Source organism: Prinia subflava, chromosome 7 (genome assembly GCF_021018805.1).
Source record: "Prinia subflava isolate CZ2003 ecotype Zambia chromosome 7, Cam_Psub_1.2, whole genome shotgun sequence".
Classification (NCBI taxonomy): Eukaryota; Metazoa; Chordata; class Aves; order Passeriformes; family Cisticolidae; genus Prinia; species Prinia subflava.
In genome coordinates, this window is record NC_086253.1 from 5,315,543 (window position 1) to 5,458,503 (window position 142,961).

General features: G+C 43.8%; 4 protein-coding genes across 11 annotated transcripts in view; 2 read left to right on the forward strand and 2 right to left on the reverse strand.

The window, feature by feature from the left end:
- RMND5A (required for meiotic nuclear division 5 homolog A) overlaps window positions 1-10,673 on the reverse strand; it is a 25,190-nt gene extending 14,517 nt beyond the window's left edge. Inside the window, exons 1-2 of the mRNA XM_063401413.1 lie at window positions 10,360-10,673; window positions 5,731-5,873 (exon numbers count right to left, since the gene is read on the reverse strand). Coding sequence (XP_063257483.1) covers window positions 5,731-5,873; window positions 10,360-10,501 — 285 coding nt within the window. The 5' untranslated portion in view covers window positions 10,502-10,673. The remainder of the gene's footprint in view (window positions 1-5,730; window positions 5,874-10,359) is intronic.
- Window positions 10,674-15,555: 4,882 nt separating this feature from the next.
- LOC134552642 (charged multivesicular body protein 3) lies at window positions 15,556-49,830 on the forward strand. Of its 4 annotated transcripts, XM_063401412.1 has the most exons (7): window positions 16,270-16,525; window positions 18,620-18,759; window positions 40,464-40,524; window positions 43,838-44,017; window positions 46,418-46,539; window positions 48,270-48,384; window positions 49,308-49,830. In XM_063401412.1, exons 1-7 carry the CDS (start codon window positions 16,300-16,302, stop codon window positions 49,442-49,444), a joined length of 981 nt encoding a protein of 326 aa, XP_063257482.1. In that variant the 5' UTR covers window positions 16,270-16,299; the 3' UTR covers window positions 49,445-49,830. The 4 variants fall into 4 exon arrangements, with proteins under 4 accessions (XP_063257479.1, XP_063257480.1, XP_063257482.1 ...); XM_063401411.1 differs by lacking the exons at window positions 16,270-16,525; window positions 18,620-18,759 and adding an exon at window positions 35,719-35,869; XM_063401409.1 differs by lacking the exons at window positions 40,464-40,524; window positions 43,838-44,017; window positions 46,418-46,539; window positions 48,270-48,384; window positions 49,308-49,830 and adding exons at window positions 15,556-15,956; window positions 28,127-28,242; window positions 30,266-32,288.
- Window positions 49,831-51,588: 1,758 nt separating this feature from the next.
- On the reverse strand, window positions 51,589-80,805 carry KDM3A (lysine demethylase 3A). Of its 2 annotated transcripts, XM_063401408.1 has the most exons (26): window positions 80,666-80,805; window positions 80,081-80,269; window positions 77,435-77,584; window positions 75,164-75,274; window positions 73,512-73,614; window positions 72,781-72,905; window positions 72,238-72,310; window positions 72,069-72,157; window positions 69,762-69,913; window positions 68,193-68,764; window positions 66,766-66,967; window positions 65,154-65,368; window positions 62,395-62,547; window positions 62,133-62,228; window positions 61,673-61,800; window positions 59,800-59,986; window positions 59,149-59,318; window positions 58,163-58,399; window positions 57,597-57,768; window positions 56,565-56,655; window positions 55,909-56,039; window positions 54,987-55,106; window positions 54,760-54,899; window positions 52,758-52,934; window positions 52,542-52,676; window positions 51,589-52,333 (listed from the first exon to the last, which is right to left on the reverse strand). In XM_063401408.1, exons 2-26 carry the CDS (start codon window positions 80,249-80,251, stop codon window positions 52,253-52,255), a joined length of 3,981 nt encoding a protein of 1,326 aa, XP_063257478.1. In that variant the 5' UTR covers window positions 80,252-80,269; window positions 80,666-80,805; the 3' UTR covers window positions 51,589-52,252. The 2 variants fall into 2 exon arrangements, with proteins under 2 accessions (XP_063257478.1, XP_063257477.1); XM_063401407.1 differs by lacking the exon at window positions 80,666-80,805 and having other exon boundaries at window positions 80,081-80,632.
- A 17,230-nt stretch (window positions 80,806-98,035) lies between these two features.
- Window positions 98,036-142,961, forward strand: part of REEP1 (receptor accessory protein 1) — a 65,900-nt gene continuing 20,974 nt past the window's right edge. For all 4 annotated transcript variants that reach the window (XM_063401418.1, XM_063401417.1, XM_063401416.1 and 1 more), the window contains exons 1-5: window positions 98,036-98,206; window positions 125,386-125,458; window positions 128,244-128,320; window positions 130,137-130,257; window positions 131,808-131,921. In XM_063401418.1, the coding sequence (XP_063257488.1) occupies window positions 98,175-98,206; window positions 125,386-125,458; window positions 128,244-128,320; window positions 130,137-130,257; window positions 131,808-131,921 (417 nt within the window). In that variant the 5' untranslated portion in view covers window positions 98,036-98,174. The remainder of the gene's footprint in view (window positions 98,207-125,385; window positions 125,459-128,243; window positions 128,321-130,136; window positions 130,258-131,807; window positions 131,922-142,961) is intronic.

Below are 142,961 nucleotides of genomic sequence, written 5' to 3' on the forward strand. Positions count from 1 at the left end.
GAAAACTGAAAATGTTTAGAGAACAGAAAACAAAACCACCTATACTAGAATCAAGACAGAGTCCTCAATGCATCTCTGTCAGCACAGCACACGAAATTGCAATTAAAAGCTTTAACTCAAGGATTTTTTATATATCTGGGGGGTAAGCAATGCTGAAAAGGCAAAAAAGTCACTTCTCCCCACAAGCAAACAATAAAATTCAAATCTCTCATGACTCCCAACATCCCAACAACAGGATGAGCTCTGAGGATCCAAGAGATCTTTTTCAGATCTAACCCAGATGATCCCAGTGCCATGTATTTTTGGGCCAGTGGCCTACGGACATATTCCAGGAATAACTAAAGATATTGTCATGCTGACTCCTTGGTAACACTTGGAACTGCTTGGCACTTTGCCTCTTAGCAGCAGGAGAACATTCATTCTAATCCAAGATACAAACCAGGATTTTTAAGTGCTAACATGTTTTATGTTAGGGCAAGCAGGTTAATTTTAATAAAAATCCTCACCCACTGCTTCAAACAAGCCTCTTGCAAAATAAAGAGTCTGGAAGTCAGTTCATTGCTTGCTGCCTGATCTGATGACTGCAGTTCTCTCCCAAGAAGGAGCCTCAGAAATCAGAAGTTCAGTGAAAACTGCAGTGCTTCAGCTGTGGCTCTGAGAGGATCCACAGCCCTGGACAACATGGGAACACCAGCCTCACACAAACACAAGCTCCTGTCACAGCAGGCAGGGCAGATAACACCAGCTGGTACCAGCTATCTTCCCATGCACAGCTCAGCTCCACACTGCACCTTCCTGCTACTCACCAATTAGTAATTTCCTTCATCAGCACCTCCACGTCCCCTTTGATGCTGCTCTGTGTCATCATGAAAAAGGGACAGCCTTTTCATCCCTGCACACAGCTCCAAAGCCACTGCTTCCTTCAGGGCTCTCAGCAAACATGCAGACAAACATTAACCTTAGTCTAGCAAACTGACTTTTTCAACTTTCTGAGATGGTGGAGCGAGGTGAGCATTTAAATTACTGCCACTGATTCATGTCTCACATTTAATAACATTTTCACTTGAGTGTCTTAACCTGTAAGCTCCTTGTCGTGCTGTTTACATCTAAGCTGTACCTTGAAAAAAACTTAAACCATCTTGAAGACTAAATAATACTGTTCTTATTTGAATCCTTATTCAAATCCTTAAAGGTTCACACCATTGCTGACTCTGGTCTCAGTGTCCAACCACCACCAGAAGGTAACAAACCCATTAACAAAGCACTGAAGGATATGAGACAGGATTCAGAATGCACAAGTTTCCTTTTGTTTGTCTAGCTTCCAGGGTAGAGACTGTCATTAATCTAAAAAGAACTGCCTATAATGATACAACCCCCTAAGCAGAAACTGTATCCTTCTGGACAGTTACCAAACAGTGAAGCTGCACCTATGCCTCAGACATTATCATATCACTCTCACTGCTTGGGGGTAGAGATGATGGAACCAAGTACTCAGTGCTCTCACAAAATGCTCATTTTCTTCTGAAACAGCAAACCCACCAGCCTTGAGAATCTTTACAAAACCCCACCATCAGATCTTTCCAAGTCACATAAAAAGTTATTAAGTCCCATCATTAAACTGGAGGACCTCAGTCATTCTCTGACCAGACCACATTCTCATTTCAATTTTTTTTTTAGTTTGTTTTAAATGATTCCAAGGTCTGTATTATATGTAGGATTCTACAGCTCTGCCTCCTCTGGGTCCCAAGGAGATTCAGAACTGACTGCACCGATTACAGTGAGCGACTGCCACATGTCAGAAAAAATTATCACTTGCCTTTGGCTTATATATTTCACAACTGTCACGCAGGCAGGATCTGCTGGTGACTACAACCCTCAGTTTTGCTTTGTAAATGCTGACAGTATTGCTAACTGACAGCACGTGGGGTTTAATAAGATCTCAAAAGTTAAAAGAATTTAAGTTAAAAGCTCCAGAAAGCTTAAAAAGAAAACCACAAAATAACCTATGTGTCAGTATACCTGAGGAACGCATCTTTTTTAGAAGTTTATTTAGCAAGTCTAGGGCCAAAATGTACAGTATGATGTGCTAAATACAGCAAAGACACAAAGTACAGCACATTACCAGTAATTGCTAGAATGTGATGACTTCAAGACAATCACAAACACAAGACCTTTTTTACCAATATACAATCCTCCATGTTATTCATAACAACAGGATTTGAACAAGGATGATGATTAAGGACAGTTTTATTCCTCAGTTACTCAGTTGACATCACTTCGTGCACTCCTCCTTTCTGAATTCTTACTCAAAAGACAAATAAAACATTCGTTTCTCTTCTCTGTTCACTCTGTCTATATATAATATAAAGCTCAACTTGCAAAGACTTTGTATTTAAGTACAGTTAAATTATGTTCAGTAAATGTTTTTAGTGTGTTCACATACAAGTTTTTACATGAAACGAACATTAACTTAGGCAAAAGTTTGCTTTCAAAACAAAGACTGGATTAAAATGTTTGCCTTATAACAGATATAAAATTCAGGGGGAAATGGAAGGAACTACCCTTTAGTCCACATATTCTCCTAACTAAAGGCATTTAACCACTGCTCACATTGCTCCTAGAGGGAGAACATTTAGCAGCCCATCAAATACGCTCTGAGATGAATTCGAATCATTCCAGAAGAGTAATTGATTTACAGGAACGCTGATGAATGAGCCACCTGATAACAACTCGCTGAACAAGGGTGACATGATGAGTTCTGGAAGCAGAGCAATTGCCACTACAATACAGACAAATACTGGATGCAAACATTTCCTTTCAAAGGAGAAAATGCTCTTTTTTGGAAGAAAGGGTAGCCTTTCCTGGGGCAGAAGCATGCAATCCACATAGGAGTGCCATGAAAAAAGATTTAGTTTATTAGATAAACTTTCCAAGCAACACAAAGCTCTGGCATTTCAGACTTTAATGTATTCGATGCCAAATTTGATCTTCATTTTGCTTTAAGAGTTTCTGTTCTCAGAGTGAATTCTGCAGGCAGACAAGTCTAGAGCCCATCAAGTTCACAAGCAACAACTCCAATAATTTAAAAACTGACCAGACTAAACGTTTTATGTAGGTATAACACTACCCGGGAAAAAAAGAAATTTAACCTGAAATTGCCACTGGCAGATAATACAGCGAGTTCTTTCACAATCCAAGCTTGCTAAATAGGAAGTCTATTGATTCTGCATGCAACAGCAGCTACCATTTGGCTGTGTCACATGGAATGGGTACCAATATCAGAATGTTTCCCAATCTCAAACCAGGCCATTTACCTGTGCCTGAGCATGCACAGTTACCAAGACCATAAGCAGGGGTTTGGAGATGCTAATCTGTAAAATAAGTGAGGGCTTACCTGTAACAGAAACAAAACTCCAGCCTTATGAATCAAGACAAGGACTGTGCTTCCTTAAATTCTAGTGACTGTTTTATTTTGGAAGCAGCAGTATTTTGACCAGAATGTGTTGAGAATCAATTCACTACATCAATTACACTAAATTACCTCTACTTGTTTAAGCTTAAGGATATTACAGTGAAGGGATGAGGGAGGGAAATTCCAGTTTGGGACTCTGCTGGCAGGTTCCAAGTGCATTTTCCAGCAGCACCAGGAAATTGCATGAAGTACATATGGAAGATTTGCTTCAAATGTTACAGTTCAAGGAAATGCTGAATTTCACCTGCATTTAAACATTACACATATTCATCTGACAAAAAGGCCTAGACTTTGGAGTGTATTTTAAAATAGGCCCCTTAAGAGACTACAGTTGGGGAAAACTAACCAAAAAAAAACCACCAACGACATATTTAAGGAGACAATCCTAACTTGTGCTCTGAACTTCACAGAATGACATCCTTTGTTACAAGCAGAACTGGGGACTTGTGCAGTTCCCACTGCTTTTAATTTTTTAATGCAAACACCACAGACAATAAATGAGATTGAAAATCCAGAGGAACAAACACATTGCACACAGCCAGTTGAGCTCATTTTTGAAGACCTCACTGAAAAAGCCCTTCTGAAACTCAACAGGAACAGAGCAGATTAATGGGATCCTTTCTACCATTTAACATATTTGGAATTTAAAAAATGCTTTTATTTACATCTATTCTTTTTCAAATAAAAACACTACATAAATTTAAAACAGCAGGATAGAACATTGGAAAAACTATTCCCATGATAACTGAAACAGCAATTTGGAGATTAGACTCAAGCCTAAGCTTCATTACACTCACAAGCATTTTCCTTGGCTTATAAGAAATACCATCATGAATTTCCACTGAACACTTACACCCTCTCCAAACAACCTGGGGCTGTTCTGCCTCAGAGGATTTAAATGAAGAAAGTATGGCCAAACCTGGAAGTGTATTTGCAGAAGGTCCACTTGCTAAAGCAGAACTGGAAAGTTTAAAAACTTAGGACAAGATTACATAGATTTATTTCAGGCTTCAAGCTGGTAATAAGGATGGAATTTTACTCAAGTTAATTGGTTTAGATACAGCAGCAAGGATTTGAGATAGATGCATCCTTAAGCTTTGGATAACAGTGACGTGTGGATTAAAGCTATTAGTGCAGAGTTTGAACTCTCCATGATGGTCAGTCAGATATAAACGAAAAAATATAAGTTTCCTGGACATTCTGCCTAATAATGCAGCATTATGTCCTTTGTTTCTTCATCACATTATTGTTACATTACATTTTAGAAGATTATCATTGCTACCAAAGTTTAAATGAGATTTCCAAAGGATAATCAGTGCTGTGTGCTGAACAAATGTTTATACCCTGTCAGAGTCACGTTCTGATGTGAAGCTATCACAAAAGGTCCACAACAGAAAGTATCAAACTCCCTTCACACCAAACAATTTTTATGTAAGAGAACAGAGGGGAGAAAAACAGGGCCTGAAAGTATACATGTAGCATCATTTCAGTATAATTTCAAAGAATTGTTAATATTTACTTACAAAAATATTCATATCCCAGTTACTGCTGAACCTGGAATTCAGATGTCTCATTTGCAAAGCTGCCCTATCTTATTACTTACACACAGAGACTGTGAGAAGCTGAACCTCCTCTATTGCTCATTAAGAGCACTGCTACAAAATTAAGCTCCCAAAATCAGTAACATGCCTGTAAGAGGTACAAAATGCCTTTCTTAAAAAATTCTCTGGTCTTACAGAATCACAGAATGTTTTAGGTTGGACCTTAAAGATATCTTGTTCCAGCCCCCTGCCATGGGCAGGATCTTCCCATTGCTCAAAGTCGCTTTGAACACTTCCAGGGATGGGGCAGCCACTTAAACTGCAAAATAGGACTTCAGAGTTACCTGCTACTGCAATTAACTAGAAATATATATATATATATATACATATATAAAAACCAACAGTACTTCTTACTGAGACATACACTGAAGAAAACATTTTGCTAAACTGATAAAATGCAAAATATTTCTATATCCTGTAGTATTTATAGGGTATGTTCTGTAAGAAATTAGGAGATTTGAGCTGTCCCAGAAGGAATAACTGTCTGCAGTGAGTTCTGAAAGCAAGTGTGTGCTGCCCACTGGCTTGCCTTTGCTCCTGCAGCTGACAGAACATTTAGTTCAGAATAATTGTAGCAAAAACCCAAATTTTGGGAAGCAGACACACACCACACGTGTGCTATGATGTGATAATGCAGTCAAAGCACAAAAAAAATACCTTATCAATGGCTTTTCCAACTCTGGATACACTGCTGTGAATGTCTTTGTGATCCGAGGCCAGTTTTTGGACTGTGTCTTTTATTCTTTTACAACACTGCGTCATAACAAGTGAAATCGTCCCCGACAAGTCCCCATCTTGATCTAGACAAAAGAGAGGAAAATTGCCAACTTTGTTACAAAAAAATGGTCATATTGTATCTCTTAATATGCAACAACATAAACAGACAGAAAGTGGTATTAAAGAAAAGCAATCTAGACAGTATTTGCAAAGCAAGATCAGCTTAACTGAAGGCAGATGTACAGGAATTCACCTGTATGGAAACTCTCCTGTGGAATTAGGAATCCAGTCGAGTGCACAATAACACTGAACAAGTGCAACAGTTTAAAAATTTAATGTAAAGGTCTCATGTGTCTCAGTCACAGCAGATGAATAAACATCTCAGAGTAGCACTCAGTTCACAAATCTCTAAGGACATAACAGAAGGATACTGAAGTTACTACAGGATGAGTTTTCTTTTAGACAGCCCCTAAAGTTACATGAGAACACCATGTTTAACTTCAACAGGGTGCAAGCAAAATGTGGATTAATGATGGCCCAATTAATTCTTGCCCCACAAGCCACCCACTGCTATTGGACTCTGTGTTTGAGCTGTATGGAACTTCTGCTTCCTGAATTGTGGCAGTAGCTCAGAACAGTTTTCAATTCCCCTCTGTGGATGAGAAGCAGTCCCTGGAGGACCTGTGGACCTTGTTATGAGATTTATTCTCTAGAAACAGTGACATTTTTTAGCTGATGTCCAACAGGTTCACTGCTGTATGACCCACTCTGTGAAGGAAATAATAAACAGGACAGGCTTACAGGCCCCTGACCACATCACAGCACTTCACAGCTTACACCTTCTGTGCCTTGATTCAAACATCACTCAGAAGCTTGAGTCAGAAAAAAAAAAAAGTATATTTTTGGTGCTTTACTTCAGTCCTTTCTTCCTGCTTTTGATTTAAAAATACAAGAAAAATCTCCCTTCCAGTCCTATCTCTGAAGGTCTTTCCTTTCTCAAAGTCCATTCTACATGAAGAATTTTTCCTTTAGGGACACAGACTTAGCACTTCCACTGCATGGGAAGGCTAATTTAAGTGGGAGAGCAGCTCAGAAATGTCTCCCTAATACTCCAGACCCAAAGCCTTCATGTGAAAAAACAAAATGACCAAAATATCTCTTTAGAAGAAGGACTTTATGGAAAACGTGTTCACTTTCTAAGTTTGTTCCTTTTTAATTTCATATTTTAACACATCTTTACTTTCAGCAGCTTGTTAAGAGCCCAGTTTCTGGAGAGGGAAAAGGGAATCCAGAAGAAACTGTAATCATTTAATTTCACAGCCACTTTTTCTAGGCACCTTCTGAACTCTGGCAGTGTCACACACGGAGCCACCTCGCCTCTGACCAGCAAACAGCTCCTGTCCAGCCCACAAGGGGAAGTTTCAACAGCATTTTTCCAACTGCCATGGGTTTTAAGAAAAAAAATAAGCTTTACCATGCTTTTTTCTCCCTCCAGTCCCATGAAGCCAAAGATCATCTCCTGGGCAAAAGGCTAAAGGGGCTCTGTGGTTGTTTTTTTTTAGTGGATGAGTGAGGAGTAGTAATAGGACTGAAGCAGTCACTTCAGTGATTCTATGGATCCCAAATTAAACCCAAAATTTCCACTCAACTATTCCAAAAAGTTAATTTCTCAAAATTATTTCAAGAATAATCATTATTTCTTAAGTTGGTACTTAATTTTTATAACAAATATTTAAAATAACATGAAGGATCTTTAACTGCCTCATGAATATTGCCATGGCAAAATGACCAGCCAGAGATTATGCAACAAGCAAAATGAAAATACTCATTCCCAACAAACAGAAAGGCTAAAATGCACTCTCTGAAAGCCATTAAGCTAAAACCCAAACAACCTACATGGGTGCCTGCTTTTACCCCAAGCAAAGACGTGAATTATTGGCCCATGACATTGTAGCAAAAACCCAGCTCCAGTAAAGCAATGAAAATGTCTGCAGAGGAAAAGCCATCAGAGCTGTAGAGGGTTTCCCCCCTGCAACCCTCTGGTTCAGCTCCAATCAAACTATGAACTGCTTGCATTAAATCAGCATGAGGAAAGCCTGCAGCCATTCCTCCTGGTAATTCAGGGTTCACAGGACAGAGACAGCTTCTCACAGGACAGAGACAGCTTCTCTCTGTGATGTGTACGCACAGTCACAATTTAAAAAAATTAAATATATTGGCCCACAAACACTGAGCACAGAGCAGATTCCAATGCCAAGTTTACTCAGCCAGACACACTTATACCATCCAAGAATATGCAATCCTTGGCTACTCCAGAAAGACAGATTTATTAAGGGAACAGAGAAGAAAAACAAACTTTGTCTTCCCATTCACAGGCCTGAGCATAGGGCTGGTCTGCCCTTAGGCTTTAACATGAAATCAGCTCAAGACATTTTAAAATTCTGTGTGAGGGGAGGAGAAGAAAACCAGTTTAGAGGTTAAAGCAGTTTTTAATAGTTTCTTTTTCTCCACCCACTTCCTTTTTTATCCGCTGCCTATTTAAGGTCTTTTCATACATCTTTGCTCTCAGATCTTGTCCTAACCTCTTCTTCAGCAGTAAGGGCTTTCATTTCTCTTTCTTTTTTCCTTCAAAATTACATCCAGGAGCCTGTTTCTCCTGTATTACACTTCCACATTAAGGCATCTGCCTGCTTTCAATTCCATCCATTTTCAAAAATCCACAAGACAGTTTATAAAAGCTGAAAATTATTGTTCTTTATAGAAAGCTACAAATAACATGTTAAAGAAAAAAGGAAATAGCAAGAACTTTGGCCCCTATGAATCCAGCTCACCCTCAGATGACAAAACTGAAGAGCCCCCAGATGTCTGAGCATGCACTAACAATGTATTAGCTTCATTCTAGAGCATTCATGAAAAGAAAGCTCAGTTTGGGATGTACTCTCTGGGACAGCATCACCTTCTAAGTGCTGAAATTATGTCCAAGGTCTTCACTGGACACTGCCAAAAACTGCTAATCCAAGCTTGGATGGAAAACCCAACGAGGACCCTGAAGGAATCACCCACTGGAACCTTTTAAATTCATTAAAAAGAGAGTAAAAGCTCTGGAGCAGCAACAGGAATGTCACAGTCAAACCTTTCCAGCCCAACAAAGAGCAACACAAGCGTGAGGGTCACACACAGAGCTCTCCAAGCAAGGCCAGCAGCTCAGTTTGTGAAGACACATATTTTGGTGACTGTCCTCAATGCCCAAGCCCAGACTGTTTCAAACAGCACAGCAGTTATTGAAACAGTTCAAAACAATGCCAAAAGGACCAAGCCTTATTTCAGCCCAAATAAACGCCTCGCAACTGGAATTCCAGGTTTGCTCTCTATAGAAACTTCTGGCTACACACAGAGCAGCTCCAGCGTATTTGTGCTTGTGTTCCTGGAATTATCCACACTCCTGAGTGAGCTTTGCACCTGTATTTGGACAGGACCATGGCAAACACGTTTTCCCCCAACCAAAAAAAAACAAAAGCAACAGCACAGTTGCTCTCAACTTCGGTATCAGGAGCTTGCAAGTTCCTATTTATACCCTGAGCCATCACTCGCTTCCTGCATGGCCTTGGGTAAATCACTCCAGCTGCCTCTCCATTCCCTCCCACTCCAATAAACACGGCCGTACCTCCATCTCCGGGATTTCGCAAGGTTTAATCGGCCCATGTTTACAGCAAGTGCCCAGCATCAGCTGTGACACAGAGCCGAGGCTTGTTTACCTCCCTGCCCAGCGCGGCTTTACCCTGAACACCGCCAAAGCCAGCCACGGCAAAGGAACACAGCTCAGGGACACAGGAAAAGAGAAACAAAAAAAAGAAAAGAAATGGGGGCGGGGAGCGGAGGGGGGAAAGCAAACAGGTCAGCTCTGCCGTATTTCCTCTGTATTTCCCCCGGGGTGACCAAGCCCTTTGTCACCCAACATAAAGGGTTATGAACACACCGACCAGGGTCACGCCAGACCTGCTGACCAGGAACAAACAAACCTCTCCAGCAGCACACGCGAGGCAGGAGGGCCGGGACTGAACCCAGAACCATGGAATACGCCGAGCTGTAAAGGATCCACCAGAACCATCGAGTGCAGCCCTGCACAGGACAACCCCAACAACCCCACCATGGCCCCGACAGCATTTTCCCAACACTTCTGGAACTCTGTCAGGCTCGGTGCTGTGACCGCTTCCCTGGGGAGCCTCTTCCAGTGCCCAACCACTGTCTGGGTGGAAAACCTTTTTGTAATATCCAACCTAAACCTCCCCTGCTCCATCCTTGTAAACATTCCTGGTCAACAACGCCCCCAAAGCTCCGGGAGCCGAGGGGGAAGACCGCCAGCTCATCCCGCAGCACAGAGCCCTCGGGGTGGGGAGTCCCTGCAGCGAGGGCTCTCCTTAGGGGGGTTCCCAGCCCACAAAGCCCGAAGCTTTGAGGCGTGTCCAGCCCACAACGCGCAAATTTTGGGGTTCCTCTCCCCGGACGGAGGAGCGGGGCCGCGTCCCCTCGGCAGAGGAGGGCGCTGGGGGGGAGGGGGTCTCCACGTACTCTCGGTCTGCAGGATCTCCCTGCGCAGCCCTCCCGCGTACTGGATCAGCTCCTCCAGGCTGCGCTCGCAGAGCTGCCCGTATCCCGAGAACTTCTGCAGCACCTTCTCCAGCTCCCGCTCCACAGTCACGCACTGGTCCATCGCGCCCGGGCCGCGCTCCTCCTCCTCGTCGTCCTGCTCCTCCTGCTGCCCCGCGGCCGGGCCCCCCGCGCCGCCCGGGCCCCCCGCCAGCCCCGGCCCTCGGGCGGCCCCGGCCCCGCTCCCGCGCGGCACCGTCGCCTCGGGCCGCCGCACTTCCGCGCAGGCAGCGCCGCGGACACGCGGGGACCTCAGCGCGCTCCGCGCAGGCAGCGCCGAGGACGCCCCAGCGAGGGACCTTTGCGCAATGCAGGGCGGAGCGCGGGTTTTCGGTCAGGCGGCGCGGGGGCAGCTCTGGCCGCCGCCGGCGGGGGGGGCGGGCCGCTTTTCCGGTGTCCCGGTGCGATCAGGAAGCGATTCCCGGTCGGGTGGAGCGTGGGAGTCAGCCTGGGGAACGGGGATCCCGCGGGTGTTGCGGATCAGGCAGGCGCACGGGCAGCTAAGCGAGGGGGCCTGAAGGCGCTGTTGCCACGGCGACGCCGAGGCCTAAAGGGGAGGCGGGCCCGGCGAGGCCTCGGGATTTGGAGCGGCTTCTCCGGCTCTCGGCCCTTTGGGCCGGGACGCGGTTTAGGGCCGTGGGTGGGTGCGGTGTCACCCTGGGGCGACCCCCGGGTGGTACCCGCGGCACAAGGGGTTCTCTCCCCGGCCTGCGGGGAGCTGCCCCAAACATGGCATAAGCAGCGCTGAGCAGCGCCAGGGCTGAGTTCAGGAGCTCGGCGAGCCGGACACGGAGCATTTAGCCCCTCGTTGGGTTGTTAATTGGTCGGTAAACTTCCTGCTGGGCGCTGTGTTGACCAACAGGCTGAAGTGCATTGGACTGGTAGTGGTTTATAAAAATGTGCTTAAAGAGATGCCTCAGATCGAATTCCACTCGGTTAACACCGGCTCCAGGTGAATTCAGAAGGGACCGCCAAGTTGATGAGAGGGATGAAGCACTTTTCCTGTGAGGAAAGCCTGAGAAAATTTGGATTGTTCAGCCTGGAAGAGAGAAAGCTTTGAGTGACGTGACTGTGACCTTCCAGCACCTGAAGAGAACTTACAGAAAAGATGGGGCAAGACTTGACATGGGCATGCAGTGACAGGATGAGGGGGAATGGCTACAAAGTGAAAGGGAGCAGGTTTAGATTGGATATTAGGAAAAAAATCTTTACTGTGGGGGTGGGGAGGCCCTGGCACAGGCTGCCCAGGGAAGCTGTGGCTGCCCCATCCCTGGAAGTGTTTGAGGCCAGGCTGGAAGGGGCTCTGAGTAACCTGGACTAGTGGAAGGTGTCCCCACACATAGCAAGGGCATTGGAAACTAAATAGTCTTCAAGGTCTCTTCCAACCCAAACCATTCTGTGATTTTATGATGATGGCTCTATGAGCTTTGGTATTTGGAGGCAGCAGCCCAGGACACACAGGGCTCTGTGTTTTGTGTAGCATAGTACAAACAAAGCTCCTAATAAATTTGGACAAAGTTAACTGGAAAACCAGCATTTGGTCAGTCTGGGGTAGTGTTGCTTCATCTGTGTCCACAGTGCTGGGCAGGATGGGCAAATCAAGAGTTCTGTATTCTCACAAGAGCACACAAGGGCTTTTGTGATGTGTACTGTCAGTAACTGGTCAGATTTCAGCTGCTTTTCAATGTTTTTGGTCTTTATTTAATCACAAATTATGCTTAAACACAAGCACCATCTTCTGGTTTCTTAGGCCATCAGCACCGGGGTTTAATTTGTGAAGTTCTACGCTGCTGTGGGCTCCTTGGGCATCTCAGCACGCTCAAGCAAAGACTCCTTATTTATTTATTTATTTGGGATGCTAAATAGAGCTGGTCTTCTCCAAGGGGGCAACAAAGAGTTTTTCACTGGTACAAAAACAGAAAATGGGAAAAAAAAGAGTCTTTATTTGAAGCTTTAGTTATTTTATTCTGCTCCTGTAAGTTGTTCTGCCCTGAGTGATGTTGGTTTTTGTGCCGTTGGCCGCTGTGTGTTTACAGCAGCTCAGATTCCCTGCCCGGGTGTCAGAGCTGACCCTGAGCACGGGCTGAGCTCCCGATTCTCGTCCTGTCCAACCCGGATTCCTGAGTGAATCACCCGCGGATCACCGGGACTGCCTCGCCCAAATGGCAGGGGGTGGAACTGGGTGGACTTTGAGGTTCCTCCCGAGCCAAACCATGCCAGGATTCCACGGTTAAACAGCCAGGGCTTTAGCTGAGCTGTCAGTAGTGGTCACTGTGTTACAGATTCACACCTCTGTTCAATCCACTTCCCCTGGCCACTCACAAAGCAGGAAGCAGATTTTGATTTAAAATTCCTCTGCCTACAACGCTGTAATGTCTGGGCTGCTGCCATCTTGCTTTGAGACTCTCATTGAAGCTTCTTTGTTTTATTTATTATCAATTACAAGGAGGCACGGTTTCATCCCACACCTAAAACATGTCGAGATGCAGCTATGTTGATAAGCACACCAAGAGTTTCTGTGTTAGTGAATTCCCAGAAATTCACAGATACCCTGAAGTTGCAAGAGACCCACAAGGATCGAGGTCTTGTTCCTGTCATCAAAGTAAATTGTATTTGCAGACTTGGCTCTTGGGAAAACTGTCTTTCAGGTTGTTTGAATATTAGTTTGCTGAACTGTTATCTTGATAAACTCATTTAGGAAATAGTGTGATATTATTTTAACACGGTAAAGGATTGAATTAAGATGTTTAATCCTCTTTTTTATGGTTAATCCTCTGTTTTACTGATCTCAAAATGACAATACTTTTCTTATGTTTCCCACAGAAGTCTGGAAAGTGGATTATTGTCCGTATTCCCAGGCTGCAGAGTCAGCAACTGCTCACAGGAGAGGATGGGGGAGGAGAGGAAATCCTTCCCATGTACCAAGGGGCAGCAGATAAAAAGACTGCATGTTTGGCTCTCTGACAAGGAAAGGTGGCTGTCCCAGTTCTCAGGATTTAGGCTCATTAGCTCCTAATTATAGTTAAATATTTTTGCTGCCAGAATTATTTAAAAGCAGATCCTTGCTTCGGCCTTTTGTTTAAAGGTGGAATTTATATTCTCCATTCTCTACACATTTGTAATATTTGCTCTGTGAGCATAGGACTGACTGACTGATGACTGTTTAATGCTGTTAATTAAGTAGTGTTAACCCTGGGGTCTTTAAAAATGCCAGTGTGTGTCACCTTTGTGTTCAGCCCCAATGAATTTCAATTCACTCTAAAGATATTTAGATTTTCCAGATAATTAAAACTCCCTGAAAGATTGTTTGCAGGTGATATGTCAAAGACATTCCGAGTTCCAACAGGAAACCAAATGACAGCTACATCTAGAAAATGGAACATTTTCTGGTAGGGTCATCAGGGATGCAGAGGTGGGGAGGGAAGAGAGGACCAGAGTGCCTGGGGGAGGCACTGGATCCATTTAGGTTTGCTCTGCCAGACCTTTGGTTAACTCATCACCTGCAGCTCTTGGTTGTACCCACCTCTCATCCGGGTGCTTCAGTGTTGGCAGCTCCCTTGTTTTGGGTTGTTTTGGGGGTTTTGAATACCGGCTTGAAGAATCATTTGTATTTTCCTGCAATGACTCCAGGGCTTTGAGTTGTGGCGGATGATTGGCTTTGTCTCTGCAGGGGCCTCATTTAGCTCAGCCATGAGCACTCGGAAATGACACGCTGGTGACAGCCTCCCCAGCAGTTGGTGTTGCAAATATTTCAGCTGTGAGCGTAGACAGTAATTGTTGTGAGGTGCCTTCCTGCTGGGGGAAGTGAGGGCACCCCGAAGAAATTACAGGGGAGAAACACAAGGATCTACTGGAGTAGGATCTGAGGTGCTCACATAAAACAAACAACCCAAAACAAACCAAAAACCCCCACCCCAACCCAACAATGTTTTCTAACTAAAGTTAAATAAACAAAGCCCTCCTTCAAACTCCTACCCATTACTTCACGCGGGTGGGAGTTACTTCACACTCACTGAAACAAAAGGTAGAGAAATCAGGCAACTTCTTGTATGTGGGCCTTCACCAAGCTTCTGGAAAAGAACCCTGTTCCTGGGGCACTTCAGGGCTCAGAGCCCGCCTGAGGCCCTCTGACAGCTGATGGGAAATGTGTGTTTTATTGACTGTCCCCTGGCTCCACCAGCTGCAGGGACAAAGCCACTCCCCTGGTTTTTGCCAAGGGCAAAGGATTCATCTTACTGATGCTTTGCCACCTGCTCATTAGGGAGATGGGCCCTGGCTTTGGCAGGAAGTTTCCCAGGCTGCAGTGGCTGTGAAGGAGAGAACCGCCCTTGGCCCGGCCTCTGTGAGCCCCTCCACCGGGCTGTGCCTCCAGAACCTTCTGTCCCACCTGGCCCTGCCACCCGAGGCTTGCTGCAAACCCTGAGGAGCTGCCGAAATCCCTTGGCATTTAACAGAGCAGCACCAGCAGATACAAGGTTTGCAGTCCACTTTGGTCTTTTACAGATAAAAATGTTGAAGAATAAAGTTGTATATGACTCCCCGTGGAAGGGCACAACATTTATCAGCCCATAAGGGCTTTGTGAGTACTTACATCTGCAATCCCTCCACTCTTCCCCTTTTAAGAACCAAAATGAGCCCATTCCTGAAAAACAATGTCATGATTTTTCTTCTGGAAGAAGCTGTGTTGGCCGTGTCACAGAACGAGCTGAACCTGGATTGCTGAGTTTTTCCTTTTTAAATCATATCAGCACACTGAGAAACCTGTAAATGTGTTTTAAAGGCTCGGAGGAGTACAGTGATTTAAATGCTTTTTTTCCAGATCAATATTAGTGTGCCTTTTTGAAAATTGATAATACAGAATTACAGCGTGTACGCTCTGGGGGGTTCTCAGTGCTATAGCTAGCTAAGCTGCTATTTTTGTGCTCATCTGTATGAGCTGCCAATTTTCATGCAAATTATGGATTCTTAAAATAACTAAACATTCAGAAGCACTGTTGAGTTTCCTTCAGAGGAGAGCCTTCATCTCAGCGCAGCAGCTTGATTTTAGTACTTTTTTTTTTTTTTTTTTTTTCTAGCAGGCTAAATTGTATCCTTGCAGGCCAACACTTCTTGTACAGCCTGGGATGGTTCTTCGAGGATTCACTTCAGCGGGGATCCACGCTGCGCTCCAAAATGCTTCCAAATGTGAGCACAGACCCCAGTTAAAGCCTGGTCTTGCCTTTGGCTGCCTGAGCTCTCAGCGCTCGAGTGCAAAGGCAAAGCTGCCGAGTCCGAGTCGCGACCCGTGCAGATCAATCCCGCTGTGGAATTCGCCTTCGCGCCAGCCCAGGGCTGGGAGCGGGGCTGGCGTGCGGGAATGAGGAGCGGAGGGATCATCCCTACACCCAGCAGCCCTAAAACTGCCCGAACACATCGGCCCTGCAAACACCGGCCCCCAGTTCTGGCTTTGTAAATATTTTTCTTTTCGTGAAAAACGTCGGCCAGGTCAGATCCTGCCCTCTCCCTCCCCTATATCTGAGGTATTTATATCTTCTTTTTTCTCGCAGCAAGCCCAGCCGCAAGGTCCAAAGTTGCAGCCGGGGACAGGGACGCGACCGCCCCCCGAGCCCGGTGATGCGGGGTCGGGCCGCAGTGCTGAATCACGGCGGGGGGAAAGGAAAAGGGGAAGTGGGAAAAGGGGAAAAAGGGGCAGGGGGGCGGTGCCGGCCGCTCACGTCACTGTTATGTCTCCGCGGCTCCGCCGGGGCGGGGACAGCGACAGCGGCGGGCGGGAGGCGGGGGGCCGCGGCCCCGCTCCCCTGACAGCCCCCGCTCCCCTCCCTCCCTCCCCAGGCCGGCCTCCGGCTCGGCGCTCCCGGGAAGATGTGGGTGAAGCTGTGCTGTTTGCTGCTCTACTTCCTGGCGCTCTTCGTGCTGGCCCGGGTTTTCGAGGCCGTGGCGTGGTACGAGAGCGGCTTCCTGGCCACGCAGCTGGTGGACCCGGTGGCGCTGAGCTTCAGGAAGCTGCGGACCATCCTGGAGTGCCGCGGGCTGGGGCACTCGGGGCTGCCCGAGAAGAAGGATGTGCGGGAGCTGGTGGAGAAGTCAGGTACGCGCAGCTCCCCGGTGACCCGGGGGGACGGACGGAGGTCGGCGCCCGGCCACCCCCGCGTGGGCTCCGGCCGCCCTTGGCTGGAGACGCGGGCGCCGCTTCCCTTGGCAGGGCGGGTTTGGGGAGCCGGCTGGCTCTCCCCGGCAAGGGGGCCCATGGAGGGAGCCCGGGGAGCTCGGGGGGTGACGGTCAAAGGCCGGCGGCGGTGTGAGCCCGAGGGAAAGGCCTGCGCTGGACGGGGCAGCGGCGGCGGCCCTGCCCTCCCCTTCCCTCCGCTGCCCCGGGAGTTCCGCTGCGGGCGCTCGGGTCAGTGCGGGTGGCACAGATGGGACCGAGCGTCGTCTGCCGGGAAAAACGGGGAAGAGAGACTCCAGATAGCTGCAGTAGGCTCCTGTTTACAGCTGGGGCCAGCTTGTTCCCGTGTATTCCCACCCGTTTGCTGGGTTTGTTACAGGTACGCTTATCAAGATGGGCCCCAAGGAAAGCGATGATTTCATAGCTGAGGAGCAGAAGGGATGGGTACCCAGGGTTGAGATGGTTTTATACAAGGGCAGCAGAACTAGTTCCTGCATACAAAAAACAGCTTGGAAAAAGGCAGGGAGGCGTTTCGGAAGTAAGGAGAACCAGGTGAAGGAGATGGACTTCTCGGGGCTGATGAACAACGAGAGATGAGCAGTGGAGATGTAAGAGTGGCAGAAGTGTCCTGAAAGTAAGGATGCTGCCTGGAGCAGTCGGAGGGAGCTGGCCCCAAGGACTGGGAGATGGGGCTGATGTAATAGCTGTAATGCCAGCCAAGCAGGAAAATGTGAGTACATGCTTTTAAATCAGTGATGGAAGGGCTGGTGATCCAGGAGGGAGAGAAATCCCAGCAATCGGGATAGGCAGTGAGGGTCTCTAATGTCTGGACAGGGAGAGAGAAGGATTTGTATGGATGGAGTGCCTACTGTAGAACCTTAAAAATGCTGGTTTAAATAATTGATGTTAATCATATGGGCATTTAAATCTAATTTGCTGTTACTGTTCATTGTTTATTTATGTTTTTATGTTGTTTATTGACTTTGTTGCCCCAACAGTAAAAAGCATTCGGCACTTTCACTTTTGTTTCCAGTCACTTTCACTCCTTGGCTGTCAGGTACTTTCATGATGTCATGTTTGGGTTGCATATGCTGCAGGGAAGTGTTTAACTCCAAACAAACTGTATTAACCAACTTCTTCAAATGTCATGGAAACACTTCTCATACCAACAGGCTTTGCAGCATTTTTCTGTGGTTGCGTTTTGTTGGAGTTTTTTTCCCCTCTAAATTTTATGAATATTTTTGCAAACCCCTCAAGGGTTTCAGCTGTTGCACTTAGTTTTATATTTTTAAGGAAACTGATTTTTGGACAAGACTTCATTTCTTAAAGCTTAGTAGATGAGTTACTAGAATGCGGGTTGTCATTAAGAGTGTTTGTAATGATTGTGAAACAAAACATGCAAAGGAAATGAGATTACGAAGGAAACATAATCAGATGATTTTACCATGAGCTCTTTATGTCGCTGCATTTGGAGTTCATGGGAACTTTTCCCAACGGTGCAAACAATAGCCAACAACTTAAATAGTCTGCCTGAGATTTTTACTAGCAACAGGACCACAAGCACTGGGTTTTGGTCCAGAATTTATTATTGAAATTTTGGAAGTCTGTTTGAATTATCAGTGTTAAGAAATTGCTTGCTGCAAAATTGCAATCCTGTGAAGCAAAAGCAAAGATGTATCAACTGAAATTGCTCTCAGCCACTGTGTGTTGTTACTTGCAGAGAATGAGCCTTAGAAGATGTTCTTTTATTCCTTTGTGTGCTTGTGCATGTGTGGTGAATCTGTGTAATCAGAAACAGAGCATTCATGTCTTCTGTGGTCTGACTGAAGTCAAATTGTTCAGTCATGTCACCAGAGATTGAATTACAGTAGCAACTTAAAGTTTAGCTGCCTTTGTACTGAAAAGGTTCTCTGAGCAGCCATGCAGATATAGTTAGTTAAACTGTTACTAGAATTCGTGAAATAATCTTTCTCCAGTGTCATTTTAATTTAATTTCTCCAATTGTCTCTTTTCCAGGAGATCTCATGGAAGGAGAGCTGTATTCAGCTCTCAAGGAGGAAGAGGCCTCTGAATCAGTTTCCAGTACAAACTTCAGTGGTGAAATGCACTTCTACGAGCTTGTAGAAGACACGAAAGATGGGATCTGGCTGGTACAGGTATATAAATTTGACTGGTTTTTTTAATATATTTATCACCCAAAATGTGTTTCAAAGGAGGAGTTTGAGGGCCGTTAACTAGTTGTAAAAATGTGTAACAGAGAGATGGAGACAAAGATGAACTTCACCCAGGAGATGAGGAATAGAGAAATAAAACAAGAAAGTCTGGAAGTGCCAGGGTTTCTATACAGACAGGAAGAAAAAAAAAAAAAAAGCCTGTTATTCTTTGGATTGCTGTTTGAAAAGCAGGCACTTTAGAACCAGAAAACAGCAGAGCAGCACACACTGAAGTACCCAGAGTATGCAAGTCCTTGGCCCTGGGTTTGTAAGAGCCTTGCAATGTGTGAAGTAGGTGCATTAATACAGATGCTCCCAGCTGGCACAGGCTTCTAGTGCTGCTCTTCCTTTTGGTTGCATTACATCCTCAGACCCAACCAGTTTAGGTTTCTGCTTGTCTAAGGGGCTTAGAGCACTTGTAAAATCTCTGTTGGCTGTTCACAAAGGCAGGAAGGATCTCAGTCTGCCGACTTCCCAGGCTAGCAAGCTGATCTATCATCCACTATATTCCAGTGGCTCAAAGTTAATTTTCTCCCAAACCTTTTGTGCCCAGCAGTTTTAGAGTCTGTTTTCCCAGGGCTGCATGAGAACAAGAGATCATTTAGGAAAATAAAAACAGACTTTTACCAATAGGATTCTGAAGCAATTAATCATTAATCCTGAGGACATAAGTAACCCAGACCAAAATGTAGGAATTATTTTTCTATGTCACCTTCTCTGTTGATAAGAGGGTGCTTTTTAAGGCATAAGTTTCCTTCTAACAGCCACATCAGGTGAATTCCCCTCCAGGTAATTAATTGTTCCATTGACAGCTCCTACCTGGTTTATCTGGTCTCACTTCATGTTTTCTATTTAACAGGAAGTCATTAAATCTTCATAATCTATTTATTAGACCTGTACTGTCACCACATCAGATCTCACCCTAAAATAGACAAGAGGACAGATTACCTTCAGACTCGGAATGGCATTTGTGTTTTGGGAAAGATATATTTGGAGTTTATTGAATCCTAATTTGAGGTTTAAATCATACAGGAGGGCATTCTAGAAGCAGAGAGTGTTGAAAGGCCGTTTACATGTCCCCAAGCTAGCTGACAAATACAAGCATGAATATGCTGTGAAAAGCCTTCCCTCCTTCCTGTGCAGCTCAAAAGGGTGAAATATGATAGTTCTCTGTTGTCTCTTGCTTGCAGAATTTTACTTGTAATGTATTTTCCACTAGCATCCTAATAGCAGGTCAGATAGGTTGTGTTTTGATATCTCCAGTGTGATGAATGTTGTCATCATTCTGGGAATATTTGCACAGCTATTCAGTTGGTCACAATAGCTGTGGAAAAAAAAATTAGTGGAATTTACTGAATAATTTACTTGCTGAACACTATTTGTCTGTTTCTCTACAATAAAAACCACAAGAGATGTCGAATTTCTATTTTTCATTCTTGCTTTTTGAGTTTTCATCACTTTGAGTTTTCATTTGCTCCATTCCCCACCACAAGTCCTGGCTGGATAACTCCTGAACTGGATTCTTTCACAGATTTTCTCACTCTTTTCTTAGATCCATCCCTGCAGAGCTGGTTTTTACCTTTCTTCCTGGTTCTAACTCTTGATTCCCTCCCTTGCCCATCCTCCTTTGCCATTAGGAATCCTGTGGAAATTTTCCAGCTTGTTAACCAGCTCGATGCTCGTGCAGGGGAGTGAGGATGCAGCGTGGGTGGCTTTGGTGACCATGGGCAAGGTCAGAGATTCTCCTGCTCTCTTGCTGCTGCCTGGGAAGCAGAAAGGATCTCCAGATCCTTTTCAATATCCTGAGCCCTGAATCCCTGTTCTGTGGGGGCTGCTGGAAGGGAGCAGAGGGAGAGGAGCAGTGGCTGTTGCTTGAGTTGAACACTTTGTGATGATGCATGAGAGGACTGAGATTTTGGAGATGATTTTTATTTTCCAGTGCATATAAATGAAATTTGTGGTGTGACACAGGCTGGGAATGTGATAGCCATCAGAGTCTGCAGAGAATCCAAGGAAAAAATAGGAAACAATTTCTATTTCTTGATATGTTTGACAAAAACTGAGGTGCGAATTTATCATTTAGAGTCAGCAAGATGAATTCTTGAAGAAAGCCAAAGGCAATACACAAGGAATTGGTGTTTTGTGGCTTTGTTTCTTTATTTTCTGGAAATCCACATGCAAAGCATCCCAGTCCAGTGGTAATTTGTTTACCAGTGTAGCTGTTCACAGCTCCTGTGTGGTGCTTCCGTAGAGCCACAGACAGCAGCATGTTCTCTCTGCTATTAGCTCATGATCTCATCACCTTTCCTCTCATGCCATTCTTCTTGCTTGCCAGCTGCTGTTGTGCACTTCTTTGGCTGGTGAGGAGGGTGACTGGGAGTTTCTGGAGCTGCTCCTCTTGTTGGTTAGGGGAGTTATAGGTGATGTTCTTACTCTTCCAGGCTCTGGTTAATCCCTAGAAGCCTGACACATCCAGTGTTGTAGTCATTATGGCTTTTGAGAATGATCTACAGATAAAAGTCCTCTTTGAATGAAGTAAAAATCTAAATGAATGTATATTTTTATTTTAAAAGTCTCTGCTATAACATAGTGGCAGAGAGGAATAAAAGGAACTTTCTTCCTGGCATTGAAGTCTGAGGACAGACATTTTGATTGTGTCTGGTAGAGCTGCAAAGGCCATTAGTATGGATATAAAATTCTGCAGTCTATTTTGCATCTCAGTTTCTAGTTCAAGTGGTGTAGTCACAGGGCAAGGGATGTGCCTACAGCATTTTGGTGGTGATGGTTTGTTTGTTCTTCCTTTTGCTTGCATGTAGGGTGAGTGATTTTCATATTTATTTGCCTTCTGAATTTAGCCAGGTGATCAGCTGTTCTTGCTAAAAAGAAACAAAGCAGGAACACTCAATTCTTTCAAAATACATAATTCAGTATTTGTGTCTTTTCCAATAGCCCTTCAGGATCATTTACCACAGGATACCTGATTTTAAGTTTCAGTTTTCTTCTTCTCTAGAGGCTTCATATCCAGTCAAGGGTGCAGAATACCAGCAGCTGGAATGTAATAGTCCTTGTATTGCCTGTGCATTTGTGTTAACTCATTGCAGAAGCTCATTTATTCTCAATCTCTGATTTAACTGACAGCATAACTGACTGTCCAGATCAGTGCATAGATCACCTCACCTCCCTGGAGAAACTGAATGCAATTCTGAGGTGGTTAATTTTTGCATGCTGTGATAGATGTAGTCTTTGCCTATTTTGATGTGATTTTTCACAATCTCTTTCTCAGAAAAGAAAGGCAAAAAAGTCTCCAGATATCTTCAGTCCATATGGGTGGATTCTGAATGAGTTGTGAATTCTTAGGAAAACGAGTCTGAGTGGAAATTCAGTTCCATTAACACATTGTCAAATAATAAACAGAAAGTGGGATGGCTCAGAGTTAATAGAAGTGCAGACATTCATGTAGAAACTTATTGACATTATCTGAAATAAGTGAGCTTTTTTCCAAGTTTCTAGTAAGTTAATTACCAGTCCATTTATAATTAATTGTATTTTTACTTGTTTTATATATAGAAGCAGAGTCTGCAGCATAGTTGTTGATGAAAAATGGTTCTATGACTAGAGTTTTTGAACCTTTTTATCTTTGTGGATCCCTAAAAATCTTCCAGGGCATGCGTGGAATCTTTATAGTAATATTGAGTTTTCTCCGCTCATTTACCCTCTGCAGGAGTTCATGGGTGTCTCAAATGGAAACCACTGAACCAGACAGACAATTCTCATGTTCATACAACTTTACCAGTTCGTTAAATGAGTTAGAAGTCAGTTTTGCCTTTGGCAAAACTACACAGGTTTTTTCCAATTCAAATGTCTGCATTCCTTATGTGGAGAGTGACTTGCTGGGGCTGGATGAGGGCTGGCTGCTCCTGGGAGAACTACCTGGATGTGTGTGTGTGCAGCAGGGAATGATGTCTCTTAATTAATGGGTTTTGTTCTGATGGTGTGGACTCTATCACAGTGCCCTAGTGCCCAGAATTGAGGAGCAATTGTTGGAGTCATTGTCTTTGTGGCTGAGCTGTAAAACCAAGTTGTGACTGTCACTGTGTGTTCGAAATTGTGTTCTGTTGGGATGAGCAGGTGTGCCTGGCACTTGCTGTCCCAGCTAGAATTGGTTAAAATAATGAGAGCTGGAGTACATGTAGGGGTGTTTGTTCTGCTTTTGCCCCTCGCTGACTCATTGTGATTCCTCGTGATAGTCGAACACTTTTAGTTGTGAGCAGGCTTCAAAACTTACTGAGAGCAAATCTCGTTCCTGTGACCTGCTCTGAGATCTCTGCATACCTGTCTGAAAGAAATTGAACAAAATCTGATTTAAATGCACGGAAAACAGGATAATGCTCAAGTGAGGTCATTGTCATGTCATGCTCAAGTACTTCATGGGTACCAGAAGAGGGGTCTATCTTTGCATATTGCATTGCTATAGCAAACTCTAGCATCAGCTGTGCTTCCTCAAGCCTCTTCAATTTCAGTCAAATTTTTACTTCTATTTTAAGAACCTATGTTTCATAAAATAATCTTTAAAAATGCTTAATGATACTTGGAAGTTAAAGAGCAGCTGGATCCTTGATGGTTATAAAGTAGCTATTGCAATATTGATGCACCCACCCAATACACTTCAGGTTTGGATTAGGCAAGAGAGGCAAAGTGCCTTGCTGACTTAATCTTCTTTTTCCAAGTGTTTGTGTCTTCCTGGGTCCAGAATATTTGCTCTTAAAGTCTGTTCTTTAAGGTCATAACTATGGCTACTTTAGCATATAGATCAAAATAATTCTATTTTTCTAATTACTTTCTTAATTGAACTCTTTGGGGGTAATTCTGTGTAATTCAGTGTCATGAGAACTCCTCCAATGCAAAAGCTCCCTACTCAGTTGTCTTTTGAAGTCATCAGAATATATTTCAGTATTACAGAGATGGTAATTCAGACCCTGCAGTCAGAGCCAATTCTCTGGCCTGAGTTAGGTGTGGGTTAGGAGCAGATCCATTCTGTGATGTGAAATTGTTAAATAGCAGGGTCACTGTGATCCTATTGGATTCCCTTAGCCCATTCAGATGATTAATGGATTAATTGAGTTACCCTCATTGTCTTACTTGTCACTCTGACATGTGATACGTCACAGATTGTAAACATAGCTAATAATAAGCAAAGCTGAGAGGGTTTGTGATTCTCCAGACTTGGTGTTTGTTTCCCATCTGTGTTAGCTGATCTCCTAAAAGGTACCTTCTCCCATGAGCTTGGGCTCCATTTCTGTAACATTAAATAGAGCGTATGATTGAAAGGGACCTCTCTGCTGAGCTACTTCAGCTTTCTGCTAGACTGTAGAATATCTGTTTAGAAAATACTTTGCTGTCTCTCCTACACTGTAAGTTGTTCAAATATTCCATTGACTGTTTTCTTGGAAATGCGTGTCTGACTTCTGGCTTGGGTGTATTCAGGGCTAATTTGTTCCTATTGGGCATAAATTGACATTGCCCTTTAGTTTCACCGAGTCCTGATGTCAACCACATTCCTCCCAGTAAGTGAGGTCAATCAACCAGTTTGTTTTGCCAGGTCTGATATATCCTGGGCTTTGCTTGTTTTGCAGCCAGTTAATATTGATGGCTCGTGTTTTCTTGTGGAGCAACCGATAGCCCCGAGCGTTTCCTCCCCTCGCTGTTTCTAACTGATGAACTCCCCAAGTGTCCTGTTCATTACTGGATTCAATTTCGTGTGTGACACTCTGCATTACAAGATTTGTGCAGCTCTTCCTGCATGGTGTTATAATCCTCTTTCCCACAAAGATGTGCTTCCCAGTTTTATGCCTTCCACAAATGGCTTTGGGAGACTTCAGGTTCCCACAGGAGGGGCATTAATGGGAATATATGCTGAACTGAGCTCCAAGGTAAATCTGTTAAGAAGTCTGTTAGCACCTTTCTGGCATTTTGATGTCTTTTTGCTGTAGCCAATTTCTTGCTCATTTTAAAACTTTCTCTTTTTTTCACTCACTATAAAAGCCAATCTGTAGCTCTCATGTAAATTTTCCATGTGGCATAATACATGATACGCTACCAAACTACAAACAGGGTACTACATTCCCTTTTCCTCTTGAAACTCAGTTATTTTCCTTCAGGGAAAGTTTCCCTCAATCAGGAATGATACATCTTTAGTAACTGCATGCTGGAAAGAAGTGGAAAGTGCAACTGTCTCTGTACCTCTAAACTGCTACAGTTTTTTGCCCTGTTGAAATCAAACTGGTGGGATTTTTTGTTTTTTGGTTTTTTTATTTGCTTTTAAATATAGCTACAGACTTGTTAGTGTCCTGTCAAAATGAGAATTGGTCTGACAGGGATTTGCAGGAAATTTTCACAGGTTCACCTGTGATCCTGAGTGCTTGTGCTCCAGTTCTAGGGTAGAGATATCCTGCTTACTCTGATTTAAGTGCATGAAGTTATTTGAGTTCTGCTTTCACCTTCAGGTGATGCAGTTTCTTCCCATAAATTTGCTAACTGGTCCACGGCCAGCCACCCCTCCCTTCACTGAAAACTGAGTCACAGTATTAATTTAACTTTAAAAGAAAATTATCTTACATTTCCATGCTATCTTCATTGTTTGGTGATCCTGCTGCTTCTCCCCCGTTCTATTCTTATTCATATGACTGAAAAACCTTTTGGTACAACTTGTAATAGTCTTTGTATGGTCTAACTTGAATAGCTCATTTTTACTTACTTTTTTTTCCTTGCATGTCTTTCTTTGATAGCAGTTCCTTTTGACCTTTTTTTCAATCCTTGTAGATTGTCAAGCTATTTCTAACCTTTCTCTGGAAGTGATTGCTAGGAAGAAGTGCAGGATTTGACAAGCTGGTTTTTTTTTTTTCCTTACTTGAAATATAAAATCCTGATAGCTTTAACACCATGGGCTTGAAGAACTTCCAGGCCTCTTCCTCATTCAAATTCCCAGTCTTCTCTGTCACAGGTTTTTAAGCTAAATTTCTTAATTTATCAAAATTCGCACTTCTTAAATAAAATCTGTTACAAGTGTTTGCAGGTTATTTTTAATTTAAACTGAAGTACATTTTGTTTGCTTAACCTGCAGTATTTTCTTGGACTCCTCATGCACAGGGGTGGTGACTGCTTTCCAAAATATAAAGCCTTGCCTTGGCATGGTGAACTCCCAGTGCTGTAAGTGGGTGTTGTCTGCAAGGAGCAGCTGCAACAAAGATGTTTATTTGGATTTTTTCCATAATGACACAAAAAAGCATGAGCCCAAAATATTTTACAAAGCTTCAGTGTGCAAAACCATAGTAGAGTTCCTCTATGTAGTTACAAAAATACAGACTGCTACTTAGATCATTGTTCTTCAGTATAAATGACTTTCTCCAAGAGGAAAGACTTTTTCATAGGAAAGGAATTAAGCTGATGTTAAAAATTCCACCAGTACAGGCAGGTGACAGTAAAATATAATGGTGACTATATTTGCAACAAATTTTTGTCTTGACACCTAAAGTGGATGTTGTGGTGCCAGGCAGAAGAAACAGTGAACAGGATCTGTCCTCCTGCACACAACATTAACATTCTCTCATTGCTGTTTCAGAACATGCACACAGAGTTTTGGAAGATGCCAATCTCTAGTTGTACCAAGGAGTAATTCAGGCACCAAAGTTTTACTTCTGTGCTTACTAATAAAACATAGTGGTTCCCTGCCATGTTGGATACATTTATCATGCTGTAGTAGCTCCGAGGATTTAGGTGTCTTTAGGAATTTGGTCTCCCTTGATGGAAGTGCATGAAAGGAAGCAGTTTAAAATATCCAATGCTTCAGTCACATTGGGTGATGTAAAGAAGCCTCAGTAACACAGCAGATTTCCCAGCTGGTTGTCTCAGTGCGTGATGGTTACATTTATCTAACCAAAAAGGCTTTTCTATGTGATGTGTGTATTTTAAGAAGAACCTGAAAGATTCTTACCTAGATTTTCACCTCCGGTGTTATTTAACCATTTGGGTTTAGTGCAGTGGGGATGTAATCTGTGACTTCAGATCACATCTGAAAGCTGTAATTACAAAATCTGTTTGTTTCCCTGTGTACATTGTGCTTGGTGAATTCTTCTATTTTAAGATTCTGAGAGGCTGCTTCTTACCACAAAGCAGATAATATTTATGAGTCTCAAAGGCTGGACACACTTTCTAGGTTGAATCTCAGCATGTCCACAGAGAACTGTTAATCATGGTGACAGCCCAACTTCCAGGGGCAAGCTGACATTTGAGGTTATTAAGTCAGAAAACGATTGGGATAAGTTTAATGGCGGGTAAACAAATATCTAACAAATGGAAGTTTCAAGATTTAATTTAAAATATATATTTTAAGTGGCTGCTAGTAAGCCTGCAGAAGCATGTGAGGCATTTCTAAAATAGAAAATGCGACGGCTCGTGGAATAGTGCATGATCAGTCATGTCGTTCAGAATTACCTGTCAGCTGCAGGCAGGCAGGGTTTTCTTCTCCTTGTGAATTTTTCCCCCCTCCCCGTACAGTTATAAGTTGGAGGATGAATGCTGCTTCTTCATCAACTGTGTCAGCAGAAGCTTACAGTGAGGTAACTTGAAGTACAACTTCAATGTACTGGGTTAGAACAGATGAAACCTTGGGATATATCGCAGGAAATGATGGTCCTGAGATGGGAGATGGGACACTGGAGTTGGTGGAACAGTCACTAAAGTTGCAGAGTGAGTCACGGGCAAAGCTGGAAGGAGTCAAAATTCTTAGGCATTATCTGGGAGTTTAGTCAGTAGTTTCCACTGCTCAGGAATGGCTGTTGGCAGTTTAATCTGGCACCAGGTACATGCATTCCCACTCATTCTACTTGCTTTGAGATGTTTCTTTGGTATGTTGTAACTTCTGAGAGAGAATTGTGATAAAATTCTGGTCTTTTTTTATTGCAAAGAAGAGGAACCTGCTGCACCCCCTCTCCTTTCTCCCCTATCATGAACTGCTTAGTGAGTTATGTTATTTTACCAAAATTTTGGTTGACTACCACTGACTTTAGTATCTTAACATGTACTTAACATGATAATGCACTTCTTTCTTTGCAGAAACCACATTTCTGTCTTAGAGCTTCATTCTCCAAAGACATTTACCATGACTCCCAGTTGTACATTCACACTCTGTGTCCTAAAAGAAGGGGAAAGAGTATATCAAGCATGACCAGCACTGTGTTTTCTTGAAACTTGCTTTTTATTTCAGGAACCAAACTGGCTGTGATACTAAACTAGTATTTCCTTTTGGCAATAGGTCATAGCAAACGACAGAAGCCCACTGGTGGGTAAAGTCCACTGGGAGAAAATGGTGAAGAAAGTCTCAAGATTCGGCATACGTACTGGCACTTTTAACTGTTCCAGTGACCCCAGGTATATCCTTAAGGGATTATCGAAATCCCAAGAATATCTTAAGGCTCAGCTGTGTTCTAGCAGCAGGGCTTGCTGTGTTGTAAAAGTAGCTGTGACAGAAGGTGGCTTTATTCATGTTTTTATCTCTCCTAAAGTCTGCTCAGAATGCTCCATTACATTATTTATCAGCTCTGCAGCTTCCTAAAGCATCGTGTGGGAAATGCATGATTAGACTGGAGAGCATAATACAGCAGGGGAGAGGAATGAACAGAAGAGTTTGGCCTTCCAGTCCAGGCATTTAGGGAGAGGAACTGTGCTTGCTTAGGACAAAGCTGAATATATCAGTTTTAGAGTCATTTTATCACCATCTGGAAGGGGGAAGCGCAGGTTAGCGTGAACCTTGCATGCAGTGCCTGCCTCCCAGAATTACTGACAAATCCTGTTCCCTGACAAATGTATGTTTATATATAAACTGGCACACACCCTTGGACAACACTCACTGTGCTGTGCAAGAGTCACTGTGTTTGCATATGATTTCGAACAAGGAAGAAGAGCAGAGCCAAAGAAGCTATTAATAATTCCCTGCTGCTGTAAAAAGAGGCTTTTTTAAAACATTTTGTTGGAGGCGTTTGCTCTACATGACAGGAGACTTTGTGGAGAATTCCAGTGGCATGTATGGATAGGCACATCTTATACAGCTTAAGTCCTAAATGTTTACAGAAATCTCAGTGTTAATCATAAGAGGAAATTCTTAGGCTTTGTAGTGCTTATACAGAATAATCTTGTATTTGAACATCTTAAAAATTTGGCAGTGTTTCTCTTTGCATAGCTCCTAAGTAGCCTTAGTATTCTGATCAAATACCATGTTTTAAATTAATTCATATTTTTTTTAATACAAGAAATGTTTTGTCGAGTAAACCCATTGTGAATAGTTTTCATCAGAAATTCAGAAGAATACTACATGCTGCAGTAATCAGAATAACTTTATTAGTAGAGTAATATCTCATAGCTCTTTCTAAAAATGCTGCATTCAGATTCCTGGGAAGGGGAGTTTTGTAATTGTCTAAATACATGTTGACAGACCAAACCCACAGAGGAGCTAGGTAAGATGGCTGGTGAATGAGGCTGGTGGTCCCAGTGTGCAGGGTTCTCAGAGATTGTGTGTCTGTTGGCTGTCATATTTTAATTGTTGTAGCTTGTCAGATATTTCCTTAAAGGAGGACTAGATAATTGGGTGTAGTGATACTGGTAGGAAAGATGCATGGGAGAAGGGATCTTGTGAGGGATCTTCAGGCTCATCTCAGAGTTACTGGGCTCTGGACCATGACTCAGGGTTCAGCCTCTTCTTCTGGTTATGGATTTGGGGTTCATCCCATCTGCCTGCCAGACAGTGTGGGTATATTTTTTAGCCCAAATCATCCAGCACCATATGTCTGCTTCCTGCTCCACTGGTTTTGTGGCCAGCTCTCTCACCTCACCCCTTAGCCTGTCTGCATCCTGCCAAAATGGTCCCAGTAGGAAATGGACACTTGTCAGCTTTAGTAAAGCAGCTGCAAACAGACCAGTGTCTGCTCAACTTCACCCCACAGCTCCTTGGCAAAACCAGGATGGAAGGAGGCACTGGGAAAGCTGTGGGATACTGAGTTATACTGAGTGCTTTGCTTCTTGGCTGGAAGGCCAAGGAAAAGTAGCTTCTAGTACTAAAGCTTTAAAGGAAAGAGTCAGCTTGTTTATTATTCAAATCTAGTTACAAAGCATAAATTTGCCTCATGGCCTTGTTTACTTTAATGACCTGTGAAAATTAACACTATTCCTCTTCCTGTTTTATGAATGCATATCTCTTTGCAATATTCCTGTAAGATATAAATGTATTGTAAGAATAAATATGCTTTGCCAGAGAATATTGGGTGCCTTTATTTCCTGCTATTATATTATAAGGGTTCCCAGGTGCTCAGCATGTCTCATTTTTGAGCTTAGAATAAAAATGGAAGGACTCAGTTCTGGGGTTATGAAACTGTAATCTAACCTACCGTTTTCTTTGTAGATACTGCAAGAGGAGGGGTTGGCTGAAATCCACCCTCATTATGTCGGTTCCACAAACCAGTACCTCCAAGGGAAAAGTCATGCTTAAGGAATACAACGGGCGCAGGATCGAAGTGGAGCACATCTTCAAGTGGATCACAGCCCACGCTGCCTCTCGGATCAAAACCATCTACAACTCTGAACATCTGAAAGAAGAATGGAACAGAAGTGACCAGTACCGGGTGAAAATCTACCTGTTCGCCAACCTCGACCAGCCTCCGGCGTTCTTCTCTGCACTAAGTGTAAAGTTTACTGGAAGAGTAGAGTTTATTTTTGTGAACGTGGAAAACTGGGACAATAAAAGTTACATGGCAGAAATTGGTATCTACAAGACACCATCGTACATACTTAGGACTCCTGAGGGGATTTACAGGTATGGAAATAACACCGGTGAATTTATATCACTACGTGCCATGGATTCCTTTTTGCGCTCGTTGCAACCAGAAGTTAACGATTTATTTGTTTTAAGTTTAGTTTTAGTTAACCTGATGGCTTGGATGGACCTGTTTATTACACAAGGCGCCACCATAAAGCGTTTTGTGGTTCTTATAAGCACTTTAGGGACGTATAATTCACTATTAATTATTTCCTGGCTACCAGTGTTAGGTTTTTTGCAACTGCCCTACTTAGACAGCTTTTACGAGTACAGTTTAAAACTCTTCAGGTACTCTAACACAACCACTTTGGCTTCTTGGGTGAGGGCAGATTGGATGTTCTACTCTTCTCATCCAGCCCTCTTCCTCAGCACGTACCTCGGCCATGGTTTACTGATTGATTACTTTGAGAAGAAGCGAAGGCGCAATAACAACACGGATGAAGTCAATGCCAATAATCTGGAGTGGCTGTCGAGCCTGTGGGATTGGTACACCAGCTACCTGTTTCATCCCATTGCTTCTCTTCAACACTTCCCTTTTGACTCAGATTGGGATGAAGACCCGGATTTGTTCTTGGAGCGGTTGGCTTTCCCTGATCTCTGGCTTCACCCTCTGATACCAACTGATTATATAAAAAACTTACCCATGTGGAGGTTTCAATGCCTTGGCGCCCATTCTGATGAGGAAATGCTGGAAACTTTTCCGGACAGCGAAAGTGACTCTGACAGTGAAAACAAAGAGGTCTTCAGCAGCGACAGAGACGTCTCAGAGGACGACGAGCTGAGCACGTTTCACGGGTGCAGCGAAGGAGAGCGCGGGTGCGGCAGTGAGGCCTGTTCATGTCCCGGTCACTATTGTCACCACGAGCCATGCCAACGCAAAGCCAGGTCCTACAGCTCCGCAGGTGACCTGGAGCCAGACTGGTCGGGCTGGCCCTCCGACATGTTGCACTGTACAGAGTGTGTGGTGTGTCTAGAGAATTTTGCGAAGGGCTGCCTGCTGATGGGCTTGCCGTGCGGCCACGTGTTCCACCAGAATTGCATCGTCATGTGGCTGGCGGGCGGGCGGCACTGCTGCCCCGTCTGCAGGTGGGCGTCCTACAAAAAGAAGCAGCCATACACACACCCGCAGCCTTTGTTGAGTGAGCCCCCGTCTTAGCTGTGTGCCCATGTCTTTTGTAAGCTTTCAGGATATTACTGCTTGCCTTTTAAATGTTAGTCACTTAAAAGATTACGTGGTTTGAAGTTTTAGTTTAAATGTTAGTGCAGTGAACTAAAATATACATGATGCTAACGTTAACGACAGAATCTTTTGGTTGCCTTGTATGTTGAACTGAATGCAAACTTACCGTACAAATAACTTGTTCTCTTCAACATCTGGAAACTTGATGCTGTTTTTGTAAGCACAAAAATCAAGCCTACAAGAGAAGCGTATTCCAGCAAACATTTACAGGTTGGGATGTGGGTGAAATTGAAATTCTAATTGGAGACAATTGCTTAATTTAAGTGTTTCTTATTTTAGAGTCTGTTCTGCACATCTTTGTTGAATAATGTATGTTGTAAGACAGTACCATTTAAAAAGAAATCGGTGAAATAAATTATTTTAAAAAGAGATTTGTAACGTTAATTGTTTTGATAAATATTTTGTGTGTATGGTTACGGATGTCTTGCTGGCCTGATTTATCTGTGAAGACAATAAAAATATAACACAACTCTTGTGGCTAATAAATCATCTCCTAGTGCTGCAGGAATTCAGTGCTCCGTGCCCCTGGCCGAGGAGAAGGCAGTGGTGTTTCACTGGGAGCTGTTTCCTTCATAAGTCTGCTGTGCTGAGGTGCTTCTCTGCTTAATCAGTGGTTTTCCAGTTGATTACAAGCTGCTTTTCCAGATGGAGACCCTCTTCTAGCAGCTGTCTCTCCAGCACCCTCGTCTGCAGACATCTAGGAAAACTTCAGGGTAGCTCCCTCTACAGCCTCAAAGGAAACTGTTGAGAAGGAGCAGAATATTGTCATGCAGTGACAAAGGTGGCTCGTAAAGGTAAAAATTGCCAGCTTCCAGCTGTGCTGGTATTCTGAAGTGATTTGTGGTTTCTTTGATAGTTCTTTGGTGCCGTAAAAAAATGATTCTGTTGTTTTCTTTGTATTTCAGTATGAGACTCTGATTTTGGTTGTACCTTTCAGAAATCATCTGGCTGAAAATAGAGAGGAATTGTTGGTTGGAAATAAAAAGGAGGGTGGGAAGAGCGGCAGATAATATGACTAGAGGAAAAGGCTAAACTAGAAAGATATTTTCAATTGTCTTCTTTCCTAAATCTTACATATGTGATATGAAACAAGGATAATGACATAAAGATGATGATAATAGGGAATACAAACATAGCTCCCTGTTGCAGTTACAGCTCATCTCCCAGTGTCTTTATAGAGTTGCTCACAGAGCTGCTTCAGCCATTGTTTCATCTGTCCAGGGTAGCTGGGCAAGCTCCTTTTTATTAACAAACGTTTCACGGCTCTGTCACCAGGTGTGTTCCCAAGAGGATATTCATGTAATTAGCAGAAGAGCTGTTTTTAATTTACTGACTCCTTTTTTCTCATTTCCTTTTTCCCAGGGCAGTACTAAAGCAGAGAGGTACAAGGGGCACAATATCAGCAACTCTCCCGTGGTCCAGAAAGTAATTTTTATTCCAGTTGAGACCTGCCAGTACATGCCCTGTCTCTGTCATTACAGCCTCGGCAGAGCAGCGGAGAGGCATAATGAGGGCAAAGATCATTTCTGCTTCCAATTTGTGCGGCAGCGTGGCGTCTGTGCTTGTCATGAGTAGCTGAAATCCACATTGTTTCAGGACTGGTTTGAAACCTGCACTGAGCTGAGGCCTTGCCAAGGAAAAGGAGAAGTTTTGTGAGTATAAATAAGGCTGCAGCCGAGGTGCTGACACACACAAGTGAGGTGCTGTATCACAGCCCGCTGTAGCCTTTCTCTGGTACCTCGGCAATTTGCCAAATGCCGTGAGTGCTAAGCTGGAGCAATGCTGTGTCCTTGGAGCACTGAGTGCTCGTGGAGTGCAGCTCTGCTGCTGAAGGCTGACCTCGTCACCCTCACACACAGCCCCAGCAGCTCTGCTCCTGTGCACTGGTTCAGCCTTGTTTGCAAACCTTTGTGCACACCTGTTTCAGCTGAAGATTTGTTTTAATGTCCTCAGTTGCTCTACTCATCCTGTTCTTTTGATGGATGACCCGAACTGCTGTTTAATTAGCAGGAGAGCCACTGAGGGCACATCCACAGGAGCAGGTAATTATGACCCGCAAGGTAGCTGTGGAGGAAGGTTTAGTCCCCTCGTGTCTGGGTTATATAAATTGTTGTGATGCAGTTCCCGGCAACGCATCTGTTACAGAATCTTGAGCAGCTGGCGTAGTGTATTGAGAGTCCCAGCAGGACAGAGAAAGCAGTTGGATGTATTTATTTTATGAAAAGCTCGTGTCAGTAGCAGCAGAAGCATCCAAGTAACGTTGTTTTCTACTGAATGCAGGATCTCAGACAGCCCTTCCCTGACGCGTTGACAGCTGAACATCCGAAGAAGGGAGCGAAGGAGCAAAAAGTGTGCCTGTAACAAGGGCAGCAGTTTCGCTGCTCGCATGTTTTGCCTCGCAGGGCTGGGTTGTGCGAGTACTTGTGAAGTGTCTCAACTAAGCATTCCTAAAGTGGTGTTTTGTTCTCTGCTGTCTCGTTCCTGGAAGCTGGAGACCAATTGTAAACAAATGTCAAAGCACTGAGGTGAGAGTATTCACTTATTTGTTAGGTTTAATAAAGGCTATGGATGTTTTGTGCTGCTGTTACAAAGGATGGATTTAAATAATCTCTGAAGCTTTTTGCCGCTCTCGATTTCATCAATTATCGTTTTATTAGCACTGGCTTTCCCACTGCTGGTGCTCAGTCCAAAATGAGAGCTCTCTTTTCCAAAGCTTGTTTAGATCTTTTTTCTGCATTAGATTCTGGAGGGAAAGATGACGAAGGTGAAACTGTACATTTTTGTAACTCATTAAAAATGCTTGTCTCCAGAAATTAAATAATGGGCGTATATATAATTGTAAGGTATTTAAAGAGTTAGATTGAGTTAATAGCACCTTTTTCTTCCTAAGCTTTTGCACTGTGTGCATCACTGATTTATTTCTGATGCTCTCAGGTTGTGCACCGGGGCGTGAAGAGCTGCAGTGACTCGCAGGAGCTCCGGCGGAGCGGCTCCAAGCTGTCCCTTCATTTCAGCCAGGTGACCCTGCGGAGAGGAGGGTGAAGATGAGCCAGCCCTGGCTGCTGGGGTTTCTCCGAAAGGGCCCCGGCTGCTGAGGGCCGTGGGCTTGTGTGAGCTTTGCCCTCGGGTATGCTGGGGGCCGTCGCAGGAGAAAGGCCGGAGTGGAGTCAGCCCTTGCACCGGCCCAGCAGGTTATCGGGGCGCTGGAGCTCCGGAGAAGGGAGCGGAGCTGGGGAAGGGTCCGGAGCACAGATGTGAGAGCGGCTGAGGGAGCTGGGGGGGCCCGGCCGGGAGAAGGCTCAGGGGGCACTCATGGCTCTCTACAGCTCCCTGACAGGGGGAGGATCAAGCTCTGATCCCAGGGAAACCAGCGACAGGACCGGGAGGGCGCAGTCTGAAGCTGGACCAGTGGAGTTTAAATTGGGCATTAGGAGGAATTTCTTCACAGGGTTTATTGGACATTGGAGCGGGCTGACCAAGGCGATGGTGGAGTCACTGTCCCTGGAGGTGTTTAAGGAAAGACTGGACGTGGCACCCAGTGCCATAGTGGTGTTCGGTCACGGTTGGATTCGATAATCTCCGAAGCGTTTCCCAGCCTGACTGACTCTATGAGTAGGTTATAAACACACTCAGAGTGCAGAGCTAAGCGCTCCCGCCGTCACCAGCGCCCGCCCCGCCCCGCGCCCCTCAGCGCCCTCCCGCCTCTCCGCGCGGGCGGGGCCGTGCGCAGCGCCGTGCGCAGCGCCACGTGACTGGCGGAAAACCACGAGGGGCGGGGCGAGGCCGTTCGGGCCCCGCCCCCACGCGGAGGGGGCGGGGTCTGCGCTGCCGGCGGCGCAGGCGCAGTGCGGTCTCCGCGCGGGCCGGCTGTGGGGAACCCGGAAGTGCCGGGCGGTGCGGCCGCCATGGGGCTGTTCGGGAAGACCCCCGAGAAGCCGCCCAAGGAGCTGGTGAGGGGCCGGAGCCGCCGCGGCGGGGCCGAGGGGCGGCGGAGGCCGGGAGCTTGAGTGGGCAGTGGCGGCAGGGCCGTGTGGCGTTGCTATGGCGTCGGCCGGGGACTGCGGAGGGGCCGGGCTCGGCCTGGCCCTGGCGCAGGCTACACCTGGCCCGGGAACAGGACCTCACAGAACCTTCCAGTATCGGAAGGCGCCTACAGGGAAGCCGGAGAGAGGCTCTTTGAGGGACTCGAGTGGCGGGACAAGGAGGAATGCCTGCAAGTTGATAGAGGGGGAATTTAGGTTAGATACTAAGAAGAAATTCTTTCTTGTGAGGATGGTGAGACACAGGAACTGGTTGCCCATGGAAGCTGTGGCTACCCCATACCTGGAAATGTTTAAATCCAAGCTGGATAAGGCCTTGAGCAACCTGGTCTAGTGGAAGGTGTCCCTGCCCAGGGCAGGGGAGGTTGGAATTATGTGGTGTTTAAGGCTCCTTCCAACCCTTTAACATTCTGTGATTCTAAATCCTCTTGCAGACACAGCTTTAAAATCAGGAAAGAGTAGCAGAGATGTTGGGACTTGGAGGAGGAAGATGAGTCTGTAGATAAGCTGTGTATTTCTACCAACAGCTTTCTGAGTCACAGTGAAATGAAATAATCAAGACATTGGTGGATTTCACTATTGCCTTCCGTAAGAAGCTAGAAATGTGTTAGGGAAAAAATCTGCTGTTGGTGAGAGGAACACCAAATGCATTAGAGGTACTGGAAAAGCAGCAAGGGGAAGGATGACAGGCACACAAGGTGAAGGCTTAGACAAGCTGCAGATGTTCCCCGGTGCTTTGTGGCAGCTGAGTCCCAGGGGAGCAGGTCATGGTTGTTGCTGGTGGGTGAGAGAATCAGGTGAGGAATGTGCCTTTGGGAGTGTCCTTTCCCCTCCTCCTCTGCCTGTGTTGGAGCACTGTGTGGGCTGGGTCAGTCTGTGTTCCTGAGTGAGGTACAAGACAGCACAGGAGGAGCTGGGGTTGGGGCTCTCTGGGTGGGGAACACCTCAGACATGTGTAACCCCCACGTGGGGTCATGCTGCACTCAGGGGTTCTTGTCTCCTGTCTGAGGGCTGCTCTTTGCCTTCCCTAACTGATGAACTTGCTGTGTTTGCCAGTAGCTCAGAGTCTGTGGGTCATCTTGGAGGATGGTGCCATCCACCTTGAACCTTTTTTTTGGTGGTGCCCAGCAACAGAACAAGGAGCAGTGGCCATAAACTAAACCACAATAACTTCCGCCTTTACATGGGGGAAAACTTCTTAATGCTGAGAGTGGCAGAGCCCTGGAACAGCTGCCCAGGGAGGCTGTGGAGTTTCTCTCTCTGGAGACATTCCAAACACACCTGGGCACGTTCCTGTGTCATCTGCTCTGGGTGGCCCTGCCTTGGCAGGGGGTTTGGACTGAATGATCTCCAGAGATCCCTTCCTAAGCTAATGATTCTGTGATTCTTTGCAGAAAACCCTGCAAAGGCAGTGTGGAACAGGCTTAGGGAGAGGTGACATGGGTCCTCTTGTTGTCATGAGCACTCCCTTGGGCTGCAGGCTGGCATGGTGACTTCACAGGCCCAACACTGATCTTGAGAAACCCATTAATAGTTAAAACTTCCTTTCCTCCTGTACCTAACTGCAGCTTTAGAAGGAAAAAGCAGTAGTTGTTTCTGCATCTAGCTGATGGGAACACAGCACTGCTTAGCTCGTGTCTGCCAGCAGTGTGCACAAGACACAGTCCCTGAGCAGGGCTAGAGGGAGCCATCCAAACACTGCAGGAGGTGGAAAATGATGGGGAAGGGCTGGGATTTTTGTGATGGCAACAATTTGCCCTCGGTTCTTTCATCTGCCCACTCAATTGATGTGAGATAATTTATTTATGATCAATACAAGGCAAATATCTTCAGTCCTTGTGAAGAGGTGCTGATGCATTTCAGCCTGTCTAAAGCTGGGGATTTATTATACTTTTAATGCCAGGTCTGGATCATTTGAATTTAAAAAGTGGAGTTTCCTCCAGTGTAGTCTGAATTGGCTCTTTTCAGCTTGAGTGCTTTGCTGGCTGACTCTGGCATGATGCAGTGCTGTGAGTGATGTTTTTGTTTAGATCAGGAGTGGAAGCAGAATTGTTTCATCAGCATGGAGTTGTGCTCAGGGCAATTATCTGTGCCCAGCTGGACCACACACTCCTGTTCCAGCCCTGCTGCCTTGTGCCATGACTCTTACCCGTGTGAGATGGGCAGTGTGGCTTCTTACAGCTCAACAAATTGCTGTCTCCTGTAGCTGGGAGCATGGAGCAGCCTGGATGAGCCAGTGGGATTTGCTCCTCTCACACAAAACAGGAGATGAGTTGGGAGCAGCAGGGAAGGTGTGAGCACTCAGCTCTGCCTTTAGGACAGTCGTGTCAAGCAGCTGCTTCCTGACAATGCAGGGATGAGCTGTGAAAGACTCTTGTGCTGTCAGAGCAAGCAGGGATTGATGACAACACACCAGCAGTTTGATTTAATGGTGTCTTTGTGCTGGGCTGTGCATCCCAGAGAAAGAAGCTGCAAATCCTGCTGTGGTTCATTTCACAGTTGCTGATCGTGCCTGTACATGGAGGCTTGTTGTGTGTTGGTTTGTTGTAGAATAAAAGTTGTAGAGCAAATCTGTGCTCGGTGTTACATTTGAGACAGGACAGTTGGCCAGCCAGAGCTCTGTCATGTTTTCCTTCAGCTCCTTCCCCCTGCTCTTTTCCCACTCATAAGTCCACACTCAAAAAAGGGACCTTCTTAGCTTTCTGTGAGGGTGAGCAGTGAATCTCCAGGACATATTCTTCTGTGCTCTGAAGAACAAGAAGGGAGGCTGCACTCAGATCCTGCAAGGGTTTGGGGTTTTTTTGCCTGTAAACCCAGGATTTAACTAAAGGTATGGGAGCCTTCTAAAACCTGTTAGAAACTTCTGCTCCTCTGCAGGGCCTCGTGGGGCTTTTTAAGGTGATTTTGTGCTTGGACACCTCAAATGGTGGCTGTTGTCTGCATCAAAACATAGTCTTGTTCACCATGACCAAGAGAAAGTCTTTTGAGACTGGTAAAAGTCTCAATCTGTTGCTCTGCTGGGTTTGTGCACTGAAGAGAACTTGCTTGACGAGATTTGAGTGCACAAGTTCTCTTCACTCTGCTTCCTTAGAGGCGTGGTGGGGGTGAGTGGAGCTCCCCACCTCGTGGGTGAGCCAGAGGATCTGAACAGAGCTCTTGGCAGTGCCGGGAGGGAGCTTTCGAAGGAGAGGCTGTGTCTGAGCTCCCCCAAAGGCAGGGGAAGGGAAGCTGAGGGCAGAGGGAGCTGAGCACGCAGTAGGAGCACAGCAGGAACCTCATGATGGTGAACAATGCAGCATTGTGCAGGTGGGACAAACATCCCTGCTCTGCAGGAAAGGATCTGGTTTCCCAATAAATGAGTTCCCAGTGCACCTTTGCAGCAGTGAAGGCAAAGGGGGCTGTGTTAGGAAGCTGTAGTCACAGTGCTGAGTGTTCAGTCACTGTGTTACTCAGCAGTAAAGAGGCCACATTTGCAGAAATGTCCCACTCTGGACACACAGTTCTGGAAGGATTTCAGCAAACTGGGGAAGTGTGGCCAAGGCCCTCCAGGGTGGAGGAGGGCTGGAGCCTGTGATGCAGGAGGAGTGGCTTAGGGAATTGGGCTCATTTTGGCTTGGAGAAGGTGAAGGAGCGAGGGTCTGAAGCCTCCCACTGCCTCTGGGGGGGTTTTGTGGTCAAGACAGAGACAGGTATTTTTGAGGTGTGTTCAGTGACAGGAGGAGGGCTACAGCCACAGTTGGCCAGAGGAGAGTTTTGAATTGAACATGAAAGGCCAGGTTGATGGAGCTCTAAGCAATCTGGTTTAGTGGAAGGTGGCCCTGCCAAGAGCAGGGCATTGGAATTGATGGTCTTTAAGGTCCCTTCCAACCCAAACCATTCCAGGATTCTATGAGGAAAAGTCTTCACCACACAGGAGTAATTTAAATTGCATTTGCTCTGAGTGGCTGTGAAGTCTCTGCCCTCAAACAGTATCAAAAGTCAGTGGATGAGACCCTGAACAAACTGTCTAAAGTCTGAACTTGATCCTTCTTTGAGTAGGGGCTGGTTTGGAGACCTCCTGGGGATCCTCCTGGCTGAAATGGGCAGCAGCACCAGGACTGTCATCCTGACAGGCATCAAAGTCTGTCCCTTCTGCTGAAATCCCCTGTGGCAAGTTCCCTCTATACAGTGACATGTCTGTGATGTGGGAATTTAGCCAGACACTGAGTGTCTGACTCACAAATGACATCAGGGAATCACTGAAGAGTTTTGGTTGGAAGGGATCTGTAAAAGTCCTCCTTAACTCCTTGTCTGAACATTAAGAGCAGTGCAGGTACTGGTGGTATCTCTGCAATGTTTGGGGGTTTTATTATTTGAATAATGAAATATTTTAACATCACTCATCACTTGAAGCTCGTGCATTTTGAGGTGCTGCCTTTGATATTGAATGTTTAAGTTACATGAAAGTATAAAAATGTCGTTTTAAAGTTGGACTTTCAAGTAACTCTCACTTTCTCTGTTTAAGGTCAATGAATGGTCCTTGAAGATAAGGAAAGAAATGAGAGTGATTGATAGACAGATCAGAGGTTTGTACTTGTGTCTCATTTTTTGTTTTTACTCTCCCTGAGTGCCTTCAAGGTTTTTTGGCTTTAATTGAGGCAGGCTGTGAAATTTAATAACCTGGGGTAGTCTACCACGTTTGGAATAAAGTGAGATGAATGTGATCCTGGGGCCAGACTTAGTCTGTGTTACAAAATAATGTCATGTGAAGTTATCCAAGTAAAATTTTCAAAAGAATATGAATATTTCATGCTCCCAGTAAGGCATAATGCTTTTAAATCCCTTTGGATAACATGCTTTAGACTTCTTATCCAGAATTTCACCCACATTGGTTTAATAAGTAGTATCTGTGTGGTATATAATTCTACATGTAGACAGTTCCACTGGCATGTACTGGTGTGAAAGTGCACATGCCAAGCAAAAGTAGCTTGCTGTCAGCTTGGAAAAATTACAAACAGAAGAGAGGAAGGGGAAAAAGAGTATTTTCTTAGTGGATGGGTGTTTTGCTATTAAATAATGATCTTTACGCTGTTGAACGTGTCTTGAAAAGCAGAGGAGTTGCTTAATATTGCACTGCTGTTAGTTCAGAATTTGTTCTGCCTGCCTTCCCTGAGCCTGAAAATAGGTTTGGGCCTAGGTTTTGTTTTCCCCTTCTTTGTTTTCTGTCCTGTCCCTGGGATTTGTCCATGAGATGTGTTGGTGAAGGATATTTTGTGTCAGCAGCTGGTTACTGGGCTTGTTTGGAGAGAGGCCTTGAGGAGTCCACCCTTGGTTCCCTGTTCTTCCCCAGCCCTGTGCCTCTGGACAGACCTGGCAGGGTTTGTGTCTTCTCCCTCTTGCAGACTTGTATGAGTTGGTTGGAGAAGGTGCTTGTGCAGTACAAAGCTGTCTTGTCCTTGTCTCCAGTATGAGGAACAGAGTTTGTCTTTCCCAGGAAAACTGTTACACAGGGATGTGAATTCTTTTACTTTCTCTAGAGCACTTTGTGTGGCTGTATCAGGCACAGAGGAACTGCAACTCTGATCTTAGTATGTTTAAAACATATAAAATATATTTTAGAGGTTGCATCTTCCATGGAAGCAAACTACCCACGTGTTCACTACTGATATTTCTTGAAATTTTGGGTTTCTCTTAACTTTTTACAAGCCACAGTACTTGTAATGGCCTACACAGATACTAGGTTTAGTAGCTCTAAACATGTCTGTGTTTCAGAGTCCTGCCTTCTAAGAAATACAGTTCAGCACTAAGCACCAACCATCTGCTATACTGATAATTCCCCTTGAAATAAAGCACAGAACATCTTTGTGCCAGGATTTCACATTTTACCAGGTGTCACCTGTGGAAGTACATGGTTCCTGCTGGACACTTCCCAGGCTAGCAGGCTGCTCCTGAACGATGACAGCCAAGTGCCACTGAAGTTTCCTCAAAAATTACCCTCTGTGGTTGGATTCTGGCATGCTTTCTTGTTCCAGCTGAGCCTTATACAGGAAATCTGCAATCCTTAAGTAAGGATGCAAAGCTGGAATCTTTGTTTCCTTGGGGAAGGCTGTGCTGGATGTGTTTGAACAAGGCAACACTAGATGCACCTGGGATGAACTGAGTGGGCTTGGATCACTCCAGCACTTGGCTCTCCCAGTCAGCACAGTCACTAAAATAGCAACACACTCTTTGAAACCATCTGTTGTTGGACTCTTGCTGCTGTAGTGATTTCTCTTTGGGGTAGGTGGTTTTTCAGGGCTTGGAAGGTTTGGAGAAATGAAAGGTATCCTTGTTACCTCAGCTGAATTTTTTGAATTGATAGAGTTGGAGTAATACAGTAACTTTGTGTTTTGCTGAGCTTGTGAGTCTCTCTCGCAGGTGCTTTGGGCTGTTTTGTGCCCCACTGATCTCACACTCAGCAGTTCGTGCCAGTGGAAGCATTCCCTCAGTGCAGGCTGCCCTGCACGAGCCTGGGTGTAGTAACACAAAGCTTGGGGTTGTTTTCAGCCTGCCAGAGTGAATGTTGTCATTCCTCAGTGCTGCTGGAGTTCTGCTGCTGCTTTCTGTTTCCTGCTGGAGCACTTCAGCTCTTTCTTACCTGCTCTGATACGCTGGCACTCAGCTCAGCCCCATGGCTGACTTACAAATGGCTTCAAGTTTGTGGTATTTCTGAAAATAATAGTGGGAAAGCAGCAAAGGTGTTTTTCTGATTATGTTCCTACAGCTTTCTGCCAGTCCTTTAAGGTAAACCTCAGTGAATGATACAGAGAATTTCTGGTCTTGAGCACAGGATTCATTGACTCCCACCTGAGAAGCTGTGTTGAAGTCTCCAAGTTGGCCTGTGCCAGAAAACTTGTATTGATGCCTTTGTTTTTGTAAAAGGGCAGCTTCTGATTCTTCCAATGTATAACTTTGTCTGGCATAAATCAAGGGGACTCAAAGCTCAGTCTGAACAGAGGCTTTCCTTGAAATAATTGTTCTTGTGCTCATTTCAGTCAACTCTTTGCAGGAAGGTGAGGAGCCCTTACTATCTGAATTCTTTATTTACTTTGGGATAATTTTTGTTGTGGACTCTGAAATGCACATTTCATTAGTGGCTAATTTATTGCTGAGTCTGGAAAAGAAAGGAGGTTCATATTGTCCCTGCTTACTCTTGCATTTTTTACTCTGGGCTTTTTGGAGTACCTGGCTCCTGCTGTTCACAGCCAGTGTTACCTGGCAGAGCAGAACTGTGAACAGTCACATCAGATTTGCTAGAGGTAAATAAATACCATGCCAATGGTATTTAAGAAGGCCTTTTTAGTGTTTAATAGTTCAAATCCAAGCAACTCTTTGGTGCTTATGCTTAATTCAGTATTCCCACTCAAGCACACTCTTAAAAAAGGCCATTGAACAAAGCTGGATGCCAGTAGAGCTTGAACAGGATGTTTTAAGTTAACTGTATATTTTGTGTATATGTATTTGTATCAGGCCTGCATACTGGGTGCAGGAGGTTATTTTGAAGGTGCAAGTCAAGTCATCCTCTCAGAGTGCTTTGTTCTTACAGGACCTTCTGCTTTGTGAGCTCTCAGTCAGCTCAGCACCATGGACTGATATTCTCAGACAGCCCTTTAGAGTGCTCCTGACTGCAAAGGAAATTACAGAGCTGAATGTTCAGTAATGAGAATTTTCCATTAAGATTTAGCTGAATTAATCAGCTGACATGTAAATCTGCCTAGAACAAGGTCTTGGAGTAACAGAGGGAATTTGAAATCAAGCAGAAACAATTCTTTGCGTTGGAAACACACTCCAACAAATGACTGGTTTCTCTTCTATACCCTCAGGAGTTTGTCACTATTTGCTGTGGTTTTTGTACTCCAGATATCCAGAGGGAAGAGGAGAAGGTGAAGAGGTCAATAAAGGATGCTGCCAAAAAGAATCAGAGGGATGTGTGTGTGATCCTGGCGAAGGAGCTGATCCGCTCCCGGAGGGCCGTAAGCAAACTCTATGCATCCAAAGCTCACATGAACTCTGTGCTCATGGGGATGAAGAACCAGCTTGGTAAGAGCAAATTCTAGGCCCAAGCACAATGACTGCTCTGACTAGAATTGAGGTGTGAGGTTTCCTGTCCAGAGCCAAAATCAAATGCAGGCAGAGCTTGAATGTGGGAGCAGCCATACTCCAGTGAAAAGCAGCTGATTCCAGTGGGCTTCAGGAGCCTGGGAAGATCCTCCTGTAGCAGGCTCAGAGCAGAGCCTTTGCCACCACCCCATAAACACACACAGCTTTCACACATGTATGAACAGCTCCATCCTGCTCTTCCTCTTCAGCTCAGGAGGACTGAGGTCCATTAGTAGGATACATGTACACAACAGATCAGTTGTTCCAGGAGCTGCTCTCAGATGCTTTCTCTAAGCTGGCCAGACATCTGGTACCTGGCCCCAGAAATCCTGCTCTGCCTGAACTGCTGACACTGGTCCTGCAGGCCCCTGAGGTTTGTGTGTTCCCTGATCCACTTCAATCCTTCCCCAAACTACCTTTGGTCATTCCCCTAGGATTGTTATGTTCCTGTAATCCCCTTAAAAGATCCACTGTAAGTTTTCCCCGTGTCCAAACATGCTCTTTTCCCCTACATCCCTGTTAGGAGTCCTGTATCCCTGTAGGTAATAACCCCCCTCAGTCTGCAGGATGTTCTGAGGCTTTCTCCAGTCCTCTGCCTGGATGGTGTCCCACGCTGGGCTCTGAAGTAGTCAGGGAGCTCCCAGGTTTGGTTTCTTGGGGCTCCTGCCCCTCACTGTTCCCTACATCCTTGCTGGTTCCCTATTTCCTGTGATGAGCTGCTCAGCAGATGATCTAACACCTCTCCTCAGAGCCTGAGGGTTCCAGTGATGTGAGAATCACATGCTCTGAAGCTGAACTCACAGCAATTTGGAGCCCATTCTTGGTGTGTATTTCTAAACAGTCTGAATGCATTCCTAACATCCCTGTGTCCTGGTGGAGCCTGTGTCACTGATTCTGACAGGACCTGTCACAGGAGTAGAATTCTCTTCATCTTCTAGGGGGTTGCTTCCTTAGCAAGAGTCTGGGGGCATTTACCAACGCCTGCATGGGGATGGGGGAGCAGTGTTTGATTTCTCAGTGTAGATGAATCCTTTTGCCTCTTGGCTTAACACCCATATTCTGTAAACCCTCCTGGTCCTTTGTGTTCCTCCAGCATATTTCCCTTGTTCCTTATCCACATCAGAGATCTGTTGTAATACACTTCCTGCAGTGTTTTGCATAGCTGGAAACAGTCCAGCCTCTAAGAAGCACAGCAGAAAGCTTTAAAGACAGGAGAAGATTTGGTGGAAGTCAACGTGCTGCTGAAATGTCAAAGCATTTCCCCCACCCCAGCATCATCCAAAGTACATTTTAACGTTGGATGGGTGATAAAACAGGAAGTCACACTGTGAACCTTCAGCGTAATTTTATGATGGTTTAAATGTGGCTCCCCATGCATCCTACTCAGGAAAGGAAAGTAGGAGCACCTTAAGGTGTCCCTTAAAAGGACAAGCTCAAAACAGCTTCCTCCTTATTGCCACTGCCAGCATCTTCATCTTCCTGGGAATGTTCTGATACACTTAGATAGGAAATACAGAGGAATCTAGAATTCAATGTGGGGTCTGTAGTAACTTGTGAAATGACACTCAAGGCAAGGTTTCTGTTAGTTTGTTACAAGTGTAGGGCTCTTCAATTATTAAAATGAAAAATAATATGTGCTGTACCTTCATTTTGCTTCGTTAAGGAGTGACCCTTTTATATACACACAGGTAAGTTCTCTGTGTCCAGGAAGCTGCAAATTTAGATGTCAGAATTGAAAAAACTTCAAAGTACCCTTAATTACTGCTTTTTGATCTTGGTATATCAGTACATATGAGGAGAGCTTGTAAGTTAGAATAGCCTCTGGAAAGAGTATTGTTAAATTCAGTTTAAACAAGCTTGTTTTTGGTTTATCTGCTTCAGCATTAATGTTGTAGCTAATGTTCAGTCTTTGCAGTGAAACTATTGCAGCAGAACTTCTGCCAGGGTTATTTCCAGTACCTGGTGTCAGGCAGGAGATCCCAGTTTCAGCAGTTACTGCAGCTCTGCTGCTGAAACCCTCAGAACCCCTGTGGCTGCTGAGGGGCTGGGCAGGAGCAACCCTCTCCCTGTCTGTAATGAACTGGGCTGAAATCTCTCTGCAGACCTCCTGGGTTCCTCACTCTACAGCACCAGCAGCTTTGCTATAAATGTGACTTTTCCATTATGGGTATAAGTTGGGTTTTTCCAGGAATTTAGTCAAGAATGAAGAAGTGCAATGTCTATTTATTTTTTTAATGGAATTGTCTAAATGTAAACAAATTTCCATGTAGGGAGGATATAATTTCTCTGCTTTCAGCAGTGCATGGGTTGTTCAGACTGTTCTGTGCCTCTCCTTCACAGCTGTCCTCAGAGTAGCAGGTTCATTGCAGAAGAGCACAGAAGTCATGAAAGCTATGCAAAATCTAGTGAAAATCCCAGAAATCCAAGCAACAATGAGGGACTTGTCCAAAGAGATGATGAAGGTAAGATCTGGCACATAAATCAGCCTTGGGTGAGCACGATGTGGTTGTCACTGAGCTGTGCAGTAGCTTGAGTGGCCCCTGTGTCACAGGGCTGGGTGAGCTCAGGACATTCTCTGACTCTTTTGCCAGTCTGATACTGGAGACACAAAGAGTTTAAAATCTAACAGCAGAAAGCTGGTTAGACCAACATTCCTAATAACAATTTTGAGTCAAAATTGGGAAGAGACGGGGAATTTATTTGCCATAGACATGTTCAAAGAAACAACAATTTTCAGGCATTTATATACATTATAACAACCAAGATTTTTTTAATAGACACTCCCCAAAATCTCTCCACTTTATTGCATCCTGGTAGAGATGTTTTCTTTCTTTTAGTGACTACCAGAACATCTCATCTGTCTTTGTTTAATGGATAACCTCAGTTTTATCCAGCTAACAGGGCTTTATTAAAGTTGCTGTCCTGCTTAAACAATTACTATTGATTAGGTTTCTGGAGGGTACAAGCCTATGAAGTTGCTCCCTTACTACACCTCCAGTGTGTTTATCAGGTTTTCTCAGATGTATGTGCCTTTGACTCCTTAACTTTCTCAAGATACCATTCTTGTTCTATGACATCTAATTCATCTCTGGTTACATGATAACCATGAAACAATTCTTGATTGAATTTTGTTCTTCAGCTATGGAATCTCTAAGGGGTATTCTGTAAGGTCCATGGAGTTCCTTTCTGCAGGTGCAGTGAGGTAATTTTGCAGGGTTTTCTACTGACACTCAGCCAACACAGATCTAAACCAAAACAAACATTCCTTAAGTAATTCAGTATAGTTCCTTACAAAATTTTTAAAGAATCACGAAACTCTTGGCTAACTCAGATATAACTCACTGTCACTGGTTTAAAGCTTCTAGCTCAGTTTCTCTGTGTGATGGGAGTGCTCTGATTTGAAAGTATACTAAGTCTCATGACTATTACATTTTCAGCTACCAAAGTTGTTTTGCTTTTTCCCTTCTTACCACTCTAGACTGTTTAGTTCAAATCAATTTATTTCTAAATAATTTTCCCACTGTGCCATATCTAGGTTGCAGGGCCTGCAAAAGAATGTTTTCATATGCAGACAGAAAAAAAATCCAAGCTGTGTCAAAGAGCAGTTTTACATTGTGCTACACAATTCATGCTGCATGACTGAAATTTACATTTTCACATGCTTGGAGCAGGCTGGGTTCTTGGTTTAGATGTGCAACAGCAATAACCACGGAATCATAGAATGGTTTGGGTTGGAAAGGATCCTAAAGAACATGGAATTCCAGCCCCCTGCCATGGACAGGGACATCTGCCACTACACCAGGTTGCTCAGAGCCCCATCTAACCTGGCTGGGAACACTTCCAGGGATTGGACATCCACAGCTTCTCTGGGGAACCAGTTCCAGTGCCTCACCACCCTCATGGGGAAGAATTTCTTCCTAATATCTAATTAAAATCTCTCCTCTTTTAGTTTAAATAACTTGAGGTTTTCAAAGTGAGAACAGGTGCCTTTAATCCTCAGTTTTCTTCCTGCTTTTCCTGGGCACCACTTGTAGAGATGTGTGCTGATGCTGAGGGCAGCTGTGTTGGCCACCCTCCTGCAACAGCCTCCATCTGAAACCACTCCCTGGAGCAGGGGGTGTTACATGGATAGACATAACCTCATCTCCCAAGTAGAACTGTGTCTTCTCACTCTGCTGTTTATTCCTGCTAGGCTGGAATTATCGAGGAAATGCTGGAGGACACCTTTGAGGGCCTGGAGGATCAGGAGGAGATGGAAGAGGAAGCTGAGGCAGAAATCGACAAAATCCTTTTTGAAATTACAGCTGGTGAGTTTGTGGGTGCTGCCGAGAGCCAAGTCCCTGCTCTGTTCAGTAAGATGCAGCACGTGAAATCTTCATCTATTCTGCACTCTCCCAGTGGCATCTCTTCCCCTGGTGATGGGCAGAGCTCTGACAAGCTGGCTTCTCAGGGAATTCTGGCTGAGCAGGCCAGTGGAGCCCAGCAGGGCAGAACTAATATCCATCAGCTGCTTTCTGTGCAGTTATGTAATTGAGGCTCTAACAGATCTGCGTTTGGCTGAGCAGTGAATCCTCTTAACAAGGTGAAACGTGCAGGAGTTGCTAGGTATTGTTATTAATGAAACCAAGAAATAAACTCTGCTGCACTGCCCTGAGTCACAGGCTGTATTGTGAGTCCTGCAGTAACATGCTGTGTCTTGTTTGAGGGGAAAAATCCCAAAACAAACACAAAAAACCCTCATAAAAGCAAAAGCACAACTTCTGCCTTCCAGCTCGTGAAGTAATGATTTGACTGGAGACTGCTTAGAATGCTCCTTTCACCTGGCTTGCTTGTGATGTGCTGTGACAAAAACAAGTTCCAGGGCTGCATTCAGCTGTACCACACTGCAAACCCTGCTGGCACCTTGTGCCCAGTGCCTGGCACATTGCCCTGTTCTTTCTCACATCCTAATTTGCTTTTTCCATCCTGGTTGCTGGCAGGAGCAGCTCCCAGCAGCTCGGCAGGCACAGGAGGAGCTCCCAGGGATGCAGCAGGGCTTGGGGGGAGCTGGGAGCCTCCTCCCAGAAGGGAAGGAGTGCAGAGGCTCAGAGCTGGCAGCTCAGTGCTGCTGGGCAGCTCAGGGGTGTGACCTCCATGGAAATGACTGGTTGGGTTATTTTAATGTCCCCAAAAGCCACTAATTATCAAATGATGACCTGCCACTTGCTAACGAGCCTGTTTGCTGTTACAGGGGCCCTGGGTAAGGCACCCAGTAAAGTCACAGATGCTCTGCCAGAGCCTGAGCCCATGGGGGCAGCAGCTGCTGCAGTGGATGAGGAGGAGGACATCGAAGCCATGCAGTCACGGTTGGCCACCCTGCGGAGCTAGGGGCAGCATGGATGTGTACAGTTGGCTTTATTTTATTCTGTCCTACCTTCAAAATGCAAAACTTCATGTATTCTCACTTATGTAATATATATATTATTTTTTTTCTTCGTGAGGATATTTTTCTCCAAGACACTACTGTAATATACTTCTTGGGGAGTGCAATCTCTTCCAGTTTTGTTCAGCCCATGTTGCCTGTGGTGACGTGGCAAGGGTGGTGTAATGTTATGTATTTTTAGACATAAAGTCCTGAGATAATTCTCATCTTCAAGCAGCCTTTCTCCCTAACAGGCACTTTGGTTTAATCTGCTACCAAAAACTTCCAGCACTGTCAGATCTGTGTTTACCTGAATCAATACAAAACTTATTAAAGCTGCTTCTAACAGTCACTGCCATACAGCAGTTTGGTTTGCATCTTTCACAAACAATACCCACCTCCAATACCTCACTTTTAGTTTTGTAACACTTTTCGTTGTTTCTTTAGTCCCTTTAGGGCTTCACTACACAGTTAAAGAGAAGTTTTCAGTCTGTTCCAGCCCTGTATCACAGGAGAGCCTGTCTTAGCCCAGGCCATAGCACAGTGAGGGCAGGGGGAGGTGGGAGGAGGGCCCTGACTCTCCAGGCTGTTGGTAAAGCTTCCCCAGAGCCCGTGGCATGTCAAGGCCTCTCTGCTGCTCCAATAGCACATTTCAGGGTCAAAGGAGAGCTGTGTCTCCTCCCAAGGAAAAGCTTCAGGCAAAGCAGATGTCATAACTCACAAAAGGCTGTTTGCAAACCCAAAAACCCTGACCCAAACCCATCACTGCCACAAGCACCTCCTGGATAAAGGCCAGAGCTGTTCATTTTAAGGAAGACTTATCCAAAGATATTGTAATATTGAAATAATTGTATCCCAACAGCAAGGGTAGAAAAACACACAAGGCACACACAGCTAGATGGAATCCAACACCTCCCATTTTCAGCCATAAAAGCATGGTGGGGGGCCAAGCACTTTCATCTTTGTGCTGTGGGAGGCAGAGTAGCCCCAGTGCTTCAGAGCTGTGCTGTTCACGTGTTCATCTCCACCCCAATGCAACAAAAACAGGCAAGAGGGACAGTTTGGTTCTTGTGGTCTTAAAAATCCAGAAAGGACAGATCAGAAACAAAAGTGGGTGAAAGCTGCAGTGCAACAAGACTGAACAGCAGCCCAGTGGTAAGAGCTCAGAATGCAGCTTCAGCAAGGAGTCTTTCCAGATCTGTGTGCACACACAGAGGGTAAGAGCAGTGTGACTCAGCTCCCTGGGAGGTTCCTGTACTCCAGCTGCCCACAAATACTCCAGGCTGGCTCCGAGGAAAGCGATTAACCTGCTTTATGTCATCTGCTTCAACTCGACAGTTCAAGGGAGAATGTTCAGGTAAGTGGTGTTTTTAAGCATACTTGACAAGTTCGAGCACAAATGCCAGATCAAGGCACCTGGAGTGACTAGAACAAGTTATTTACTGTCAAGAGATGTCAGCAAGTGAAGGTGGAGGAAAACTCAGCTTCACTGAGTACAGTGAAGGGCTGTTGTGTGGGCAAACCTTCTGCAAGTCAGCTTCACTTAACTCTTAGGAACTCCTGATTCCTGCTGATCACAAACAGCAGGTCAAGTACTACAGGGAGGGGAATGGGCAGAGTTGAATTTGTTGCATAAGCTCAGAAAAATGAACATGGAGGTTTCCTCTCATGCCTGGCTCTTCCCAATAGCCATCCTGCAAGTTTCAGTGCTGGGAAGGAACTGAAAGGTTTATTTCATCTCAGGGTATTTCAGCAAGTGAGAGAATCACTTTTCCACTCATAACCTCTCTTCCTGTTCTAAGTTTTATGATGTTTTCAGTGTTTCTCCAAATTACCCTGAGTTCTGCATGTACTATTTCAGACAGAAGCTGCAAAGCTCATGTGATACAGGTCACAGCACTGGCAGCAGTAGTCTGTCAGCCAAGTCATGCTTGGGTTAAAGAAAAATAACTATGAACAGGTCTGCTGCTAAATTCCATACCCTTCAAATACTTCAAAAAACAGTATGAACCATTTATGATACACAGTTTTCTTTTGCATTTCAAAGTAGTGCATCAAACTAGTTACATTTTGAACAGTCAATTGAAGAAGACAGGCAAGGAACAGTATCTGAAATAGAAGAATTTTTATGTAACCATTCAGTGTTAAAAACAAGAAAAATCAAACATCAGTTCAAATTAAAGAGCAGTTTCGAACAGAAGACATTTGATTAAAAGTTTCTTTTAACATTTAGAAATTTAAATACATTTACCTAAAGATGGTTAACTCCCATCTCTATGTTACTATACAATAGCTTAAAGCTACTTTTAAATGCTAGTTCTATGTTAATGTGAAATTCCAGAACTGCATTCTTAACTTTTTATGTAAATTGGTTATTAAACTGAGTGATTCCATACTTCCTCCCACCCCAAAATAAATTTTAAAAATTGAAGCTTTACAATGCCTTGAATAATATTTTTCAAACGAATAATTTGGAATAGTTCCAACAGTTCTATAGGAGGTATTTTGTACAGTTTGGAGACAAACTCCGTATAAAGTTCTATTGCAACTGAGCATTCACAGTATGCCACAGTCCATACATATTACTACATATACATATCAGGTTTGTAAACATTGGAAGAATACACAGAACATAGTACCACGATCCTCTGGTACTGCTGAAAGGAAGATGAGGTAACATTCAGATAATCTCAAAGTCCACAGAGGTCCTGACTGAGTAGGTAAAACAGCTGCCAACGCTTCTGTTTCATAGTGTGTGGTTAAGGCGCTCTCTGTCACGGTCTGCTAAGGCTGGATTCGTTAGCTCTCAGTATCCCAACTGCATCTTTAACAGCGTGATATATGACATTCTTCACCTGCAGGGGCAAAGGAAAAGGTGCTTGGTTTGACAAGCAAACAGCACCGAGTGTTCCAGCTTTCCCCCTCACTTCCCCTCACCCTGTGCAGGTCAGTTCAAACACGCCCATCTGCCCAACCTTCATGCAAATCACAAACTTGAGAAAACTTTTGTGTTTTAGTGGGGCTTTGGTAAAGGGTTAAGAGCACTGAGCATTGGAAAGTTACCTGCAATTTATCTTCGTGGTTCGTATGCGTATGTGACAGATACCTAAATTCCTGAGTGAGCCAGAAGCAGTGTTTGACATGCTCTGGGGATACAAAGTCTTCTGCAACTTTAATACAACTGTACAAATTATGAACCTAGAGAGAACAAACAAGCATTAGCCACATGCTCAAAGGGCTGCCCAAGCAGTCAGGCCATCCCATGTCCCTGGTGCTTGCCTGGTGTGGAGCTCCTGCTGGGATGAAAACTACATCTCCTAGAAACTGTACAATAGCCCAGCCTTGAACTCCGTACTCCTGGTGAAGGCGTTTCCTCAGCGGTCGGTCCAGGTACCAACTCTGATCGTGAATGGGATCGTGATCTACAGGGTTTTCTTGGCCTTGTTCTTCTGCAACCTGAGAAAATCACAACACAAAAGGATTTTAACATACCAGACTGACTGGACAGTCCAGTTGTATCTGTGGTACTCCATACAAATGTGTGCCAGAAGGGCTTGTACCATGTGTTCAGGCAGGAGAGTTACACAATGAAGTCTGGATCTTTACTCAGCCTTGTCAAGGTTTCAGTATTTCTCAGGTCCCACTGGCTTCACAGACACATTGCAAACATGGATATGGAAAATGCAAGTGATCCCAACTGACAGAGGCAAGTGAAGCAACTCATGTTCACACTGGGAGCCAGTGTCACACCTGGAGCCAGTGTCACACCTGGAGCCAGTGTCACACCTGGAGCCAGTGTCACACCTGGAGCCAGTGTCACACCTGGAGCCAGTGTCACACCTGGAGCCAGTGTTGTGACACTGCACAGCTGGAGAGGGACTGTGAAAAGGGCATGAGGTGACAGCACAAGGGGCAATGGCTTTAAACAGATGGAGACTGGGTTCAGATTAGAAGAAACTGGAAGACATTCCTTCCTGTGAGGGCAGTGTGGCACTGGCACAGGCTGCCCAGAGCAGCTGTGGCTGTCCCATCCTTGAAGTGTTCCAGGCCAGGTTGGACAGGGCTCTCAGCAGCCTGGTCTGGGGGAAGGTGTCCCCATTGCAGGGGGCTGGAATAAGATGGTCTGGAAGCTTCCAACCCCAGCCATTCTGAGATTCTCTGACTGTACAGCCCGTGACTGGAAGACAGTTCCAAGTGTGGATTTCAGCAGGTGTCTGCCTTGAGGCCACAATCAGTCAGTGTGTGCTCACTGACCCTGAGGATACAAACCAGATTTTCAGGAGAAACAAGACTGGGAGGCACAACAAGCACTTCAGGACAGAAAATTGAGGGTTGTGGGGAGAGAATTTCTGCAAGAAGTTGCTGTAGAGATCCAACTTGCTGCAGCAGCCATTTACACCCAGGGCTGTAGCCCAGAAATTCATTTGGGAGGAAATAAACAGCTTGGGTTCTACTCCACTAAAAGCTGCTGAAAACTCCACATTGCCAGCAAGTGTGATACAAGGGGCTGAGGTGTGACACACAGATGTCAAGACTCCAAGTGCTAATGTTTATCAAATCCAGTATCATGTTTTATCAACAGTAAGATTTGTTCTTGGTTAAATAAGTCTGTTGCAGCCTCTCCCAGCTTCCACCAAGAAAGCCACAAGTCTGACCAGGCCAACAGATCATCCCATTTATCCTTTTAAATATCAGCATATTGGCTCTTTCCACTTTTACAGCACAAAGAAGTTTCACAATTAAGACCACAAAGAACTCTGGACCATCTGAGGTAAATTTAAACACTAAAGCCTTTTTGGATGTGGTAGCACATCCCTGCTAAACCCTTAACTCCCATGAAAATATGACACAAAATGTTTTCCTTTAATTCAGACCTCATCAAGGTACGGGGGAGAAGAAAGGTAGTAAGAGAGAGAGAACACAGAAGAGTGTTATGTACTATATATTGCTCTGATATTTCTCAAAAACATCTCATATTCTTCTAAAAATAATCAAATTAAACTGCTTTGCCCTAAACCAGCTATTTTCTTGTTCACTATGTAACATTACTCATGTATGAGAAGAGTGGGCAGAAGGAATGTCTAAGTACAAGGTAACCTCAAGCTGCAACTCTCCACCCTTTTCAGCTCCTACAAGACTCAGGGCACAGGAGAAGTTTTGCCTTGGATCCAACTCAAGCATTTGTTTCCACAGTAACTGGGACATGAAGGAGGAGAAAAGCCCAAGGATAGAGACTTGCAAGCCTCCACAGCCAGCTCAGTTTTTAAGATTAACAGCTTACCTTCTTCAGGAACTCCCGGATTTTCTCTGTATCTTTGGCAGCATAAATGTGCCACAGAGCTCCGGGCTTTTCTCGGCTCTCAGTAAAACGCTTAATTGTCAGCTCATCAGAGTCACCATCCTGTATGGTCTTCAGCACTTCTGTGGAGAGGCAAGAGGAGCAGTTACACTACAGGATCCTCCCCCAGCCACACACACCCCCCCCCCCAGACAGCAGCACGACTTCACCTTCTTCCTGATCAGCCTGGCCTTTGGGGATCCCCACGTAAACCATGACATTGGCTGCATCAGACACATCCAAGTGGAGGTTTGTTGTGCCATATTTTCTGTCCTCTGGTGTTATTAGGCCTGGGGGAGGAATCAAAGGGGGGAAAAGGAGAAACAGATCCATTAGTAGGCAGAAATGTTACACCACTGTCAGAAGTGCTTTCTGCAAAGATTAGAGCACTTTTTCTTCTACCAACAAATGCTTCCAGAACAGCAATATCCTCTCTACCCAGGACCTTGCTCCATCTTGTGGCTTCCCAAGTGATCTGCTGACAGGCTGATACAGACCAATGTATCTCTACCTAGCCTGTGTCTTATATAAAAGTTTAACTCCTGCTAGAAAAGGGCTTCTACAGCAGTTTATGATAAAGAATTGTCAGAAACAGTCTCGTTTTCACTCCAAACAGCAGCTGATACAGGATTTACTATCCACAATCTCCCTACTGGCCATGATGCTGCTCCATTTTAAATGTCTTATGAGTGACAGCAGATGAACCAGATAAGGAAAAAAACCGCTCAAGGAGAGATTAAAAGCTAAATGATACAGCTCAAAAAGGAAAACAACAAAAACAATACAGCCAGAAGCAGCAAAACAACAAATAAATATATGTTGCCAGCTACAGGAAAAAGACTGTGGAGCAAGTTGATTGTAAGACTTGGAATAACTACTATTGGCTTGAAACCACCTGGACAAAAAGATGTTTAATAAAATAAACCACAACATGCTCTGGGTGTAATTGATACCTATATATCAGCCCAACTCAGGTTTTCTGATCCATGGGATTAATCAAATTGTCTACAACAGCAAGGATTCACATAACCTACAATAAATTTCAATATGAACAGATGGTCAATGTGACTTTTAGAGTGGGAAGTTCCTTACCATAGGCATTGTACATCTTGGGGCCCAAATCCGGTCGCACAAAATAGTTGGGAAGTCGAGAGGCGAGGTTGAGTTTGCCACCTCTCCTGGTGTATTCTGGCAATGGGATATTTTTCATCAAATCATCAAACCTAAGGTAATGCAGCAAAATTTAACATTAGGTAGTGATAAAACCAAAAATAGACAGTCAAGGCAGTGTACTCTTTCTTCAGGGGGGTTGCTGGACACCATGAAAAGGAACAGAACAAACGAGGCACAGAAATAGAGCAAGTAAATTTAACTGCTCTGGAGTAATGCTACTTCATTGTGTCATCATCTCAAGGAATATCAAACAGCTTAAGCCCAAATACATAAAAATGTTTGGCCAAAAAGTAAGCTTCAACTCAACTTCAGATTTCAAAGTGATCCAGGCTTTTAGGAGCAGTCTTAGGTGCTCACTTTACTTAGCAACAAATACAATGAGCTACATAAAAACTTATCATGAAACTTGTGCAGGATTTCCATTTATGTCAGGCATCTCTAAGAAACAGAACTATTTTCATGTCACCAACTGCTGCTTAAAGCTGAGGCAGGTATCAAAACATGAGACTATTCCTACAGTCCATTATTTTGGGTTGTACCACAGAGACAATGAACATTTCCTCTGGAATTCATACCGAGAGGGCATCATATCTCTGAAGTCTTCTCCTGGAGGCCAGTCCTTAAGCTTCAACACCATTGGCTCTCCCTCTTCTGTTCTCAGGCGACCTAATTTGAAATATTAACAAGTCTTAGTTTTATAATAGTTGTACAACTCAGAATACAAAGACTTAAGATAAAGAAAACCTTATCTCAGATTTAAATAGTGTTCATTCCACAACTTTTCACGTAGAACTAAAGACATACAAGTTCCTCTGACACCAGAGTAGGGTATCATTCATGACAAATGTTACAATTGGAGATGTCAGACAGACAAGCAGCCTCTACTGCTTCCCTGCCCGAGCACTTCCTACAATTGAGCTCAGAAACTGTTTGTGTTTGCGGCCAAAAGTAGCTGATGAAGCCAAACCTCTTCAAAGATCAAGTAACAGAAACAAAATGTGTGAGTCTTCCTCCTCCCACTCTTCTTGCCCAAAGTATGAAATTCCCTAAGCTTACAATTGATTTAAACAGTAAAGCAGATCCTTAGATAAGGATGTATAACAAACAAAGTAGAACTCCAGATGCAATGACAAGTATTAATTCTCCCCAAAAACCTCAAGTTCACCTACTCTAAATTTATTTTTGTACCAAATAACTTCAGTTCTGCAAGATACACGAAGTATCTTCAAGTTAAAACAGCAGAACCCTGTGAGTACCACCCCTACATGTGCTCTTCTGTTTCACTCAACTAGAAAAACAACAACCTGGCAGGTGAACCTACTTGCTAGGAAGATCTTAAATTTCCTCAGAATGCTTCTCCAAAAGACTAAAGGCAGCAACACACTCCTGAAGGAGAGTACACCTCATGGGAATGACAGTTTTTATCTAGTCCACAATCCTACAAGCATAAGTGTCTGCAATGTATCCTCACCAAACTGCCCATGGTGAAGAGAAATCCTTCAGCATCTTGTACACTGCTTATGGAGCACAAATCTCTGCTAGGGCAGAATTATTGCTGCTGAGTGTTTTACCTACTGGAAGATTCACAGAAGATTTACAGTACTTACTTGAAATATCTTCAAAACCATCCCAGAAATCTCCTACAGTAGCTCCAGTGATGATTTCATTGGTCCTGCAGTTAACCAGATCTACTTCCTGTTGGCCAAATTCCTTCCTGAAGGACTCTGGTTTCCACAGGTCTGCATTTAACTTGTGATGCACTCCTGAAACCATTACAGGCTAGAAAGCAAAAGAATACACTCTGAAGAATTATTTAACACCAAAAATTCTAACTACAACAAGGTAACACATAAAATACATTGAGCATCTGAATGCAGGCATTTTACAAACTAAATGCTCAGTATGTCCTACCAGAATTCTGCATTGCCATGCATCTGAGCACTCTGTTTCAAGCTGAGGCAGCTTTTTATGGAGAGCCATAATTTCACCTCTGTGTTTAGAAGCAGATTTAAACAGTAAAGCAGATCCTTAGATAAGGATGTGTAACAGAGCTCATGCCACACATTTGATGAAGGTTTAATGTTGCTTATTCACTGCAGTGGTTGTAGCCGTGCTTCAGCTAAAGGACGAAGTCCATGAACTGCAAATGGAAAAAGCAGGAAAATGAAAATACCTGTCCCTGCTTCCAGCACTCCCTGAAGACATTCCAATTGCTTTCATTGTTGGGATCCTGCAGGCACAGCAGGCGGTTGTCACACAGCCAGTAGTGGGGCGTGTCAAAGCCCATGATCGTGGGCTTGATGGTCAGGCCTTGAGGTTTCTTAGGCAGGTCTGTAATGGCTCTGTTTTGCACCAGGGAAGCAAAAATGTCATCAAGGATTTTGGGTGTACTCTTCAGTCCATTGTCTGTCTGATAAAACACAAAGAACAAAAACAAAAAATTAGTGCTCTTTTCTTTTGCCTTATCCTGCAGGATTTAAAGGAAGTATTCAGCACTTCCAAAATTTTTTACTTGAGTTCCAGGCATGCAGAGAAACAAACAACTGCAGAACTAGAAAGGCACCATCATTAAATGCCAATGCCATTTCTTACACTTTGTCTACAGAATTCTGGCACAATTTCTGCTCTCATTTCCATCTCAGCAACACTGCAGAAACCCAGAATATGCAGCAGGAAACAGGACTTGCTTTATATCAAAGAGCATAAACTCAGTTTTAGTGAAACTCTCAAGGCCAGTATTCTTCCCCAGCACTTTGAAGTCACATCTGTATCATCAGACAAAGCCCAGAAACATCTGAAGTAAACCAGTCTGCAAATGAGGTAGGGGGAAGACACCACAGAAGGTTCTTCCCTTCATGTGCAAGTTCATTAGTGTTTCTTTTTTGGATCTACAAGACATCCCAATCAACACAGCTGCCAGACCAGCCTAAGGAAGTTAATCTGCTTTATGCCTTAGTTCCCAGTCCTCACCAAGACTTGCTGATAGTACCACCAAGTCAGCACTGAAACATGGAAACTGAATTAGTCCTTTTCAAATGAAGACAGAATTTCCCTTACTGTGCCAAGAAAGTAAACTGCCTGTGGCAGTTGTTCACAGTTTTATAACAGAATCTAGGCCTGGGATCAACTCAAACCTGTAGGACAGAATTTTTCCTGTACCTTTCCTGCAGAAGAGTTCAACAGGTTCCGCAAGAAGCCAGTGTTGTTGTTGCTCACAGGGGTTAATATTGCACTGTTGAATGTCTGCAGGGCTGCAGCTGGCTTGGCTAAGCTAGGCAGTGTCTGGAGAGGTTTACTTTCATTCTTGGAAATTGGTATGAGAAGTTTTTCTGAAATGAAGAAAGGGAAACCATGAGAACACTTTGAAACTGTGAAAATACTATGAATTTTTTTTTCAAGACAATCTCCTACATACATACATGTATGTACATGTATTTACATATATATAAACCTCCTCCCAATACATGCAGATAAAATATTTCTTTCACTTAGCTTTCCTCAATAAACCAAAGTTTTTAAAATCCCACATTCTAAAACTCAAAAAACCAAATCCCCCAAAACAACAAGAACAAAAAATATTCTCAAACTGAATTTCCAAGAATACTTGCATCAATGGAATTCTGATCCAGTTTTTGAAACAGAATATACTAACTCTGCCAGGCTTTACTCCATGTTCTGCAGCACAAGCACTGAACACCCATCCCAACAGGGAGATGACATCACTCTCAGCACAAGATACTGCTGGGTCTGACCTATATTCTTCTGACAAACAGCCACAAAGGGCTTACTCTCCACTGGTTCTGCACATACCTTTGTTTTCTTTATTCACATTTCCACTTGTTAGGTTTGAAAACCAATTTAATGAAGGAGAAGTATTTACAGAAGCAGCTTGTTTGCTTCCAAGTGCTGACTTTAGAGGAGGATCATGTGTAGTGACTTGTGGGCTCAGGACAAAACTGTTGTGCTGAAGGCCAGGCCTGTCCCCAGATGCCAAGTGCTGAAAAAGCAAAGCAAGGACTTGTTTAGACACAAACACACTCTATACAAAGGGAATACAAGCAACAACATGTTCAAACTCATCCTTTAAAAAGTAAAATGCTTTGGCCCTTCAAAACATGTGATCTCCACAAGAGGTCAGCATTGCAGCTCAGGATCAGGAAATGACAGTTCAGCAGGATTTGGGACTTTAGGAGCAGCCAGAGTCCAAAACCCATCAAGACAAACACAGAGAGCCCGGTTTCCCAGGTGGACTTTCTGGGATTGCTTTGGGAGCCAAGTGCAGTTTTAACAGCAGTTCTCACTTTTCTAGTCACAGCTGATGCTCAGGCCAGGGCTAAGCTGAAGATCCAGTTCAGAGGACTAAAACAGATATGGAGAACTCCCAAATTCTTCTCTTAAGGTGGCAGCAAAAGTGCATTCACCTGCCAGGTCTGAGCTACACCTGCCTGAGTGCAGCACTGGCCTGGCCAGCACCATGCAAGCACAGAACTGTCCATGTCCTTTGCAGCTGATTTATCAGGTCATTTGGAGGCTCTAGGAACAGACTAACCAGAACCACAGCTCTGCCCTGGGATTCCTGCATGACTGGTGACATTTCCTCTCTCTGCTCAAACAATTTTCAGCTAAGAAATCATTCTGCTCTTTTGTCTGCCTATGGTTACATCTCTGTTTCATCTCTCACTGACTGCTGATGCTTGGCAAGGATTCTAAACATGACAATACAAAATGCTTTAACCATTAATGAGATTATCCTCACACAAACAGTGCAATAACTAATTCTATAAAGATATATAATGCAGCTTTGTCCAAAATCACAGGAAACTTTGCTTCAGAAGACTGAAGCCAGGTCATTTGGATGACAGTTATGTGAATTGAGTTCTCTTAGACACTTTAAACAACTGAAATATTTTTTGTCTCTTCTGTTCATCACTTACAACAAAATCAAGTCCAACCTGCTTCTTACACTTAAGATAAGATTTATTTTCAAAATAAGGCTATGAATAAACATATAACAAAATTAAAATCACTTAATTCACCCCATTTCTTGAGAGATACTTCCAAACTAAGCTATTAATTCGTGCTCTGTTTTCAAAAGCAAACAAAACCCACTACATCCATTTATAAAAATATATATATATATATATATCTTTGTGGTTTCCTTTGTTCTAGTTTTTCCTATGTACAGAGAAGCAAATCTACCAGATTGCCAGAGAAATCAGTTGATTCTTCACACTCCTCTACATCTCAATTTTTCATATGTTTAGTTCTTTTATGAATCCCAGTGCTCTTCTACCTTACTTACACCTTTAGATGCTGCATGTACTATATCTCCAGGACTCAAGGAATAGCCTACACTTCACAACCATTCCCACTCATCTGGTTCTTCATATTCTTAAGGGATCTCTCAATCTAATCCAATTTTTGCTCCAAAAATCCTCACTGAGCCTTTTTTAAGGATAGGTCAACTACTGAGGCCTCAGTGTCAAAGGGACACAATGAGATTTTCCCCAAAACTTAAAGAGGAGTTGAAGCAGAAAGATGAAAGTGAATAATACAGATTGTCCCTGTGTGTGGGGTTATCAGAGGTCAGGACTGGCAATCTACAAATTCAAATTAGCAGTGGTTTCAAGAACATGCAATAGACACAAACTTAACTGCACAGACACAGAGGCAGTAACAATACCTGTTTTGAATCCTCCTTAAGAGCTGGCTTTGATAGTGCTTTGAACTGCTTATTTGCACAAGGGCAATTTGCCTTTATTCCCCATTTCGTTCTCACCGAGTGAACAATGTCACCAACATCATAGAGAGCTGAAGGGAGAGAACCACCAGTGAGCTCACAGGTAATCACAACATCCAGCAATCACTAAGACCTTTTAAGAAATTGTGTGTGTTGTGCACACAAACAATAATTTGTGAACACCATTCATCATTAAACAAGAAGTTCTGCTACTTCTTGGTAAAGGTCAAAGATAATAAAACAGTATGCTAAACACATGCTATTCCTGTCTTTGGGTAGTAAGTTTTAAGCTTTTACTAACTTTACTACTAAAATCAAACCTCACTCAGTACAATATCAAAAACACACAGAAGACAGCAAAATCCTACAGCACGTCTTTATGCTAATCAAATATTCCCAATACCTTTTCCAGGAATTATTTGTGTAGGCATTAGATTCTCTGGTTCATGTGCCTGCCCCTTCACACATTTAAACCAGGAGAAAGTATCTGAGTCATCATCTGTAAAACAAAACCATTACATTTCTTTGTTACTGCTCTGGAAAGCCACACATTTTACTACTACTGATATATCCAAGCGCAGGTCTTTTGGTTAGGAAGGCTTTTTTTGTCTTGTCAGAGTTGTCACTGACTTTATTTTTCCCCTCCTCCCCCTTTGCAGTCCCACCTTCACGTGAGCTTTTTTTCCTCATCCTGTAGCAATCCACGCACACGCCGAAGCCACACTTGGAGCACACCCAGTGCAGGTTGAAGATGGTGGTGTCGCACACGTCGCACATCTCGCGCACGCCGCGAACCGCGCGCTTCCAGGCCACCTGTCCTGCGGGCAGCCACGGGATGAGGTGTTAGTGCACACAAATCCATGGTAACTACAGCCATGTAACTCACACTTGGTTTTATATTGGAACTCCAAAAAATGCTTTTGCTGTTACACAACAGTCCAAGCCATTGAGACCGGTTTCCTTCCTCCTGTGCAGCCCTAACCACAACTCTTACTCCTGACATGCGTTTTGCCCAAATTAACAAGCACATTCCTGGCATTTTCCTAAGTGGAAATGCCACAGATACTCCAGGAAATAAACTCTGGTACTGCTGGCAAGCTAAGCTTAGTGTGGAGCTTTCCACAACCAGCTTATCCTTGTTCTCTATTCAGCAGCATGGTGGGCAAGTAGCTGTCTTCCTTTTGGGAGGTTTCATGTGTTTATGTTTATCTGATCCTCTCAGAATGGTGAATTTTCTTCTCTGAAGCACCAGCTGCTGTAGTTCAGGTTTCCTATGCACCAACTACATTCCCCTTTCCTCATCTCAAGCCACTTCAGTTCACAAAAAACATTCCAAACATTGACAGATCTTGCAAAAAAATCACAAGCCCTCCTAGGGCTGTGTTATTGTTCTGTGAATCTGTGATTATGCAAGAATTATTTTAGCCTGATCTCCACTTCTTTATGCTGCCAGCTAGAAAATTGGACTAGACAAAAAGCACACACCTGCCTCCTCCTACCACCTTCCACACTTGTAACTTTTCTGAAACTTTCCTGCCCACAATGTTTCTTAATTTTAAAAGCAAGTTATGAGAGACTATGTCCTAATGCATGCTAAAAAAACCATACCAGGATCCAAGACATCTGTTGCTCTTCTCCTGAATAATGCCCATTGACTATGTATGGAACAACACTGGAATAGCTTAGCACAATTTGTTCTTAAGTAGGAGGTAAAAATTGTTTGACTACTTGCTTCAGAATTCTTCCAAGAGACACAGGTCTAAATATCACCATTCTTCTCAGCCTTTTAAAAACATGTACTATATCATTTTCTAGGTCAACTCTCCCATTTCCCCCAAACAGGATGAAGGTTTTTTCTTATCTTTTGAATGCCATTTCCTATCTTTTCTGAATTTTCTCCTTTTCTACCCCTCCTATTTTTTTTGTTCCCCTCTGTAATTTGATCCTGTTTCCTTTTGGCACTTGGTGGCCAAGGAACAACGTGACCTAACACGCTGTTCTTTCTACACTGGTCAGCCAATCTTTCACTTCACAGGGATAAGACACTTAAATTTACCATAACTTCAAGTCATGGTAGCAGAAGAAATTCCCTTTTTCGTGTGCTTCAGAGTGAGCACTCTAAACTGAACTGTTCAAAGAACACCACGCATCCATCCTGCCCAGGGCATTCAAAATAACCTCCACATTAATGAAAGTGAGTTCCCTTACTCTCACCAGTAAGAGCAATAAAATCAAAGATGAATTAATGAGATTTTGCTCCTTTCAAGCCAATTCCAGAACTCACATGTTTGTTTTTTAAGCAGAGGATGTTTCTGGTAGCTATGCCAACAGATGCATCCTCTGCTATTAAGAAAGACCACACCTCTCCCTTTGTTTCCTGAATTCACCCAAAGCTTTACCCTCCCAAAAGTGTTTCTGTATTCCAGTCTCTACATCTCACTGTGGCTACAGATGATTTGGTTCCACAGGTTCTGCAGGTCAAGAGAAGAGCAAAGCTTGCAGATTCCAAGTAGCCCAAGGTAAAGACCCCACAGCGAGTATTTCTGGAATATGTCAAGTATTCCCCGCTTTTGAAGGGCATTCAAGCTTGTTCAGCTTTTTTGTTCTTTCAGAACAGAGGAGTGACTGCCAAACTGAAAGGATCTTTATCTAATGTCAACACTCCCTGAACACAGCAGACAGTGGTAATCTCCTAAACTGTGCTGTACCCTGGTCATGCACTTAAAAATCCAGGAAACAAATACAGTTTAGGAGTCATTCTGCTGCGAGAAGGGATTACACAAGGTCGCAGACTTCCCCATTTGCTCACAATTGCTACAGAAATATTTTGATGTGGCCAAACCCCTGTGTTTAGGGGTGCTAAGTTTGCCCTGTCTACGCTAATTACCCTCCCCAATCAGTTACCCCATCAGCAGCACCTCTCTGGTCTGTGGCCAGTAGGGTTGCACACAATCACTTCTGAAAGTGCTACTGGAAACTTGCAGGTGGAGGAAAATATCTTTTACTGACAGCCAACATTAGGTCCATGATGCAGTGACAATAAAACAGGACCAAAGCAATCTAACAGATCCTGTGCAAGTAAAATCTTCATTTCATTTTCATGCCAAGAATAGATTTTTCTGTCAGCTACCTGGTCGTTTACTTAATTCATTTTTTTTTACACTTTGCAACAGGAAAAGTAACTTGATAAATTGAGAAACAACTTCTGACAAAGAAGGGTGGAATTACCCTTCCCCCCAGCCCGTGAGGAACAGAGCTGTTGACACTAGTTCACAGTGGCTCTTAACCATTCCCTCTCTGAAAACAGAGATACTCAACTCTTATATGGTATTTCCCAATATATGCAATTAATTTTCCTACAGAAGCTTAAAGCTTCACATAAAGCTGTGAAAACAGAGATGATTTCAATACTAGTTGATCTTACTGTGTGGTTCAATGGTTGACATGACTTCCTTTTCAGATATCACCAGCTGGCAGAAGTGGTCTCCAATGTTGGCAAGGATGTACTTTGCTGTGTCCAGATCCAGACCCACAACATTTTTGGATAAAGGTAGCCACAGACTAATAGCCTCAGGGTCATACTTATTTGGAGTTAAGAAACCTTCCTCACGCAGTATTCCATGCTTATTAAACTGCAGCCTGGTGAAAAAAGGGGAAAAGGAGAAAAAGGCCTCATCATCTCAAATGCTGCACTGGTTTAAATTCACTCCTATCAGTCAATGCTTGAGCTGCAAATGTGTGTACTGTATGCCAATGAATTTACTCAAAGGTTACAACAGACACAGGTAAACACACCGGTCACTAGCATTAAGCATGTTCAATGCACTGCTTGTTTTAAAGAAAGAGACTAAAAAAATCCAGGTTTTTAATTAGGAAATCTACCTTACAACAAATGGTTCTTTATTCACAGAAAACCAAATCAGGTTTATAATCTTTAAAATGCCACATCTAGAGATGGCAACAGCAATAATTTTACCTAATAATACATACAACTCTCAAGAGAAGTCAGAATGCCTTAAATATAGAATATATTTCAGTAACAATTCATTTGGAAGCAGCTGTCAAAAAGCATCAAGCAAAATTTGAGTAAGATGTATTCTTGAGTGATTCTGAGTAGGTGGAAAGAATGAGATCTCTATTGTTAGTAGTGTCTTAAATGGAGAGTTCTGCTCAGGAACCTTTTTACTAAATGCTGTAGAGAAAAGGTGACTTCTGATGACAACATGTGCTCACTGTAGTGTTAAGTGCTCCATGAGAACACGTGCTGGCAGCTGCTGTCATCAGACAAACGCCACCTCCAGGATTTGGCAGATTTCACGTTCAATAAAAAGGGATAGTTCCACCAGTTTCAAGTCCTAAACCACAGGGTTCATCTGATTTGAACTGCACTGCAAGTCTGGATTGTTACCCAGAGAGGATGAATTAGCATAGTCTGTTGTTACTTTGGTCTCACACATCAGATTATACAAAGATTTACTACAGTAAAATCTCTAATCTGAGGATAAGTAACAGATTAGTAGCGCATCTGTATTTGTTTAAATGTTTAGCAATAAAACTGAATTCTACTGGGTGCACAGATTAAATGTTTCCATGGCAAGCTTAAATGCCTCCAGCTGAAAATCCATAGCCACTTACTGCAAGTCTTCCACAGCTCTTGGTTCACAGTTAACATTTCAGGTGTCCAACACTAAACTTGGAAAACCTGCATGGAGTCTATCCTCTCATTAGTATCTCCAATTCTACTGAGCTGCAGCACTCAAACTGAACTCATGTTATCCTACTGGCACTCAGCCCAGAACAGCAAAATAAAGAGCTCTAAGTCCTGCCAAAATATTTTCTGCTCAAATGAAGCAGTTGTATCATTTCTAAGAGCTAAAAAACCACAGGCAGCCACTCATTAGTTGAGTATATTGGTCTTATAGCTAAATACCAGCTTTGAAACAGAGACCTACAGGAGACCAAAGAACTGCTCACTAATTCTGGGTTTTTTTCACATTTCAGGAACTTTCCAGGGTGTGTATCTGAACTGTTCTCACCTTCTGAAGTGGAAGAAGCGGCAGAAGACGGTGGAGTCCCTCTGCTCCTTGTTCTTGCGGTAGCTGTCCAGGCGGCACTCCCGGCACTTGTGCAGGTGAGGGGCGATGTTGTTGCAGGAGCCGTCTTGCACAAACGCCTCCCCACTCTGCTGCAGCTTCTTCACCTTAGCAGCGTCACATAAAATGGACTTGCGAACCATTACTGCAGGGAAGAGCAGCCAGGATCAGAAAAGCCTCCGTTTTTCACATGGAAATGTCAGCAAATGTATTTTAGTGTAAGATCCACATCAAATTTTTTTGTAATTTTCACGTTACATTGAAACAAAGTTATGCTAAAAATATTTGCAGTTGGCAGAAGCCTCTTCTCCACCAGCAGGAACTGTCTCAAGCTGCAGTTCCAGTGGAATCACACAGTCTGAGTGTAAGACCTCTTTTCACTTTTTCACAGAGAAGCATTTTGAAAGAACATCTGCTTTTAAAGAAGTTTTTCAGCCAGAGTTGGAGCCCTGAGCAGATTAGGGCACGCAGCAACCATATTTCACAAGAAATGGGGACAGAGTACAACCTGGCCATTTGTCAGTCCTGTTTTCCCCCTCCATGATGCAACAGCTTTCAGCATCTTACTGTAACAGATGCCAAACATTTCCCTTCCTCCTACGCCACCACTGAGGCCTTGCAGGGGACACAACAGCGACTGCTTGGCTGGCTGTGTATCCATGCTAATTATGGAACAACACATGGTAATGCAAGACCAAGCAACAGGAGATTAAAAAAAAATACAAAGAGGTGGGTATGTAGGGGGATTCCCAGAACCCTGAACCATCACCTGATGCACAGCAGGACACATGACACCAGGAGTCCAGCTCCTTAAACAACCACAGCCTTTCCCCTCCTGTCCCATGTGAGCACCTGAAGAGCTCACCAAATAGAAAAGAGGAACAAGGTGGGTGGTTTTGGGGCTGAGTGGGTTTTAATTTTTGGTGGTGGTGGGTGGGGTTTTGTTTGGTTTGCTCTTGTGACAGTTTTTAAATAAAAGCCCTTCTTGAACAGAGCTTTACTGAGGAAAACTTCCACCCCTCACCATGTTTGTAAAATTTAGGACCTTTGATAAAAAGTAGTCTCATCCCATCAGCATCTGTATTCCAAATAGAACCTTAGCTTTGTAACCTTTTCTGCCACTCTGTTCTTGCATATATTTCGTGAAACTTACTTCTAAAAATTAATGATTAGTCCTTTTCCTTTATCAGGAAAGGGTGTTTCTCCAGTTTATAGCATTTCCATCACAAAAGAACATACAAATGACTCAAAAACCTGACTTACACAATTTAAATTACTAATGTGGCATATGTAACCAATTACCTACTTCTAAGTAGCTAGACAGAAATTACAAGGACTTTCAGATGACAGGAAATTTTCAAAACACTTACTATTATCCTGGACCTTGGCACTTCCAGTCCAAAAGCTTTCACTTTCACTTCTGTCACAAAGGATCTCATTTGAATTTCTTCTAATAAAAAACTCCATCTCTGCGAGTTCATCAATCTTGTTTCCTTTGTGGCTGCTGTGGCTGTTGCAGCTGCTTTGTGATTTAACCCCACACTCACTGAAGGACAGGAGATGAGCATCTGAGGTTGAGGGTCTGCAATCTAAAGTTCGCTGCAGTTCCACAGTGCCACTGCCTCTGGGTATTGCTATGGAAGGGTTGGGATGCTGCAGCTGCTTTATGGAAATGCATTCCTTGGGAAAGTTTGTTGTGGCCTTCATAAAAGGGTCATTAGTATTCTTCAGGTTGGTTCCCTTTTCATTAGCTGAATCAGTCAAAGATGAAGATCTTGAGGTTTTCAAAGAGGTGTATTTCCCATTTTGATCAGCAGGATTTTGTGTTTGTTCTTTAGACATAAAGCCCACGTTAGGAAAGGCTGTCAGCTCCTCTGTCAAGGGTTTGACTCCAGTATTAAGACAGGAAGGATGAGTGTCTGGCAAGCTTCGTCTACATGTGCTGAAACACAACATGCAATAATTAGGAGAAAAACCACAAACATGTCAAACAAATCAGAGCATCAGCTTCTCAGTCTAGCCACATTTAAAGTTTGAAAGAAGAAAGTTATTTAATTATGTGCTTTGGATTCTGATGTATGAGTATTTTAGATTTTGTATTAGGCTGAATAGGTTTGTGTTTTGTCAGTTTTTTTATCTGGGTTTGATTTTTTTTTTTAAGAGTTAGAACAATAAAGCTCTAAACCCATGTAGGCACACACAAATTTGGGTACTGCTGCTACTCCACTACCTTCTTTCACAATGAAATAGTTACTTTCTCATTTTTTTCCTGCAACTGCTAAATAACCAAATGCATTTTATTTGCATGTCTGTGGCAAGATTCTCAAGGAACTGGTGACTGGCAGCACAAGTCAGTATGCCAAAGACTGTAAAACCTCTCTCACAAAAAAACCTTTTTAAAAAGTCATATTTTCCACACTCAGCATGTGAGAGAGACAAAACTAGTAAAAAAAAAACCCTATTAGCAAATTTGAGTTTTCCTGTCACACTATTTCTACCATTACATCCATTTTGTGACAGAACTGGGGTTAACACAAGTTCAAAGGCACTGGTGCTTAACAGAAATACCACTGAGGAGCTGTAGCTGGTCTGCAAGAAAGCAGAGACCTGCCTGAACATGTTCTGGTTTTCTTGGGGGCAGGGAAGGAATGCATTTGACAAAGCAGGCACCACACCTGTGTATCCATTTACAGATGGGTACAATGAAACAGTGACACTAGCATGGGACATTGAAGGGCCACTTCCGTAAAGATAAATAAGAACATGGCATTAGGAAGTCAATTACATATCCAAGGGAAGCAAGTCTAAACTTTTCTATGCTGGTATTACAGAAGAATAGTTACTACAGCTCTTTAAAATGACCTCAGAGTTCGTTCTGCTAAGAATCAGAATTACTTTTGGAGGTAAATGTCTGTATAAGCATGAAACTGGTTCCTTACCCCTGAGGAGTTTCTGCCCCGAGGTTGGGTGGTGAGCTGGCTGCCAGGGGCAGGCCTGGGTGCCTTTGGTCTTTATTTGCAGGAGTACATCCCAGCAGTGCTTCACCCAGCACAGTCGGTACTGACTGCACGTGTCCCTGGCTGGGAGAAACCTGCAAGGGAGATTTTAACAGTTAGGAAAATTCAGGAGAACAAATTATGGCTTTGCAAAGTTCAGCCTGAAAGGAAAAATATATTAATACTCTTCCTACCATGTTCAATAAAGCCAATTAAAACTCACTCAGTTTTCATGAGGTGGAAAGCCTTTCAAGTGTCCTTTTAAACCTTACAGATTCCATGAAAGACTGTTCATGCTAATTCATTTCCCCTTAATTAACAACAAACTTTTTGGAGAAAGTGTATTGAGCAAGTGGAAAGACAGACAGAAAGCTCTGCTCTTGGTAACTGCCAGTGCAACAATATTTCTACAGTAATTGCAGTAATTGGAATTCAGAAATAGATTTCTGAGCTCAGCTGAAAATCTCAGAGAAAATCAAAATTGTGAAGTCTGCCAGCATTACTAAAGATCTAGATGTGAACTTTCTCATAGCAAGAAAATCTTTGCACCAGAATTCTAGAAAGTGTTAAGTAAAGAAATCCTGCATTGATTAAATCACCATCCAAAGAAATCTGTAATTCATCTAGGAATACAACAGGCCTACCAAATTAGCAAGTGTCTTTAGAATAGCAGCTTTTCTGTGGGGGACCTTCCCTAGCTCCAACATCCATATTACTCCCACATGCTCCACTTACTGCTGGGAAGTCACACTCCAGGCTCCTTAGCATCACCTCCAAAATATTTCCTTTTTTGCTTTGTTATTACACAGCTGTCAGACACCAAGTCAAGCTCTCACAAAAATGCTGCACATAATTAACTCCATCCAAGAAAATCAGTACTATCACACAGTTATCAACAAAGAATATGGCTTCAGCTAGTCACTCCCACATACTCAGATCCACCAAAATGAGAGTAACAAATAGCTTCTGGTTTTCTTACTAGAAAGCACACTCGTTGTAACCACTTGGAAAAAATGGTTGCAAGGCATTTCCCAAAGAGTACAGAAGTGATAAATGATCCAGTCCTTTGAAGGAAGGCAGACTGGAAAATGAGAAGTAAATAACTTCACTGCTTTAAGGAAAAACTATGGTAAAACAAGTTATGAATTCAGATCATGGTAATTCTTCAGCAGGGCATTTGGAATGTGAAATACAGACCAGCTTTGTGTGTGTCAAGCAGGCTGCTCAATGGCTGAATTATGCAGAAAACTGAAGAAAGGCAAACTGAGCACCAAAAGCTGCTGAAGGTATCCAAGCATGAGCTGTGGAAACACAAGACTGCAATCTCTTGCTACTCCACACTGCCCTGCTGCACACTCTTCCTCAGTAAACACAGGAGAGGACACTCTCTTCATTGAGGGTCTTATTCTGTGCTTGTTACCTCATGCTGGTTCTTTGTGAGGTGGTTAAAGATTGCTAATGACTGTATCCAGCCACCAGCCAGATCTGCACAGCTGACTCTACACAGAGCACAAGCCCTCCCTCCCATTCCTCAGCTTCCTGAAGTCTGGCTACTCCTGCTTAAAATGCAGGTTTTTCTGAAACACTGGGGCAAGACCACAGGGCAAATCTGAAGTACTGTTCTTCAGTCAAGCCGTGATTTTTCATTTGCATTTCTACACTTAAGTTACTCAGATTGTCTTCTGACCTTTGAGAGTTTACTTATCTCTCAGTGATACCTGGCAGGTATCACAAAAGAAATAAAAGTAGACATGAGAGTATTAGAAAAGTCACATCCCTTTTCTGTACTGAAACAACCATCAACTGCTGCTTGTGCAGCTTGAATCCTCAAAGCAGCCAAGTGCAGCTGAAGGTTTTGGCTTCAAGCACAAAACAGCTAAAGAAAGAACATGAAAAGCAAAGGCTATAAACTTCACAACTCCTTTGTGTTTTCTCCCACTCCAAGAATACACAACCAGGCAGACCAACTCCTAAGCAGAAGGAGGGGGCAAAAAGCACAGCAAAAAAACCCCAATCAAACAAAAATCAAACAAACAAAACCCCCAACAAACCACCAACATTCAAGGCTTAGTAGCTTTTGCTCCAACAAGGCAAGATGTTCAATTCATGCCCAGACAAGCTTGAAAGAACTCAACACATTCTCCAAGGGATTATATTTATCATCCTACTTTCCAATCTAATCCTTACTTAAGATGTTTTGAGAAGTGACATCATTATGTAACAGCCATATATAACAGAGCAAGACATTACCTCAGGAGAAGGTTTTGTGTGTTTAGCATCACCACTTCCACTGTTCTCAGATGACTTCCTTTTCACACCCCCAATTCTTTTTGATTTATCTGGAAGAGAAGGTGATCAAGATTAGTCAATCACAAATAACCTACTTAGTGGTTGAAGGACAAAAAGTAAAGGGTCTTACCACATTTTCCATTGTTGTCATATATGATTTCAACATGAATTAATTCTGGATCAAGAGTTTTTAAAGCTGGAATCTTAAAAAGGACAGGGAACACAGAAAAAGCCATTTAGAGAGGTGAAACTCTATTAAAAAATATTTATATTAGATGTGGTGGTATGGACTAAGCTTAGACACCTCTAGGTTCTTTGAATACCAAGCTGAATTTGCAACATACCATGTGACAGTGTCTCTGCATAAAAACACAAACTGGTGCTTGAGAGCACTGTCTGCACATCACAGAGAGCAAAGAAACCAAGATCATGTTTGCTTCATTCTTAGAATAAAAATTTTAGGTCTCCCTCATTTTTCACAGAAAGACATTTGTTATTTAATAATCCACCAGCAGCATAAAGAAACACTTTGGGTTATATTGTTCTGCACTACACTGACACCCATGTTTAAAGATTACAGTAAAGACAGAAATAAAAATGGTGCTGGTGGAGATACAAATAAAAGTTTGCACTTATTCCCTATACCCATTTGTAAACTGCAGCAGGTTCCTACCTCCTGACAGTTGACTTCTAGGGTCCTTGTAGCTGGATTCCCATTGACAACAACTGCTGTGAACCACTGAGTAGAAGGGTCCAGGCTATAAATCCTAATTTTTGAACCAATGATATTTTTTCCACCTACAAAATTGGGAAAAAAAAAAAGAGCTTAAGACAAAGGAGGCACAAAGATGACCACAGTTATCAAAATGACCTTTTCCTGTCCTTACAGTATGACTGTAAGCTGCAATATTTACCTTTTCAAAAAGGTCAGTCCCTGCATGTGCAAGCACATAACTACAAATATGCTGGTATGAACCCAGTAATTAGGAATTTAAAGCTGGCAAACAAAAGTAACCATTTTAAATTTGACTAAAAAAGGAAGCCTCTATATAACACCCTGAAGTTTTCATAAACAAGCAACAAATTGCAAAAAAAATCAAGTTACTTAAAACAATAAACAACTCAGAATTTTTGAGAATTGCTACAAGTTTGATCTATTTCACAAGTATCAGGCCATCTAGATGTGCCTAAATTACATACTCACTCTTCCAAAAGAAATACTTGAAACTTAAACATCTACAATCCTTCACATTTTGCACTCATTGCTGTGAGAGTAAAATGGGTGTTTTAAAAAAGCTTTTCTCCCCTAGAACAGATTACCAATTAATTAAAGCAACACTGCAAGGATTTCCCTTTGGACCTGAGCATTTATTGCCAGTTTTCCGCTCCACAGTTTGCTTGTACCTTGGACCAAGCGTGTCTCATCGAGGTGCTTCTTAACCAAAGCCTGAATTTCTTCATTTACATTTTGATCATCCTTAAGAGAAAGCCTGGAACTGTCCACATCCTATTTCAGGAACAAAAAAAAAGAACAGAAGTTTGCATTCAGGATAATGCTTTTAACAAAATCCCACAATATTTAAAAAGATGGCAGTAATTCATATAAATCCAGTTCTCATAATCCAGTTCCCCATCAGTTCCAGGATGCTGGACTGGAGGTAGATAATTTCTTATTACTAATTTGCAACAAGTGAATCTGCAAGACAGACTGAAGTGAGCTCTCCAGGCCTAGTTTAATATTGTTCTGAAAATAACCCAGCTTTGTTGTACTACATTGCTAATGAGCAATAAATTTAATTGAATGGTCCATTCTTAACTTAGAATTTTAACTTCTCCAAAGCAGCAGCATATTTGTCCTGAGCAGATCCAAATGGAAATATTTTATGTTTCTATTTATGATAATGCCAGGATCCAGTTTGTCTCAAGACACCATTATAAAATGTTTATATGAATGAAAACAGAGTAAGCCACACCTAAATTATTCATAATTCTTCAGCATAATGTATGTGTATTATTTTTTTCCTTTTGAATTCTTGAATGAGAATTGATTCTGAAATGGAAAGGTCACAGCAAGTTTCCACCCAAGGCTCAAAGAGTGCAAGTAAGAAAAGAGTTTGGGGTTGGATCTTATCTTTCTCTCTCAGGCATTGCTCTGATATTTGTAAGAGGCAGAAAACTGAGGAACTAGAAGTCAATAAACTGTTACTCAAGATGCCAGTAAAGCAATCTTTTCCACTGCAGTGCTGAGATAAGGCTTCTGCATAAAGAGATCTCAACCCTGCTGTTGAGCCAACATAAACAAGACAAATATCTACAACCCAAATTCAGCTCTTAGAGACTCTCCTGTCAGTTCCTCTAAAGGATTTGTGTATTTGCTGACTGTTAACAAGCCAAAGTAGAACACTAACCATGGCACTACCTGCAGTCTCAACATGGGACAACCATTACTAGTTTTAGTTCAGATTGTTTACAGGTCTTGAGAATGGTTTCTAAAAAGGCTAAATTCTTTATCTTTAGCAGATACTATTGTTCATAACACCTGCCCAGAGACAATTATTTTAACTCATCTATTAATTTTCACTAACAAGCTTTCCTCTGGTGCTCAATAAAGGGACTGTAATTCAACCATCTCATTTACATTCTGCCCAATTCTTTGTTTATGATTAGCAGTGATGTGCTTCTGTTAAATACCAAGATTTATGCCAGACATTCCTGCAACTCCTTGCACAGTGATGACAGTCATCTTCAAAAGAACAAAGGGAAACTATTCCAGGTTATCCCCAAAATCAACATGCAGCTGCTGTCACCTGAGCTGAAGAACTGTCCCAGCACACTCCCTCGTGCAGCTCTAAGTGATCCTCTCCTGAATCAGCCCCAGAGGGTTTTTAATCAGACATTACAATCAGAACTGGTATTTGTGAGTTACAGAATAAACACCTACTACAGGTTTTTACCCATCTGAAGTTTGCATTTCGATTACATTACCCTAAGTAATTATTACATTATCCTAAGTATCAAGATAAGAGATTCATCTTTCCAATGCCAGTCAAGGTTACCTTGATGGGTGTCAGGAGGTCTTTAGAAAGAAAAACACATTTCTCTTCACCCAGGTAGCGCACTGACACCAGTGATCCCATTCCAGCTTTGTCCACTAAGGACTTGTAGGTCTAAAAAAAGTGATAAACATGTTCTCAGAGACAGAGTAACAAGATATCATCATTCATCCTTTGAATTGAGAAAATTACTTTAATTTTGCTTTTATTTCTCTATTAAGTTACCACAGCTACAAGCAATTCTTGAATACAAAGCTACTTTCCAATAAACTTCTAATACACACCTAAAGAAAGTTACTGGACTCTACTCGAAATTAATTTCAGCTATCAGCATGAATGAATCAGGTGGCTATCATTAGCAATTAATTATCATTAGCAATTAATCATTCATGCCCACATGAAAATTTTATTAATGTAATAATTCTAATTGCAGATACATTACTAATAAACCTCCTTATGGTAGACTGGGGAAATAACTAGCAAATCAATGAATGTTTCAATCAAACCATGCTGCAGCATAGTTTACATTGAAGTTCTCAAAACTTGTGCAACACTGAAACCTTAATTTAGGCCCATGGGATGGTCTGGACAGACTCATAGCTGTTGTAACACTGCAGTGCAATGGTGAAAGTGTTCAGGTATACCCAAGGCTTTAAGAACAGACAAGAAACAAAAATTTCTTTTAAAACCTTCTGAAACACTTCCTAAGGTGTGATAAAATTCAATTTTGTCTAGTGACAGTAACAGATCTGAGTGGACAGGCAGCAGCAGCCTGGAACAAAAGAAGTGACAAGAATTACTGCTCCCTACCTGAAAGGTGTAATTGTGCCCCATTTACAAAAAGGAAATCGTTCTGATAGGAGAAAAACGCCTTCTTTTGATCAGTCCTCCAAAAACCCAACCAGATCTTTCTTGTCCTCACCTCAGTTTGGACAGCACTGGCAGAGGAGGGACAAGAGTCCCTCCAGGAGTAACTGGGCATGACAAAATTCCTACAAAGCTACTCCAGTTATCAGAAATAACCTCTCCAATATACTTGAACTGGTAAGTTATGATCAAGTTTCAAATCAATTAATCCACACACCTCTTTTGTGACCTCTGCTTTCCTGCCCTGTGTGATGATAAAGGGAAAAAAAGTCTTCTTTGCCAAGGCAAGATCCAGGACTGGCCTACATTTGATCCTACCTCTTCCTTTGCTAAATGAGCTTTGAAACAATGTACCCTGCATGAACTGACACATCAAACACTTCAGGAGGAAAACCTCATGCCAAAACTAAAGGCAAGTATCCAATAAGAACTATTCAGATACTTGGAAATGGACAACAGCTAAGCTTAAACAGGAAGGTTTTCAGAAAAAGCTGTCAGCAAAACCTGCCAGAGGAACTGATGGTATTAATGCACAGCCCATGAAATAAAATTAAGGAATTATATTTCCACCTCCTCTCCTGTTTTATTGGGTCCTACTTCCAGTATCAGCTCAGATTGACTTGGCTTAAGAAAGACCAGCTAAAATGCAGCAATATGAATTACAATGCACACTTTATACCTAGAAAAATTAATAGTATTCAAACACAGACTACAGCTTCAGCAGAATTCATGTTCAGCAAGTTTACATGTTTGCATCTTCACTTATCTCACTACTTTTTTGAGCAGCAATATCCAAAGTAGTCAAGTACAACTATACTGGCTGAATACATTAAGAAATGCTCCCTGTTCACCTCCCCCAGCTAATTTGCCTATTCAGCCATGCATGGCAGGTACAGACAGCTTAGTTCTCTCCTTGTACAGTGTAGCTCAGCTTTTTGCATGCAGAAAATGTAAATCTCACAGATCATTCGTGCCAGGCAGGCATCACACAAGAGTAATCTGAATTATTTTTGTCTCAGGATCAAGAATCACCATAGCATTAACTTGAGGCAGAGTCAAAAACTTAAAATAAAAGCACAAGCTATCCTTAGAAACCTATGATTTACACTTTTTCTCTCTATTCTTAAGAAGAAATTCATGGAAGAAAAAACAAAACAGAAGACAAGATGAAGAATGAATTAACAATGTATAGAACAGTGGTTTAAGAGAAACCAAAGTCCTAAAAATACATCCTTATGTCCACCAACTTCAAATGCTGATGAGCTCTGTCAGCTTGAGCTGCACAAAGAGATTTTCTCCCTTCCCAAAACACCCAGAAATGAGGCTGCCATCCAGAAATTCACCCTGGTGACCACCCACAAGGTGGAACTGCAGAACCAAAGCGAGTTCAGCCAAGGGGATACTTGCCATTGCAGGCCACTGGACAGGAGGCATGCACTGGGTTTTTCTTTCAGCCAACACCAGCTTTTGCTCCACCAGGAATGCGATCATCAGCCGGCTGTAGACTTCTATCCATCGCCGCTTCTCCCACGATTCCTCATCAAATTCCACACAGATCTACAGAAAGGAAGTAAAGTGAATGAGTGACTACCTGTAAAACTCAGACATATTCCATATGGAAAAGATAAAACCATCAATTTACTCTAAACTAAAAAAGGCATTAAATGTACTTATAACTCCAGCATTATTATTGCCTGTCACTTAAGCAAGCAATCACTAAAGCATCTAAGGTTGACCCAGTATTTTATAAGTAACAGTCAATGTTAATTGGTTTAGTATCATTACTGTCACATAAAATAATAGTATTTACATTTAAATTTACACCTTCCCATCTCAAAAAGTTTTATGCTGCTCAAGGATAGTTAAATATGTTAACACTGTCCCTGGTTACACACAGGGAAAAAATATACACACCCTACCCTAAAAAGTTCACTAAAACTAAAGAACTGTCTACAGTAGTGGCACATGGATCTTCTACAAACTCTACAGAACTGGAATAAACAAGCTGGTTTTTCTCTAGAACCATTTGAAAAATACCAATCCCAAAGAATAACTTCAGACACTTTATTGAAAGCACAAATGACAGCAGGACAATAAAGGTGATCAAATTATGTAATGTGAAGAAGGTCATTTCCTGACTGCTTTTAGCTGCTATTTGTCCTTATGAATTTCAGAAATAATTACACATATTTTTCAAAAGGAAAATAATTTCATGGCAAAAATATGATGGCTTGACCAACATCTTTGGGATAGCATTACCCTAATTTCAAAGGCAACATGTGAGATCAGCAAATTATTGGGAAAGACCGCAAGTACAACTTGGCCTGAATAGAGGAATTGGAACATCTTGGCAGAAGACTCTACTCTTGGAAAAATAATTTCTTCTTCCCAAAGAACACAGCAATCCAGCCTGAATGCATTTAACAATCAGAACAAAAATCTCAGTTGAGTGAATCTCAGAAACATTTCCTGGTGTTTTATCATCCCTCTCAGGGGAAAGGCAAGTGAAAACATGCACACAAACAGCATTACCACAGCCAGGAGTGATAGAACTAATGGGTGCAGAAATGAACTTAGTAATTTTGAGGTGCACAGAAACAATGAAAGAGATAAGCAAATAACAACCAGAACCAGAATGGCTTGTTTTGTCTACTGCATCAACACTGCACACACAGGAAAATACAACTGAGAAAATTTCAACAGCAGTTGACAGTCCTATACAAAATAGAAATTGAAATAAATACTTCAACTCTTTTACAGGATAAATAGTTAATTCCCCCCTCTCAGTTCATTATTCTTTCGGGTCTATCACGCTTGCACAGAGCTTGGAGAGGAAAGGAGATGGGGTGTGCTTTGGTACAAAGCTCTCCACACCTCCATTGCCCACTCTGCAACTTCTTTAACACTTCAACTAGAGAACACATCAAGTCAATCGCTTCTGGCAGGACCGTAACCAGCTCTAAAGCTCACAATAGAGCCCCCACCAGCACCTGCTGCTTCTTTGCAGAGAAAGTCCCGAAGAGTTTTCTGCACCGAGAAAGTTTTCTGCAGCCTCCTCCCCACTACCAGCACGGCACAGGCACAGCCCCGCGCCCAAAAATGGACAAAGCTCCACCCCTGCGCCATCCACAACAACAAGCCGATAACAAAGTTTACTCTTTCAAGAAAGAGTTAGAAACACCCAAAGTTTCGTTCTGTTTGACAAGTAACGGGTGCTTCTTCAGTTAATCAGAGGTCATTAAGTTCTCATTACCAAAAAAGAGCAGACAGTTCAAATGGAAAGATGGTGCTGTTCTTGCTGTCACGGGACAGCCATCCAAGCCCTCTGCAGAAACACGCACAATGTTCAAGATGCCGCTGCTACAATGGAGTTTTGTCCTTGGGGAGTCACCACTCAGTCTTATACTCGACTAAGTGGCTCAATACTTTTAATGACTACAGTTACCAAATAAAGCCCCTGAACAACTTCACAGCCAAACTCTAAACATCGTTTGAGTTCCACACAAAATACACAGCTAACCAATTAGACCACGCTTGCAATAACTATATGTTCAAAAACCCACTTGGTAATCATTAATAAGAAGAGGCCATCATGTAAGAAGAGTCCGAGAGACCTCCAACACCAGGCATGAATTAGGTATGACTTTAAAACCTAAGTACTTGTTCATGACCAGCTGCTCCAAAGAAAAGTCCCCAACCCCAACAACATTGGAGGGTCTCGCTTTCAACTCGGGGGGCAAAAACCTGTTCACAACTGGCAAGTCCTTAAACTAACTTTAGAAAATAAACCACAGGCACAGTGGATGCGGTAAGAACCTGCTCTTCAAAATGCCGGTGGAAGAAAGCACATTTATAATTAGTTAGAGATAATTTGCGGTATTAGTACAAGTACATCGGGGCTCGGGCAGGGACACGCGTTTCCAAACGTGTTGGCCGAGACGCCGTGTCCTCTCCCCCCGAGAGCAGCATGTGCACAAACGAGTACACACACCCACACCAACTTGCCCGGTCACACTCTCGATTTAGCAGGTCTCGCTGAAAGTTCCCGGTTACCTTCAGGTCTTGTTTGGATATGTCCGTGTGTGACACAGCCCGGATCCTGCCCGACTTCCAGGGCCATTCCGAGATGAGGTTGGCGTCCCACGTCCTGTCCTCCTCCTCCGACAGGCAGAGGAACCTCTTCCCTACGAGCAGCGACCAGCTCCCCTCGAGCCTCAGCACCATTTTAACTCATCGGGAGGCCTTCAGTGAGGAAAGCGACGGAAAGAGGAGAGAAATATAAAGGGCAGGGCGGTGAGCGCTTCCTCCTTCCTCTCCCGGCCGCCCTCCCCGCTTCTCCAAGCGGCTCCAGCCGGACCCCCGGACCTCCACAGGTCGCCCCCCCGCCCACGGTCCTGTTAATCACTACTCGGTGGAGGTGGGTGGAAGAAAACACCAGAAGGTATTTCCAGAATGGCTGCAGCGCAGCTCCCCGGCCATTCCCACCCCCGCCGCCTCTTTGTTTCCTCCTCCGAGGAACCAGAGCGCCGGGCGGCAGCCGAAGGGAGGGAACAGGGCGACCAGGCCAAGCTCCTTCCGCCTCACCAACAGCCCGGCCTGCCCACCCGGGCAGAACTCCAGCCCTGCCCCTGCCCTCACCTGCTCCCCCCGGCCCCGCTGCCGGCGCACCCCGCAGTCACACCGGGCACGGGTCCCGCTCCCCTCCACCCCCCCGCCCCGACCGCCGCCGCGGCCAAGCGACACTGTCGGCGCCGCGCCGCGCTCACGCCCCCTCACCCGTGCGCGCGCCCCCGTCCCGCGCCCCTATTGGCTGCGCCGCACCAGCGGGGCGGGGCCGGCAGCGAGTCTCCCGCCGCGATTGGCCCGGAGGGGCGGGGCTCGCGAGCCAGGCCACACCCCCGAAACCGTTGCTCAGCAGATGGCGAATAAAAAAATAAAAACGATATATCCTTCCGCATGAGCGTGGAGGGAAAGAGTCCCTCGGGACCACCCCGCGGAGCGCTCGCAGCCGAGCCCCAAGGGAGGCACGAACACGCTCTGGGCCGCAGCTCCTCTCTAGGTCCGTGCTTCCCCCTGGGGAGCGCCAAGCCTGCAACTATAGGAACTGCTTCTAGAGGCGGCGGAGGGATCCAAGCGAGGCCAAAGGGTGTGATACGACCCTTATACGTGCGGCTCGCGGCGTACTCAGATATAGCACAGGGGGCGGTGGCACCTGCGGGGCGTTTCCGCGCATGCGCGCGGGGGCGGGACCAGCACCTGCGGGAGGCCCACAGGCCGCCATCTTGTCATGCTGAGGGCAATGGGGGCAGGCGGGGCCTGCGGGGCAGGGGCTGGGGCACAGGGTGAAACATCACAAAATAACAGTGTCCTCGAGGTTCCTGGAGAGGATGGCAGGCTGTGGAGGCGTTCCAGTTGCGGTTGATGGAGGTTGTATAGTTGCATCTAAAAGCAAATGGCTTCCAGCAGCTCATGCCTTTAACCTGAGACCTGTTGTGTTCTTACAAAAAACAAGGCAAGATGACAGAATGACAACTGGTTTGGGTTGGAAAGGTTCTAGTGCCTCGCTACTCTCACAGGGAAGAATTTCTTCCTTGTATGTGATCTAAGCCTATTTCCTTACAGTTTAAAGCCATTCCCAATGTGAGCCAAGGAGTTAAACAGAGAATATGATGTGATATGATCTGGGTGATGGTGTTCAGCAACAACCCAAAAAGGCACAAGTACTCCTCTACCGTAAGACTGTCCCACCAAAGCATGTGGGAGGAAAAGACCAAAAGTGCAGAAACTACTCAAGACAAAGAAGTTGTTGACTCATCCAGTTTACTAAAAACTCACAGTGCTCAGCTTGTGCTTTCTCCAGGGTTCCTTCCATCACCAAGGGTGTCTGAGCTTCAAAAACCCCCATCAGAGAGCAGTGGGATATTACTGCCATTTGTGGTGTCATCCTCCGTTTCCTCCAAGAATCCATCTCCACACTTGGGTTAAATTTATTTTTAAGCCTTTCCCACCAATTTGTTTCCACTGATCATTTGCCAATTACATTTAAACAAACAAATTCATGTATGAAATCAAAAGGCGCAAAAAATTCCTCACGTGTCATGATTAGGAAATTGCTGTCTACTCCATGGAAATCAGTCCAATTTCTTTGACAGCCGTAGGGAATCTCCAATGATTTCTATCAATGAGATGAACTTAGTAATTGCTACAATTTTCAGCAGGGAGAAACAAAAGTAATAAAAGTGAATAATAAATGATAGATCAGCAACCATGAGCAGTTTGAAGAGCCACTCGTTAGCTGGCACTGAAAGAAAAAACAGGTATGTTTGCTTCTCAGATTTAAATATTTACTATCTAAACCAGACCTGGAACGTGGAATTTGTGATATCATATAAAGCAAGCTAGATGTGAAACTACCAAATTATTTCTTTCATCGTAGACTTTAGGCTCGTGTAGCAGTGTCTGTACAACTGACACATCACATCATGTAGGTGTTGCATAACCTTATTATTTAAAGCTCTTAGATTTTCTGCAGAGAGAACACTTTGCCTCAAAGAGTAGATGATTAATACATGCAGGAAGGGGGATGTCAGGATATAATGAAGCAATATTAGTCAATGCAATAGATCAAGCTGTTGGTAGCACTCCAGTTGCCTAGTAGTATTTTTTTTTTCCATTAGCATCAGAATAAAGGAAGGCTTTGAGGAGATATTTGAACGACAACAACATGACTTTGGTGAATGAGCAGCTCCCACACGCAAAGAGAGGCATGGAGGTTGGTCAGAGGTGTTTTAAAAATTAATATTTTGGGTAGGTCCTGTCCTAGAAGGCTGAGAGGGCAGGGTGACATAGTCCATGAATGCCCTCGAAAATGAACTTACATAGGAAAGGATGCTAAAAGATAATGTGATCAAAAAGCAGCATTCTGAATGTACATAAAATAAAATGAATTGGCAGGGACCTAGATGAGAAGATGGGGAAGCAGACAGAACATAAGTTGACAGGAGCCTGAACAAAACTCAATCATCCAGTGTACAAACAAGCTTTCAAAGTCCTGAAAGAGTAGAGGTACTCAAACCCTTGGAGCTAGGTAGAAGCCACATAATTGAAGACCTTTTGCTTGTGAAACAGAGAAGGTAATTAGCTACTTGCTTCTCTTCCCTAGGATTATTTCTTGAAATTAAATAAGGACCAAATATCTTTCTTAAATCATCTAGCTTCTTTCAAAATTATAAATTAAAGGTAACCAGTAAAGTCTTGGGTCAAAAAGCGAAATACATAAAATTTAAAATTATGTCTCTAAACATCTCTGAATTTGCTGCATCGTTTAAGAAATTGTTTCTCAGTATTACATACATCATTTAAGAAATTGTTTCTCAGTAATACAGGAGAAAAGTATGTTGTTTTTCTTACCTGGTTATTTTAGTCTCCACAACAGCTAATGTCTGTTAGAAATATTTTGTGTATATATGCCCACCTTCCATGTGTCAAGGGAAACATCAACACATCAAAATGTTCATAAATAAGTTTCTGGCTAACCCTCTGATAATGGCACAGGTGCAGCTGTCTCACTCTGCATTATTTACCTCTGGAAAACACAATGTCTGTTGAAGTACCTGCAAAACAAAGCAGGGCAGTAAATAGACACAACTAATTAAACCTCAAAACAACAGGTTTCAGCCTGTTCTTCTGCCTGCAAGAAGTCCTGAGCTTATTTTTTTCCAGCTGGCCCTACCTACTGGGTTGAACTGGTAATAGGTAAGCCTTTAGCTCCTACAGGGGAAAGGAGCAATCTCTGCAAACAGGAGCTCTTTAAACAGTAACTTCACAACACACTTGAATAAATTTTTCCTTTCAGCCACCATTAAGTACAAGAAAATTTCTCTTGTGTGGGGTATCATTGGGAAAAAAGCAGAAGAGGCTTTGAGGTTTGAATTTAATTATTTGAATTTAACAGTTCAGTTGAAATTGGAATTTAGCAATAAAACTCAATAGCCAATTTTATGCCTGAACAATTGCACATTCAGGCATTTACGCCTACATCTCTGCATATAAAATCTGGATCTTCTATTCAAATATTTGTGCTTGAAAATTGGCCTCCCACTACCTCGAAGTATTTGATGTCCTTGTGCACTTTACAAAAAGGGATGTTTCAGTCAGAGAAGGGGCTGTAGGCAACATTAACTGTCCTGGTACTCTGTTCTCCAAAGATGTTTTCCATATGAGGGAACAGATTGTTTTTCAGGGCTCTTCTGCATTTCCAGGTTAAACCCTACAAGTGTTTGTGCAGCTACAACAAGCCATGGTCAGTGCAGGACGTTGGGGACCTGTTTTTAAAGTCTCTGCTGTGGCAACATTTAAGGGTCTCCATTCTCAACCCAAGGCCCTCTGAACAGGGGGCTGTACAAGCACAGAAGAGGAACATGGAGTCCTTTATGTCCTAGTGATTAATGATGGAGGTGTAAGGAAATGTAATTAAAGCTGGAAGTGCTTATGGTCAGGCTATGAAACCACCAGCTGTGCTGACAGCATGGTGCCAATAGCACCAGGGCTGTGGGTTTATCCCTGTATGGAACATTCACTTAAGAGCTGCATTTGGATCCTTGTGAGTCCCTTCAAACCCAGAATATTCTGTGAACTGGAGGCAGAGCTTTGGGAGATAACCCATCACCTCATTTCTCCAGTGTGTCTTCTGATGTGGTGCTAAAAATTGAGTGAAAACTATCAGAAACTCTCTTATTCAGCAGCACCAAACTGATGTAGTTAAATTACTCCTTAAGTAGCTAATGTAGATCTGTTGCTACTCCTATCCAGCCTAGCTCTAGTTGCAGCAGGAAAAGATAAAAGCCGGCAGGAGCTCCTTACTCAGGTACAGCCTTGTTACCTCAGCACACCTCACCTGATCAGCTTTACAAGAGTGGCAGGACTGGTCCTTTCCAGGTCCTTTTTCAGTGATTATCTCTTTACCATAAGTCAAAATAAAATAATTCTTGTCTTACATTAGTTAATATTTTCTCACTGTCTGAAGCTGAAGGATTTTTATATATTTTTATATATTTTTCATATTTTGATATGAAGTACATTTTAATTTTATGCAATTAAGTTTACTTGCTGAAGGAAAAACTCTTATGTGAAATGCTGACCTTCTATTTTCCACTTCCATACATCTTCTGCAGTGGGGACTGTCTTTTGCTAGTGATGGGTTAGTAGGACTTCAGCTTTTTATCCCAACTGTAGAAACAGGAAATTGTGAGAGGACTCTTAGGATGATAAATCAGGATCAATTATTAAATTTTAATTGACTATTAATTTAATATTTAATTATTAATTTGTGTGTTAAGTATTATCTGGGGATTGGAATTCGATATTCAATTCTGCAGATTAATTCTAAAGTTAAATTAGTATTTATAGGTAGAGTAATGCAATAACCTTTACAAAGTAACCCTGAACAAACATTAGACATAAAGTGTGGTGAGTAATTCCGTGCTGGTTTTGTTTTTCCTTGGCTGCTTCAGAGGAACAAGGCCTGTTATGGAAGAAAAAAGCCCTATTCCCTCAGGTATTAATACATTATCAGTTAATAATTCAAAGGGTTTGGGGTATCATTCTTTAATAAAAGAATGCAAATCAGTATTATCTTGATGGATATATTTGAACCACTTTGTAGAAGGCACCACCACAGGAGGAATGTCTTGATGTGCAAAAGGAGACACTGAGAGGTGAGTAAAGAGATTAAGTGAATTTCAAGCAATATTGTTTAATGATCTGAGGAAAGTTGTTCTTTGTTAATTAGCCTAACCTCCCAAAGCCTCACACCAAAACTGCAAACAGAACATGTTACTCTTCTTTTGGTCCTTCATCATGTCCAGGCTCTTCCATCACTGAAACAACACGAAAAACCTGGCTGTGGGAGAGTTAGGCCTCCCACCATTCCCTGCCAGTGCTGAGAGATTCTTATAGCTTATTTCAAGTCCCTCCTGCTCTTTCTTTTACACAGATCTATTTTGTGAGGAGAAAACTTACACTTTTCTCTTGTAGATCGGATGGATTTCAGCAGCTTGGGCTGCAGGGCATGTGCAGGCTGGGGATAGAAAATGTTCTAATTTTGAACCACCCTGTTACGTACTTTTCTAAGAACATGTGGACTAAATTCACACTGCTGCTTTTGCTGGAAGTTCTCTTTCAGCCTCTCTAATTTAATGCAGTTTTTGACAAAACAGCAAATATGTGAGAAGTAGTGATCATGGAGTTACGAGTATGTGAAATCTGGACAAGAACTTTGGCTGTTCCTGAATGTGTATTCACTGAAAAAGAGGCTCAGCCTTTTGACTGCAGGGAGGACACACGGGACAGTGATCTCAGTGGGTGGCTGTAAGTGCATGAATCTTATTGATGGACTGCAATCCTTCCACCACCTGCAGAGAACACCAGCTCGCTTGGCTCTAATTCTTTTGTCCTGTCACTTACTAACTTGCCCTTGAACGAGAGCAATGGATATATTGTGTGGTTTTCCTGCTACTGCAGTAACAGATTCCAGTGGAAAAATGCAGTAACTCTTCACATCAAGGGTCAAATGAAAAATAATTCCCCCTTTTTTTAAAATTCTGTATATTGTGCTAATATAATGTTAACAAAGCTAAAGTAATGTATCACTGAAGCTTAAAAAATTGAAATATTAAGAAATATTAAGACACCAGATGTTGGTGAATATAGAACTGTGAATATTTAAAAGTTGTATATTGCTAAATGTGACCCAGTTGGTACAGCACAGAACTGGGAGCCAGAGCTGAAATCTAACACTCAGTGTGTCATAAGGCAGATCATTTCATTCACCTCATTTCTCTGTAAGATAGGGATAACAATAATCATTCCTATGAGTTGCTTTGTGTTGTGCACCTGAAAGATAAGTATTATAGCTACCAATTAAACATTATTTTAATCTTCAAATTTACTTTCCCTGTTAAACTTTAATAAGTGTGTATGCTCCCTTAATGCCAGAGAGGAAAAAAAAGCATGATTGTGAAACAGCTGCTAAGAATTTCTCCCAGAAGATATTTATTATTAAATTGGGATTGAGTCATCTGTTTTACATAGAGGAGCAATGCAAGCAATAATATGTGAGAGTTGAAATTTTGAGTAAAATATATTCAAAGCAGAATCAGAGCTGATGACTCCCCAGTCCATCAAACTGTCTCCACCCCTCCAGTACCCTCCATCCAGAAACTGGAAATAGGCACTGTAATTTCTCTTTAGCTTAGAGCAAATGGAACAGTATTGCTTAAAAATCGTTCCAGCTGTAGGTTACAGATTGTTCCTGTTGTTCTCTCAGTGTCAGCTCTCCTGCCATGTGCAGAGGTCTCTGCATCTCCCCCCAGCCCGAGAGAAGGGAGCACTGGGCAGTTCTGGGGCCACTGGGATTGCTGAAGCCTGCAGAGCAGCTGGGCATGGTACTGGCACTGGTAATTCTGTCACTCACTGTATTTGTCACTGTAAACCACTCAGTGATTTTCTACTCCTCTCTGTAAAGTTCTCTAAGTCAGCAACTTGTCAGTGAAACTTTAGTGTTTGTCCCCTGGTCTCTCTTCACTGCTGTCAGAGACTAATGGCTGCTCTCCAAACCCTCAGCTTTGATGCTAGAGGTTTGTGCCTAAAATTAAAACAGTGGTCCTAAAGCAGATTCCTAACTCCAGTGAAACTAGAATTTCATCCACTGATTTAAGGGATCATATGTCTGCCATGTCTTCTTGTAAGAGGAAGATTGCAATCTGTCCTGTCTCTCATCTCTTCTGAAAAGCATAAGAAGGTAAATTTATAAGAAGGTAAATTTGAACTTTTCCTGCTTCCCAATATTTACTGCCTTAATTAGCATAATTGCAGTTTTCCCAAAAATGGAAATGATATTTTCCAGTTTCCTATGCAGAGGAACTTCTGCCGAGGCATACATTTCTATTGCTGCTTTTTACTCTTATTTCCTATGCACAGTTTATCACATAATAAAATTTACAGCTGCAGTTTTCTAATGAGAATATAAGAAACACAGCCAAGTTACTCCAGGCTGTCTCTGTTGTCCAACAAACTTGGACACATAAACAATGAGGAGGAGTTTAAAAACCTGTATGTCTACAAGTTGAGATAAATGGAGATGGATTTGATTCAAAAGCAAGTAGGGAAATATTCAAGGTGATTGAAATAATGAGCAAGGCTGAAAATAATTTTATAAATGCAGTGTTTGGAAAAAAACCTTAGCAAATCATTGGAGGACTGAATTTTAGCAGGCATGGTTGTATGTTGGGTGTTGGGTTCCCTGACTCACTCCATGAGATGATCCTCATTGTGCCTCTGGTTGCAGCAGAGGTTGGATGTATCTCACTTTGTATAACATGTAGGTCACAATCTGCCAGCACAGAAAATATGCATTTATTGAACTTCATCCACCAGCAGCCATCTCATTGTCTAAGCCTACTCTGCAGGGAGCGAAGAGAAGCATCTCCAGAATGAGATTCATACTAAAATAGATGTCTAGAATAACTGGGACAAATTATCCCTCAGAGATGTAAGATTTGATCTTCCTCATTTGCTGTAGAGGTCTCTAATTATTGACTTATGTTCTACCCTTTCTGCTAGAGTAAATGCTGAACTAGATACAAACATGAAGTGGGGTGGTGTCTGTGCTACTCTGGTTTACACATTGCTGCCCAAATTAGGCAGGCATTGAAGTTCTGGGGTTTTGTTTTGTTTTTCTTTGTCAGAAGCTACTGCAGTGAGTGTTGGTATAGGTCCCTAATGAGCTCATGAGGGGTACAGTGTATGCTCAGCTCTCACAGGTTTCCTGTGGTACATGTGACCATATGATCATTAAAGAAATAATGTCTATAGACAGGAATCACAGGAATTGGTTGTGGGTGTAAAGGATCTTTTAAAGAGTGAGAAAAGTGAAAGCTTTATTCTTCAAGTTCATTATTTTATCAGACTCTTTTAAACACATGGATTGTTTATACACAAAGGATGCAAAATAATCATGACCACAAGCTATAATAGATACATATAAAAGTTACAGATGGTTCAGAATGTTTACATTTGACTATTCCATAGCAGTGTGTTAGACATGCTACAGCGCAAAGGAAAGTACTGTAAGCTTTTTTGCTCCCTAAATGTATTTGTGTAAACTCTTACAAAGTCACCAAAACATGAGTAGTGAAAATGGAGCTTTAACTGGCCATAGAAATGTTGCTTTATAGGCAGCCTATTAGCATGGGAGAACAGGATGTGCTGTGAGCATTAGGACTTTATGAGCAGGTTGTACCAACCTATGGCTCAAGGAGTGCTGTGTTAAAGCATGACTGGGAATAGTGCTGCTGGTTCACTGTGTGCAACTGGTGTTATTACTTAGCCTCTTTGCACTTACATTTTCCCCTCTGGGATTAACAAATATTTACCCCCATTTGAAAGGTACCTTGTGTTCTTCAGGGAAGTGCTGAATAAATACAGGGTAGTATTACCCTCATCAGCAGTAATCCTGTTAATCTGGCATACTCTCTGTATGTTGTCCATGTTGAATATGTTCCGTGCTACTTGATCATTGTAGTTGGATTAACAAAGGATATTACAGGGATTAACTCTTAAGTAGGGGCTGCAGCTGCCCACCATGTGTGTTTAGTATAACCCAAAGCCAAGGTTTGAAATCCTCTTGCCTAGAGCGAATAGAAGGAATGCACTTGACTTCTGCAGAAAGTTTTCCACCCAAAAGAACAGTGTCTTGACTTAAGAGGTTGTAACACAACCTGCTGCACGGTGCTGACAGCTGCTGTGCTGCTGGCTCCAGGGGACACAGCTTCAGTGCAAAGACAGCTTCAGATCTCTGCCAACCACACCACTTTTGCAGAGCTGTTGTAAGGGTAAAACTAACTCATTTTTCACCACACTGTAACTGCTACAGGTTACAAATTTGTGTCTAGACTACTTGATAAGATATTATTGAAGATGAGGTCCTCCCCAGTGCAATGCAGGCTCAAAGCTGGCCCTGCTTTGAGTTCAAAGTTGGACACAATGATCACCATGGGCTACTTGTAACTCAGTTGTTGTACAAAGCCAGGTGTAGCCTCAGCATCATCAAGGTTGGCATGAGTAGAAAATCATCCCCTTAGGACATTCCTGTGTTTCTGCCTCAGAGTAAGCTCTGTGTTACTACAGCAACACCTTTATCAGCAGCACCCTGTCTGGTGTCAGGGTAGTTCTGGGAGGAGTGTGTGATGTGCTGGCACACTTCCCATGGGACAGAGATACACCGTCCCTGCTCTTGGCAGTGCTGGTCACTGGCTGTGTTTTGTCCATGTAATTTCAGTGGCACTGGGAGAATCTCTGGGCTCTTAGAGATCCGGAAAGTATTTTCAACAGAAGCGGGCTGGGCTGGTGTCTGAGAGAGAGGGGAGCACAGAAAACACTGCATCACCTGCATGCATTGCAATTATGAGTCTCTTACTGGAGTATGGAGGGAGAACGTGTATTTGCAAATGCTTCATTTAGCTGCTTTAGTGGCTGGAACTTACAGTTTTCTGGCTGGAGACCAATATGGAAAATGGGGGTTGAGAACAAATGCTATTTTAAAATCATGATGGTGAGGATGATGTTTTTTAAGCAATTTTCTCTTGTCTCTTTTCTCTTCATTAGAGTACATTGTGGTATTGAAGTATAGACTGCTAGGAGTCCAAATTTCCATTTTCAGCTGTAGCCTTTTCAAATCTCATGCTAAGCAGATATACTGGATCAGTGTTTGTGGGGAAAAACTACTACTGCTTTCATCAGTCAGGCATGCATGGTTCAGAAATGTGTTAGAATACTTTCAGTAGCCATATGAAATGTTGGGAGCTCTTTATTAAGCAATGCTCACAGCACTCACTTTGACCTTTGTGAGCTGTAAGCAGGTACCAAGGCAAGAAACCATTGTCTGGGCTCATTAATAGTGTCATTAAAGTGAGATGTTGTAAGGCTGGAGAAGGGAGTAAAGTTTATAGGGATGGGGAGCCTCTATAAATAGCCTGTAGAAGGTAACTTGAAAACTCTTATCACAATGGATGTAATTCTCCTTCATTTTTTTTTCCTGAAGCCTCTAATTGTTTGGTTTGGATCCTGGTTTTTTTTGTGTTTCAGTTTTAGAGCGTAGATTTCTTTGTCCCTGGGAAGATGATTAATTCTTGTTCCTACTGCCACATAATGAGAGGGAGGGAAGCAGGATGATGCTGCAAGTTTTTCATGTATCCTGACTGCAGAGAAAAAGTTAGTTATGTAACTTGTCCCTAAAAAGAGGCCTCTTTTCCCTGTCATCCTTTTTACTTTTTCCAGAATGGAATAAAACTGAAAGTAGCTTAGTGTGGTGGAATTTCATGTTCATGACTATACAGTGTATGAGAGTTAGTGTCTTTAATATGCTCTGTGCTTTGACACTCAGCATTTCTCTTTGCATTTATAACTGAGGACAAAACAGTAACAAGGCAGTGAGTAGTTTACATGCCTTGAGAGGAACAGAACAGGACACACATGGGAGATGCAGGTGTGTTCTGGTGTGTGGGAGGAAGAGGAAAACCCTGGCAGAAGTCTGAGAAAATCCCTGGAGAAATGAGTGCACTCAGAGCGAGGTTGCTGCTCACCTGCACGTACCTGAGCAGCTCCTATGGGAGGGCATCTTTGCCAGCTCGTTCCTTCTGCCTCCTTTGGGGCTCTGCACAGAATTGAAACCACATCCTGGTTTGTGCTGGGATTTCAACTGATCTGGAAGGTCAATAGCAGCCTTTTATTAAAACTTACCATTAAGTAGTGTTTATACAGTTATTAAAACATGTTTTTACACTGCCATATTAGCCTAGTAATTGCTTGGGTGATTTCATCTATGTGCAGGATGCTGCTAAACCGAGCAGTGCCTGTGATACCAAATTAGTTGGTTAAAGGTAATTCTGCAAGGGATGGTGAAGAAACCCACTTTGCTTTCCTCTCTTTTTGCCTTCAATTCTTTTATTACATCAGTCTGTGAAGACAGTCTCCAGAAACTGCTAAGACCAGTCTGCAGCATTCTCCTGCCATAATTAGGGCTATGGATAGCCTCCTGCACATTCCTTCTCCCTTTCCTTGAAGGAAACCTCTCTTCTGCTCATCAGAGTGGCCCCTTTCATTATTCACAGCTTCTTATTATCGTTTGCATTCCTGTTTGCATGGCGTGGTGCCCCAGTGAAACCTCAAGGCCGTGCACTGACCGTATTTCTCTCAACATCTCTCTTGAGCAAACTTCATGTTCACACTGGCACTTAAGTGCCTGCCTCCTTTCTCTCTGTGTCTGCTTTAAGGTCAAGAACATGGTCAAGCCATCCTTCAGCACATTCACTATTGTTACCATCGTTCAACACTACACAGTAATAAAATTCAGAACAATCCATCCTTCCAGGGCAAGAATGTAAGGACTGACCCACTGGATCAAACCAAAGCTCCATGCATCTCAGTATCTCCTTCCTGGGGGCAGCTGATAATAATGGCCCAGCGGGGGACACAGAGCAAATTTGAAGAGAAACCTTCCCTAGTCTTGACTCAGTGTTCATCATCCACAGAAGTTTGCCATAGCCATTAAATATACTGTTCTAAAGCTATGATAGGCCTGGTCTTTCTACTGTTTCAAGCTTTGACAGTATGCCTAATTATTCAAAGTCACTATTGAAGGATTTTTGGGTCGGTTTGTGGTGTTGTTTTTGTTTGGCATGGGGTTTTTTGCTTATATGAGGGTTTTTTAATTGGACTGTTTCCATTCTTTTTACATTTCAGTTGTACACTGTCCGTAGCAGGGTGTTTAGGACACAGACAGTGACAGGCCAGTGGAAAGATGGTAGCAGCTAACAAGGAACAAAGAATCTAACCTGAATGTCAGAAGTACTGTAATAACAGTGGTAATTTATTAATGTCTTTTTTGACTTCTCAGATTGAAAAAGTGATTCCCAGTCTAAAATGCAGTCCTTCTTTGTTCCTTATGTGTCCCTTCTATCTCAGGATGTTCTATGATTTTAGGATTCTGAAACAGTAAAATGGAAACCATGCTGAACTAGGATAATTTCTCATGGAGGTGGAGGGTCTGCAGATACCTCAGAACCACTAATGAATTAATCTAAAACACACGGGTTTATTCCAAGGCAGAGGCATCTTGTATCGTGTAAGTTACAGAAGAGGAAATGGAAAGCAAAGAACAGATTTCTCAGAAGACACTTTTGATACACAACCTGAGGTATTCAGAGCTTAATATCTGAGATACTGAGTACCAGCACAGGCTGAGCTCTGTACTGCAGAGTTTTGTATTTGGATAATTGGGGTTAAACCCTCCCAGTTTGGTCACCTAAAGCCATTTAGGTACATTTAGACATACTGCTCTCCGTGTTTTCCCCAAGCTCTGCTAGTGAGTCACTGAAATGAAGAGTGTTTCTCAGAAATCACAATTCCCTGCACAAATGCCAGACCACACCACTTTGAGACAAAATAGGCATTTCTTAATCTCTCTGTGCTAATGGCCATAGCTCTGAAGCAGTTAATTTAATAATAAAGATGGAAATAGCAGCCAGGAAATGCTGAATGTCTCCCCATGTTTTAACAATTCTGCCCATGGGTAGGATTAACCTTTTCCTGTCTTTTCCTTTTTCTTTTCCTGTCTGCTCTGTACTTGTTAGTAAAGCTGTCATTTCAGAAATGGGCATTTTTCATTACTGTGTTCAGGAGCTGCATTCTTCTTTGATTTTCACTCTAATTTGCCCTGTTACTCCATTAGGTTTTCATTAATTGGTTCCTTTGTTTTGCTTCCCAAGTAGAAGTCAGGAGATATCTGCAAGGAATCACCCATTCTATTCCAGTGGGTGAAACACCAAACATTTCTCTTTCAAGAGGCTGAGCATATTTATCTATATATGTGTGTGTGTATTCCTTGATGGGATGCAGACTATTCCTGATCAAACTATCTTTCTTGTCCTGATATTTTTAGGTGCTATAACAACACTGCATGATGCATGTGTGCACTATGATTATGTGTAGTTTATTTATTTTTATATTCATTTTTGAGTTTGCCACATGAACTTCATCACCCAGCTATCACAGGTTTTCTGTCTGATATTTTTCTCTATTCCCGGGTGCATTTCTTGGCTGTGCTGTCTGCACTTCAGCTGTTCTTAAATGCCTCTGCTGTGGGTTTGATCCATCGAAGGACGTAAGAGTTGTCTGCACTTGCTACTTGCTGACCTTTTCTGGATTTGGTGACAGAGTGCCCTGTGCATGTGTGTCAGTGACGCTTTTGTTCTAAGAAGCCCTGGCCTGGCAGTTGTTGTTCAGCTGTGAGGCAGAGATCCCCTTTCCCTGGCGCACAGAGGAATGAGTCTGATTATAGCAGAGCTGCTGGGGAGTCTGACTTTTCCATAGCTGTGAACTCTTTGGGAAAAGTAGTTGCTAGGAGAAGACTACGTAGTATTTAGGGCAAGGGTGGTGGCTCTGCTTTCAGTAACAAAGCTGATTTATTTTATAATTTGGGGAACAGAAACCAGACCATCTAATGGTGCAATCTGTGCAGTACTTTTCACTGCCAAACCTTTTACTGCTAAGGCAGTTCCAAAATGTTCCATGAGCATTGGATGGCATTTCTGCTGAGCTGGCTGTATAAATTAATTCATATCTGTTCCTACACTTACTCTTCTTTTGTCTCTCTGTTTTTGGGAGTCCTTTTGTTTGTTTGGTTTGATTTGGTTTTTTTTATAGACTGGATGAGTTGGTTTAACAGCAAAGGGAAGGTTTTTTCGAGCAAAGCCTCTTTCCAGGATGCTTGGGATGTCCCGTGCAGAGCTCACAGGCACAGAGCTGTGTGACTTGTCCTGAGACACAGCCCATGAGGAGTAGGTAGGTAGCATTGTCACCCTTCCACCGGTGATTCAGTGGAGCTGAATTTCTCTCCTTCATCCTCTGTTTACCAAACAGCTTTTTCGGTAAAGCTCCCTGCATTCAGTCAGGCTCCTTCTGTTTGCCATCACCCAACTATCTGTTAACTGTGTACATCTGAGCCTTAAGTTCGGTCATCACGTGGTGATTGTGCCAGTTGTCCAAAGCAGCAGCACAAGGAGGGTCCATGCCCTGCTTACCCCTCTCAGAGATTGCTGCCAGCCAGAAAAAAAATCGCAAAAACCTTTTTGAGGTTGCTGCTCAGAAAAGAGCGATGGGGTCAGCAGCGATGGCAACTGGCAGGAGTTGCAGTAAACGTGGTGAACTGGAAGAGGCTGGAAGGAGGCAAGAGTGAAAGGAGTTGATCAGTACTTAACTCATGTTAGCATGAGTTAACTATTAAGAGTCAACAAACATTAATCACAAGCCTAAGAGGCAGGATGCACCTTCGCCTTGTCAAGATAAGAGAAACAGAATGCACCTTGCCAAGATTAGAGAAACAAAACCTATTGTCAGCAGAAACCAGCCAGCGAAGGACTGTGCACGCTTCAGAGAGAAAGGTGAAAAGGGCAGAGTGAGGAAGACTGCCAGCCTTCATCGGAACAGCCCCCGAGGAAGACTCGGAGCCTTCCTCAGTGCGACCACCAGAGTACAGGGCCCTTGCCGTCACATATGCTAGTTATATTAATGATTTCCGAGAAGTAATTTGTATAACCACTCCTATCCCAAGGAATGTAATGAATATGCATGACATTTAACCACAAGTTGTGCCGTGTAAAAGTGCTGGATGTTCGTGTTAGGAGGAGCGATAAAAGCCGAATAAAGCAAATACGCACCGCACTGAGTCGGTCTCTGGGGTGACTCTTAGCTCAACATAAGAGCGAACCAAGAGGACAAGAGGCTGAGTTATGATTTGAGCACTAAAACGTTTTGCTGCAGCTTTGGGTGTTGTCCTCTGTATTATCTGTCTTTATGATCCAACATCTGCTCTTGTTGGTCCAGGAAATATGCAGCAAGTCCTAAGTGGCAAGTTTTGTGTACTGTGGTGGCAGCACAAATAATCTTGCACAGAGATCTGTGCCTTGTACTTGATAATATCCCATCATTATCTGTAACAATGTGCCATCCCATCATTAACTGTAACAACGCTGTGGATTGTCTGCCAGCATGCAGACAATCCTGACACAGGAAAAATCTCGGATAACAGATTTCCAAGTACTTACTTGGCTACGATATACAAGCAAGACAGCCACGGGATGATTCACTGCGTTAAGAATTTGGGCTGGATGACCTAATGGCTTCTTTCGGAGAGAAGGCAGATTTCGCTTGGAGCAAACATGCCTGGAGAATACGGCTAATTTACACTTGCTTACTGCAGCGCACCACCCAGCCCTGCCTTTGTGGTGCCTGTACAGTCAATGCTGGCTGGAGCAACCCTGCTGTTCTCGACCTTTACAGTCCCTGAGGAAATCGAGTGCGGTGGTCCCATACCCGCAGCGGTGGCTCCCAGCCCGTCCGTAACCCCAAATTCCGGGAGCAGGAGCGCGGCCGGAGCGCGGTGGCGGCGCAGGGCACAGCGTGGGGTGCAAGTTCCCCCTGCTGGAGGAACACACGCACTGCGGCCAGCGGGGCAGCGCAGCCGTGCGCATCCTCCCCGAAATTAAATTTCCAGAGGTGCTGAACTTTCATTACGTGTCCGTCTGTGCCTGCAGCTCAGCCTGAAGGCTGTGGGTTGTTGGTCTGTCTGTCCCGAGACGTATTGGTTTTCTGGGGACCAGATCCAGAGAGCCAGCTTAAGAAAAGGTGATCCTGTTATGGAGGACTTTTGAGCTCAGCAGAAGAAAGGTGAAGTGTAAGATCAGGCTGGATTGGGATCTGAGCAACCTGGTCTAGTGGGAGGTGTTCCTGCCCATGGCAGGGAGCTGGAACAAAATGACCTTTAAGTTCTCTTTCAACCAAGCTATTCTACGATAAGGGCTGGATACTGTGGACAGGGCTGTGAGGACATCTACCGTGACCTGGTACTAGAGAAGTCTGTGATCAGCTCCTAGAACTTCTTCCTCTGGTTTGAAACGTTCAGTCTCTCCTTGCAAGAGTTCTTCCCAGGTTACTCACAATACATTAAGGATCTTCAGCATCTTTCAGCTATGCTGGCTCAGAATGATGGGGACACTTTGCTGCAGATGCCCAGTCTTCAGAAAGAACCACGTGTGTGGCACGGATGTGAGGATCCTGCAGTGCACCCAGGGCCAGGAGTGGCTGGAGCCCTGGACCTAGTGCCAGAACCAGGCCAGCTGTTCCATGGCCCAACCTCCAAGCAATGCTTGGGGCTGCTCTGGTGGCAAGCTTGAAGTCTCAGGACTACTGCAAGACAAAACCTCATCATGAATTGCCATGGGCATGTGTGCTTCCAGTAGAAAGGAAAAACCAAAGCAGGGGAGATGATCTCAGGCAATCTAACCACATTTGACACGTGTCAGTGAAAGAAAGGAGAAGAACCCAAAGGAAACTTAAAGAGAACAACCTGAAGGTCAAGCCAACATATGTTGTTTTGTGTATGGGCAGTTGTTCCTCATGGAAATTGGACTTGACAGACGTGAGACCCCCTAATGAAAACTGATGTCGAGGAGAGGTTGCTGCTTGACATCACTGATGATGATGATGATGGGAATTTACCTGGATGGTGTGGCCAATACCCTTGTCCGTTGTGTCTGGACACTTTGGAGAGTGTGGGGAAACGGGGAAATCCTTCTCTTTCTATAGATCGAAGACACCCCTCCATCCCAAGCCTTAGCTTTGCCTTTTCTTTGATCTGAACAATCCGTAGGGTTTCTTTCGTGTCCGGCTCGGCTCTAGGGGTCCAGAAGCGCCCGCGTACCTGCCGGATGGGGCAGGAACCCCTCCCGCACCCAAAAGCTCCGCGCACACCGCGGGGTCTCCCTCTGGGGACTCCGGCGGGAGCGGGGAGCGTGGGGGGCTCCTCCTCCCCCTCCCGCGGGGGGCGGCTGCGGGCCCTGCCCAGCGTGGGCGGCCGGGCCCGGCTGCGCGTTGGCTGCGGGCGGTGCCGCCAGTGAGGCTGCGCTGAGGCTGCGGGGCCGGATGGCCGAGCCGCCCGCCCCGCGCACTCGGGCGGCGGCCGGCAGCGGGCGAGGACACCGGGCGAGCCCTCCCTGCCGGGAGAGCCGGCCCTGCGGCACACGGCAGCGCCATGGTCTCATGGATCATCTCCAGGCTAGTGGTGTGAGTAGCTGCCGCTCGGCACCTGCAGCGTGTGCCCGGTGTGCCCGCGTGTGTGTGCGCGGTGTCCGCGCCGCTGCTGTGGGTACTGGGCTAAATTTAGCGGGTTGTTGTCGGGGCCGGGGCGCTCGGCTGCCGGGCGGGTGAGGTGGGTCAGATGGGATTTTCCAGCATGAGAAAATCACCGGCGGGTGGAGGGCAAAGCGCTGCCGCGCTGTGCAGCGCAAGGTGACAGGGGAGGAAGAGAACGAGTGACATCGCCCGGCGCTCGGCCATGGACGGGCTAGGGGTCCGGAGCGGGAATGGAGCATCAAGGGGTGGCAAAATGGACACGGATTTGGGCGCTTTGTTACCGGGCTCGGCGCGGCCCGGGGCTCGCGAGGGGGCGTGGGAGAGGCGGCCGCGGGGTCTCCCGGCCGCCGCCGCCGCTTTCTTCTGTCTGTTTTGCAAAAGAAATATCAAATATTCCGTTCCTCTTTGCGATTTGCCGCCCACCCTCTCAAAAGACAATCTCGCTCTCCCTTTAACCTGTCAGCCTGGGAGAAGAGGCGTGTGGCTCTTCGCACTTGTCCTACAGCTTTTCCATGGCCGAAACTGCTCTAGGTGGGAATACATGGAAAAATTCCCTGAAAATTCTTCCCAGGCAACAGGGGAAACGGGAGGAAGCTCGCGATATATGTATATCTGCCCCATCTGAGAAGAGGGTTCGTGAGAAAAAAGGCATTTTTGATGCCATTTGGAAAATTCTTGGAGGAGGGGGATTACAGGCTTAAGGTGGGGCAGCAGGATGGATGATCTCGCTTCTGGAAATGTGACTGGGGAAGGCTAATATATGGCATCCGATGAATAATTTACCACTTTTCTCTGTCATGTACATACAGATGCATCTCCTGCAGATTCAGGAGGACATCTGTTGTGCTCTTAAGTTATTTTAGAGCGTCTGCGAGGGCCTGTCACTTTCTTTGTCTGAAAGAAACGTGCCATGATGTTGCACCATCAGCATGTTTGCAGAAAAGCATTTGCAAGGTCTCTTTTGCCATACGAGATGAAACATCAAAAGGAAAACTCACCTTCATCTTAGTTATGTCTCTGTATCAGTAAGACATTAAGTGTCAGATATGAAGATTTTAGGGGGTTCTAGAGTTGAATTTAGCCCCTAGAAGTCTGTTTCAGCTGCAGCTAGAAGCCATTATTTGGCTTCCACTTCATTCTGGGAAAGAGTGTTAAATATTTAAAAGATTTAATTTGAACAGTATAACTGTGTAGATATCTCTGCCAGCAATGTGAGATGTAGCATGTATTGTCTAGGGCAGCTCTTCTTTCTTCTTTACTAGGCTAATTTCCACTTTGAAAAAACCCACATTATTGTGTAACCCAGCTAATCCTCAAGAACAAAGAATGTCTGCGCAGAGATAGTAGTTTAACTTACTTGTCTCAGCACATGCACATCTACACAGATGATTTCATCTGAGACACATGGACTGGGTAAAAATCTGATAGGGGCAGGACCTGGAGCAGTTGATCAGTCAGGTAATTAGCTGAGCACACAGACCTTCCTGTTGTCTTCAGTGCTATCTGAATAACATGGCACAGCGTGGAATCAGCTGTGCAGAGGGCAGTACCAGTTATTTGTTATGCTGCATTTTCAGTAGCAAATAATGAATATGCAGGGTAAATATTAATTATTTAGTAGCCATAGTAATAAGAATTTTGCAAGGAAACCTAGGGCAAGCCACGCTTGGTCACCACTTTCTTTCCACTCCTGAGTGTACATCAAACCTTTAGGAATATTTTGCACCAGGAAGTGCTGGTTTGTTATGATTCCAGTAAGAAACTGAGGCTCCTTAAAGTATTGCTTAAAACACCATTTGCTAGAGGTAGCACTGCAAAAAAAGAGAGGAAAGTATAATCTTACATTCCATCAGATCCTGGAAACCCTGAGGTGTCTGACATGGAAGAGCCCTCCAGTCTGACAGAGCACACCATGCAGATCTGTCTGTGGAAAGGTTCTCTTGCACCTTGATCTTTTCAGCTCTCAGAGCATTTTATTTTTATTTCTAAAGACGTTTCCATTCATCACTCCTACTGCCAGATGAAAAGGATGTTCACAAGCGACCTTGTTGCTACACTTAGATGAAGACAAAGATGGGCAGGTGGTTTAATGCCAGGTGATGAGCAAGTTGCTCCTGCATCTGAGAGTTATGTGCAAACCAGACAGCCAGAAAACACCTGCAGCACAGCACAGACCTGCACCTATTCAGAGTCACTGTGGGCTGGATCCCTGACTCCTTGGTGTACAGTGGTCTTCAGATTAGGATCATGGCAAAGATTTAATCTCTCTAATCCAGCTTCCCCATCTCATTATGAATCACTAGTTGATCCATTAGTACAGACAGCTGTGCTTTAAGTAGAGTGGCCACCTGGTTGGGCTTTTTTTCCCCTCTGCTTATGTCTGTGTAGGTTATTTTTCATTAAATTTTATTAACTGATAAGGATTATTAAGAAAGTGATGTGGTGTGGTTTAGTCACACTGTGAATGTTGATTTATGCTCTTATGACTTTGCTGATCTCCACAGGGGTTATATCTGATATGACTCAGCTAACAGAAAGGGCTTTAAAATGAAAAGTAAGCCTTTGCTTTGTCTCTTTGGTGCTTTGCTGCTTCCACTGTCTCTGATTTGGTTGTTACTGGTTCTGTCCTGGCAGTTTCTATTTCTAAAACGTTGATGAAGAAGAAGAGCCTGTGAGCACTTCTCACCTCTTTCAGCAGCAAGTCGGGCAGCTTACTGCAAACCTTCTCTTACCTCATTTCACCTTTAGTGTTTGGGCTTTGTGTCCAGACTGCTGGCTGGTTCTGTTCTGCCCACAGAGCTGTGTGCTGGGAACCCTCAGAAGAGAAATGATCCCTTCAGAACCAGCATCTCTGCCATAGCTGTATGTTAAACTCAAAAATATTATATTCAGGATCTGCCCTAGGTACTGTACAAGTGCAAAACAAAAAGATAATCGTGTCTCTGGATATCTTTTTCCTCTAAGAGCTCAATTCTCTTTTTGCTGTGGTACTGCTCCCAGGTAGTTTTTTCACTTATCTCAGTAAGAACAAAATCAGGATATTTCTTTTCTCATGGCAATGGATTACAGATGACTTTTCCACCAAAGGATGGCTGTGATCACTGGAGTTGCAATTGTTGCATCTTGGAGTGACTTGTTTCTATGTCTCTCACATATACTGGATTGGGATAGCATCATTATTTGTGGATTAATTACAGCCTTTTTTTATTCTTCATCTCTTAGTACATCTCAAAGGACATCCCAAAGCACCTGTATCTCAGTTTCCTCATCTGTGAAGTGCAATGAACTGTTGTGAATTTATCTTCTCTGAGGCAGACCAGAAGGGACCATTGATCTGTCTTACCAACTACAGGTTATTGCTATTCAATTTCAAAGGAGATTCAATTTGACTCAAATGACAGAGGCTTCTCTAGGAGAAGGACTTGAGATGTGTCTTTGTTATTGTAGACCAGTTCAGCTATGGTGCACAGCACTGGCAATCCTGGATAGCCACTTTTGGCTGTGTCTACAGGCACTTTGAAGTTAGAAGTGGTGTCTATAAATGCAGCCTGTTGTATTGTCCTTTCTCAGAAACATGACACCTGGATTATGTGCTTGGGATCACACAGAACAGAAATTAAGGATTTTGTCTCCCATTCTGAAAGTCAGACACGTCACACAGCCTGTTGAAAGACTTTCAATGTGGAACACGTGGCAGAGGAAGGAAATGTCAGTAGAAACAAGGCTGGGTTAGACAGGTTATCAGTAGGTGATATGATGCTTTGTGATGACTTAGGCATTTGAATTCCCTCCTGTGAGGAGATTAGAAGTGCATTGCAAATTAATATAAAATAGTTAAATATCTTCTTCATGGTGAAAATCCACAGCCTTAATTATGCTTTTTTGTCACCCCAGGACACTGATCTCTTATGTTTTGAAGTGAAAGAGAGTGGCAGCCTTAGATATGTTCACTGGGAATTCCCATCCCTGTGTGGAAGTAACAGGGATTTGGGGATCTGTCAGAGTCATCCTTTCTTCCAGCTGTCCCTGGAAGTAGTTGGATTCTGAACAAAATCAAAGGGGAACGAAAGAATTCTTTAACCTGATGCATGAAATTTCCTTCCTTATCACAGTTATCTTTCTCTTTTGTGGTTACTGTTTTACTGTAATGCTGTTTTAACAAGGCTGTGAGATTGGCCACCCCCATCCTCATCCAGTGTCAATCCATAGTGCAACTGAGTCAGACATTGATTTCATCTTTGTATCTGTAAAGAATTTCCATTTTAGAGAAACATAGTAGATCCTTCCTCCTCTCACTTTTCATGTGTATAGGAAGCCTGAAGAAATTTATGAATGAAACAAAATCTGAAAAGTCATATCATGGGTATTATCTGAAGGTAGAAAATGATAACTTGTGTCTTCTTTATGAGAGGCAGAGACAGGATTCACTCAAGCAGGCAAGGACTGCTCTCATAAAAGCAGAGCACAGCTTCAAGCTGTTGGTCATTGATACATCAGCACTGGCGTTTCAGTTGATGTATACCACTTGATATATATATCATGTATTGGTTATTGATACATCTGCATTTGCATTTTAATTGACATACATCATGTATGTGAAAATCCTTCAGAGCCTGCTTTATTTACTTGGTGCTGGCAGGTGACATGAAGGATTCAGGTGTTCATTGCTCTCTGCAGGCCTCACACCAGCAGTGTAAAATTATCTGAAAATACAGCAAAGGGCCCAAAGTGCAGCTTGAGCTCCCAGCCAAGGCTGTGGGATGAGTTTGCAGTAGACTCTTCTGTGCTCTGGAGCTGGGAAGGGCAGACCACCTGCAATAATTGCAGAGTTTACTGATAAATTTACCTATATAAAAAGTGGTGTAATCCCTCCAAAACAGAGGCTGCAGGCTTGCACTGCTGCTATCCTTTGTGTGAAGTGCACATGGTCTCTGTGGCTGCCAGCTCAGTTCATGCACATCCCTGCTGCAGCCCTTGGCTCTGCTGAGGGGGCAGGACCTGTTGGTGACAGTAAGTGACAGAGGAGCACCCAGCGCAGGTGCGACATTTGCCGTGCCCTTGGTGTGAAATGTGACCGTGTGATCACGCTGCGGGGGACAGCAGTGCCTGCTGCTCCGGCAGCCGTGACCCAGATTCTCCTGCCCAAGCACAGATGTGCTGGAAATGCTCCTGGCCCCAACGGGGAAGCTTTTCTGGTGTGCACATCACAGATTTTATTGGTGCTGGTGTGCTAAGGAGGGCTGTTTTACCAGCCTGGCAGCTATGGAATAGCTATGGGGCTTGGCCTTTGCAGCTGCATTTGTTCAGTATTTTGCCTTTGTGGGATCCTTCCCATTTTCTGTATTAAAGCACTTTGAAGCATTAATTTAGTGTTGTGTCATTAGAGGGATTTTTACTGCCATTGTATGGGTAAGGGCACCAAGACACGTGGAGATCAAATGATGTGTCCAGTATTCCACAGAGTGACAGGTAACATATTTCCTCCAGGCTCTTTGCTCAATAAATTCATAAAAGGGAACCTAATAAAAGGAATTGGGAAATTTATGTGTGGTTTCTGTATGGATTTTTGATGGTGTGAGAGAGAGCAAAACTGCTGACTTAAATAGATCCTACTGAAGCAGTCAAACAACCAAAGGCTGAAGTATTTTGAATCATGACCTATTCCCTTTCAGTTCCTCAGTGCTGTCCTTGGTGTCACAGTCAGCAGAAAGCAAGAGCCAGACTGCTTAATACAGGCTACTAAGTCAGGCATTATGATGCCTTGAGAGGCTACCTAGAACAGAGGTTATACAGTGTTAAAGGAATAAAGTAGGTATTTATTAAAAAGGCCTTCAAAGGATACACCTTGGGCAGTACAAGAGCCTGGCTGAGGCTACACCCAAGATGTACTCTGGGTCACACATTTTCACACTTCTATGAATTTTGGTCCATTTACATATTGGGATTAATTGTCCAATTACAGCTTCAGGTAGTGAAGTCCCATCCTCCCAGATTGCTCTCTTCAATTGGGTGTTGTTTACACTTTTTGGGCCTGAAGCTGCAATGATGTCCTTGGTTCTCCAGCTGGAAAAGGATTGTTTTATCTGACCAAACTGAACTTGCTAACCCTTTCTATGAAGTTCATAGTTATATACTAATGCAGTACAGAATCTGGAACATATGAAAGCTAAAACTTCAGGCATCATTTACACCTAAACCAACCCTAAAGTTGCTTTCCTAGTCACAGGAGGGAGATTTAGGTCCAAGGTACTTGAGCTGTGGTCCACAGATGGCTGGCAGTCCACGAAACGTCAGTCAGTTAGTGTTTCAGCTCTAAACCATACAGGCATCCTCATACAGGCAGTTATGTACTAACTGATTGAGATAGAAGATAAAATTTTTACTTTTTTTTAGTTACAAGTTTTGTAATATATCTATTGAATTACAGTTCTGTAAAATATTGACATTTCAACATTTTCCATGTGACTTACTCTCTGCCATCTATCCTTAAGCAGCAGTGGGATATAAAATAAGCTGAGCATTTCTTTCTAAAGTTTGGATGGTCCAGTGATAAGGAAAGGTTGAGAAACACTCTTGTGTGCTCTTACTGCAGTTAACAGTGAGACTGGCATCTCTGAGGAGCTTCCATCAGGGTTTGTGTTTTGCATGGAGAGCTGCTGGTTCAAGGGGAAATATTTGGTACAAATTGGACAAAGGAGGACATTATACAATCACATCTCCTACTTCTTGAGCAGTTGCTTCTGAATACTGAGCACTGCATTTCTCTTTCTGCTTCCATGTCTCAGCAGACAGAGCTGATACCTTGGGAATTTTCAAGCTAATCAGGCTAAAGGTGGATGAAGACCTGAGTGCTGCAGAAGTATTGGCCAGTTGGGATTGCTGTAGAATCTTTGCATGACAAAGTTTCTTCTATGTCTTCATTAGGCAGCAAGGATCTCAAACTAGATTTCCTTGTGTTGGCTTGTCCACTTGGCTGGATTGGGGCCACTCAGATTTCAGGTAGGTCTTGTGAGGAGAAATGGCCTAATGAAGGGATGCATCCATGCAATCAGGCTCTTTGCAAGCAAAACACTCACATGGCAAAATCTCCCTAAGATCACCTGTATGGTTGAAGTTAATCACATGTTGCTTTTTGCAGGGAAAGTCTCACATATTTTTGTTATCACTGGTATGCTACTTAGATTGCAAACTCTTTTGGGCAGCAAGCTTATTTAGTATTTTTTAATGAGCAAGCTCATTTAGTATTTTTTATCTTACAACACCTAGACAGTAGAGGTTAGTCTCTAGCTAGTTCTTATAAGTTCTGTAGTAATAGAAGAACAAATAAGGTATGGATACATACAATTCTGCATTCCAGGTGAATCGTTCTTGAGACTGATCCTGTGCTCCTCAGTAATTTCTCTGTGACACTCTTGCTGGTACAATGCTCATTCTCTCATTTGGCATTTCACATGCATGTAGTAAGGCAGAATTTAAACTGATAAAATACAGGCAAAACAGATGGTGAGCAGAGTGGTGAGAAAGAGCTAGAAGTGGTGACAAAATGAAGACTGTGTTTTATCTTTCCATGACTTGTGTGCTTTTGAAGAGAATGACTGAGGTAAAGGACACACCTGCTCATTGCACAGGTAGGACTTGGGAAGGCTCTCCAGATGTGGAGCACCATGCCAGAGCTAGAAACATGGGTGGTACTTGCCCAAGATTTGTACACAGAACCACTCCATCTTTTGCTGTGAGCCTCAGAACAAGGTTAACTCCTTAGCAGGGTACCCTACTGTTTGCTTCTTGCAGACACAGTTTGCAAGAAAAGGAGAGGGCAAGGGATTTTAATTCGCTCTGGGTGGTAAAGCAGTGATCTGCAGGCTGGTGAAAGTGGTCACAGAGCCAGAAGCAGGACAGGGATGACATCAAAGGAGAGAAGCTGCTTGTACAGTAAGTAGAAATGAAGAGCAAGGACTATATTTCAGAAGGGACACACATTTATGGGTGTCAGGTTGGAGATTTACTCTTGGCAGTGACAGGGGGACAGCTGATGTCGTGCTTAGGAAAGGCTTGTTTCTTCAAATCCCACCTGTTGCATCCCTTACTGCTCATGCACTAATTAATAATAAATAAACATCCAGTTTTAAAGAAGGAATCAATCAGTTGGTCAGTAAAGCTGCAGTCTGTCTTTCCCCTTTCTCTCTCATGGAGCCAATAGTAATATTTTGCTATTGAAAAATGGCAAACTTTACAGGAGAACAAAACCAATATTGAAGAAGCTATTTGAGAGGAGCTACAAAGAATGCCCCTCATGTCTGGAATGTTGTGTCTTTTTGGACAGATCCCAGGGATGCCAGGACTGTGTGTGTACCTGCCTGTGAATTTACCTGGCAGTCCAATGCTCTTAGCATTAATGAACAGTTGCAGCTCCTGCAGAAGAAACACTTCTGTTCTGTTGAGTTCCTACTGCTGCTTCCTTTCATTCAGCTCATTTATTCTATCTCTTGTTTCCAGCCTAAAAATAAATCTTTACACAGGAAAGCCAAAAACTGACAGACATTTCATGCCTCTTGTTTTGAGGGAGGCTTATAACCAATAACCAGCCTCAGACAGGGAAAGGGCTTGTGCTGCAGATTTTGTATGAGAGTATCAAGAACCTGGATTCAGTGCAGTGCTGTAAATTCCCTGTGGGAAGAGGGCAAATTATTTATTCTTTCCTGATTTGGTAACTGTAAAATAGTCTTAGTGATCATCTCTGTCTATGTAAATGGAACTACCAGTTCTGTTTTGCACATGGTAGAGCCTGATGTGGGCATGAGGTAGCCCAGTGGAGCAGAATTGGAGGGGTGAGGTAAATATGAATTCTGAGCTGAAATTTCCAAGCCAATGGTCAGAAGTCATGAGGTGCTCTGGGATGTTTTACACAGACAAGCTTCTCCTGTGGCAGAGCTCTCTGGGCTGTCAGTCCCTGAGGAGTCCTCATGGATAAGTGAAATGAGGAATCTTGTATGGCATTTCAGGAAGAACACCCTTACAGGGGAGACATGGGAAACACCTGGTGATGGTAAAGAGCAGAGCAATCACAGGAAGATGACCTTCTCCATTCACCACAAAATTTCATGGTCAACTTTATCTTGATGTCTTCAGCACAAATGCTCTGACACTTGCTGTGAGCATGTGAGGAGAGCTGCTCTCTCCAGCTATGGATCACATCAGACAGCCCTTGTGATGAGCTGGTTGTTCTAGCTTGGGCAGTTCCCACAGGACTGCTCTGGGTCGTGCTGTGCCTTAGGCCCTTTTGTGGATGAGCAGTTTGAAGCTCTTGAGCCTCATTTTGCTCATGGAAGGGTTCTGCTTGTCCTGCTGCCTCTTCTGCTGTGGGCCTGGGAGGACATGGTCTGTGCATATCTAAACTTAGACCTGTGAGCCACTCAGATAATGTGACCCACAAGAAACTACCCCTGGTGTTAGATGAGGCTCAGTAACACCATCTGCCTCCTCAATCTACCTGCAGAATTCACCGTGACACGTGAAAGAGAGAGATGGATGCTGGAGCTGTCCTGGGGCTAAAAGGCTTTGAGATAAGTCACATATTTCAAGGAAAAAGATTGAGTGGTTTGACTTGAGAATGACTGCAAGACAGGTGGTTATATGAAAATGAATTATTGGTCAGTGTTTAGATTCCAATGAGCATGTCCCTCTGCAGAAAACCCCTCTATCCTAGCTGGTATTTTTTGCTGGAAATCACAGCAGAGAAGCCAGGGGCATGATGGACACAAGCACTGAATGAGACTTTCTCCTTTCCAAACAATTAGTCTAGGTATGAGTTAAAGCACATTGTCAGGGCAGCCTGGAGGCTGTTTGCATTTTCCCTGGCTTAATTGTACCTGTTTTGTGGCTGAACAAAGGACTCTGCTTTCCAGGTTTATTGTTTTCATTCTGCTTATAAGGATTTCGGCCAAAGCAGAAAGATGTTGTTGTTTAGAAAGAACATTAATAATTAAATTGAGATACTTTGGGGAATATACCCCATAAGGCTGGATTTGTTGAATTTAAGTAGATCATAATAGTTTCCATGGCAACACACTCTGCTGTCCTATATACAGAAAGGGTCTTTCTCATAGGATCAAATGCAGAGAGGAAGCTGCTATTTTAAAATATACCTTAAAACACAAACACTGAATTAAGAGTAAATGGTTTCCTGCATATATGTACGAATTATCTCATGCTTGTTATACTGTGCTCACCTCTTTTCATAGCTGTCAGAGTGCAATCAGTCAAACCAATCCCCTGCTGACTCTAATAATTGATGAAGAACCTGAGATCTAATGATGCTTTCTCAAGATATAATCTATCTCACAGATACATCCATATCTGGATATTTATAAAGCTGTAACTCTCATGAGCTTGCAATGGAGATTTCTGTGGTCCTTTTGAACAGGTTTGCAGAAGTCTTTGTGTTCTACTGCCTATCCTGGTGTCTGCTTGTGATCTCCCATCTCTTCAGTGTGCTGAGTAAAGCTGATTTCATCAGTGTTTGGAGATCATTGTGAGATCCATGTGTGTGGTGTGTTCTGTTACAGCTGATTACAGCTGACTTTAAAATGGGAATTCATGGTGATGGCTTAGTACCCGAACACTTAGAGGTAATTGAGGAACCACACATTCACTTGAAAGATCTGGAGATTCTTTAATCCATCAGGAATTGCACAAACTCTTTTCCTCTAATCTAGCAATCAAATAAGTGTATCATTTTATGTGCTCAAAAAAAGGCTTACAGCACGTGATCAAAGTCTGTGTGAAATGAAGTGTGATCATCTGAACAAAAAGAGATGGAATTCAATAGAAAGCTTCTGAATGTCACTTTCTAAGAAAGAAGTCACAGTACATGAAGGTGGGGAAATGTTCATATCTGGAATAATTACAGTTTCTCTATCTTGTCCTTATAAGTAGGCTAAGGGGTGTATTGCCAAATTTTAGCAAGAACTGCCACAAAAAAAAAAAAAATCCCAGTCCTGGCTTTTGGTAAACTTGAATAATCAAGGCTGGATTTTCTGCAGACAGACTAAATCAATAGCTGAAAAATGCTGTTTCCAATGCAAACCTCAATAATTTTCTCATCTCTTGGGCAATACCAGAGCTTCAAGTTGTGTCAACTGGTGCTACTTTACTGAGGTCAGTGAGGTTATGTTTGTAGATCAGAATAGTAGAGAGTGCCAGCTGCATCCTAGAAAATGGAATATTATGGGACAGAAGTTGGCCAATTCGATGGAGGACTTGTGTTGTTTATGAGCCTCAAGTTAAACTGCCCTTTGAGATCAATGATAGAGGGCTCCTAAAAACATAATTCTGTCATCACCCTTTCCTTTTAGTGTTGGGAATTTCATCACTAAACAGGAATATGGCTTTACCTGCACTTCAGCAACCAAAGCCAATTGAATGGGCCACCCCTAAGCCTGTAATCAAGACACCTTTGACCTCTGGAGCTCTGATGAGCTTCACTATCAAGCTTTTCTCTAAGAAATGGTAATACCCACTGAAAGCTGGGGATGAAGAGCATGACCACCTTCTCTTTAGATTCAGTTTAAAGAATCCGAATGCCTTATTGCACTTTAGCACTTATATTTTTAAAGCTACTCTGATCACATCAGACAGGTAGAAACTCTGTAATCTCTCGTGCTTCATGCCTGTGCCCTTGTGTGAATCCTCTATTACAGAGGGTGCTGGCTAACCATGGCTGCTGCCATCGGATCTGAGCTCATCCCTGATCCTGGCTACCTTAAACCAGGGCTGCTTTGCAGAACTGGGAATCCCAGCAGCCCACTGACAGCAATTTCCAGAGCCTGAGGAGATGTGACTTATGTGATTGATGATACACACCCTCTGCCTGTTTCTACATATTGTTCCTAAATCACTGCAAAATCACCAGAGCCGCTGGAGAGACTGCAGACAGCCACTGAAAGATTCATGCCTGCTGTCCATGAAGCAGGACATGCATTTTAAGTTTATAAATACTGTGCCTGATTTTGCATGGTACTTGAAAGTGAACCAGTCTGCTTTCCACGTAGTGTGTGTTAATTCATATTTAATCTCATGTAAACCCATTCTGCAAAATCATACCCCCCACCCCCAAGGATTGACTTATAGATGAGATATTTTTCATCTCTTTGATATAGTGTGTCCTGAGGTTTTTGCACTCAGATGTGATATACAGCCACTGGAATAGCTCAGCATTTTTTGTCAATTATTATTCTGCTGAGGTTTGCAGATATGTGGCTGTAACAAATCAGGTCCCTATTCAAACACTATTATAATTTATGTATATTCTTGAAACCAAGAAACCTCACTCTGGGCAGTCAGGCCATAAATGGCTGAAGTCTGTGTAAATTCAATTCTCCAGACACATTTTATACAGCTACATGTGTTTGAAACAGTTTAACCATTTCATTTCAAAAGAGCAATGCTTTATTTAGTGTGGCACTTGCAACATTGTCATTTTTCTGTGTGAATCCCCTTGTCTGGGGAAGAGAACAAACACTGGACTGTGGCATTTAAACCAGCAGTATTAATGAATAAAAAATGATGAAAAAGCATACATAGGATAGCATGCAGTGTGAGCATTCCCACAAAAAGTACAAGCTGCCTTCTCAAGCAGCTGCTTATTTAAAAATCTCTGAAATGGTCCTTGAAGAATTGGCTGTCTTCCCCTTTGCTTTCCTCTCAAGTTATTTCTGTGAAGTCTCCATCTGGCTCCTAAGCCTCAGTTTATATTTTATTTTATATTTTGAGTAGCTGCCAGCAGAAAGGTATATGTGTGAGAGGGAAGGTGAGGATGGAAGAGAGGTGAAGTCGCTAAGCCAAAAGAAAGAAAAGAGGCAAAGGCTTTTCCTTTCAGAATTGTGCAATGCACTGGCTCCTCACCCAAGCCTGAGACAAAGTGGTATTCCTCAGGAATGGGGCTGTGCCTGTGTTATAGGCTTTGATCTGAACACATTTGTGTTTGGGGAAATGCAGAATAGAAGAGAGTGGCATGGCTTATCCCTTTTACTTTTTAAGGCTCTCAGCTAAAGCCTGAAATTCAGAGACATATGAGAAGTCTGGAAGAGATCAAAATTGAATGCAAATGGGACCATGACATCTTTCAGAAGGAGGACTGAGGATCTGGATAGCAATACTGCTGTCTTCAGGCATTAAAAAACCCTGATGTCTTCATCAAATTATGAAACTGGTTTTTAAATCCCAGCTTCTATAATATGTGCATGTATCACATATATCTATGGGCATCAGATATTTTAATTTGTACTCTGAACCTTCAAGGCTGTGTGCATGCTCTTTTCTGAGAAACTATTGTCTGATACTTTATTTTGAATGGAAATGTTCCTGTAATTGCTTCCAAGAAATCACCTGACGAGAATAAATGAGTAAATGTGGGAAATGCTAAGATGTGCTCCCAGTGAGATTGTCTCACTCTGTGATGATGGGGGTGGCACAGAAGCAGTGCCTGGAAACTGCGACTTCTCTTTCTAGATCTCACACTGCCTGGGCTGTCACCAAGCTGCTGATTTGCAGTGGTGAAAGCCATTTCTTTTCCAGCATGCTCAATGGAATGTGGAGATATCTGTCATCTCATCCTTCTCTGAAAGTTTTTACCCTAGGTATCTATTTGTCCAAAATCTCAAATTGTCAGATGTCACTGTAAAGCTCTCAACATGAGCTGCTGTGCCATGAAATGCTTCACAGACACTTGTCCTCACTAGTGAGTCTTGCCTGCACTTTAGGTAATAGGTGGTTGTTAAAAAAAATGTAAGTGAATAGTAGTTGTGCTGCAAAAATCAGTGGAAATAAAAAGAAATCCCTTTCTCTCTCTTACCTTTAGTTAAAGATCCAAACTTCACTTACTAGAATATTACAGGGAGTGAAATCTAGTCTGGTGTAACAGGAAAGTGTTTTAACCTGCTAAGCTTCAGGGAGAAGCCATGGTAAGACTGGAAAATAAAAAGAAATTGAATATTGTTCAAGGAATACAAAACTTGGAGGTACTTATAAAGATAAAATTATTTGGTTGGAATAGGGAAGGACTTACGTTTTTGTAGCAGAAGTATATTCAGTTATGAGATGAATCATGAGGTTGGAAAGTTAAATGGATGTAGAAAGATTTCAAAGTTCAGAAGAGAAGCCTTGCATTTTAAGAAATATCCCAGACTGGCTAAAGAACTGTGTCTAAGTTCCAGTATTTCTGACTTGATGCATATACACTTGTACATATATACTCTTTGTTGAGCAAACCCAAAGATATTTTAGAATGCTCTGTACAAATTGCCTGAGTTGTATCTGTCCCATGCACCTGCAAAGTGAACTGCAACTCAGAAACATTTAACTTCAGCTGCAGTTCTGGGCAGTATGCAAGTGTTACTGAGGGGATGGGCAAGAATTTTGGATGCTGGGCAACAGAATCTCCACCTGGGGTATCTTAGCCCACCCACACTGTGTGCTGGTATGCTCTGAGCCAGAAACAGTGACAATATCCTGCCCAGCCCAAGCAAGTTAAAGGCACAACAGATGCAGCTTTTGTGTGTCAACCCTGCATGATGTATGTCCAACCACGGGAATGCTCAGCTGGGCTGATGTGGAACCAAAATGTGCAAAGGAGATCTGAGAACTCAGCTTTTTTCAAAGACTTGAGGAGAACTAATGGAAGATGGTGAAGACTTACAGAGATGCTGGTATTTCTGTGCCTAGGGTACTGCTGCGTCCTCAGGTACAGTCCTGAAAAGCCTTTTAGAATGATTAGATCAGAAAAATTAAAAATTCCTGGACCCTAGCATGCGTAATTGTCCTGTTACTAACATAGGTCAACCCTTCAACGGTGCTGAATGTAACTTTTCATAGGATCAGTTTCATTTAATCTTTCTTCATTTAACCTGAAAATACAGTTCTCCAACTTCTAAAGGATGAGTTTAGGGGCTCTGGAGGAGATTGTCATTTAAGAAAGCCCTTTAAATCAATTTTAGCTTGATCAAGGTTTTGCAGCCCCTGATCCTTTTAAAAATGATCATAGCATGACTATTAGCGTGTATGGGTAATTTACTTTCCCTGTGAGGTTCCCAGCCCCAGCAGAAGAAAGGATGTGTCATTTTATCTCTAAATATGTGCCGTGGGCCATGGTGTTTGGCATAGGGGTAAATAAGCTGATAATGGCCTCTCTACTCATGGCTTTGTGCAAGAATAGACCATGCAACAACATTACCATAAAACCATTACAGTAAGCTGCACAGTTAATGACACAAAGCCTTGTATGGGAGTATGTGGCTGTAGAGATAAGGGAAATCTAGCTGTTCCTCTAGCTCACCGAAAATGACTAAGCAGAAAATTAGAGCACAGTTTGTAAATATTAATTTCATCTCCCTACCTCTCTTTTAGAAGCTGTGCTAACAGCACCCATTCTGTGTTAAGCTCCAGAGTTAGGACAGTGTGGTGCTCTTTTTCACATGCTTCCCGTGGCAATCAGGTAGATATTCCCCAGCTTAGCTCCTTGGGGACAGCACCAGTTGCAAAGGGAAGGGTGTGGTGGGGCTGAGGAAGAAGGTTCTCCAAGCAGCAAGGAAGAATCTCCTCATCATTCAGGGAGTGGATCCCTGGCACTGCTGTACCTCTGATCATAGGAGTGATGTGGTGCTGTTCTCTTCCAGTTCTCGACACAGGGTTGGATTAGTAAGATTATATCCAGCACGTTGAAGAAAGTGATTGTTCCCCTCTATTTCACAACTGTGAGGGGATGTCACAGTTGCTGGCTGGAGCAGAGTATCCCATTTGAGTTTCCCTGCTAAAAGGAGAGCCCTGGCAGCAATGAGTCCAGTGGAGGAGGGTTGGAGTGCATGGTGCACCAGGACAGATGAGTGGGATGTTTGTTCAGCCTTAATAAGAAATTGCAAAGGGGAGATGTCATTGCTGTCTTTAAAAATGTGAAGGATTGTTACAGAGAAGGCTTTTTGTGGAGGCTCAGCAAAAGGGGGAGAGGCAATGGAAACAAGTTACAGCAAAGGAAATTCTGATTATATATAAAGAAAAGAATTCTTCAAAGCAAGGGTAAGCAAACATGAATAGGAGTCCAGAGATGAAGATACTGAAAAATTTGACTGGACAGGGCCTGGGGCTCCTGATTTATCTCTGGCAGGGGATTGGTGCTGCCCCTTCGTTCCTGGGTGAGTCTGGTTCCTCCAGATTCAGCCCTGGAGGAAGTGCTCTTGCTCTGCAGTGAGCATTATCAATGGAAGCTCAGAAGCCAGAGGGCTGCATGCTGGCTGTCCCATTTATTCTCCAGGAGAACTTCAGAGGTTCAGGAGATACTTTACATCGTGACTGTTGTGGGTGAGGATGTGAAGGAGAAGATGTGAAACAAGAAGTGCCACTGTGGTGTCGTTTTGGTGTGCTCTTCATTCCGTGTGTGAGCCCAAGTCCACTGTGTGCCCATGCATCCCATAATGAGTCCCATACCCCTGTAGTTACAAACCACCCCCAGCCTGTGAAGTGCTCTGGGGAGCCTCTCCCATTAGGGTGTCACAATGGGTGTCACTCCCGTGGGGCCAATGCTACCCTGGGACAGCCCTGAGAGGTGCCAGGTCAGGGTATTAATTAGGCTCTCCCAGCTGCTGTTTTGTACCACTTATCCTAACACTATGATTTAGGATTAGCCACTAAATGGTCATTTTTCTTCTAATTTATTTTAATTAGAGGCAAAGAGTTGTCCTGGTAGTTGAAGCTGAATTCAGAGGTGTAGCCAGCAGACCTGATTGATTATTCATTAGTGGTCCATGGCTTCAGAACAGAGGCGTGTTTCCTTCTGCTTTCCTCTCCCTTGTGTCTGGGTTAGACTGGAGGCTGCTCTGTATCAGTTCAGCTCCAGCTGGAGATCTCTGCCTTCATGTTTATCTCAGTTGCACCATGCATTTCATTACAATGCTGTTCTTAGCTGTATCAAATGGAGGGATTAAAAAGGATGAATGAAATCAGAAAAGACCCTGGAGGAAAGAACTCTATTAATTTCAACCAGAAACCCTAGTCAAATACCTGTGAGAAAAGACTAGAAGTCCCTGTTTTTCAAGCTGTATGACAGTTTCTTGTTTTCCTTTGTTTTAAAATAAAAGTTATGCAGGTCCTAGTAAGAAAGCAGGTGTCCAGCCACTCCCTGAGATGTTTCTAGTACCCAGAAGAAATACCAATCTGTGTCTGTGGGCTAGAAAGAGAAACTTGGTCTGCATGGCCTGTGAACTCCCTGCAATTTTGCAGCTGTTATATTTAGCATGTGACATTCTAACCAAAGCATGGAGCTGGGCTGAGTATTCTGAAATTACCTGTAGAATCATCTTGCCTTCGCTTTCCTACACTCTTGCTTTAAAACTGGAGTTGAAAACTGGGAACTGTTCATGTTCTGATATGATTCTTCCTGTATGAATTTAATATCTCACTTTCTTATCATATAAGTAGACATAAACCATTAATGAAATAGAAATAATCAGAAATCAGAAGTAATACCACCAACTTCGATATTCACGTGAATAATATTTATATTGCACTTTGAAATCCTCCTTTGGAATATGTTATCAAAATGAGAAGAAATGTTTTAAAGATGGGGGGTTGTTTGTTTGTTTACTTAACTAGAAGGTAAATATTGGCTCTGGAACTGGAGGTTACGACTGAGTTGGGTCCCACTTGTTTTTCAGTGAGTCTCATCCCTCAAAATGTTTGGTCTTCTGGTTTTTCTGATTAATATTCAGGAGTCTTCAGAGATGTAAAGAAGTCAGTTCCTGATGGAAGGAGTTATGCTGTTTACTGTTAATTTACCATATGCACCATACTAGTGGAAGGTGGCCCTGCCCACGGCAGGGGGATTGGAACAGCAGTAAGATTTCACCTCAGGCTGTTTTGCATCAAGCTTGCCGTGGAGAGCTTGATGACCTGAGAGCTTTTTCTGTACCAAACTGCTCCCCTTGGCTAGTGGAGAGATCTACCCTGGGTCTCTGTCCTCCTCTGAAAGCTTCTGGAGAGCTCCAAGACCCAGAGGCACTCACAGCAACCCTGGGACTGGATTTGTTACAGTGGATTGCATCACTGGTAATCCATGGAAAGTCAATATTTTTCATTGCTTTAGCTGAATATTTGGGCCAAAGAGATCTTCTGGTTTAATTTTGAAATTACACTGAGCTGAAATATTCTTTGCATTTAGTTAAGCACTTCTAGTAATGTTCTGTCCCTGGGAAGCTGAAGTAACAATACTCTAAGGAGGTTATATTGCAATTGATTTGGATGTGTTATAGTTTCATTTAATTTTTTATTCCTGTTTTATGTCCCGTGAGTACACCACAAGAAGTTTAAAACTGTCTTTCAGTGAGGGGTTGATGAACAGGAGGTTTTTGTTTCTTGCCACTTCCTCAGACAGTGGTAGCACTTATGGTTTGATGGTGGAAGTCTTCCATAACCTGAACTGAGTTTTCAGATACAGAGAATGTAGTAGGATTATGCTCTCAATTAAGATTTCTGTATGTGGTTACGCTTCCTAAAAGATGATTCACATAGTATCAGTCAAAATAATTCCAAAATACTACTTGCAACATAATGTGGTTTTCTATGAAAATAATGCGGAGCTTCTCTGTTGACAAGCAATTCATATTTTCTACCTTTTTTTTAGCCTAGAAAATAGTTTGGTTAGGTTATATTAGTTAGGTTAGGTTCTGTTCCTTTTCATATAATAAAATAAATCTACCATAAATCTGTAGGCTAACTCACAATGCAGATTTTGGACCAACTGTCATCTCTGGAATATAATATCACTGCTTCTAAAAAAACCTTTTCCCACAAAAACATCCCCCTCTCCAGAGTCAGGGAAAGCAGCCCTTCCCATCTGAAACATACCATTTAGTTTTCAAAATGCCATTTATTTGTCTTTGAAAAAACCCCAAAGCTTTCAAAGCCGGAATTCACTGTCAGTACTGATAGGGGAAACATCAGGGCACACAGACCCTGAGCCCTGCCTTTGTGGAGCTGGCTGAAGATCTGACCCGGTCACACGACAGGAATGTTTTCTTCTCTAAAAGGCACAGATTTTATTGCTCTCAGTATCGCCCTTGGATTAATTACTTCTTCTTCCCCAAAAGGGTGATGAAGCCGTGGGCTGTGCAGCGCTGGGGGCGAGCTCGGTGCCGTGGGCTGCTTTCTCCTGCGCTGCTGCCGAGCTGGAGCGCAGAGCAGGGAGGAGCAGCGGCAGCAGAAATGCCTCTGGCAGGGCCCAGGGAATGCTATCTGTGACAGGCAGCTGCTCTGAGCCTCTCGGGGTGTGCCACAAACAGAGTTTGTGTTGACTGCAGCTTCTCACAGGCCCCACACCAGCCCCACGCCCTCTCCGCACAGACCCCCTTTCAAAAATTGTCTGGGTGACAACAAATTCCTCTCTCTCATCAGCGCTCTGTGCCCGGCAGCTCCGCTGTAGGCAGCGTGAAGTAGAACAGACCAGCTTAGTAAACCTCTACCTGCAAGGACTTTGCTTCCTAAAATAGCTGCAGAGCTGTGGGGTATTTTTATAGCAGCTACTCAGGCATTCTCTGTTCTGAAGGACTGGAAAGAGAACTTTAAAGCCTTGGCTCGAGTGTAAATTGATGGAATTCTGCCTGAGTTTGAAGAGAGTCTGGAACAACAACCCTGGGAAGGGTTAAGTACCTGCCTAATCTTGAGTGGACTTTAAATATGATACTCAAGAGTAGCCATATAAACATAACCCTGGGAAGACCCTTCACTGCTGGTACTTTTTCTAGGAATGTCAGGCTTTAGTAGGCATCACATGCATTATCGTAACAATCCCAATATTTAACAAGGTCTCTCCATCAGCTTTTTAGCATTTCTATCTTCTTCCTGTAACAGGAAGTGTAGAAAAGGGAACAGTGGGGACAAGTTTATCTTGTTTAGACAGTCTGAATTTAGGATTTCAGTGTGAACAATGTAATAGTTCACAGAATCATTGAGGTTGAAAGAGACCTTCAAGATCATCCAGTCCAACTGCACAACCACACTCACCTCCAAACTGTCTCCACAAGTGCCACATCCAGACACCTCTTGAACACTTCCAGAGATGGTGACTCACCACTTCCTTGGGCAACTTATTCCAATTCCTAACCACTCTTCAAGTGAATTTTTTAAATATCTAATCTGAACTCCACTGGTGCCACTTAAAGCCATTTTCTCTCATCCTTTCACTGTAGACACAGCAGAAGAGACCAACCCCACCTCACTACAACCTCCTGCCAGTTCTAAAGAGCAGTGAGGTCTCTTTGAGCCTTCTCTTTCTCCACACTAAACAACCCAAGTTCCCTGAGCTGCTCCTCATAGAACATGTCTTCTAAGCCTTTCACCAGCTTTGTTGCACTTCTCTGCACATGCTCCAGCACTTCAACATCCTTTTAGAAGTGATGGGCTCAAAACTGAGCACAGCACTTGAGATGTGTCTTCACCAATGCCCAGCACAGGGGGACAGTCACTTCCCTGGAATTGCTGGCCACACTGTTGCTGATACAGGCCAGAATTCCATTTGCCTTCTTGCCCACCTGGGCACACTGCTGGCTCATTCCCAGCTGGTTGTTAACCAGCACCCCCAGGTCTCTTTCTGCTGAGCAGCCTCTCAGACCACCCTGCCCCAAATGCATGGGGTTGTTGTGACCCAAGTGTGGTTGCGTGACAGCTCCAGGCTCATCAAGGCCAGTTTCTCCACCCATCCCCACTGCTGTGTTTCTTCACCTGTTGTTCCTGGCCATCTGCCAGCTCCTGTGTGAGGAGTGCCCTGGCTGAGGAAAACAAAAAAGGGTCATGTCAACTGGAGAGGAATATGTGCCGCTTTGGGACGATGAAGATGCTGAAATCAGAAGCATCCAGGACAGTCCTTGACTTGCTGTTTCTGCTGGAAGGCCAGTTGGGCATCCCTGTGCCCTGCAGTCATGCTGGGAGGAGTGATTGGGCTTCAGCAGCCGTTAGGTTACATTAACCAAGATGAAGTTTCACTTTGCTTCTGCAGTAACCTGGCTGAGAAGTCACAGGTGGATCTGGATGGAAAGCAGAGCATCTTTGTGTTAGATACAGAGCTTTCCTGGGTCTTCCTTCTTCCTTGGTGTGGGTGTGTGTGGAGTTTGGAAGTGCAGATGTGAGGACGTGGTCTTGGCAGGTCAGAAGAGCTAAGCAAGTCACCAAGGAGGTGCAGAGGAATGTTTCCCAAAGCAGAGGGATATGCTGGGTAGCTGTGCAAGTGGAGCCTTACCTGGAAAAGCAGTGCATGATTGGCTAAGTGACATGGGCACACCTGCATGGTTGTCATTGGGCACTGAACCAACCCCATAAGGATGTTTGACTCAAGTTGCAAGTGGAGTTTGAAGTGAGCCTAATCTGTCTCAGGGGTATCAGGACCCAGCACTTTCCTTGAGAGGTATTTTTGTCATGAGTATTCTCAGAGTGTATCAGGATGTCAGTCTGGCATGGTCAGGTATCCACATCTCTTGGGGCCCAAGGTGGGGATGGTGTCAGCTGTCACCCTGAGGGTGAACAGGCAAGTTCCCGACTTCCTGGAGCCACCATTCTGCTGCACAGTGACCGCAAAGAATTTGCAGGAGCCACCTCCTAGGGAATATAGCCCAGAACCTCCTCTGCAGCTGGTGCTTCCTCCACTCCAGCCCCTTCTTGAATATCAGGCATTTGGCCTGTCCAGAGACTCAAATTAACCCTTACCCTGATCTTGTGCACTGCTTATTTTCATGTTTCTGACTGCTGAATTTCAACTGGGAACCTTCAGTGCAAAGGCAGTGTAGTTTATTTTTAATCTGTGGCACTGTGTGAACATTAATTAGGACTGATAATAAGGAACACAAACCTATTGGCACCCTTCTTGGTGGTATCACTGAGGAATGCTGGCATGGTGACAGCTCAGCTTCTGCTCTCTGTGTAAGAGCACACACTAGCCAGTGAACACGCTGAGAAAATAGGAAATATCTCAATGATTCCTAAATATGTTCATCCCTGTGAACAGAAGTTGCCATCCTGGCTGCTGTGTGCCGAAGAAATGGGAACATCAGTTATTCATGGGCAAAATAAGGGCTGTTCTATTTGTGTTGTGGTAGTACAATGTTCTAAGTGTTTGGGCAGCCCAAACACTGCTGGTGGCATGGTAACTAGAGGAGCAAAACTTGGATGGCTTGGGATGTAGACAGCCCGTGCTGGTATATTTGTAACAGCAGGTTACCATCCAGAAAATATCTCTGTGGTTAAAAATGCCCAAGGGAGTGGATGTGCAGGCGTTTCTGGAGGTAACCTGAGTGCTGGCAAGAACTCCTGAGAATCACTAAGAGCCTTTCCATTTATTTCAGTGACTACTTTATGGAGCATGAGAGTTAATTTTGTGGGTAAATGACTTTTCCATGAGGAAAGCAGCATCACCAAATCAGAGCTCAAGTTGTCCTGTGGGACCCTCCCTGGTGATGGTAGCAGCTCTGAGGCTGTTCCCCGGGCTGTAGCCTAGATTCTGTCAGGAATACTGTCACATCTGGGATAGCCTGTGCTCTGTGAGGTCGGACCACTGCTCCAGCACATCCACAGAAGGAACAGAAGGATGTAATAGCCAGGTCTGACTGTGGCTGTCCTGCTAAGTGGAGACAGAAGGAGCTTTGGTGATGATGCAGCTGCTCCCCTGGAATATGACAGGGTTTGCTAAAGAGGAGCCAAGAGTTCAATTGCTTTACTATTCCCCTGACAATCAGGAAAACCCACAATATGGGAAGCTTCATCCTTTCCTGTGTCATTTAATGGTAAACTTGAATAATGAAACTCAAACCCAAGTCCTATGTAATGTAATTATATTAATAAATGCAGTTCATCCATTCCACATAATACCTCCTGGTGATAGAGGGGGTTTCTCCCCTCCTTTTGCCTTTGTTCTCTTTACTGAGTTGAGCATCCCCTTACACTGCATCAGGAGGAGTAAATAACCTCAGTTATTTGTCTTTGCTGCAAAAGAAACAATTACAGCCCTTACAGTCCCTTTTATGGATCCTCCCCAGTGCACTTCCACTTTCCCTGTCTTTCTCTTTCCCCTCCTGCCTTTGTGTCTCCCTTTTGACAAAGAGTGACCGGAAGCAAATGTAATGATCCAGACTGGGGATTGATGCTGCTGAGGTGCCTAATAGGATTATAGGATTTTCAGCATTAATCCTTATCCTATTCTTTAGGCAGCTAACCTTTTACTTAGATTTTTTGCCTCCTGTTGCACAATTATTTGACTCTTCAGTGGTTTCTTTACAGCTGCTGCTTTGTCCTTTTTCAAGGTGATTGTAATTGGTGTAGACCTCCATCACGGAGCAGTGTAGGAGCTGTCAGGCTGTTGTGGTTGTTTGTTTAGTGCTGCAAGTGGGTTTTTCCTAACTCACTGATGGATGTCACCACTTCCTTGCCTCTCTCTATATCCTGAGGGTGTGTGCTTGCTTTAGCCCAGACTATGGAACATTTCTGCAGGTTTAAATGTAGCAACTACTCTACATCAGGCTCCGAGAGGTTTGACGATCAGGATATCTGCTTCTGCCCAGAAGGTAAAAGGGCCAAGGCTTTCCTGGGTACATATTCAAAGAGGCTTTGAAAGATGGAAATGGGTGGGGAGTGGGTTGACTCTGGTTTCCTAAGGAAATGAGACTTAAGTTGTCTGTTTTTCCACTGCTGCAAAACTTTTGGATCTGCAAAGTAATTGTGGCCAAAATAGATGGGTCAGAAAGGTGTCAAATATAAATTTCCTACTTTATTGCTAAGAATTAGCTGCTGGATAGGAGATGGTTTTATAGCACTGTCTGCCAAGAGGTAAAAGCTGCAGTGCTGACTCCATAGGTAGGTCATTAATTTGGCTGGCCAGCACCAGGCAGACAGACAGTACCTGTAACACAAAGGGAATCACAGCACATCTGAGTCCCAGATCAGCTGGCAGCTGTGGGAGGGAACTGAGGGGCAGTCCTGTGATTTTGGGGATGTGGGAAGAAAGCTAAAGGTCCTGTGATCTCGTTCAAAGAACATCAGAAGTGTTGCAGGAGAAAAATATAGAGATGAGGAGGACTGGGGAATGATGTGGTTGGAATTGGTGTGGCTTGGGCTGCTGTCTCTCAAACTGGGGGCTGTCAGGGTGACTGCCAGGGAACAGCTTGTTTTGGAGGCAATGGACTGATGTGCAGGGGGGGACCAAGGAGCACAGGAGCTCCAGGGTGTGGGAGAATATGCAGAAAATGCAGAAAACAGCAGAGGACGAGGGTGGTGGCATTGCAGCCATTTCATTAAAGGGGAGATGGGACTGAGGTAGGATGTGATAAAAGATAAAAGATAAAACCAACACTGGTTAGGAACAACGCTTTTCAGGCATGGAAAGCAAAAATGTGTTATTTCAGCTTGCTAGGCTGGGAGCAGGGGTGATGGGGACAGGAGAGAGGGGTTTAAATACTGGTGCATCCAGGTCGGGGAGAGACCACACAAAGGAGGTGGAAAGGAGGCTTGGACAAGGAAAGACTTTATGGCTTTCAAGGGTCAAAGGAGGGGCAAAGGATCAGCCTCAGGTTTGTGTATAGCGTGCAGAAGGAGTGATTTGGCAACAGTCTGAGCGTGGAGATGAAGGAAGGCAGGAATCAACAATAACTTTAATTACGCAGGAGGCTTGATTGAGGGGGAAGTGAGAATTATTGTCTTCAGAAGGGCAGAGGAACTGAGAGAAGAAATGGAGGATTGATGTGTGTGGTTGAATTAAATCAATTATACTCAACCCTGATCCAAAGCCAAGTGAAGACAGTAATTTCAAAAGACTTTTTGAAATATCCCTATATGCAAGTATTTGTCTTTAAAACTCTGAATATGCTTTATAGAAATGCCCAAACATCTTTTGTCTTCCATTTGTAGATTGTGCCCAGAGCTTAAGTGACCCCTAGGCACTTAGTAAACCACAGCAGTGACAAGACTGGCTTCCAACATTCCTTAAAACAGTTTTCAGTCTGGTAAACCACAGCAGTAATAAATGTCCATATATGTACACAATAGACTGCAAGGCAAATCTGTGGAACTTAATCCCTAGTTTAGGGAGATTATTAACTGTCTCTTGCTCTACACATGCAAAATTATTGCAATTTCCTTCCCTCCCAGGATTTTTTCCCAAGTATTTATTGTCTGCGACTAATTATTTTCTGGTATTCCTATAAACCATTTGCTTCTTAAAGATCCAGTGACTTTCTGTTACCAGCACAAACTGAGGAAATGAATATCAATCATTCTGTGATTATTTGCAGGAAATAAAAGTGTGAGATAGCAATGAGCCTAGGCCAAGAAGGAAGAACAGCATTGCAGTGCTTTTTATAAGGAGAGCCAAAAATATTTTTTGTGTGCTCAGCTGTTATTTTCTGAATGTTATAGCTTTCTTCCTTTTGTGAACTCTACCTTCTTTGGATTAGGTCCTACTACCACTGAACTCAGAACATTTGTTATTAGCCTCAGTGAGAACAGGATCAAGCCATTGTCTGTGTGTTCATCCTTGCCTTAACCCATGTTGCTGTTTGGTGGGATACTGCAAGGGACAAAAATGCTTTTGGTTTCCCAGAATCTTTCTGAGTGTTTGTATCTGATCCTTGCAGACAGCACAAGCCTCTCTGAGTGAAATAGGTTTGGAGCTGACTGTTTCCAGCAAAGCTTTTTGAAACCAGTGTGAAGCCTCTGTAAAATGTTGAATCTCCTTGCTCAGTAGCTGCTTTTCTGAAGTCTGCATTGTGCTTCAGGTTCTGCTAAGCCATGCTACAGTGAGCATGATGAATAGCAGGCAAATTGCCTTTGGTCACTGCTTGGAAATCAAGATGTTTGCTGGCTCACCCCATTCTTTCATAAATACCTTCTGGAGCTCCGGGAAGTACGATGGTGCACCATATCCCAGAGTGTTAATTTTTAATGTCTTCTGCACGTAATGGACTTGACTGTAATTACGAGTCCCACGGCACTCAGTCACTGCTGGCAGCGTGGAAAAAGATGACTGCAGGTCCGTGTGGCTCCACAATTAGGGATTGAAACATTGATCATTTTCATTCCCAGGAGCAGAGGAAACAGTTGTATGAATTTAAAGCAAAAGCTTCAATGGAAAGATGCAAGCCAATAAACATTACCCTGCAATCTATTAAATTTAGACTTTGCAACATCATCCTCCTGCACTGAATAAAACTGACTGAAACCTGGGCAGGGCAAAGTGGTTTTGACAAGCCTATGCTTACGTCCAGAATAATCCAAGTGAATAAGCATGTAGGCAGTGATGCAGAGATAACCTAGTCTAAAAAATTCTCCAGGTTTTTTTTTTCTCAGTAGTGTTATTTTTAACTTGCAGGCCCGTGTTTCTTTTTTACATGAAATCTTGAAGCTGACAGCATCCATTTCAGACTTGAAAATGAAAGGAAGCTATCTGAAAGAACAGCAGAGCTGGGATTTTTAGGCCTGATCAGGTTGGCATATCTTGGTGGGCAGATTCCTCCTCCTTTCATGAGCCCAAATTGACTTTACTGAACAGTGCACGGTTCTTCCCTATACCAGGTTTAATGTAGGATAAGGCAGCTAAACCCTTGCACCAGCAGAAGCTGGATCCTGCTTTGTCATCTGCCAGCTTTTCAGAGTACTGAATAGAGGTGGAAGGATTTTTAGACAAATAATTCTCTCTCTGAAAGCAATACTCCCATATTCCTGTTGTCGCACTAGATTGTTTCAAGATCAGATTTTTAATTTCCTTTTGAAAGTGTGGTGGTGGCCCTTTTTTGTTTGGTTTTATTATTTTGTTTTGTGTGTAACTCATAGGGTAAAGCTTTGGGAACCATTGCAAAAGGAAAATCAGCTTGAATCTCTGCTCTTCATTCAAGTCACTGGCAATACTTGCTCTGAATTCAGTGATGCAAAACCACTCCTGTACTATACTTAGTGCATTCAAGCTTAAATCAAATCCTAACACTTTCTACCAGTGCAGAAACCACATTTAAAACACAAGAGGAGAAAAAAAAAATCTTTCTCTGTGACAGGAAATCAATTTAATCCATTTATTGTTTGTTTGTGTTTTCCAGGCTTATATTTGGAACACTTTACCCCGCGTATTATTCTTACAAAGCCGTGAAATCAAAGGACATCAAAGAATATGTGAGTAATGAGGTTTGTGGCTGTGCTGGGGGGTTGTTTTCTAAGATTGCTCCTCACCACACTGGAAAGGTGTTGCCAGTATTCTGGGAAAGCTCATAAAGCAGAGCAAGGGGCAGACTGGCCTCAAGGTGGACTGGTTGATTGCTGGGCACAAATGAGACTTGGGTTTGTGCTTCTGGCTCCAGTGCAGAGCTGATGTGCTCCTTGACAAATGTGTACTCTTCCTCTGGTGGTGAGATATACCACCGACTTAAAAGGCATTTGGCATCCAGAGCTTTGTGTGCTCTTCTTTGTTTCTGAAGAGCAGCATAAATCAAAGCCTTTTCAAAAAGCCTTGAAGCTTTAACTGCTCATTCAAAACAAGGATAAGAGGAGGCAACTCGAAGTACATACGACTGAATCCTCAGACAGGAACATCCTTCCTTGCAGGGCGACCTATTTACAGGCAGATCTGGCAGCTGGATGTGCTCTCTTTTTCCTTTTTGCTGAAAAATCTTCCCTGGGCCCTGGTTTCTAAAGGCATATGGGGCCAGCAGGGAAAGTGAAACGAGAGAGAATCAAAAGTACTTGGATGCTGTTGGGGTCCTGTAGGATTTGTAGTGCCCTTCACAACCTGAGCTCGTTTAACTTCACTGAACAGCTCATCCTCCAGATCTTGACTCTTCAATCCTCTCAAGATCCCAGGGATAACAAGCCCATTTTCTCATCTGGATAACAGCATAGATGTCTATCCCATTAAATCTTTAGTGCAAACTCAATCTGGGACTCACTGTGGCTGCTAAGGGTTTTGTTTATAGTTTTCCTCCTTCAGAAAATGTTTTTGGGTATTTTGAGAATCATAAATGTTACAGAACACAGCAGATACTTAAGGCAAAATGTCTCTGCAGCCCTTGCACAGCTGTGCTTCTCAGGGCCTCTTTGCTTGAAAATGCTGAAGATGTGCACAAGCATCTCCAAGCAGTGTCTGCCACTGATACTTAACATTTCCATAGTCCCTTTCTGGAAGGGATTTTGTTGAAGGGTCCAGTTCCTGTTGGAAATTTAGTTGTAAAAGAGGAAGTCACATCAGGCACTTGTGGTTGTGACGCAAAAGTGAGGACAGCTGATCTAAGACCTGCTCTGCCCTTACAATTGATTTCAGTTTAGCATAGCAGTTGTGGCAATGTATCCATTAAGGCCTGATTAAAATACATATAAATGAAATAATAATTCACACTGACACAGGAGGAACCTTCACTTATTAATCAAAACTTATATCACTCTGAAGTAATTTTATTCTGCTTGGTAATAGTAATTTTGATGAATGTTTTAAGCTGATCCAAGGCCATCCACACCAGGTCTTGGTTTGTGTTTAAAAGTTTTGCTGGCAGTAATGTCTAACTGAGAGAGCCATGTTGGCACTGAGGCTCTGAGGAGTCACAGTTACATAAAAAGTCTGGCAGAAGCTGTACCAGGAAGATGATGCTCTCAGGCATTTGGCAGTGCCATTATTGCTGTAACACCACATATAAATATAAATATGCACATAAATTGGATCCCAGGAGAGCAGTTATGTAGCAGAGTGACAGGTTATCAGGGAATAATTCCAGTACCTACAGGGAGGTGGAGACTATTAGTACTGTCCCCACTGTATCAGGGAGAAAATGGGGATATCATTTCCAAGCTGGTGAAATCCAGATTTATTGATGCCTCCATCTTCCTTTCCCCAGAGCAGCACCTAGTGTAGGTATCCCTCTTGTACTCTTTTCCCTCCAACCTTTCTTTAGACTATTGCAGTTGCACCAGCCTTAATTAACATGGTCCCATTCTCAAATTCATGGATTTTAATGGATTTTACTTCCTTAAGCTTGCTAATATTCCAGCAAAGCTGCTTAGGGAACTCCATTTTCAAATGCACCTAATTAAACAACAGTTGTCAGTTAAATTAACAACCTTTGTTTCACCATCTTTTTCCATCCTAAGAAGAACCAACATTACATACTTCAGAATAGCTGAGCTTTGCTTTTAGATGCCATTTAGTGCTCAGTGACAAAAATTCCCAAATTCTTGAATTACTTGAGGTACTACAGTTCATCTGAGCAGGTCACCATCCCCAAAGACTCTCTTGCAGTCACCCCAAAGGAAACCATCACCCATGAAAGTGGAGTTTCCCTAGTTGAGCAGAGACAGCACAGCACATGCTCTCAGTACCAGGGTGAGGTAAAACACTTCTCCCTAAGCCCCAGGCAAGGGATTTAAACTCTTGCCCTTGTCGCTGCACTAGGTGTGGGTGGGAGCAGGCACAACCACTCCAGGGCTGCCCATTGAGTCAGTAAATTGTGGTGAGTTGATTGTGCTCCTGAACCCTGGATTATGGGATGGGCAGTTACCTCTTTACCTTTTCCTGGCTGTAGGTGTTATGTAAGTAATTACATTTAGTCTTAACTGGAGTTTGGCCAACACCCTTATTTTAACATTTGGTATAAACACGAGCCAAGGAAGATTTTTAATGCCCTGTGATAGGGCTATCATGCTCTGTTGGCCAGTGGAGTTTCTGTAAGGACAGAGTCAGGCTGTTCTTCTTTTCCTGAGACCAGCCCCAAAGGCCACAGTCACCTTCCCAAGGGCTGTGCAAATCTGACACGTGTTATGTGCTGAAGTGGGGCAAACTGGCACCTTCAAGTCCACAGTAATTGCTAAATACACAGTGGGGAGGGGTGAGGGGGTAAGAATTTCCTTTCCTGTGAGAGTTATTCTGTGCACTTGTGCCTGTAAGAGATAGTTTGAGACTGTTTTTGTTTACCAGGTCAAGTGGATGATGTACTGGATCATATTCGCACTCTTCACAACAGCAGAGACATTCACGGATATCTTTCTTTGCTGGTAAGCACCAGAGGGGAGAGGCTCTTTGGCATGAGATGAAAAGCAAATGGAAATGTTTACAAGGGGAAAAAAGGCACATAAAGGTGCACTGAGTCCTGTACAGGGGTTCAGCAGTTCAAGTGCATAGAGGGTTTTTGTCTGCAGGAGACATGCTTCCTTTCCCAGTGCTGTCACAGGAAAAACAAAAAATAAGTGGAAAGGCTCAGTGGTACCTCATTAGTGGGAAATCATTACTGGAGTCTCAGGCCCTGCTTGTCAGGGAGGCACAGCTGACTGCCCAGTTGGATGCTTGCAGAGGTCATCACATAAACAACAGTTGATTTAGCTACAGGCAGAGTTTTAGCCTTGCCTGGCTGTACCTTCCAGTTACACAGACTGTGGATCAGGTACAAACAGCCCTGCAGCACAAGACTTTGTAGGCTGCTCTGTGGGTATTTGTTCCTGGGATGTTTTGCCAGACATAGTCCTGCTTAGGTCAGGTTTCTGGTCTGATGGAGGACAGTGACAAGCCACACTGAGGTGGCACTCTGGTGCCCGTGGAAGGATTCCTGGTAAGCTTTGTCAGAATGAGAGCACATAAATGCCCAGTTGTCAGATCCAGTTCCTTTTGGTTTGGGTGTTTGCTGCTTGGTTGCCCATTATGGTAAGACCTTTCTACCAGAAACCAGCGAGATCAGTAGACTTTAGGATGAAAATTTAACTGTAGTGCATGGCCCTTACAGCCTGTTCCTGCATAGCACTGCGTGCCTTGAGTTCTCCAGATGAAGGAAATTGGGAGAACTTGGCAACATGTCAGATCCACTGAAAAGGAGATAAAAGACAGTATTATCTATCTCATTTGCATGCAGATCCACCTCTCCTGTGTTCGTCTGGAGCTTTGTTTTTTTTTTGGAGGATGAATTATGTGGGTCTGTCAGGAGAAATAGCGAGGGCTCATCCTGCCTGTGGAATCAAGTGTGTTGTAGAGCTCCTCAGAGAGGTGGGAGACCAACCTGGCACATCCATGCTCAGAGCAGAGCATTGCAGTGGCCCACTGTGTCAGACCTGGCTGCTGGCTGGCCTGGCTGGCTCAGTGACAGCTCTGTGTGACACAGGAGCCTGGCTGGGTCCAGCTGGGCTGGTGCACAGCCATCACAGCTCTCTGCACTGCTCTTGCTTGCAAGGGGTAACAATTGTTCATCACTCTGCTGCCAGCAACATGCCTGCCCACATGAAGATCCTGCTGGGTGGCCAGTCTTGAGCTCTGGGCTTTGTCCTCCAGAAAAGGATAATTTTATCTCACGATGTCCCTGGCTGCTTATTGCAGCTAAAGTGTGAACTGTTGTTAATATCCTCCATATTTTGCAGCCCTACCTGAAAGTCAGTGTGGATTTGCACCTTTATGTTGTTTGGACAACAAAGGTTCTTGTGTTTCAGTTTCAGTCATGTAAGCTTAAAAGCTGAGAGGCAGAGAGATGGAAAGTGCATAAATATAACAATGAAATATTGGTTTGCTGGTTTGGTCTTTGCCTTCTCATAATCACTGGGGGTGCTGTGAAGGCAGCACCTGTGATCGTTGCATATAGAAAGCTCCTCTAATCACACATCAGAGTCTCTTCCAGACCATTAAATAATGTCCTGATAACCAGGTAAAGATTCACCCACATGCATCATTGAGATGTGTTCAAAACTAAGTCAATAAGCTTTAATCTTCGGATTTTTTGGAAAGCAAAAGCTGCCTTGAGCTAGGCTGGCAAATCCCTACCTGTGCTCAGCATCTCTAATTAAAGGGCAGTGGTTAAATTTGGAGCAGACAGTAACCCTCTTTTTCTTCTAGGTTTCCATTCTACTATGAACTCAAAATAGCTTTTGTAGCTTGGCTGCTGTCTCCGTACACAAAAGGCTCCAGCCTCCTGTACAGGAAATTTGTCCATCCAACGCTGTCTTCAAAAGAAAAGGTAATCACAGGTGCCTGGGTCCTCTCTGGGTGGAACAGAACTATGGTGTGTTTACTCCAGTCCCTGTGTCATTCATTTTCATGGAAGGATTGGGAGTTGCTGATTTTCTTCCTCTATAATTTGATCCCCACCTTTTGGTTGGTGTTTTTGTTCTTTGTGATTGTTGTGTTTTTAAATACTGGCATCTGTTCGGTGCACTCACACTTATTAACTCATCTCTGTGCAGTTGAGAAGTGGGGAGGGAGTGAGATAAAAATATCTCCTGAGCTGCTTTGCATGTACTGGGTGATTATAGCTGGAGTGCTCTGTTGTGGCTAGATATAACAAATAGAGAAACTTGGTCTGGCAGCCAGGACTCTTCAGCTTTGTTCCCAGCTCTGCCTAAAACATTGCACAGCAGTGAGACAAACAGCCCAGGCAGTCTAAAATGGGCTTAGCAAGCACATGCCTGGCTGTGTAGTGTGGTGAAAAAAGACATGTAGCATGTTGAGGTCGTAGGTTAAAAAATGTCTTGCTCAAATTAAAAATGCTAATTTTGGGAGGGGGACATTGCAACTTGGATCATTTGCCTGCCCAGGAGATTCCTGTGGCTGCGAATGGGACACTGTCAGGCAGATCCATTTGGCTAGTGTGAATAAATGGACTAAGGACAGTTATTGTCACATTCCAACACCCAAACTGCTGAGTGAGGAACTGCTTCCTACATTGGCAATTTGAAAATGAATGCTCTCTGTTTTGCCATGGGCAGTGAAGGAGCAGTTGGATCTCAGTCCTGTCCAAGGAGGACAGTGGGAATCAGTCCTCTTTCTCTGCTTCCCCTTGCTTGTGCTTCTCCCAAGTAGGACTCATGCATTTTGAGTTGCCACCTCTTACCTATGGGGAATAGGGAGAGCAGCCAGCAACTCCTCACAGCCTCCAGTCCCTACTAACCCAGCACATCCACCAGCTGACTGCTAGAAGTCATTGCTATCATTATCATCCAGACCCCATGTCCTGAGGGAGGGAGAATAAAGACAGGAACCTCCCTAACTGTTTCACTGTATGTTAAGCAGCATCAAAGTCCAGAAGCTCTGGGCCTACTGATTCCATGGGCTGCTGTGACGTGCAGAGATATCCCAGATATTTCTGAGGCCACCTGTCCTGGGCACAAGGCAGTGCAGCTTCAGCTGCCCAGTGTCATCATAGGATTATTTTTAACTGTGAGGCAATCCCATTTGTCTTTGGAGTGCATGGTTTGCAAATGGCTATTGGTCCATGTTGATCAGGCAGATTGCTCTTGCTTCCAGGACCCCAACTTTGAGTCCCAGTCTTCCCTTTGTAGAATAAAGAGTTCCCAAACCCTGCAATGGGAGTTTCTGACCCCCAAGAAACTTTTCCTCTTTGCAAATGTTGGCTGTGCACTTCTTTCCAGGCACAGTGGAGGAAATGGGGGACATCTACCTCCATAAAGTATGACCTGACTCTGCCAAGAGTTTGAGGCTGGGAGCATAAGCCTGCACTTGTCCTTCTTGTGCTTTTTTAATTATTTGTTTTGCTTTCTGCTCTGACAGGAGATCGATGACTGCCTCATCCAGGCAAAAGACCGGAGCTACGACGCCCTTGTGCACTTTGGGAAGCGGGGGCTGAACGTTGCAGCCACGGCAGCCGTCATGGCAGCGTCCAAGGTAAAGGTGCAGGTCAGGCTGGGGACTCATTAACCTCTTACCTGCATCCACCTCCAGGAGCAGCTGCAGTGGGGAGGGGGAGAGATGGTGGGAAGAGGGATTCTCTCATTATTTTGTATAGTGACCTATAATTTTGTGTAGTGACAGGAAAGAAGGTGATGTTCATGATGTCTAGAAGTTCTTCTGCAAGGCATACACATAACATAAGTGGTGTATAATTATCTGCAGAGGTGTTCTATAAGAGTGAATGGGAAGTGCCATTAGTTGCTTTTGGAGAATGAGTAGATATTGGATGAGGGGTTTCATCTGAAGGGGTGTATCCTACACTCTCTTCCTGGCTTCGAGCCAAACCCAGAAAACAGCTGTTATCTGTTGTTCCTTTTCTTGCATAAAAGCTGCAAGGATTTGATAACTGCATTTTAGGGTCCTGCCCTCTGGCCACGGGCTATCATGGCTTAGAGTCGATGTGCACAGTGTGTTTTGGGGGTGAGACCTGGCTACTGTGCCTGTTGCAAAAGGATAGTTACAAACATACGGACAAGGAAGGTACTACTAGTAGGAACAACATGAGAATGGGAGCTGAAGGAAGTTATTTTCCTCTGGCAAATGCTTTTGCTATGACCTCAGGCACATTACTTTAGTGTGTCTTTGCCTTACGTCCAGCAAAAATGCGTAATGCATCCTTGGGAGGCCAAATACCATAAAATCTATAAAGTTGAATGCAAGGTATTACAGAAGGGGGAAGCCCAAAGGGTGTGCCATGCTCATGGGATCACAAGGATATGCTAAACCCCAACATTTTCTCCCTTTTCCCTGCCTAACATTGTGCAGACTGTGTTGTCAGGCCTATCTTCTCCTGAACTGTTGTTCTTCAGTAGGGAGACTCTTCTAACACAGGGACTGTGAGATAAACCAAATCTGGACTGAAACCTGAATAAACATGGAGCCAGGGCAGTGCTGTGTATCGTATGCCCAATGAAATAACATTTTTGTGATGCCTCCAGGACACTTAACACTTTTGCTGCTGCCATGTAAGCCTGAAGAAGTCACACTGGGGACATAAATAGGCTCTAGGAATGCCAGTTTTGCAGCAGTGCCTTTGCTCTGAGCCTCTTCCTACAAGGTGCTGCAGACTGTGCTAGAGCTGTTTTTAGGACACAGTGAGAAACTATGTGTGAATCCCAAAGGAATTCTGGCTCCTCTCTAGGTAGCTCCTGAATATGAGAAGCTCAACAGTAACCTAAACCCACAGTGCCAACCTGTTCCTCCATCAGGACTGCAACAGTGTCTGCATCAGCTGTTCAGCTGGAATGAACAGTCAGCACCACAGTTTTCCTTCACACTGTTGCACTTTCCTGGTGTTTTTCTTAAGAATCTCTTCTTCCTTGAAATGTGGTTTCAGTGGCAATGGGGAAAAGAGAGAAGAGTGTCCACGGGACAAGGAAGCTGTTGTTTTTCATAGTTGATGAAACTCCCCATTCAGTGGTGGAAGGAAACAACTCTGTGACTCGTGTGGTGTTGCTGTACTGCTCATCTGCCAGCACAACTCGAGAGAAAACTTTTAAGATATTGCAACCTGTAAATGGGCCAGAAGAGTCTTTCCTGCACATTGCTTGGGGAGGGGAAAATGATTTGTTAATCAGATTGAGAGGTTGTTACTGAATAGATTGATTGATTTTTACAACAAAGCAAGGACTGTTCAAGTGTTTCCTTCAGCCTTCACATTTAAATTACTCTGAATGTATGAGGAAAACATAGGACCCCTGGCTTTCTTCACTACTTTTGCTTGTGGCTTCCAGCAAGTTGCTTGTTTCTGTTTGCCTCAGGGTGCAGATCCAACAGAGAGTGTGAGCCGAGCTGACAGCTCTCCTCCTCCAAAATGGGGTAGTGCTCCAGCTCCCAGTGTGCACCAGCATTTTGGACCTCCTCAGGTTATCTCTAACCTATCAGAAAGGCAGTCCTGAAAGAAAAAGAAAGGGGTATGTTCTTTTGAGCCCACAAATGGATCTTGAGTGCCTGAGCCAGCATAAGGAAAGGGATTGAACTGCATTGTGAGGAGCATGGCCAGAGGAAAGGAAAGCAAGATCATCCCTTCCTGGGGTTGGGAAGCAGACAGATTATCTGTGCTGTTCATGGAACTACACCCCAGTCCATTCCCAGTGTAATACCCAGGAATGGTTAAAGCACCTCCTGTCCCTTGCCTTCTGAGACGGAATGTGCCGCTGTTCTGGCAGGGAGGGCTGCCTGCTGTGAATTACAGCCTGCTGTGAATTACAGCCTGCTATGTTGCAGTGCAGAAATGCTGAGCTGGGGTTCCTCAGGTAGTCAGGATGTGCTTTAGGCAGGTGTGGATGTGTCCCCATGTAGCTGTCCCTGCTGCTGTGGAGGGAGCTGTTTAGAGAGAGGAGGGATACAACAGGCAGGGCTGGGAACTCTTTCTGTTGCCCTGTTTTCAGCTGCTGTCAGCTATGTGTCAACACCCTTTACTTGCTCACTTGAGAAGGTATAACAGAGCCAGATTATCCCGTGTGAGAGAAGTTTAAATGACTAATTATCTGGAAAACACTTTGAGCAGACAGATGCCAGACCAGACTGCAGTGCTGTCCTTAGGGGGAAGTTTCCAGGGAAGGAGGAAAGAGAACACTATTTCTAAGGCTTATCATGGCTTTCCCAATGCCAAGATTTAAGGGTATCCAGCTAGTCTGTGGTGTTGAGTGTAGATGGGAAAGTGAGCTATCCATTTGGTGTCAGCCTTTGAAGGATTGTGTTAAAATTGGAACCTACAGAGATGATGATTTATTCTGAAGCACTGAGCTCCTGCAGCTTCCATGGAAAACATGGCTTTTACCAGCAAGTGATTGTGAGGATTATTTACTGCTTCACTTGCATTACTGGGAGAGGAAAAGATGCTTTTGTATGCAGAAAAAGACCCTCAGACTTTGCAAATCAACTTCACGTAGTGGCATACACAGTGAGCTGCTGGGCTGAAAAGGGACCTGTTTTCAGTAAATTAGCTGGAATCTAAAGGCTCCTATACCTGGAGAACACGTCTCATGCTGTGCATAGCCCTGTCCTCTCCTTTCTGTCTGAGCTGTGATCCATCATGGCGTTTTGTCTTTCCTGATAAGATCTTTGGGTAAGGCCCATCTTTTAATTCTTTTCATCCATCATATTTTTTTAATCCATTCTTTTTGTTCATTGTATTTTTTACTCCATTGTGTTCATCCTTCATCTTTTTATTTGTGCAGCACAATGCCTCTGGCTCGCTGATTACCATTCGTGTGTGACAGGCTGTTGCTTATATATTTACTGCAGGCTAAGATGCTGCAAGCTGTGCACAGCCACACCTTTCTTATCTCTGATCCCCTGTCCCTTTCCTTTTTCTACCTTAAATATCCTATAGTTTCAGTTAGCCAACTGCAGGCTTGTCCTCCCCCCTCCTCCTGCTCCCTGCCCCTGCTCTGTTTTGTTTTGAAGCCACAGTTGTGCTAACGCTGGCACAAACCTGTGCCAGTTCATTTTACAGGCTGAGGAGCTGTCAGTGGCCCAAGCACCCCAGGTCTGCCCAGCTGGCTCACTTGGGTGTTTTCTCTCTCTCCAGAGAGTCTATTTTTGATGCTCACTAGGCAAACAGAATGTTGGAGATCTGGTTTATCACCCCTGCTCAACACAGATCTCTTCCCTGCCCCCAGCAGCTCACATCCCCACCAAGGAGTATAATCTCATTTGGGTCTCTAATCCTGGTCTCATCTCTTGGTGATTCTGTCACATATAGTGACTTCAAGTGGGTCAGTCCTAAGTGGTAAGATTAAATGACCAGGCAGTAAATCCTGCTGCTCTTTTTGTGTTTTCAATTAGTTCCAGCTAATTCAGCCATTCCTATTCCTGAAGAGCCCTGGGCACTGATCACCACCCTCTTTGCAGCTCACCTTGGTGGAGAGAAAACAAGCAGAAAAGGAGCTGCTTTTGGGTCACAGCAGAAGGGAGCAGCAGCAGCAACAGGGCTGTCACAGCCCCAGTCTGGGGCTGCTGCAAGGCCTTGGCCAGGCACTGCATCCCTCAGATGGATCCTGGACATAAGGGGGCTTTTCATTGCACCAGTCAGGTTTCCCAGTAAGCAGCTGGGATACATGTGGCTGTGGCAAGGAGAGGCTCCAGTGGCTTGGAAGCAGCACCAACCTTCTCCAGCACACTTGGATGTACTCCCTTGCTGTCACCACACTCCCAGCACTTATCCTCCACCTGTCACCCACAGCCTCCTACCACCTGCTGCTTTGCCATGTCCCCAGTCCCCAACTCTTCTATCCCTGCTTGCTGCCCAGCCCTGCCATTGCCTCCTGTCTTTCTACAACCCACACATCACCAGTTTTACACTCTCCCCAGCTCTCTCACTCTCTCTTTCAAGCTCCCGGGTTTCCCATATCCTGTTTGGATGTATCCTTATTCCCCACCCTGAACAAACCAATTCTGCCAAAGCGACACACAGCTTTCCCCACCTGAAGAAAACTCCTGCTCCCAACCACTTAAAAATCCTCAAGCTGCAGCCTCAACTCTGCTTTTCAAAGGAGATTTGGAGACAACATCCCACTGCCAGCAGATCAGTGTACTCCAGAGGTTTCTGATACTGCACCTTCCCCTGCCTTTCTCCTGCCCTTCTGTAGGTAAGGGGCAGAGCAGCTGGTGCTGTCACCCACTGTGTGCCGCTTCTACAGGGGAGTGGAGCTGGCAGTGGGCACAGAGCCTTGGCAGGAGAAGACAAAGAGGTGCTGGGAGCAGGCACACATGACTGGTGTCAGTGAAAAGCCCATTTGTGCCTCCTAATAAGTCTGAGAAACAGTCCAGGAGCCTTTCATGCGTGGGGAAATGTGGCTGGCGGTGCTGCTGCAGCCAGCAGTCACTGCATGCATCGTTCAAAGGAGCAGGCATGCAGGCAGACAGGCAGGAGGGTTTCAGGATGTGCATCCACCTGCTTAACCAGGAGTGCAGCCTCAGCAGCTCCCAAACCACCTGTCTGGGCTGGCATTTCTGTTCTGTTCATTTCTGTTTCCACCTTTGGGCTCACCTTCCCCTGCAGGGTTATAGCCTCATTACCTTAGGCCCAAGAAATTCATCATGAAGTTTTTCAGTACATTTGCTGTTTTTTAAACCAGAACACTGGGAGTAAAAGGCTGGTGATGATTTAGGCTTTGTCCTCTATGGACAAAAAGCATCTTTTAATTAATTTCTAGTATCCAGAAATTAATGGGTGTAGTATGGGTGTAGCCATTGCAATTGCCCGAAAATCAATATTTCGATCCCTAATTTACCCTGTGATTTTAGACCTATTTACTGTGGAAACTGGGAGAAAAATGCTTGTCTGGGAGACACATGCTGCCTTTTGTGGCCTAACAGTGGAGAAGTGCACTTGTACTTGAATTGGGAGAGGGAGGCAGGGGGTGGGGAGCATCCTTTCCCTTAAGATGCTTGCTAAAGCCTCTTTGTAATGATTAGATCCCCCTGCTCAGAGGGAGAGGGCTCCTTTGCTGAGCAAACATCTGGGAGCACAGTTGTGACCAATCTGCTTAGCACCACGTCTGTGATGGCCACATCATGTGCCCTGATCAGTAGCATGGCCTAGAGCTGCAGAGGTCAGGAGTGATTCAGAGGTCACAGTCTGAGAAGCCTTTGGGGACACTTTACTGTTATATCAGAGGGGAAAGGATCTCCATTTGGGATCCAATTTACGCCAATAAAGAGGAACAACAAATGGCTTTCTTAAAATATATGGTAGCATGCCACTGATTACAGTACTTTGTGAAGTATTCTTGTCACATGTGATGCATCTTTTATTCAGAAGTCTTTAAGAATCTGTTTTTCACAAATCTATAGAATCCCAATGCTGTTTGAGTTAGAATCCAGGTAACTCTTTCCAGTTTCTCTTTCATGTTGGCTGTTTGGTTGAGCAAACAACACTTACTGAATGCACAGGACAGCAGAACCAAAAAAATAGATTTATACAGAGAGACTAGTGTGGGAGAAACAATAACAAGGAGTTCCCCAGAGAGGAAATTAACTGCACAAACAAAAAGGGTGGATGAAATTATGTTTCCACCAGCAATATTAATGTCAGCTGGTTTCCCTTTGAGTCTTTATTACTGTCTGACATTTCCTAACAGGTAGCTCTTCCAGACCAGGCATGGCACGCAGGCCCTGGCCATAAATAAGGATATTGCTTGTAGGATATTTGTGTAGGATATGGTGACAGAAGCAATTTACTCCTTCACTCATGCCTGTGCTCAGACCATAAAGCTGATGCTTTTGCTCAGGGCCTGCCTGCAGCCAGACATGAGGAAGCTTCTGTGTGCAAACTGCTGCACACTGCTGTGAGCAATTCCCCACTGTCACCCTGCTGCTCAGGAGAACTGTCAGTCACCAGGACTGAAATGACTGCCACGTGTCCCTCACATAATCCTGTGCCTTCATTAGTCATTAGGCCTGACACTGGGGATTTCTCCAGTGGGAAGCATCATTCAAGTGTAAGGAGTGGAGTGGCAGCCCACTATGTTTGTAATTTGCTTTACTCTTTAAAAGCATATGTTAGGTGACACCTTGTGAGCTGGGGTTATGGAGAGTGGTTTCTCCATCTCTCTGGGGAAGCTGAGGAAGGGAGAACCAATGTTCAGAGTGTAGTCCACAGGTGGGTGTCCCTGCTTTTTATGTGTATGTGAGTCCCTGCACATGGTGCCCAGTGTCATGCTCAAGTCTCACCTCGATTACTTATGCTTCAAACAGATCTTATTCTCAAAGCTTTTATGTGTGTTGCCACAATGGCTCTCTTTTTTCCCTTTGCTAGGTCTCTCAGCTACTCCATTTACACTTGTATTGGGACCAGAAAAAAGGGCAGGTAATCTGCTGAGTGCTTTTACTAACCCCTAACTAATGTCTGCTCCCTGTTAGACTAGTTGTTAGACTAGTTATTAGACTAGTTTGGACTGTTTTCAGCTGAGATTGGGCTGAGGCCAAGTGCTGTCTGCTCTGCTTCCAGTGGGTAGATTCTGCGTGCTGAGCTTTAAAAGCCTGTCCTTGATCTCATCAGCAAATTGCCTTCCAAGTGCCCTGCTGGCAGTCCAAGAGACTCCAGCTCCAGGCAGGGAGCTCTGTACATGGAACACTCATTTAACTGGGCTGATTGCTGCTTCAGTGGCCAAGCTGCTGTGTTTGCTGTTATGTTCTCACTAATGGATGAAGGGAGCCTCTCTCCCTCTGCTGTGATCCCTCTGAGGGTGGTTGGGGTTGCAGTGGAACTTTTGAGGGATCTCTGGCAGGTGTGTCTGGGGCAGTCCTGCTGACATAAATGACATCCTGGCAAAGTGCACTTCACCTTGTAGTGGACACTGGCAGGATGGAGGCTGCAACGTGCATGCAGACATCTGTGGAGGAGAACTACTGACCACAGTTACAGCAAAAAGAGAGGAGAACATTAACAGATTGAGGATTGTGCTGGAAGTGTGCTGAGCGTGGCTTAGTGTTCCCTTGCTTGTCCATTAACTGATGTTCCTAAGAGGCAAAAGGCCAGGAGGTGCCATCCTGCATTAACACTGATTGTATTAAAAACTTATTTTTTGTGACTTGGCAGTTTTGGGTTCCTGATTTTTCGTGCTGTGTCGTAGTTTCCACAGCTGCAAAATGGAATTTGTAGGTATTAGAGGTGTTTTGAAGCCTAAATAATGTTTACAAAATTCAATTACATTTTCAGACTGAAGGAATGATAAAATCTAGACACTGTTATTTGTTTATACTTAGATCATATTCAATGAGACTGTTATATAAATTGCAGATTTTTAAGTTATGTGCTTAATTTTATTTACGTTAGCTTTAGCTACCTACATATGTGAGGTATTTATAATGAATATTTCCACTGAATGTAAACCCAGTTTTTTCCAGACTCCTAAATGCATCTCCCTCTAACAGGTTTAAGTTCAAATGGGAATGCAGAGACTGATTACAAAGTGGTAAAAGAAATTAAGACAGTTCCAGTTCTTTCTGATGGAGTGCCTTTTACTGTGCTTGTCCCAATGCAGATGTCAGTTTTTGAAAATGTTTCTGATCCTTCCAGGCAAATACTGGTTGGATTGGTGATTGTGCTCTGAACCCAGAGAGGTTGGTGTTTGTTTATTTAGATGATGATGGTGATTCTGTAACTTGAAGAGGAAGGCAGAGTGCAGGCTGCTGGCTCTGGAAGTTCAGTGTTTTCGTACTGTTTTGTCATATTCTTTAAAGCAAAAAGGAGAGAAAGTGCTAGCTGTGGGTGAGGAAGGAATGTCTATACTACAGCTGTCATTTTGACCAAATCAGGCAGATAATACTTAAATTAGTTTTAGATTAATTACTATGCCATGTAGATGGGAGCTTTAACTTCACTTAGAATCACAAATGAGCTCCTGCAGCATGTCTCGATGGCCAGTGCTCCCATACTGTTTGTGCAGTCATGAATCTAAATAAGGTTGATACCAAGTGATAGCAGTGACTGGGCAGTGATATTACCATGTCCTTTTTACTATTTGTCTTTTATCCTATTCAGAAGCACTGAGCCTTGGCTTCCCTGTAAAAAGAGAACTTGTGAGGTTGGTAGATCCTGGGGGAAGGAGAGGCAAAGGAAGCCTGAAGAGCTCTGCTTTCAGTTTGTGCTTTACCTTCACCTACGGGCAAGATCAGATGAATTTGGGGACAGATGCACCTTAGTGATCAGGGAACAGAGACACCTATTCCCACCTGTGCCCCCCAAACCTCACTGTCTAGCAAACTCACTGTGTGTAAATCACAAGTGCCATGCCTACAGGGATGGCAGGAAGAAGCTGGATGAGAAGTTGAGTCCAGGCAGGGAGTCTTATGTCCAGGGGAGTTAAGGCTCAGTTTTCCAGCACCATTTTGTGGTTGTGTCCTCTAAAGTCCCGAAAACACCGGTCCCACACTGCCAGCACAATCATCCTGGCAATTGTTGGTGTTCAGGGAGGAGGAGAGGGAGGTGGTGTCATCCTTAGTCCCACAGCCCTCCCAGTCACCATTTTCAGCAGGCTGTGTAATAACAGGGAGCTGTTTCTCTGTTGACACGGTGAAATGGTGTTACTACAGCTACTGCCATGCTGTCACTGCTGTCACACTCTCCAGGATAAAACCAGCCCAGATCTGTGTGGATGTGCTGCAAACATGCCTCTGGCCTGCAGCACAGGACCTGGAGCCTCTCTCTGTGCTGAAATTCCCGGGATATCTCTCATGTCTATAGCAGTTGGAAGAGCATCTGCATGATCATGGCCACAACAGCAAACAAAAATCCCCCAAACAGCTGCTCCTCATCTCCCACATGATTGTTTTAACAAAACACAGCCCAAAACATGTGCTGTGCTAAATCTATTCTGTTGAGAAGTAAAGCTATTAACTTGTTATTTTCTTCGCTAATAAATGATGAGTCTTTGTGGAATAATAAGTATTACATCTTGATAAAGTCTTTATTTCTAAAACATAGCTCTGCAAACACTCACCATGCTGGCTTTTCAAATGTTTGTGATTTCCTACACACCAGCTGCTTATGTGGCAGGGAAATAAAGGTTGGAAAACAATATTTTCCATTTTATTCTGAAACCATCCCCATCCTGTGGTAATTTCTGTCACATTTCTATTTGGGGTCAAGTAAAAATGTGGTAACTGGGAAAGAACTGTGAGTGTTACACTGTATTTTAGCAGGAAGTAAATCGAGTCTATCCCTACTCGAGGCCAAAGGTGCAGTAACTGGAAAGAAAAGCAGTGGAACTCTGCAGGTTTTTGCAGGTGTTCAGTGCCTTCACTCAGCCCAGGCTTTTGCTGTTCTTGCTATTTCTGATATTCAGAAAAATCATTTCATAGAATGGTAGGAACAGTAATATTTTGCTATTGTCTGTTTTAGAAACAGTCTTTATTTTTGCTGTTAGAAACTCAAATTAAAGCAAAAATTAAGAAAAGGCAATTTTAGTTCTTTTTTCCTGGAGAAAGTCAAGTTGTTTAGCTCAGCTGCTTCAGTCTGTGCTCAAGGCTCTGTATTACATGCTGACAGGCACATATCAGGTCCCCGTTTCAAAGCTCTCTCTGGGCCTTTGATCATTCTATGCTGCTATATCACAAGGTGCAATGCAAGAATATTAACACATCTTCTTCATTTTCAATGTGTTGGTGTCATCTTCCCTGCCAGGTTGGTCTGGCACATGAATCTCATCTCTAGCCTGACTCATGTTCACATCCATAAATTGCTGTCTGGAATGAAATGGAATTTGGGTTAGCTGGCTGAGCAGAGCAGCTGGGGGGAGGTTAAAGCCTGAGCCCTGCTGACACTTGAGCTGGGTGTGAGGCAGGAATACAGCACTCAAGTTACAGTTCAGCAGTTGCTAACCCTGTGGCTTTGCTGGCCCACTCATTCTGCAATAGCAAAATGTTATTTAATGGTCAGCTTGCTCTCAGTGTTGTAATCAGGCTGCAGGGTAGGATATCTGGTGTTGGCTTTGAATCAGTCAGTGAGAATAGAGTGTCTGTGCAGGAATTCAGTGCAAGTTCCAAAACCCAGCCAGAACTGTGCTGAACTCTGGGCAGCTGAGATCTCACCCAGCTGATCAGCCATGCAAGGCAACTACAGTTCCCAGCCCAGTAACATTGCAGAGTAAATGTAGCTTACACTGGCCCAAGGGGATTAACTGGGGATGCCTCTTGGAGTGAGAACATACCCCAAGAGTGGCTCATCCACTGGCAGGAGAAACCAAAATTCAGGCATCAACTCTTGTGCCAGGCTGGAGAATGTGAGGGCAGAGGTGAGAGTTTGGTAAAACTTAAGTTCTAAGGATTCCACTGCCATGCATGTAAAATCAGCAACATAATATGTCTTGGTATATAAGCAAAGAAGCCCCATTGATTTAAAATACTTCAAAAGTAGAATAGGCTAGTGGGAAATAGCAAAGTAAGTCTGCTGCTTCTCTGTAATAATCTGCAGGAAAGCTAAATGTGGAGTTGAGAAGGAAGTTTGAACCTGTTTTTCTTGTA

Bases quoted from the DNA above. Each gene is read 5' to 3' on its own strand.
- LOC134552642 (XM_063401409.1), top strand. From the start codon at position 16,300: ATGTGGGTGAAGCTGTGCTGTTTGCTGCTCTACTTCCTGGCGCTCTTC. The intron at 16,526-18,619 runs GTACGCGCAGCT...TCTCTTTTCCAG, and splicing joins GGAGCTGGTGGAGAAGTCAG to GAGATCTCATGGAAGGAGAG. The intron at 18,760-28,126 runs GTATATAAATTT...TTTTGGCAATAG, and splicing joins ATGGGATCTGGCTGGTACAG to GTCATAGCAAACGACAGAAG.
- KDM3A (XM_063401408.1), bottom strand. From the start codon at position 80,251: ATGGTGCTGAGGCTCGAGGGGAGCTGGTCGCTGCTCGTAGGGAAGAGG. The intron at 72,906-73,511 runs GTACAAGCAAAC...CCAATTTTGTAG, and splicing joins TGAGACACGCTTGGTCCAAG to GTGGAAAAAATATCATTGGT. The intron at 59,987-61,672 runs GTATTGTTACTG...TTGCTTTTTCAG, and splicing joins TTAAGGAGGATTCAAAACAG to CACTTGGCATCTGGGGACAG.